The sequence below is a fragment of the Hemiscyllium ocellatum genome, chromosome 9 (genome assembly GCF_020745735.1).
Source record: "Hemiscyllium ocellatum isolate sHemOce1 chromosome 9, sHemOce1.pat.X.cur, whole genome shotgun sequence".
NCBI classification, from domain to species: Eukaryota; Metazoa; Chordata; class Chondrichthyes; order Orectolobiformes; family Hemiscylliidae; genus Hemiscyllium; species Hemiscyllium ocellatum.
This window is the reverse complement of record NC_083409.1, coordinates 18,110,564-18,254,742: the sequence shown is the minus strand read 5'-3', so window position 1 is coordinate 18,254,742 and position 144,179 is coordinate 18,110,564.

Sequence of the window (144,179 nt, the reverse complement as noted above, 5' to 3'; positions counted from 1 at the left end):
AATCCATGCTGACTATGACCTATCCTGTTATTACTATCCAGATGTTTCGTAATTTCATCCTGTGCAATAGACTCCAGCATCTTTCCCACCACTGAGGTCAGACTAACTTGTCAATAATCTCCTGCTTTCTCTCTCCCACCTTTCTTAAAAAGTGGTACAACATTAGCCACCCTCCAATCCGCAGAACTGATCCTGAATCTATCGAAAACTGGAAAATAATCACCAACGCTTCCACAATTTCTCGAGCCACTTCCTTCAGTACCCTGGGATGTAGACCATCAGACCCCGGGGACTTATCAACCTTCAGACCTAACAGTCTCTCCAACACCAATTCCTGGCAAATGTAAATTCCCTTAAGTTCAGGTCCTTCAGCCACTGTTACCTCAGGGAGATTGTTTTGTGTCTTCCCCAGTGAACACTGATCTGTAGTACCAATTCAATTCTTCTGCCATTTCTTTGTTCTCCGTAATATATTCCCCTATATCTGTCTTCAAGGCCCCAATTTTAGTCTTAAGTTGTTTTGGTGGTGTTTGTCGAAATTGGCTTAAGATTTGATAAAGTCTGTGTTGTTTCTTTCCACTCGTTGCATATTGAATGGGCTCCTTCCTCTCGGGGTGACTGCGGGCTGCAGTGTGAGGTCATGGCTAGTGATCTGTTCAGGTGGTGCACCTGGAATATAACGGGGAGTCATTCCCCCATTAAAAGGAAAAAGGTGCTCACAAATCTTAAAAAGGAAGGGTTGACATTGCTCCACTGCAAGATATGCTTTTGACTGACAGGGAACATCTGAAGTTACAACAGGGGGGGGATATGATAGGGTATTCTTCTCCTCTTTCAACTCCAAATGCAGAGGAGTGGCCATATTGGTACGAAGGAACCTCCCCATTTCAGGTGATCGATCAAACCAAGGATGAGCATGGATGGTTCATTATTCTCAAGGCTGTGGTACAAAGAGAAGAGTATGGCATCCTGAACGTTTACTGTCCCGCGGCACATCCTCTCAAATTTTTAATTAATGCAGTCTTTAAGTTAATGGCTCTTGGGTGCGCTGTATGTTTATAGGAGGAGACCTATGTCTCATGGACCCTGGGGTGGACAGGATGCAAAGGGGCTGTCGGGTACACCTCTGCAGACTAGGCAGTTAGTGGACTTGTGTGAGGAGTTGAGATTGGTGGATGTGTGGAGGTGCCCCCACCCAAATGGGAGGACTTTACCTTTACTCCAACCTGCCCAAGTGCCACACAAGAATTGAAATGTTCTTTGTTCCATCGGCTTGTTTGGACTTGGTGTTAGCCTGCAGGATTGGGGACGTAACTATTTCGAACCATCTGGCAGTATATTTAGGTGTTAAGACCAAAGGTAGTGGAGTAGACACACAACAATGTCGCACAAATCCGTTTCTGTTGAAGGATGTCAACTCTGTACAGCGTATCACAAGGGAGTTCAAGGTATTTTGGGACATCAATTGGGCTATGGCCAGTAACCCATCAGTGCTCTGGGTGACCACCAAAGCATTCTTAAGGGGTTTGATTATTTCACACTTGACAATGAGAAGGAGGCAGAGAGGACAGCAGCAGCTGATACTTGAGGCCCGGCTGAAGGCAGCCAAATCGGCATATTACCCCAGACCACCTGGGATCAGATTACAACGGGTCATGGCTCTCCGGGCTGCTCTGGACTCAGCGCTCACACAAGTGGAAAAGAGAGGGGTGTCCTTTGCAAAGCAAAGGCTGTTTGAATATGGGGATAAGTGAGGTAGATCCCTGGTTTACCTGGCTAGGAAGGAAAGTGCTCCGCAGTCCATTGTGTTTATCAGGGAGAGAACTGGCAATGTCACTCGTGAACTGAAGAAAATCGATGCCAGATTCCGGGCGTTCTATGCCGGGTTACACCGGTCAGAGGGCTGTGGGGATGGAGAAGTGAGAATGGAATCCTTTTTTTGAAAACTTGGCCTTCCCTGGTATAAATGCAGATCAGGCCTCCCTCTGACAGTACAGGAGGTGCAAGAGGCGTTAAGGCAGCTCCAAGGTGGTACAGTACCTGGTCCAGACAGATTCCCATGTGGATTTTACAAGGAGTTCATACGCATGTAGCTGAACCACTGCTGGAGCTGTATAGTCATTCCTATGGCCAGGGCTGTCTTCCACCTTCTCTTACAGAGGCTAATATCTCCCTTACTTGAAACAAAGGGAAAGACCCTGAGGATTGTGCATTGTATAGACCCACCTCGTTGTTGAATGTGGATTTCAAAATTCTATCAAAGGTGTCAGTTCTGAGACTGGAGAAGGTGCTGCCTGTTTTTATAAAAGAGGAGCAGATGGGTTTTATCACAGGCCGCAGCTCCTCCAACAATATCAGGCGGGTATTGCACATAGTTCAACTATGTCAGCAGAGAATGATTCCGGGTTTGCTGGTCTCCCTGGAGGCAGAAAAGGCTTTTAATTGGGTGGGAAAAAACGCTCGTATCTCTTTGCTGTTCTCGATCGTTTTGGTGTGGGCGGGGCCTTCGCCAGGTGGGTGGCGGTGTTATATAAAGACCCCAAAGTGGCGGTTATCACGAATGGGGTTAAATTGAGGAACTTTGGTGTGGGGAGGGGCAGCCGACAGGGATGTCCCCTGTTACTGCTACTGTTTACCTTGATACTTGAACCACTGGCAGGGACTGTCTGAAAAGACCCTGAAATAACGGCACCGAAGGTAGGAGTTGGGGAAACAAAAATCACTCTCAATGTGGACAATGTCCTTCTGTTTGTAGCTAACCCCGAAAAGCCCTTACCCCAGCTAATACAAAGCATTAAATTATTCGACAGCTTTTTGCGATACAGAATAAATTTTCCAAAATCGGAAGTCCTGCCTGTGGGGGGATTGGTGCAGGTACTGAAACTGGAGGACGGAATGGAGTTTCCTTTTAGATGGTCACAGAAAGGTTTTCCCTATCTGGGAATTTTTATTACCCCTCACTTCCCACAACTGTATGGAGCTAACCTTGTGTCGCTGTTTGAGAGGGTAAAGCAGGACTTGCAGCGATGGGAGGGAATACCCAGATCATGGCTCAGCCGTGTAGCCTTGATTAAAGTGAATGTTGTTCCTTGGTTGTTGTATCCTGTGAGGATTCTCCCTTTGTTATTACCCAACCAGGTGCTGCGGAGGTTTGCGTAATGGCTTGGATCATTTATTTGGCACTGTCAGCACAACTTAATTAAATTTACCAAGTTGCAACTTCCGCAGGATAAGAGGGGGGTGGTGGACCTCCCAGATCAGAAGAGATGTCAAATTGGCACCCTGTTGCTATATGTAGGTGAATGGGTGCGTAATGACTCAAAGACGATGTGGCTTGATGTAGAGGCCTCGCAGGCGAGGTATCCCTTCAGAAACTTACTGTTCATGGATAAGATGAGATCGGTAGGTGTGCATTGTGGAAGTCTGATTATCATAAATACAGTAAAGCATGGAGAATAATGTGGCAGGGTGGGGGCAATTTGCCGTTCAACCCGTTAGTGGGACCCCCAGGATTTAGACTGGGATCAAAGGACTCCGGCTTCAGAGCATGGGAACGTAAAGTAATCCCCTGTCTGGGAGATTTATTTGAGGGAGATGTCGTGATGTCTTTTAGCCATTTAGGTCAGAAATAGGGAATCACTGATTGGGACCATTTCCGATATTTCCAGGTAAGGGATTCCACATTGCTTTTGGTCCTGTTACAAGATCCGGGATCCTGGGGGGCCATAGTGAATGAGCTGGAGACAATCCTGGGAATGGAAGTTTGGGAGGATCTGGTGTCCCCCCTTTTGGGACGACTGAAACTTCCCTCTTTGGGTGAGTACGGGAAGAGGTTATTCAACATTCTTACACATTGTGTGAGGAAGGACATCCTAATGAATTGAATATCAGCAAAGCCTGCAGGTCTTGCAGGGTGGCACAGACTTGTGATGGAGCACGTCCCACAAGATTACCTGACAGTATGGGGAACCACGGAACAGAGCAATTTTATAAGGCATGGCGGCCCTTTCTAAATTACATCAAGATGAAACTGTCAGCAGTACTGATTAGGGCCTTTATATAGGCACGAGGGCTGTATGTGGTAGTCCGGGGACCCAGGGGTTTTGGTGGGTGGGAGGGAGGGGAGTTTTAGTAAATACAGGTATAATCACTGTTGCTCCTGTGGACGGGAGCCTTGATGGAGGGTGCGGCGAGTGGAGTCATGTAATATAGTACAATGTCGTGCAATTTAATTTTAGTGGATTATAATTAAATTTCATGTTATTTTATTTAATTTGAGTTTGTGCTGATTTGATTTAAGTTCAGCAAATATGAGACAACTCTTGAACAACAGTTGTTAGTTTATTGACAACATTACTGTATTATAATATAATATTTTTTCAATAAATATTCACTAAAAAAAGGAACATTAGGGAAAATTAACAGACAGAAGCACCATGCAACAGAAATGATCAGGAGTGGCAAAAAAGGAGGGAGAAAAAGATGTTCCTGTCGTATGGAGAAAGAGAGCGAGAGCAAGAGAGAGGGAGAGAGAGAGAGAGCAAGAGAGTTCTGAAGGAGAAAGAGAGTTCTGAAGGAGAGAGAGAGTTCTGAAAGAGAGAGAGAGAGAGAGACAGAGAAAGTTCTGAAGGAGAGAGATGGAGAGACAGAGAGAGAGAGACGGAGAGAGAGAGAGTTCTGAAGTTCTGAATCAGTGCAAGTGATCTCAAAATCTGCTCAAAGTTTGTAACTTTTTCCTGAAAATGAATATCAAAAATACAGTCCCTTTAAATGAATAAAAATCAATTGTCCTTTCTGAAATAATTTAAAATCAAAAAATAAAATCAAGACTTATCATAATGAAGTAAGTGCAAGTATTTAAAATCCTCAATACTTCTGCCTTCCACTTCAGTCATGCAGATATAGTCCTCCTCACTCAGAGGGAGTATTCAGTGTCTGGTATCAGCCATTGTTCAGAGTCTCAGAGCTAACATACACCAAACACATATCATCACACCACTAGATATACTTTTTAAAAAGGTAAATGTTGGTGTAAATACAAAAACAAAATTGAATGTGCAAAAGTCTTTGAATTCAAGTCTATGCTATTGTTTGGATAAATAAATGGGATTAGGTTATCTATAAATAGGTCGGGAAAAAGATTGGCACTTCTGGTATCCACATCCTGCCAGTCGGCTGACTCCAGGAAGGATTGATATCCCAAACCAACTACTTATTGAGGAAATTCTATGCCAGATGTCAAAACGTAATCAGAGAGAGGGGTTTAGAGGCCGAGGTGGATTCTCTTCCGCTCGGGGCATGAGGTTTGGTTTTTTTTCTGGAGTCCACAAGTTGGCCGATGGCATGGCCCATGTTAGGATAACATGAGTTTTAACTGTTTCCCCTGAATCTGATTCAGTACATTGACTGTGTCTTTTATCAGAGCTTCAAAAATATAATCTGCCAACTGCATCTTCACACAAAGCTCATCCTCATCATAATTCACCCATTGGGCTTCCTCCTCATAAAGCTCTTGAACCTGCCAGAAAAAACAGAGGGGGTGTTATTGTTTTTATATCAAGATTTATTTGTTACAGCTCTTTCCTCTCGTACTGAGCAGCGTTTGCCCTGAAATCACTCAGACTGCAGGCCTCCCACTTTCCTTGTGCCCAGTATCACACAAGTGGCCATTCCCACACAGCAAGTGGAGCTTGGACAGGAGTTCTGGAGGGCTCGCTACGAGATCAATGGAGAGTCACTAATTATTCTTGGACAAAACAATACCAAGGCTGAGAAGGTTAAGGACTGGCTACATAAATTAGGTCTGACCTGAATATTTCCAGCATTTTTTACTTTTATTTAATAAACGAGGCCTGCATTGCCTTGAGTAAAGATGACTAGGGGATGGATCTATAGAAGTGACTGAGATGATTAAACGATTTGACAGCGAAGGAAGTGAGAAACTAGTTCCTTTAACGAGGCATGCCAGAAATAGGGCATGCAGGAAAATAAGACTTAGGTTGATTAGGGGGGTGATGTGAAGAAGCCTTTAGTCACACCATCAATACTAAAATAATCTGGTTCCTTCCAGCCTTAAAAACTATTGTGACTGTTACAGCATTTCAATACGAGTGTTGAGAGATATTTGTAAGGTCAAGTGACAGTTCAGAACAATTAGGAAATCAATATACAGAGTTAAGATACAAATCAGCTATGATGAGGAGTACGAGAACAGACTGAAGGGTGCTGTTGGCTTAATCCTGTTCCTACCTGGTTTTGAATTTGATTCCAATGCCACAACTCCTCAAACCAGTGAGATCAATCACCAATATTGCCAGTAATATAATGAACGAGTGAAGATGTTTTACTCAGTATGCACAACCAGAAAGGAATACACACCACAAGGAAAGAGCTGGTGAGTGTAACTGAATTACACGTTTTAACTTTAGGCTGGCCCTCTGCCCTGGTGTAGCTGTGGCCTGACGGTATCACTACTTGAGCTGGTGCAGAGCAGAGACTCCCAACCCTTGCCTAATGGACGCACACTATCAGCTGGAAATGTTTGATCCAAAGAAGGAAAAAAAGCAATTATTTGAATTTTTTGGCATACCAAGCACCCAATTTTTTAAAACTTCAGTGTTGGGATGCATGCTGCCCCCCATTTTTCTTTGGAAAGATGTCTTGAAGTGCTACAGCCTGCGTGTTGAAGGTACTCCCACAGCACTGCAAGCTCAGAGATTCCAGGAGATTAACCATGTAAATATAAAAGGAAAGGTGATATCTGACCAAGTCAAGGTGGTGGTGTGGCCTGAAGATAACGGTGTTCTTACAGACCTGTTAAACTCATCAATCTGCTGACACATGTTGTGCTGTGACACACCAACACATGGGGAGGACTGGAAAGGTCTGCAAAAACTGTCTTCTAATTTTTCTATACTTTTGATTTTGGACTCAAATGGGGATAAAGCAATTTTAAACCCCAAGGATTGTTCAGGGATTGCTGGCACTTTTCATTAGCAAGTTCCCTGACACACACTAAGTGCTAGTCACTTTCAAACAAGCTCGAGCCAAAGGCTGTGTTCAACGGGAGCTTCAGTCAATAGTAAGTAGCTACCTAGTCACTAGGTCACAGACAAATATCCTTCGGACAAAAACGGAGATTGTCTCCCAGGTAACTGTTCAGCCGAGGCTGTATACAAGTGAATTGAGAAATCACCAGATCTCCACAAGTTAAGGATCTGTCTCTGCAGTAAAAAGCCTGAAGAAAACCAGCTTCTTTTCCCTTCAGCACTTGCTGTAAGCTGTGGCTATTAATTGATAAGTTACAGACTTGTACACGTGTGAACTAGTCACCCTGTGCCTCCTGAAAACCAATGGAAGCATCTGGAGAAGGAAGATCAAGGAACATCATTCTGATCAGCACAAGGATTATCTCAGGAAAAGCCATCAATAGGTCCCATGGAAGTACGTTCCCAGTCTTTCTCTTGATGCAAAACACCCAGTGCACTTTGTCCCTGTTTTTCTGTCTGTGTATGTGTAATGAGGAATGCATGTGGGAGGGGTTGTTAGTTTTAGTTAGTAGTTAAATGCCAGTGGTTGGTAATTGTTTGCATTTTTTTGTAACAAACTGTAACCCTTGTTAAGCAAAAAACCCTGACCTGTACTTTCTGTAAAATTGGGTCTAGAAGACAGGTTTTATGGGCGGCACAGTGGCACAGTGGTTAGCACTGCTGCCTCACAGCGCCTGTAGACCCGGGTTCAATTCCCGACTCAGGCGACTGACTGTGTGGAGTTTGCACGTTCTCCCCGTGTCTGCATGGGTTTCCTCGGGTGCTCCGGTTTCCTCCCACAGTCACAAAGATGTGCGGGTCAGGTGAATTGGCCAAGCTAAATTGCCCGTTGTGTTAGGTAAGGGGTAAATGTAGGGGTATGGGTGGGTTGCGCTTCGGCGGGTCGGTGTGGACTTGTTGGGCCGAAGGGCCTGTTTCCACACTGTAAGTCTAATCTAATCTAAGTGAGGAACTAAAAAAGAAAATGCTGGACAATCTCAGCAGTTCTGGCAGCATCTGTAAGGAGAGAAAAGAGCTGACATTTTGAGTCTAACTGACTCTTTTCTCTCCTTACAGATGCTGCCAGACCTGCTGAGATTTTCCAGCATTTTCTCTTCTGGTTTCAGATTCCTGCATCTGCAGTAATTTGCTTTCATTAGGTGAGTGAGGAATTCAATGTACTTCTGAATTTCTTTGAAACTTTTGTGGCAACTAATGAATTTCAGCAAATTACTCCAGTGAGGGCCAAGTTTTCAATTCAGTCAGAAAGTTGAAGCATTTTCTGGACAAATGCAGGATAGCCAGACAGGTCAGCCAAAGACAGATAAAGCCTTTGTCATTTAAAATAATAGAAAATTCAGATGTACAATGAGGTTTCGTAATTGTGATACAATGGTACAATATAATACTGAACAGTTCCTAAACTGAAGCACTTACCAAAATATGGTCCACCCGATCACGTTGTTTGGTGCCAAATTTCTTCAACTTCTGCCAAGCCGTCTTCTGATGTTGCTCTTCATTCAACCCAAATAACTTCAAAACTTCATTAGAAATGAAGATCTGTGGGTAGAAGCACAGGAGAAATGGCAGCTGTTGCACACACCCTAAATACACAGACAAACCCACTCCCAATCCATTATTCTTCCCTAAAACTGCTCAACAAAGACTTTGATGCTTCGACCTTCTGATTCTTCCCCCATTCAGAATTATGTAAAATTGGATGGAACTCAAAGCGTGTTCAATGAAACAAAAATCTGCTAAATGCTTTAAAACTTAATTATAACTGAAATGAATAACATTAGTGAGATCCAAAAGCACAGACAATACAACTTTAAGGTAACATGCGATGCTCCCAAATTGAAAGAAGGTTTGAAATGTTCCTTTGCCTAAGACCTCGGCTGAGAAATGATGAATTATTCACTGCATTACATGGTTCAGCACTTTGCCTACAGCATCTTCGAAGAAGCCTCTGCTTCGTCAAATTCCAAAAATGTTCTGCCTTTAATCGACTGTAGGCAGCCAACTGAAGATCAGCGCTGTGGGAAGCCTCACAATAAATATTGGGGCTGACATGGATTCATACAGCGCTCCCAGCATTTCAGGATGGTCAAATCATTCTCAATTTAACAGATGAGTGCTTCAAAGCTATATGACCTAGCCACTGATCACTGCCTCACATGGCTCCAGGCAGGAAGATTTTGACAGGTTTCTCGGCTAACACCATCAAAGACAAGTAACATGCACAGAAATGTTGGTGTGTGAAACAGTTCAGACTGAAGATACATTTGAGTCGAGTTATAAAGACAAAGCAAAGGAAATGAACAGTTCCAAATTTGCTCTGTGGATGAAAAGCTGATTTACACATGCCCATTCTCAGTCCCTGGCAAAGTGCAACACTTCACAAACTGTGCACAAAGGGAAGTCAGACAATGAGCAGCTTGATGTTGACTTTAGACTGTGGTAAAAAGTTCACATTGCAGTGTTGCAAGTCTGCGCTACTGGAAGGAGTCATCCAGTGTACACTTCAATGTCAGTGCCACAAGAAAAGAGAAGTTGCATTGTTGGAATTGTAAACAACTTGGTCTTCGTGCTGGACAATACTTTGTAACCAATGCTCAAGTCACCCACCTTAATCTCAAACTGTCAAAAACAGCATATCACTTATCTCACTTGTACCATGTTGTTCCCAACCTTTGAAGTACAGCCACTATTATAATATCATCAAAAGCTGCAACAAACTTTCACACAGCAAGTTCCCACAAATTATAGAAATGGTTCAGTAAGCATTTAGCCATAATGACTCATGATTGACCAGGACCATGAGGGAGAACTTCACTCCTCTTCAAAGTAGCACTAAAAATCATTTTTTAAAAAAAAATCTCACCCAAGGGGGAAAATGGGGCCTCACTTTGAAAACAATACTTCAGTACTGCACCAGGACTGTCATCCAGGACTTCACTTCAGCGTTTGCTTAATCCCCTCTGCTGACTGAGGAAGAGTGCCACTGAGCCATAGCTAACACTCAGAGCTATTACATTGTGTCTCCAGTTTGGAGTAAAATGAGCTTCCTCGAGGATCAGAATAAAATGGGGTTCCTCAGTTCATGACCTTACTTCCATCTTAAGGTCAGAAGTGCGGATGGTTGCACAATATTCAGTACCATTCATAGACTGTTTCAATATCTGAGGAGTTATGTTCAAAGGCAACAAGATCTGGACAATATGTAGGTTTGGACTGGCAAGAGGCAAATAATATTCGGACCAAAACTGCCAGTCAATGACCATTCCCAGCAGGAGGCCTGTGACCAGTGGTGTGCCACAAGGATCAGTGCTGGGTTCACTGCTTTTCGTCATTTACATAAATGATTTGGATGTGAACATGGAACATAGTATGGTTAGTAAGTTTGCAGATAACACCAAAATTGAAGGTGCAGTGCACAGTGAGGAAGGTTCAGAATACAACAGGATCTTGTTCAGATGGGCTGAGGAGTGGCAGATGAAGTTTAGTTTACATCAATGTGAGGTACTGCATTTTGGAAAGGCAAATAAGGGCAGGACTTATACACTCAATGGTAAAGTCCTGGGGAGTGTTGCTGAGCAAAGAGACCTTGGAGTGCAGGTTCATAGTTCCTTGAAAGTGGAGTCACAAGTAAACAGGATAGTGAAGGTGGTGTTTGGTATGTTTGCCTTTATTGGTCAGAGCATTGAGTACAGGAGTTGGGAGGTCATGTTGCAGCTGAATAAGACACTGATCAGGCCTCTTTTAGAATATTCTGTGCAATTCTGGACTCCCTGCTCTTGGAAGGATGTTGTGAATCTTGAAAGGGTTATGCAAAGATTTACAAGGGTGTTGCCAGGGTTGGGGGGGTTTCTGGTCTAGGAAGAGAATGAATTGATTGGGGTTACATTCCCTGGAGCACCAGAGGCTGAGAGGCAACTGTGAAAAGATTTATAAAATTATGAGTGGTATGGACAGGGTAAATAGACAAGTCTTTTCCCTGGTGAAGGCAATTCCAAAAAAGAGAGCATAGGTGAGAGGGGAAACATTTAAATGATACGTAACAGGTAATTGTTTCATGCAGCGGGTGGTGTGTACATGGAATGAGTTGCCAGAGGAAGTGGAGGCAGCTGGCATAATGGCGCTATTTAAAAGGCATCTGGTGGTGTATATGAATAGGAAGGGTTTAAGTGGAAATGGACCAAATGCTGGCAAATGGGACTAGATTTTATCTCGGATAACTGGTCTGTATGGACAAGTTGAACCGAAGGGTCTGTTTCTGAGCTGTCCATCTCTACGACTCTAAGAGACAATTTAACCAATGGCCCTTGACATTCAATGGTATTACCATCACTGAATCTTCCACAATGAACATCATGGGGGTTATCATGGACCAGAAACTCATTTGGACTCATTATATAAATACTTTGGGCTACAAGGGCAGGTCAGAGGCTTGGAATACTGGGGTGTATAACTCACTTCCTAATTCCCCATAGCAAATCCACCGAGTACAAAGCACAAGTCAGGACTCTGATGGAATCTGCCCCACTTGCCTGAATGAGTGCAGCTCCAGTAACACACAAAAAGCTCGCCACATCCAAGGCAAAGGAGCCCACTTGATTGGCACCACATCCGCAAGCAGCCATGCCCTCCACTCAGTAGCAGCAGTGTGTACAATCTACAAGACGCATTGCAGAAATTCAGAGACCTTTAGCCAGATCCTCCCAAATCTGTGACCATTTAGATCAAGAAGGACACGACCAGCAGACCGCCACCTGCAAGTTCCCCTCCAAGCCACTCATCATTCTGACTTCCAAAAATATAATTGTTTCTTCAGGATTGCTGTATCAAATTCTGGGAATTCCCTCCTGAAGGATATTGTGGGTCTACCTACAGCTCATGGAGTGCAGTGGTTACAAAAGGTAGCTTACCATGTTCTCAAAAGCAACTAGGATCGGTCAATAACTGCTGGCCAGCCGGCGATGCCCAGACCCTCTGAGTCATTTAAAAAATGGTCATTGAGGAGTTTAGAATTAAAATGGAGGTCCTTGGTACTCAATGAGCATAGAGGAATTTTTTTTTCATTCATGAAATGTGGATGTCACTGGCTGGCCAGCACTTATTGCACGTTCCTGGTTGTCTTTGAGAAGATGGTGCTGAGCTAGACCCACAATCTCATTAGGGAGGGACTTCCAAGAAGCAGTGACAGATTTCCAAGTCAGGATAGTGACCACTGTTTACAAGTTGAGTCACTCACTTACTCAATCTACATACTTTAACTCCAACCAGCATCACGTTTGTCACATTATTACTGACAAATAGGAAAAAAGGATTACATGGAGTTATTACCTTCACTTCATTTAAATTCTGTGGGTTCCTCGCTCGTTTGAAGAACAAAGAGCTAACTCGGCTTGGCTTCATCCACGGGGCTGGGCTGGCACGGAGGTCGTCAGAAAAGATGTCAGCAAAGATTTCCCTTGTCACATTAAAGATAAGCTGGAAGTAGTAAAAGAGTAACAAAGAAAATATTATATTAGATACGTCCTTTCCACCCAAAAAAAAAGCTTGTTAGATCACGACAGTGAAAATAAAAGGGAATACTGTTCAAAATATATAAAATAACAACTGTTTGATTCACGATCTGAATCAAGGATAAATTTAGAATTTCATTGATTGCAGTAGAGAAGGCAAAAGAGAGATGACAGAAGGGGTTTAAAACGATTGCAGAACTACCAAGGCTAGGTGCAGATGTATTAGACAAGATTACCTACAGAATACTAAGGAAGGCACCACAACATAAAAGCAGGCAAATCTTTGAAACAAAATGAATGACATCTGTGGGACATGCTGTAAATAGGAAACAAACTATCATGGCTCCAATTATTACCTCCTAAAATTCGACCAGAGGGTTGGAGGGCAGCTAACTCCTCATTCAATAAGAAGAAAAACAGGAATTTCTCAATCAGTTAGTTTTGTGTCATTTGTTGGTAAATTAAGAGTTAACAGCATGGAGTGAAAGACGAGCAGTTAAAGAGACAATAGCAATGAGCATGAATTTCTAATTAGCAGGTTGTGAACTAGCAAGCGATTTGACAAGGCTGTATTAGTAAAGGAGCAGATTAGTGGGAAAAAAGTGGACATGGTTTACATGGATTTTCAGAAAGTATTTCAAGTAGTTACCTCTGAGAAGACCAAAGGCAAAACTCAGGGGCACCTCAAATGAAGGGGAGCACAGTCAAGTGAATAGAGGTAGTTGGGAAAATGCAGGTCAGGGTAAAATAAAGATTTCACACAAGAAAGGTGTGGAGAATGGAAGGGGTCCACAGGAGCCCATACTCAGATCGTCCTAATTGTTATGGTAATAAACACAATCTTGACTTGGGAATTTAAGACAAAGGAATCAAATGATTCTAACTTGGTTTGAAGGGACAGAGATGGAACTGTACTGCAGTGACAGCTACAGAAGAATATTTACCGGAAGATGGAATTGAAGTTAAGAGTGGGATGAAGTAATACATTGTGTGGATAAGAAAAGGAATTACACCTGAAATGGTAAGATCCTAATCAGATGAGAGCAAAGGCCACATAGACACAAACAATTACAGCCACGTTAAGCTGCATAAGATCTTAGAATACTTTGGTCAACTTTGGGAATCTCAACATCGTGCAAATTCTCAAGATGATATCAGGAAAAGAGGTACAGACATGATCACAGATTGAGAAGTTCAACCTTTCAGGCTTTCTTTATCTGAAAGTTATGGAATGACCTGTGATTCTAGCTTCTAGATCAAGATTCTAGAGAGTTTTAAGAAGGTGAATAATAATCAAATATTGTATTATCAACCAATGGAAACAGCAATAGAAAGACAGAAACGATAGAGAAGAATTTGAAAAAAAAACAGAGTGGCTGGAAGGGACACTATATATTATGTAAATAGAAACAGAATCTACAGATTCTCAGACTGGGCAAAGTTATGACAGATGGGCTTTAACGGATAACAGTATGATGATGAGGAGGATGATAAATTAATAATGGGAGACTACAAACAGTGGAGGATAAAGGGGCTTTGGACTTTTTAGGGAAGGGGCAAAATGGTAAATTGAATTCAATGCAGTCATCAGGATCGAGATAATGTTTTTAACATGCTCTGTTATACATATCATCAATCAGAGCTGCAATGGAGCACTCTTAACCTATTCGTTTCTTGCTTAACAAAGAAAAAATAATTTGGTTTTCAAATGCAAAATCTGGGTCTCACCTCACAATAAGCTCTTCTGCTGACACTCTCATCATCCTTCCATTTAGAATTCCCGAATTCTGGGGGTATTTGCAAATCCCCCAAATCGTGGCCAAGTTCCTGCCATTTGTACAGCTCCTCAGCCGCTCCATGAACCAGTGTCACAATCTCGACTGCATCTTCAGCAAAAGCAAAGTTAATTTCCCCTTGGATTTTTCGGGGCACATCTTTTCGGGACTGGGGCTCCTGCACTGGGCTGCCCTGCTGCAAAGTACACATACTGTTGGTCAATCTAGATACTGAAGGTCAGGACCAAAAATGATGGAATTCATTTCAAAACATTAATGAACAATACATGGTTATAATAAACTGTGAAATCAAAGCATGAAAACAGGAGACAAACAAACGACAACCTTTGTTTTATATCTCAGAATATGTCTGACAAATCAGACACAGGCTGGAATTCATTTCCAATTTATTCTCAGCCAGGTAATGAAAGTCAAGGTTTCCACGTGGAGTGAGATCCAGATCATTAAACAGTATATTTTTTAAGACTGAGTACTCAAACACAATACAAAATTTACTTGATGGAGTGAAAACAAAAGCTTTCTACTCCTTTTTAAGCTTCTTCTCAAAACCCCTCACAGCTTCCTTAACTTTTCCAAAAGACTCATCATTCTTCTTATTTTACAATACTTTGAATTTCAACACCAGACGCTCTTAGCACATAATCAAATTATTAAATGAACACCGGAAATAAAAGTGCCCCCAGAAGCAAAGCCAGAAACCACGACTTTCTTGAACCACTCTGGAACTTCCCCAAATCCTTTTCTATATTTCCACCGTTCTGTCTGTTTAAATCCCGTTTGCTATCCCTGCCTTAATTCCTTGCCAATTAATCTCATGTATGACACGTTGTCAAATGTTTTTTTTAAAAAGTGCATGTACCCACCCATCATACCTCCACATCTGAAAGTTGAGGCTTTTTTAAGCATAATCATCACTTTTGAAATCTGCTCAGATGCTTTATTTCACAGTTACCTGTTTTCTTCCTGTTTTATCTTTAAAAACTTGCATTTATAACAAATCTTTCATATGATAAAACAAATCAAGTAGCTTCACAGAAATAGAATAAAACATGATACTGAGCCTCACAGAGATCCAAGGGCAGATGTGAAATCTGTCATACAGTTCGAGTGTCTTGTAGGAGGAAAGTGACATAGACAGAAGTAAAGTTCAGGGAGGGGATTAAAGAGGTCACTGTCTTAGTAACTGAAGGCTTTTCCATGAATGGAGCAATTAAAATTGAAATTCTCACAGATTTAATTAAAGGAATACAAATAGCTTGCCTGCAATGTATAATCATATAAATTAATTTAAATGGTGCAAAGACTGGTTCTGGTATTATCCTTCACCAATCGGCTTTCTGGAATAGAACAAGTAATATAATACAATCATCAAGTCTGGAAGTAAGACAGACATTGACGAGGTTTCTGCAGTGGAAGAACGGAGGTGGGACAGAGACAGATAATCAGAGATTCCGTAAAGTGTCGGAGCAGGTCATTTGGGCTTTTAAGTCCACATCAACCCTCCGAGGACCAGCCCACCCAGAGCCCCCTCCCCCACCTGGATTTCCCATTGTTAATCCACCGAGCCTGCACATATTTCCCATGCCTTCACAAAATTCCTATTCTTTCCCACATTACATTTCTCATTCCCCCTCAGAATTCCCATTCTCTGCCACTCCCGTTTCAAATTCCCTCTCAGAATTTCCATTTCATCCCACTCCCATGTTTCCCAACCCCACTCAGAATTCCCATTCCCCCCACACTTATATTTTCCATTCATTCGCAGAACTCCCATTCCCTCAGATCTCCCACCCCCCTCTCCATATTGTTTCCCATTCTCTCCACTTCCTGTTTCCCTGGGACTGATTTTGAGCAAAGCCAAGGATTTGCTATTCTCTGCAACCTTATATGACATTCTTTACTCATTAGAAACAGTTTTTGTAAAAAAAGACAATGCAAAACATCTTTTACCATTTTACTGTGTGTTGCAACAAAATCCTGGGAATAAACACCATCCGTGAAAATAGGATGGTCAGGACTGGTGGTCATCTGAAGGGCTGCTGATGGTGATTCCATTGACTGAGCAGTTGAAATTCTAACTTCCTCAGGAACTGAACTGTCCCTGTGGGGCTGGGAGCAAGGTGGCACAGGACATTCTTCCTCACTGCCTGTGTCTCCAGAAAATAACAATACTTAGAACATTTATACAGCAATGGATTAACAGTGCTTAAAGTGAGATGCATAATTCAGTATGACTGTCTTACAACTTCATCCTCCTTTCAATATATTCTTTACTTCAGATGCATGTAACAGTATCATAAGGGGAGTAGGTTAGAAACAATTAACCAGAGAAAGTTAAGTATGCACAGGTCACTGATGAAAAGCACCTTGAGCCAACTCAGATACTATCAGACATATCTGCTCATCATCAAAATTCTCCAATACAACATTCTGTGCAGTCCTGGAGATAGTTTCATGTTGCTGCTAATGGTGAGGAATGAAATGAATTATCAATATTGCAAAGAAAATTAGATTTTTCCGTGTGAACAAAGTGGCTACATAGTCTTGTATAAACAACATCTAAGCTCTCACATTGATGACAACTTTTGCTGCTTCTCAACTCTGCAAGTGATACGCAACCACCAGCAGTGAAAGGAATTAAAATCTGAAACTTCAGTCTCCCTCGAGAGGGTGAGTGGGAAACTACACTGAGCTATCTTTTCAAGGTACCATTGAGAAAGATGATAATTACAACATCTGACCTATTCTGTTTAAATGCATCACGGCAGATGCTTGGGAAATGTGATTTCCTTGAATGAATGAGACAGGCAAACTAAAAGGCCAGGTTTACACCTTGCTTCTTCTGCATTAATGCAGACTGATGACATTTACACATCAATATACCACCTCACACGTGCCATGACAATCAGCCATAGCAAAGTGCACTTGAAAGCAGTCAGAACCACAGTAAATGCATTACTGTCTTGAAGAAAAACAAACAAACAAGAAACAGAGGCTAACATTACCGTTCAATTCGGGAATCTTCTTGCTTGCCTCTCCCTTTATCATGTTTGTTTTGAGCTGCTGGTCCCAAGCAGCCTGAGCCTGTTCTTCCATTTGCTGGATCGCAGCTTCCTCGGCATCGAGCCGCCGCTTCCACTCCAGCAGCTCCTCCGCACGCCGTCGCCGATGCAGCAGTTTCTGCTCCCGTTTAGTGAGGAACCTGATGGACATGCAAGCAGGACGGGGGAGAGCGAAAGAAAGTGTCAGCTAGCGCTGATATTCATTTCTAAAATTGGACATTAACCTGCAGCTCAAAATGTATAATTCTTACTTTTGAAATTCAACACTGTTTGGGTGATAGTTTCACAACACAAACAAAATTCAGGGCAATGTCTCCTTGGCCCCTTCACACATCCGAGAACATTGTAGCACTACTGCATGTAAATAGGCTCAGTGCAGTTAATCAACACATTCAGAAGGATTTCCTCCAAGTTTGCTGACGAAATATTAGTCAAAACCAACAACTTTAATCTGCAATGCTGCTCTTAAATAAAACTTCAGTCTGACACAGGTTTCCCCACCCCACTGCAATTGGTAACCTGGCCCGGCCCAGGGATTGGTACTGGGACATTTGTGGACTGTGATCTCAAAGGAAGCGTGCAAACAAAATTCTGATAGCCTGGTCCTCAAAGTTTGGGAAAAGGTTTGAGACCAGTCAGGTGCTATGCCTTCTTGTATTTAGCTCAACTGCATTTCCTATTTACAGTACAGTGTTTTGTAAAGTGTAAAGAATTATGTGTTTTTTTGCCATGGTGAAGGATTTTTATCCTAGTTAATCACAGTTGCTGCCTCTCAATCCCCAAGTCAAATTATTAGGATTTGTAACAAAACAAAGAACTGCAGAAGCTGAACATCTGAACCGAAGAAGCAAAGTGCTGGAGAAACTCAGCAGGTCTGACAGCATCTGTGAAGAAAAAGAAAAGTTATGCTTTAAGTTCACTAAATCTTCGTCTGAACGGACAACAGGTCACTGGACTTGAAACATATAATGTCTTTTTCTCTTCAGTGATGCTGCTGGCATTTTCAATATTGAACTTTATTTATAAAACAGATCGGAAAAATACTCATCTGCAAAAGTGAAACAAAAGCGTAAACTTGAGCGTAGTTTCCACACTTGAGTTAGAGAAAGTCACCTCAGTTTAAAAACACGATTTAATTCAAAGTAGCATTCCATCCCAAAATGAGCCAAGTTACACCAGTAATAAAGCTCACCCAGCCAATTAGACACTTCTGCACAAAATCCTGTAGTGTTGGACACAGCCACCTTTATCAAAGAATGACCACATGTCACAAAATTGTCGGCCTAGAGCATGTCTCTTTAAAGGAGCTGAAAACAAACTCTCAATTTTTACGAAGTTTTTTGATCATACCTCATTGAACACATGAAAGAATTGGACAATAAATGTATGCGATAAGAGTGAAGCCTGTGACAGCAGATTTTTCTTTGGAGGGCAGTGTGCCCGCTTTCCAAATTCTGGGAGCAGATACATTTATAAGCTATATTGGCATACAGTCAAGTTTCTTACTGAACAGTGACAGGATTGGACAGAGTTGGCATGGATTTAAAAGAGGAGAATCATACTTTGCAAATCTACTGAAAGTTTGAAGATCTACCTAGTAGAATTGATAAGGGGCAACCCGTGGGTGTTACTTTGACTTCAGAACTCTTTTGATCAGGTCCCACATAAAAAATTAGCATATAATGTGAGAGATCGGGAGTAGTGTATTTGCATGGACAGAGCGCTAGTTGGCAGACAGGAAACAAAGAGCTGGAATAAACAGGCCATTTTCTGAGTGGCAGCCAGTGACCAGTGAGGTACTACAGGGATCAGTGGTTCAAACCCAGTTATTCACAATATATACGAATGATTTAAATGAGGGAACTATTACTATTTCTAAGTTTGTGGGTGACACAAAGCTGGGTGGAAGGTAAACTGTGAGGAGGATGCAGAGATGCTTCAAGTGTGATTTACATAAGTTGAGTGATTAGGAAAATGCATGGCAGATGAAAGATAATTTTGAGAAATGTGAGATTTTTTGGTTGCAAAAACAGACAGCGAGATTATCTGAATAGATTAGGAAAGGGAGAGTTACAACAAAGGGTGTCTTTGTACACCAGTCACTGAGAGTAAGCATGCAGGTGCAGCAGGTGGTGAAGACAAATGGTATGTTGGCCTTCATGGTGGGGTAGGCCAGAACCAGTGGTCATAGTCTAAAGGATATAGGTTAGGCTATTCAGAACGGAGATGAGGAGAAATTTCTTCATCCAGATAGTGTTGAACCAACAAAATATTCTGCCACAAAGTGTATTTCAGGGCAAAACATTGAATATTTTCAAGGGTTAGATATAGTTGTTAGGGGTAAAGAGATCAAATGGTATGGGGAGAAAGTGAGACCAGGGTTTGGAGTTGGATGATCAGTCATGATCAGACTGAATGACAGAGCAGGCTCAAGGGGCTTATTATTATCTTGCTTTTCATGTTACTAACAGGAAAAATATACAATTACTTCTAAAACATGTTAATTGCTTATCTGGATCACAAAAGAAAAAGCTAATTATTTGTTACAGCCTCTTTAAAGCTTTACACAAGCATAATTATTACAAAGTTCCAGTGGTAGTTAATTCACCTTGGGAGAATGTGCTAGTTACTATTAGCTTTCCAGTATTACAACATTCACACAACAAACATAATTTACACTTCTAATTCTGCAATACTTTTCAATTATTTCACTAATTTTGGGTGAAGTTCATTCAGAAATGTAGTACAGCCAACATGTAGCTGCATGTAGTTGGAGATACTCATGTCTACTGTGACGGTTACATACCAATTAAGTTTTCATATTCATAAGAATACCTCAAATGTTCACCAAAGACACATTTGCCCTCTTACAGAGGCACTGCCATATGAAAATTCAACCTTGCAACTCAAATTTCAGATTTCTTAAAGTTACATTTATCAAGGTTAGTGGGCTGCTAACTCTGCCAGACTATTTGCAAAAGTCCAACTCAACGTTAAATAGGTCAATCTTTATTGTACCCTGTTAGCATGAGCAGCTCAAGATTGTTTGTGTAACTTCAACTTCTTCCTTTCACAATAATGCCCCTATAAAACCACGTTCCAGATTAATTGTAAAGTATGCAGTATATTGCAAACGAGCAGCTTGCAGCATCTATGTGAAGCCAAAGTTCCTTTCCCCTTGACCCTCCACCGACCCCCCACATCATCCACATGCATGTGATGAAACAGAGCATGCTCGATCAGTGAGAAGCAGAGGTTGCACAGTACCTGACCAGCTGGTTGTAGATGGACATCTGGAATTTGGGATGTAGGATGGAAAAACAGACACTGAGAGAAGCCCACTGATGAGACGTAAAGCCAGAGAAGAAGTAGTGACAGGAGAGCGATGTTTACAAAATAAAGGAGCAAAACAAGAAAAACAAAACAGCTGAGTATCTCCCCAAAATTGCTTTATCTTTAGATACTCAAGAAAACCTCACATTATGAAGGAGAAATTACAAATATTCAATGAAAACATTTGTAACAAACTTCCCTACACCTCTACATCAACACAACCCCTTCTGCTCGGATTCATTAACTTCAAATGGCAACAGAGCTCATCAAAACCAACCCCAGCTCCATTTCTCCTTCTGACTTAGATAGTGGGAGAATCTCAAGCACTGCCTTCGGAACAGTCCAACCACAGATTACAAGCCCATCTGATGTTTGTTTAATGTGGTAATTATTGTTGCCTTCCCCATCATTTCATACATGTGTGAAAAAGTTGCCCCTGAGGTAACTTTAAAATTTTTCCTTTCTTACCTATGGTCTCTAGTTTTTGACTCCGCTATCCTGGAAAAAAAGATCACAGCTATTTACCCTATCCATGCCCCTCACGATTTTATAAACTTTTAAGGTTACCCTTCAGCCTCTCCCTATAGCTCAAACCTTCGACCTTCGCAACATCCTTGTAAACCTTTTCTGAATCCTTTCAAGTTTGACAACACACCAGCACTGAATGCATTATTCCAAAAGTGGCCTCACCAATGTCCTGTACAACCATAACATGACATCCCAACTCTTATACTTAATGCACTGACCAATAAATGCAAGCACACCAAACGATTTCTTCATGACTGAAACTCCGTCTTCAAGGAACTAGGAACCTGCACCCCAAGGTCTCCTTGTTCAGCAACACTGCCCAGGACCTTCCCATTAAGTCCTGCCCTGATTTGCCTTACCAAAATGCAGTACCTCACATTTATTGAACTCAACTCGATCAGAAAAAAACACCAGTAGTTTAGCACATCATCCCTATCTAATTAGTTATTAAATATGCTAAACCTGAATCAAACCTTGCTGAAACCACACTTGGATACTGTGTGCAGGCTGATCATCATACTATAAATAGAAAAAGGAGAAACTGAAGTGGGTACACAGACAAGATTGGTCACAGGAATGTGTGGGTTCACATCTCAGGAAAGGGTTGACAGGCTATGTCTCTTTTCTCTGAAAGAAGAACAAACAGGGACATAATAGAGGTCTTTAAAATGGTGAGAGGGTTCAGCAGACTGGATACAGACAGAATGTTTCCTTTCACAGGGAAGAGCTACCTTGAGGTCACAAAGTATTCACCAAGAAATCCATCAGGGAGATATGGAAGTTCTGCAGAATTGGATTACAGCAATGAAGACTGAACAGGGAGCAGTTGAATCAAATATGATACGGGTGTTTAAGGGGAGGATAGACAAGATTAGAGGGAGAAAGGAATAGAGGGTCAGGGTAATAGATGAGCAAGGGTGACAGGATTCTCAAGTGGAGCAGTAACACTGATGTGAAGTGATTGGAACAAATCATAGAATCCCTCAGTGTGGAAACAGGCCATTCAGCCCATTGAGTCCATAATAACCCCTCGCACAGCAACCCACCCAAACTCACTCCCCTAAGCTATGCGTGTAACTTTGCATTTCCCATGGCTAATTCACCTCGCCTGCATATCGCTCGGCACTATGGGCAATTTAGCACGGCCAATCCACCTAACCTGCATATTTGTGGACAGCGGGAGGAAATCCATGCAGACATTGGGAGAATGTGCAAACTCCACACAGTCACCTGAAGGTAGAATCGAACCCGGGTTCCTGGCACTGTGAGGCAGCAGTGCTTGCCATTGAGCCATGGTGCTGCCCCAATAAGACCTGTTTATATCCTCTGTAGTGTACACAATTGTCTTCATAGGATAAAAAAGCTAACACAATGATGTCAAGCTGATAATTCCACCAGGAAAAACAATTCCTGCAACATTTGCATGTAGTTTCCTAACAGACTCCACTGAAAGGCAAAGCAAGCTTTGCACGAGTGAAAATTTTCACAGTGCAATCCCATTCTGAGACTGTTACTCCAGGGCAATGGGTGTAAATAAAAAAGATGAGGGTAAGAAAAAAGCTCCCCTACTTGGAGAGCAGGAACAGTGAGGCCATATTGATGTTTTGCTGCCCCACTCGCAGGGTCAAACATGACAACACCTCAGGTGGGATCATTAGAAACACCATTTGCAGCAAACACACTGCCTTTGAAAAGCACAGTGAAATGGACTTCCTATATTTATCTCTGCTCAGAGCCACTCGGTCTCTCTCTTTCTCATCCTCTCCATAATATCACCAGCTGACAAATGAGCTGGTTGGCTTGCCAGTCTTTCACAGCAATATGCCTTAGAAGAAGCCATAAGAGATATTACTTTTCATCCACATGACTGCGCATCTTCTGTTTTTGCATGATGTTGCTGGTCTCGCTGCCTGAATTCGAAACAGAGGAGGGACTCCACGTCTCCGTATCTGTTTCCAGGAGAGTGGAAGTGGGGCTCACTTTGGAAGCATTCTCCACTTCTAGTTGTTTTGCATTCCGCTGCTCCTGTCGAGTTGGAACCTGAGAATATACCAAGATGGACGCATGGGAAGTTAAGTTTGCTCCTAAATGGAAACAGCTCCAGAATTAGTGAAACACAGATGAGATTCAAAGACAGGTTTCTGCAACTAAGCAACATCATTTCCTTTCAGGAGGCAGAGTGTTTCATTAGTTTTGAATTAATTGAGCTTTGAATTAATTAAACATTTTAAAAGTGAATTTGATTTTTTTTGTTTGTTGGGAATGTTTATTCAGGGAAACAGATTAAGGGAGGGAGATGTTGATCAATTATAATAGAAGCAAGTGCAAACAGATGAGTGGCTCAACAACCTAGTCCCATTCCTATGCACATGATCAAGTGCAAAAATGTTTTGACCCCTTTGTAGGATATGCTGATAACAGGTCGGAGCCAGATTGCAGGGAGGGAAAGAACAGAAGCACAGATACATTGGGCTGAAAGCTCCATTTCTTGTGCTGTCACTTCTACGGAATGCAGAACAAAACACGATATCGATGAATACAAAGGATGGTATTCTCGGCAGCAGCAGGTATTCCTGGTATTTTAGGTTGCAGAGTTTTGGTCTCTACATAAGGGAACATGTGAACATGTTATCAACTTAATAAAGGTACCGAGGCTTAAGTTGATGTTTCTCAGTGGCAGACAAACCATTCTTACATCTTTTCTGTAAAATTTTAAAAGTTTTATTTATATTGTAATGATAATATAGACTAGAAACCTGGCCGATAGCAAGTTTGGATTGAAATTGATCACCCATCATTCATGCTGCAGAGTAAGTAATTCCTTACTTTAATAGTAACCTTGAATTGATCCGTTCAGATGTTTGCAAATGGTGGGATACTAACCAACTTGCTCTCCCCAACTGATTTGAGCCTCTCCTGAATTTCCCTGGTGGACTGGAGCATGTGTTGAATCTCCTCCTGCTGTTTCAGGATCAGCTGCCTCTCCCTGTGAGCAGCTTTGTTGGCTTTTTGAAGATGCCTGATTTCAGCCTGTGGTGAAATTGTATACAATGTATTACCATGTTAGAGACCAACCAAACCCGTCTTTACATCGTCAATAAATTTATTTTGACGACAAACTACAGACAAAAATGAAGTCAGGGCACGCAACTCCATAACCCATTAAGTTCTAAGTTGCACAGTTTCCAGGTGGCACTGTGCAACTTTTACAACTTATAATGCTTGTTCTTGATGAAAACTTTGTGGGTTTTTTCGACAAAATGTATTGTCAACACGAACTCAAACAGTCAAGTACTCCAGGTCGAAAATTATCATGAAAGAGTTACTCACGTTCTTTTTCAACAGCTGATGCCTAACTTTGAGTGAGCATTTCTGATTTTATTTCAGGAGGTTGCTTCCTGGCCTGTGGTGAGTTAACCTGAGTTCTCAAACCTGAAAAACTGTCCTCAGCTGCCAAGTACTTTGCAGAAGAGAAAGATGATGAATAGGCAGATTTCCACTCACGAGAATTGCGTATTAGCTCTTGCTGCTGGGCAAGTTGGAAAGTGTGCCTGGGTTGAGTGAGTGCAGAATCTGACAAATCTGTAGTGAGTCCAACAGCAAATAACGTAACATTCCAAGTCTGTGTGATACTGCCTGACACTGCGTGATTGGCAACACCTCTGCCAACAAAAATCAGCAACTATATTTTTCTCATTTTTGGTTTGGAACTGTGAGCTGAAGTTGAGAATTGAACTTTGAAAAGCAACTTGTTTTCAAACCAAAAAAGGGGAGAACAAAGATAGATGCCTGCTGGCCTGGAGAGACAATGCAGATTAATTACTGGCCGAAGAACACTCCAGATGTTTCAGCCCCAGGGTGCTGCCGTGGGCATTGCCAGTAGAAAAACTGCATTCAGAAACACCATGGCATGGAAATCTGTCCCTAGGCCGAGCATATACATTACATTCAGTAGCATTTGTTATTGGCATTTCAAGGAAAACCTGGATCACCATTAATAAAAGGTTTGAAATCAAATCGGAACTTTGGGGAAACATGCTCATTCATGAAGTATGAACATTTTCCCTGGCATTCAGTGGGTCATACCTGCTCCTGCTGCAGCCTGAGCAGAAGCCCACGCTGCCTCCTACGGATGGATGGCATCTTGTCATCTTCTCCATTGTCTCGAAGGCATCTGGTTAGAGGACATGGCAAAGTCACATGAACATAGAACGTAGAGCATTACAGCACACTACAGGCACTTTGGCCGTCAATGTTGCACTGACCTGTAGAACCAATTTGAAGCCCATCTATCCTCCACTATTCCATTTTCATCCATATGTTTATCCAATGAGCATGTAAATGCCCTGAAAGTTGATGAGTCCACTACTGTTGCAGGCAGTGTGTTCCACACCACTACCACTCTGACTAAAGAAATTACCTCTGACATCTGTACATCCTCCTGCAATTTAAAGCTATGTCCCCTTGTGCTAGCCATCACCATCTGGGAAAAAAGGCTCTCTCTGTCCACCCTATCTAACCCTCTGATTATCTTATATGTCACAATTAAATCACCTCTCAATCTTTTTCTCTCTAATGAAAACAGCCGTAAGTCCCTCAGCCATTCCTCATAAGACCTTCCCTCCATACCAGGTAACATCCTTGTAAATCTCCTCTGAACCCTTTCTATTGCTTCCACATCCTTTCTATAATGCAGTGACTAGAACTGTTCACAGTACTCCAAGTATGGCCACACCAGAGTTTTGTACAGCTGCAACGTGTCCTTGTGGCTCTGAAACTCAATCCCTCTACCAATAAAAGCTAATACACCGTATGCCTTCGGAACAACCCTATCAAGCTGGGTGGCAACTTTCAAGGACCTATACATGGACACCGAGACCTCTCTGCTCATCTACACTACCAAGAATCTTACCATTAGCCCAGTATTCCTTATTCCTGTTGCTCCTTCCTAACTGAATCACCTCATACTTTTCTGCATTAAACTCCATTTGCCACTTCTCAGCTCAGCTCTGCAGCTTATCTATATCCTTCGGTAACCTGCAACACCCTTCAGCACTATACACAACTCCACTGACCTTCTTGTCATCTGCAAATTTACTCACCCATCATAGAACATAGAACATAGAAGGATACAGCGCAGTACAGGCCCTTCGGCCCTCGATGTTGCGCCGACCGAATCCTACCTAACCTATACTAGCCCAATCTTCCAAATGCCTATCCAATGCCCGCTTAAATGACCATCATTCTATGCCCTCATCTGAGTCAAAAATGACAAACAGCAGTGCACCCAAAATAGATCCTTGCGTTACATCACCCGTTATTGAACTCCAGGATGAACATTTCTCATTAGCTACTACACTCTGTCTTCTTTCAGCGAGCCAATTTCTGATCCAAACAGTTAAATCGCCCTCACTCCCATGCCTCTGTATTTTGTGCAATAGCCTACAGTGGGAAATTTATCAAATGCCTTACTGAAATCCATATACACCACATCAACTGCTTTACCCTCATCCATCTGTTTGGTCACTTTCTCAAAAGAACTCAGTAGGGTTTGTGAGACACGACCTACTTTTCACAAAAATGAGTTGACTATCCCTAATCAACATATTCCCTTCTTGATGATTATAAATCCTACCTCTTATAACCTTTTCCAACATCTTACCCAGAACCGAATGAGGCTCACTCGTCTATAATAACAGGGTTGTTTTTACTCCCCTTCTCAAACAAGGGGACAACATTTGTTATCCTCCAGTCTTCTAGCACTGCTCCTGTAGACAACGACGACATATAGATCAAAGGTCAAGGTTTTGCAATCTCCTCCCTGGCTTCTCAGAAAATCCTCGGATTAATCCCATCTGGCCCAGGGGACTTATCTATTTTCACACTTCCTCGAATTGCTAACTCCTCCTCGTCAACCTCAATCCCATCTAGTCTAATAGCCTGCATCGCAGTATTCTCCTTGACAACACTGTCTTTTTCCAGTGTAAAAATGAACAAAAAATATTCTTTAAGTGCTTCCCCATCTCCACGGACTCCATGCCCAACATCCCACAACTATCCTTGATTGGCCCTAATCTTTCTCATCATTCTTTTCTTCCTTATATATTTATAGAAAACTTGATGGTTTTCCTTGATCCTATCTGCCAGTGATTTCTCATGTCCCTTCTTAGCTCTCTCTTTTGGTCTTTCCTGGCTAACCCGTAACTCTCAAGCACTCTGACTGAGCTTTACATCTCATCCTAACATAAGTTTTCTTCATCCTCTTGACAAGAGATTCAACTTCTTTAGGAAGCCACAGTTCCCTACAAATGGTATAATGATGCTCAAATTTACAGACAAACTTGGATAAATCTGCCCAAATAGATCTCACAGTGTCACCACTGCTGAATTAGCAACTAAACCAGAAAGAGAATGATCAGGGTTTAAGATTTTGTTTAGCAGCAAAGTCTTCTTAATATTTTATAACTGTAATGCCCCTCCATTCTTATCATATTCAATTTGAAGAAATTTTATTTCAACAAGACAGTGTTTATGCTCACAAAATTAAAAAGGATATTTTGAAAGAAAATCTGGAAATAAAAGGTTGGTGTAAGTAAAAATGTCCACAAAGATGTTGAGCAGCCAGAAAAACCAAATAATTCACAGACGGACTTTGAAGGAAATCTTTTGCCCACAACTAGTATGGCATACGTGACTACAGTATTACGGCAGCATGGATGCATGCATACCATACTGAGCAATCATTGACCATCTCTTGCAATCGTTTTGATATGAAGTGGTATTATCATCACTGCTTCCCTCACAATTATCACATTAGAGTTACCCTCGACCTGAAACTAAAATGGATCAGCTATACCATACTAGGTCAACAAAAGCAGGTCGGAAGCTGAAAATTCTTCACTAAGTAACTTACTTTCTGTCTCCCCAGTACATGCCCAAGATGCAGAACACCAAATAGGATGTAGCAACCTGCTACAGTGAGAGCTTTGTGCACTATATGATGCACTGCAGAAACTCACTCAATTCCTTCAATAGCATCTTCAAAGCCTGTGACCTCTACCATCTAAAAGGACACAGACAGTAGATAACATGGTAACACCATTACTTGTAAGCTCCTCTGCAAGCCACACATCGTCCTGACTTAGGAATACATCATTCCTTCACTGCTTTAGGATCAAAATCCCAGGTACTCCTTTCCTGTCAGCATTGTGGTTGTACCTGTGGCGGGTGAACTGCAGATGTTTGAGGAAATGACTCACTATCACCTTCCCAAGTGCAATGAAGGATGGACAACAATACTGGCCTTACCAGCAGCGAAGAAGTCTATTGAAATTATTTGTTTAAAATCCTGACCCGTGGGTGAGGACAACAGCCTTGCAACAATCTATTCCAGAGCCTTGAACTCCAAACCTAACAGCACTTGCGAGTTGATACGTTTATATTGACTAAGCAGACTGCAGTGGCTCAAGGCAGCTCAACACCATGACCATTTCGAGAATGAGGGCGAGTAAATAAATACTAGCATTACCGCAACATCCCAAGTTCAAAGAACAAACTTAAAAATTTGAAAAAAAAATCAAAATTGGCTTCATTCTACTCAATCCAAACAGTGATAAGGGGAAAGATGACGTGAATACCTAGCTTCTGCACAACAGCCTCACTGCAATGAGAATAGACACTAGCTTTCCCCCTTCTCCGGAAAGGATTACTGGAAGGATCTGCACATTCTTACATTGCATTTTTGAAAGGCTATACAGCTTACCATCACTGCATAGGTCAGCTACTCACTTTTTCTGGTGTTCCAACCAAGCCAGCTCTGCTTTGGTCTTTTCCTTCATGGCTTGTTCTCTCAGTTTGAGGAGGGACACCTGGTGCTGTGCACGCATCTCCTCCTCCTCCACGTATTGTCGCACCATCTCCATGGTGAATTTATAGAAACTGTCTTGACCTCCCGAGAAGGACATGCTGAAATCATGCTGGACAGTGAAAGACAGGAGGACAAACAGTACAGAGTGAGGTGATCTGCTTCCCCTGACCCAAGCAAAACTTGTCCTGTAATCCACAAAACCTCAGGACTGGGTGCAGACGACGACAACAACAATTAAAAGTAGTTGGAGCATCATCAGATATGCCAATCATGCTGCATCACAAGTGATCCCATCAAACTATCCCAATATTTATCAGGATGAGTAAATGCTGACTGTTTCATTTCATCATCTGTGAAACACATTAAGACTTGCAAAGTCCCTCATACTGATAATTTTCTGGTCAGGACTCCAGTTACTAATTTGCTGCCAGGTTCTGATAAATAACCAAAAACAGAATAGGAGTTGCACATCCAGAGAATAAGAGTGTCATGGTTACATCAACATCACAACAGGAGGAGGCTATTTAGCTTCTTGAGCCTATTCCACCATTCACCCAAATCATGGTAATCTTCAACATCATGACAAATCCCTGTCTTTGTCCCATAATCCTTCAGCATTTTGGTTAAAAATCTACCAATCTCAGATTTAAAATTTGTAACTGATTTCAAATCAATCACTGTTTGTGGAAGGGAGTTTCAAACTTCATCCATTTCTGTGTGTAAAAGTGTTCCACAATATCACACCTCAATGTTCTGACTCTAACATGTTATCTATTTAATCTCTCTTCTTAAATTAAGCCTCGGAGCCCAAGTATCACTTCAGTAAGTCTACATTGCACTTCCACTAAGAGTGATACTCTTCTTAAGCCATGGTGCCCAGCCCTGACAGATTGGTCTGACTCGGTTATGAATTGCTGAAGAGGAGAAAGTGAGGTCTGCAGATGCTGGAGATCAGAGCTGAAAATGTGTTGCTGGAAAAGCGCAGCAGGTCAGGCAGCATCCAAGGAACAGGAAATTCTGATGAAGGGCTTATGCCCGAAACGTCGAATTTCCTGTTCCTTGCACGCTGCCTGACCTGCTGCGCTTTTCCAGCAACACATTTTCAGCTTTGAATTGCTGAAGCATGACTTCTAATCCTTTGCTTTTGCAACTTCTTTGGATATAAATGTCAACATTCCACTGATCCTTGTTCACTGTTTTGAGCCTGTTTGTGACATTTTCATGAACTACATACAGCTGGATCAGCCCCATCAAGTTTCTTTGAACTCCACTGTCTCTCGATTTTCATAATCAAGAAATATCCTATCTTGATCCAACCTCTCACTTGCTGACACAAACTCATCTGTAGATTTTTCATTTACTTCATCTATCAAGATTGTTTTCTTATTTTATGCTTTCATCTACCTACACTCGAGATCGCTGCTAATCTGGAGAGAGGCCCCAAGTTTTGAATGTGGCTTTCCTTTCATCATGAATAGCGAATAGTTAGGGCACCGACATAGATCCATGCAAGATATCACTAACCATATCCTTCCAATTAGAATATCTCTTATTATCTGCACAAATGTCTCTTGTTCAAATCAAATTCCTCTGCAAGCGCCACTTGTCTTTTGCATCTTATTACCACCTTTAATGGACAGTAGAAAGTTGTAAATTCAGGGACATTTTTAGCAGTCAAATTTAGCTTGTGTTTACCGGACGAGGTGAGCAAGGAATCCCAGTAAATATTAATCTTTGTCTTCACTGCATGGTAACTCGATCACAAAGATTAACAATGTAAAAGATTAATTCCTCTTCAATATTTATAAACTCTGGGCACATTGTTAGTGAGTGGTAATTATCATTTGTAAAAAACAGCCCCTGCCCAACACTTCCCTTATACTCATTGACCCATCTGCTCCTCATCCTCTACATCTGAGTCTCATAGCAAGACACCTAGAACATGGAGAGGAGCAACTATGCCAAGCACTGAGATCTCACAAACTGGCACCATCACTCACCCTTGGCGAACCCATGGGAGAACTCACTTTGACAGCTATTGAAGCCGATTGATCCTGCAGAATGTCCTCATCGGAATCATCCCGCTGCCTGTGTTTCTTCCCCATGTTAAAGCAGCAATGGCTCTTTGATGGCAGAAGGGGATAAAAGGATTGCTCTTCAATTTCATCCTCAGTCATTGACTCATCGAACTCAGTGGCAACAGAAGCAGAGTCTGGAGAGACAATAAATGATTTATATTGTTCTTTGTTATTTTCCATTGTTCACTGAAAGATTTAGAACTTGAACGTGAAGTTAAAGGCTGAGCTAGAATCCTTGGATTAGTTTTCTGCCCAAGGAGCAGAGTTGGGTTACAATTATTGATTCAACACAACTGTTATGTTGAATCACACATTGTTTAAGGGGACATGTGGAAGTTTCCATCTGCACAACCACAGATCCAAGGGGAACACAAGGAAGTTGGATTGAATAGCTTGAGCACATGAATGAATAAAGGAATCTTGAAATAAATTAGTGCACAACATGTTACTATTTGACCCACATATCCTTTGGGTATGGAAGGAGTGCTTACATGACAGTTGATTTGAATCATCTAATTGAAGAGACACAAATCCCCATTTAAGTCATGAGATCAGTGAAAGGACAAAACAGCATTTCTGGTTAAAGAATTCGCCTTTCTCACCAGGTAATGAAGGCAGACTGTCACTGTGGATCGAGTTGTCAGCTGCTGTTTGAACCACCTCTTCAATAAAGCTGTTTCCGTTTGTATGGTGGGAGGTTCTGCTTTTCTCCAAGAATGGTACGGATGGGCTGTCTTGTTTACTGCTGCCACTGCTGCCATAGAAATGTCACAGATCAACACACATGCACAGATTTAGAACGCAAAAACAGAGTCTCGGTATTTGAGATTTACATAGGCCTCCTTCTGTATCTCTCCACCTAAACCCATCAACATATTTTTTTTCGATCACTTGTATTCCAAGCTTCTTCTTGAATTCATCTGTTGTTTGCTTCAATTATTCCTGGTGGTTTAATTTTGACATCAAACCTCTTTCTGGGTAAAGACCTTCCCCACCACCCTCCTCCCCAGCAAATTCCCTGTTGGATGTAATAGTGACTACAATTGTATCCATAGCTTCAGTGGATAGTGTCATTCCCAAGCAGAAGTATCTTTTCTATGTCAACCCTATCAAGCCCCGACATAACTTAATGGCGTCGACCATGATACTCTTTTTCAACAAGACAAGACTGTCCAATCTTGCTTGATGGATTCAAATTCAGTTTTGATATAATTCCAGATAATATTTTTAATATATTCCCTACTGCCTCTACATCCATATTACAATGGATCAGAACTGTTTGCAGTGCTCCAAGGGTGATCTGTTCACGGTTCTACACATATCTAACACATCTCCATTCTGTAGCCCCAGAAATAAACCCATGCTCAACTTTTCTTTGTAACCTGATGAACCGGTATCATTTACTGCTAGTAACTCATTTTTATAACCAAATTCCTCGCCATCAACATTCTGGGGGGTTACTATTGACTAGAAATTGAACTGGACTTGCCATCTGACTACTGTGGCTACAAGAGAAGGTCAGAGGCAATGAATCCTGCAAAAATAAACCACCTCCCGAATCCCTGAAGCCTGTCCACCATCTACAATCCTCAAGTCAGAAGTGCAATAGACTATTCGCCACTTGGCTTGGTTTGGGTGCAGCTCCAAGAACACTCAAGAAGCTTGACGGCAGCTGGAAAAAGCAGACTGCATTCACTCCCTCCACCACTAATGCCCAGGGCAGCAGTGTGTACTATCAACAAGATACACTGCAGAAATTCATAACACTTCAATATGGATCTTACAAACCCATGACAGTACCATCTCGAAGTCAAGGGAAGCAGATTCATGGGAACACCGCCACCTACAGGTTCCCTTCCGAGCTACTACCATCTTGAGTTGTAAATCTTTCAGCTGTCCTTAAGTGTCATTGGGCCAAAATTCTGGAACTCCCTCCCAACAGCACGACCAGTCGGCCTACATGGACTGCAGTGATTCAAAAAGGGAGCTCACAGCCACCTTCTCAAGGGCATTAGAATTAGCCAATAAATGTTCGCACAGCCAGTGACATCCACATTCCATAAATTAATTCATTAATTAACGTTGACTCCTTCCTTCCACAGCACCCCCATCCATATATCCCTGCGCTTCTCAAACACAAGGCCTTGAGTAGCATGTGGTAACCCACAAGGAGGCCGAAGCCACATTTAGGAATCTCTTGAGGCCCTGAGCCATGCTCAGCAAGGGGTGGTCCTGAATGAACAATAATCCCCAGCGATTCACTCACCGCAGGCAACAGTGAAACCATCAGTCGCCAACTTTTTCACAAAGAGGTTGAGTCGGACATAGAATGAACAGCCAGCGGAAGTGGGAGATGCAAGTACAGTTACAATATTCAAAAGGCATTTGGAGAGGGACACGAATAGGAAAGGTTGAGGAATATGGGCCAAATGCAGGCTAATTGGACTAGTTTAGTTTGGGAAATTTGGTTGGCATGGACGAGTTGGACCGAAGGGTCCATTTCCATGTCGTATGACTCTGATTCCATTCCTTTCAGCCACAGTGGCATTTTGCAATTTCCCCAACGTATGGTGTAATTGAACAAGTCAATGGAGGTTTTTGGCACCAGGACCACAGTACTCTGTTGGGAAGGTGTTGAGTAGGAGTTGCAATTTAGTGGACATTTAATAAACAAAATACAGAAGAAATATATAAGGAAATTACTGCAGATGATGGAATCTGTACTGAAAACAACAAATGCTGGAGCTCACAGCAGATGAGGCAGCATCCATGGAGACTGAGCAAGCTAACATTGAGTCGAGATGACTCTATCAGAGCTCTGATGAGGAGTCATCTCGACTCAAAATGTTAGCTTGCTCTCTCCAGGGATTTTTAAAAATAATATGTTTATGGGATGAGGGTGCCACTGACTAGGCAGCATTTATTGCTCATCCCTAACTGCACAGAGGGCAGTTCAGTGTCAACCTCATTGCTGTGTGTCTGGAGTAGGCCAAACTAGGCAAGGATGGTAGTTTCCTACCTAAATGATTTTAGTGAACCAGATGGGTTTTTCCCAACGATCGAACAAGGATTCATAGTCATTGATTCTTAATTCCAGATATTTATTGAATTCAATTCGAACCCGGTTCTCCGGGATGTTATCTGGATCTCTGGATTAACAGTCCAGCAATAATACCACTGGGCCATCACCTCCCCACTGTGATCTCCAGGATTTGTTGTTTTCAGTACTCAAGAGATATGTTTTGGATTAATATTGTACTATGTAAAAGCATCCACAGCGAACATAAATAGCCCACCTCCGATCATGATGTTTGAGTCTGGATGACTCAGTCAGACTGTCTAATAAAGTGGAGTTACGCATTTTAGTGTCTGGCAGTTTCTCTGCAGATCCAGCTGGTGTTGGGCTGCACTCGTTCTTTCTACGATGAAACAAAGAAAGAAACAACGATCAGCTACTTCTAGCTAAGTCTCTGGATTCAATACCACCACAGCCAAAGCAGATTTTTTTTAATTCAAACAATTTTTTCAGTGATGGACATCTCAGCAAGCTCACCATCTCTTGTCTCAGTTCAATGGAAAATGGGATCAATACTGCAACACCTACTGTCCCTTAAGCAGACTATCAGCTAATCTGACTTTACAATCTTGTTCTTTGACAGGTTGCAACAGGTTTTGCACAAGGGAGCGTGCAGACAGGACAAACTTCAATTATATTCAACACAAGCAAAGGCAATTCAGTTCAAATGAGATGGGTTAATTTAGATCAGGCCTCAGGTCAGGAAACAAAATAGTCAAGTTTGGAATTTCCAGAGACCATCAAGATTGTACAATCAATTACTGAAGTTTGTCTCATGTTTCTTTCCATTCAACACTTCTGGAGCAGGTAGGATTTATCCAGGCCTCTGGCTCAAAGTTGGAGACATGACCACAGCATCACAAGAGCACTTTGTTTTAGACTGAGTAACTTGTGGGATAATTTGCCCAATTATCTTACTAATCTGCAAGATACTGTTACCATCCCAAAGGTGGGAAATAAGCAAGGTATATAATGGGAGGTAAGATTTTATAACAGTCTCTATCAGAAGGGACAAAGTATCTTCCAGCAGTTTTTTGTTCATCCTTCGATAGTTTGAAATTCTCAAATTTTCTGGCCTACCACCACCTTTGCAGTTTTGTATATCTTTTCTTTCAATTTGCTGTCACCCACAATTCCTTTAGCTCTGCCCCGCTGTTGGCACCTTTTCATCGTGTATTTCTTTTATAAATAAATGTACATTGTTGAGAATTATGAAATAACTGAATAGGTTCTTCTGTTTTAACATTCTAACCTCTCGTCCCATTCCCATTTAGCTCACTATTACTTTATACCCTTGTGACTGCCTTTAACTTTAGACTCTCTCGGCGGAGCAGGTAACGGCTGTCTGGTGGCGTTTTTTGAAGTCGCGGGTATAGTCCAGTTAGTGTTTTTTAACAGTTAAAATTTATAGTTTTTTTTAAGCGCCTAGCAGACCCGGAAGCTGGTGTCGCGCTAGGTTACCTGGGAAGGTTATTTTTCTTATATAAGCGCGCAGGTGAGGAACCCGAGGCACTACAGGGGTAGAGCCTCCCACCCACCCTCCTCCTCTAACCTAATAATAAGACCCGTTTACGTTTAGAGGGATGGCAGCGAAGGCAGTGCAATGTTCCTCTTGCAACATGTATGAGGTGAGGGAAGCCATTAGCGTCCCTGCTGATTACACTTGCAAGAAGTGCACCCATCTCTAGCTCCTCCAAGACCGTGTTAGGGAACTGGAGCTGGAGTTGGATGAACTCCGGATCATTCGGGAGGCAGAGGTGGTCACAGATCAGAGCTTTAGGGAAGTAGTTACTCCGAAAGTTATAGAGAGATGGGTGACAGTGAGGGGGAGTGGGAGGAAGCAGCCAGTGCAGGGACCCCCTGCGGTCATTCCCCTCAAGAACAAGTATACCGTTTTGGATACTTGTGGGGGGGATGACTTACCAGGGGTAAGCAACGAGGTTCAGGCCTCTGGCACAGAGCCTGGCCCCATTGCTCAGAAGGGAAGGGTGGAGAAAGGTAGAGCGATAGTTCTTGGGGACTCAATAGTGAGGGGCACAGATAGGCGGTTTTGTGGGGGCGACAGAGACTCACGATTGGTATGTTGCCTCCCAGGTGCATGGGTACGTGATGTCTCTGATCGTGTTTTCCGGGTCCTTAAGGGGGAGGGGGAGCAGCCCCAGATCGTGGTCCACATTGGCACCAACGACATAGGTAGGAAGAGGGGTGAGGATGTCAGGCAGGCTTTCAGGGAGCTAGGTTGGAAGCTCAGAGCTAGAACGAAGAGTTGTTGTCTCTGCTTTGTTACCCGTGCCACGTGATAGAGAGTCGAGGAATAGGGAGAGAGAACAGTTAAATGCGTGGCTACAGGGATGGTGCAGGACGGAGGGATTCCGGTTTCTAGATAACTGGGGTTCTTTCTGGGGAAGGTAGGACCTCTATAAACAGGATGGTCTACACCTGAACTTGAGGGGCATCAGTATCCTTGGGGGGAGGTTTGCTAGCGCTCTTTGGGAGGGTTTAAACTAAGTCTGCAGGGGCATGGGAACCTGGACTGTAGCTTTATGGTGCAGGACCTTGAGTGTAGGGAGGTTAGGAACAAGGCATCGATCTCGAAGGAGGGTGCCTGTAAACAGAAAGGTGGCTTGAAGTGTGTATACTTCAATGCCAGAAGTATAAGAAATAAGGTAGGTGAACTTGCAGCGTGGGTTGGTACCTGGGACTTCGATGTTGTGGCCATTACAGAGACGTGGGTAGAACAGGGGCAGGAATGGCTGTTGCAGGTTCCAGGGTTTAAATGTTTTAGCAGGGTCAGAGATGGGGGTAAAAGAGGGGGTAGTGTGGCATTGCTTGTCAAGGATAGTATTACAGCGGTGGAAAGGACGATGGAGGAAGACTTGCCATGTGAGGTAGTTTGGGCTGAGGTTAGAAATAGGAAAGGTGAGGTCACCCTGTTAGGAGTTTTCTACAGGCCTCCCAATAGTCTGAGAGAAGTAGAGGAAAGTATTGCGAGGATGATTCAGGAGAAGAGTGAAAGTAGCAGGGTGGTTGTTATGGGGGACTTTAACTTCCCAGATATTGACTGGGAAAGCTATAGCTCGAGTTCGTTAGATGGGTCGGTGTTTGTCCAATATGTGCAGGAGGGTTTCCTGACACAATATGTAGACAGGCCAACAAGAGGTGAAGCTATACTGGATTTGGTTCTAGGTAATGAACCAGGCCAGGTGTTAGACTTGGAGGTAGGTGAACACTTCGGGGACAGTGACCACAACTCGGTGACTTTTACTTTAGTGATGGAGAGGGATAAGTGTGCACTGCAGGGCAAGAGTTATAGCTGGGGGAAGGGAAATTATGATGTGGTGAGGCATGACTTAGGATGCGTGGATTGGAAAAATAGGCTTCAAGGGAAGAACACAAATGATATGTGGAGATTGTTCAAGGAACAGCTATTGGGTGTCCTTGATAAGTATGTACCAGTCAGGCAGGGAGTAAAGGGTCTTGTGAGGGAGCCGTGGTTTAATAAGGAATTGGAATCCCTTGTGAAAGGGAAGAGGGCGGCCTATGTAAAGATGAGGCGTGAATGTTCAGTTGGGGCGATTGAGAGTTATAAGGTAGCCAGGAAGGATCTAAAGAGAGAGCTAAGAGCAGCGAGAAGGGGACATGAAAAGTCCTTAGTTGGTAGGATTAGGGAAAACCCAAAGGCTTTCTATAGGTATGTCAGGAATAAAAGGATGACTAGGGTAGGTATCGGTTCAGTCAAGGATAGTAGTGGGAAGTTGTGCGTGGAGGCGGAGGAGGTTGGAGAGACACTAAATCAATACTTTTCGTCAGTATTCACTCAGGAACAGGACACTATTGCTGATGTGAATATTGAGTCACAAGCGATTAGAATGGATGGCCTTGAGGTATGTAGGGAAGAGGTCTGGGGAATACTGGAAAGGATGAAAATAGAGAAGTCCCCTGGGCCTGATGGCATTTATCCTAGGATCCTCTGGGAAGCTAGGGAGGAGATAGCAGAGCCATTGGCCTTGATTTTTATGTCGTCATTGTCTACGGGAATAGTGCCAGAAGACTGGAGGATAGCGAATGTGGTCCCCTTGTTCAAGAAGGGGAGTAGGGATAGCCCGAGTAACTATAGGCCAGTGAGTCTCACTTCTGTTGTGGGCAAAGTCTTAGAGAGAATTGTAAGGGATAGGATTTATGAACAACTGGATAGGAATAATGTGATCAAGGATAGTCAGCATGGTTTTGTGAAGGGCAGGTCGTGCCTCACAAACCTTATTGAGTTCTTTGAGAAGGTGACTAAGGAGGTGGATGAGGGTAAAGCAGTAGATGTGGTGTATATGGATTTTAGCAAGGCGTTCGATAAAGTACCACATGGTAGGCTAATGCAAAAACTACGAAGGTATGGCATTGAGGGTGCATTAGAGGTTTGGATTAGGAATTGGCTGGCTGGAAGGAGACAGAGGGTAGTAGTTGATGGAATAGGTTCATCTTGGAGTGCAGTTACTAGCGGTGTTCCACAAGGATCTGTTTTGGGACCATTGCTGTTTGTCATCTTTATAAATGATCTAGAGGAAGGGCTTGAAAGCTGGGTGAGCAAGTTTGCGGATGACACGAAAGTCGGTGGAGTTGCGGACAGCGAAGAAGGATGTGGCAGGTTACAGCGGGATATAGATAAGTTGCAGAGCTGGGCAGAAAGGTGGCAAATGGAGTTCAATGTAGCTAAGTGTGAAGTCATTCACTTTGGTAGGAGTAACAAGAAGATGGATTACTGGGCTAATGGTAGGCTACTTGGTAGTGTGGATGAGCAGAGGGATCTTGGTGTCCATGTACACAGATCTCTGAAAGTTGCCACCCAGGTAAATAGAGCTGTGAAGAAGGCATATGGTGTACTGGGCTTTATTGGTAGATAATTGAGTTCCAGAGTGCTGAGGTCATGTTGCAGTTGTATAAGACTCTGGTGCGGCCTCATCTGGAGTATTGTGTGCAGTTTTGGTCGCCATACTATAGGAAGGACGTGGAGGCATTGGAACGAGTGCAGAGGAGGTTTACCAGGATGTTGCCTGGCATGGTAGGAAGATCGTATGAGGAAAGGCTGAGGCACTTGGGGCTGTTCTCATCGGAGAAAAGAAGGTTTAGGGGAGATTTGATCGAGGTGTACAAGATGATTAGGGGTTTAGATAGGGTAGACACTGAGAACCTTTTTCTGTTAATGGAGTTAGCTGTTACTAGGGGACACAGTTTTAAATTAAGGGGTGGTAGGTATAGGACAGATGTTAGGGGTAGATTCTTTACGCAGCAGGTTGTGAGTTCATGGAATGCCCTGCCAGTAGCAGTGGTGAACTCTCCCTCTTTATGGTCATTTAAGCGGGCATTGGATAAGCATATGGAGGTTATTAGGCTAGTGTAGGTTAGGTAGACTTTGGTCGGCGCAACATCGAGGGCCGAAGGGCCTGTATTTTTCTATGTTCTATACTAGTTCAAGAACCAAATTCCTTCGCCTAAAGCTAAATTCTATTGTGCTGCATTGAATCTTACCAAAAGGGTCTTTAATTTTGAACTCATTAATCAATCATATTACCAAGTCCCTGACTGGTTCAAGAACAAAATGTTTGAAGAAACTGTACAGAGCAGTCTACCTCAAATTGCTGCAGAAGGTAAGAGTGCACAATACTATTTTAACTAACAGAGTGCCTTCTGAATACCAGGATTCTGTCAGACCCCCAAAATTACTCTGATCATAGAATAGAATAGAATTCCTACAGTGTGGAAACAGGCCCTTCGGCCCAACAAATCCACATCAACCCTCTGAAGAGTATCCCAACCAAACCTATCCCTTAACACTATTACTCAACATTTACCCCTGACTAATGCACCAAACCTGCACATCCCTGAACACTATGGGCAATTTAACACGGCCAATTCACCTCACCTGCACATCTTTGGATTGTGGGAGAAAACCAGAGCACTCAGAGGAAACCCATGCAGACACGGGAGAATGTGCAAACTCCACACGGACAGTCATCTGAGGCTGGAGTCACCTGGGTGCATGGCGCTGTGAGGCAGCAGTGTTAAACACTGAGCCACCTCCTTTTTCCTAAAAGACTGAGTGCATTGATCCTGCCTCTCCTGATCACAGATAATAGCGAAAACATCAAAAACTGTGCATCGCATCAAGCAACAAGCCTTAGGTTATTAAGCCAAGAAGCTGAATATTATTGATCAGGTTTGGGGCAGTGTAAAAATCTTACCTGTCAGGTTCAGTTCTGGTTCGAAGTTGGTTCATGAAGTCTGAATGTTGCTGCCTCTGTTGGTCCAGCAGCACTGTCACTGGCACAGGAGCTGTTCCATGAGGTGGGTTTGTGGCAGTCAGAGATCCTGCTGCAACCTGCGCACATGCCAACTCAGTCATCTAAACCAGCAAGAATTAGCACAGCACAGGTTAGAAGACAACTTGGATCACATCTTGCTTTTGAAATCAGAGGCCCCTACTCAACCCATCGCATGTGTGCCGCCTCTTTGGAATAGCTATTTGGCTAGACCCCTGCTCTCACAATGTTGCAAGGAATTTATTTTTGCAAGTATTCAAATTAATTCTGGAACTAATCCTGAATCAGCTGCCACCTCCTTTCCAGATGCTCCCAGCTCTTCTGTGAAACAGCAAAAACCAATGAGAACATCATTAAAATTGAAGCATCCAGTGTTAAAAAATTCACATGCTCCGTCACTGGGATATGATGGGCTTTTTTCATAACGCTGAGCAAAATTTTATTTGAGGCAGAAAGGAGAACTCTAAGAGAAAGGTGAACCACCCGTGGGTAACAAAGGCAGTCAAGGACAGTACCCACAAGGAAAAGAACGACACGGCAGCAGAGGACGAAAAAGGAAAAAAAATGATCATGAAATTAAATTGACAAGATACAAAAACGAATGGCAAAAGTTTCTACATGTATGTAAAAAGTGAGTAGCTAATGTGAGCATCAAACCCTTGGAGGTTCTGATTCGGGAATTGATAATGTGTACAGGGAAAACAGCAGATAATTTAAATCAATATTTTACATTGGTCTTCATGGAGGAGAATACCGTTATCATCCCAAAGATAGCAAAAGGCAAGGTATTTGTGGGAGGAAAAATGCCACAACAGTCTTTGTCACAAGGGACAAAGTAATGACAAACTAATAGGATTAAAGGCAGACAGGACCTAATGGCCTGTATCAAACATTTTTGGAGGAAACTGGCTGCAGAGATATTCAAGGCATCAATTGAATTATTCCCGAATCAGTGGATACAGGGAGCTTCCAGTGGATTGATGCGCTGTTCAAGAAGGGAGGGAGACAGAAATCAGGAAAGTTAGTTTAATATCTGTTTTGGCAGAACAGCAGAGTTGATTATTAAAGGAAGAAATAGCAGGACATTTGGAAAAGCTTATCATTAAACATGGTAGACTGGATTTTGTGAAAGGGAACTATATTTGACATATTTGCTAGAGTTCATTAAGGAGATAAGAAGTAGGGCTGATAAAGGAGAATCTGATGATGTTCTGTATTTGTATTTTAAAAATGCATTTGATAAGGTGCTATATAAAAGTTAACTGCACAAGATAGGAGCTCACGGCATCGGGGGTCATGTATTAGCATGGACTGAGGATTGGTTAACCACAATGGCTGTTGCTGAGACCTCACTTGGAGTACTGTATACAATGTTTGCTCTCATATTTAAGAAAGGATAAACTAGCATTGGAGGCCACTCAAAAAAAGATTCATTTAGTTGCTTCAAGGATGAAAAGGTTGGTCTGTCAAGAATAGGTTAGGTCATTATTCAATAGAGTCTGGACAAATAACGGGTGATCTTATGGAAACAATGTTCTGAGGAGCTTGACAGGGGTTGATGTTGACTAGATGTTCGAGTACCAGTGAAGTCTCAACCCAGGGGACATTACAGAAGGGAACATTCAATTTTTAAAAAAATAAAGATTTTTTTTTTCTCTCTCAGTGAATGGCTGGAATTCTCTCGCCCAAAAAATTGTGACAGCTAAATGGGGTAGGGGAATGGGTCTGGTGGGTTACTCTTCGGAAGGTGGGTGTGGACTTGCTCAGCCGAAGGGCCTGTTTCCACACAGTGGGGATTCTATGATTCTATATCAAATTACTTTAAAAGAGGGTAGATAGATTTTTGAAATATTAAGCAGTTGAGGGCTATGAGGATCAAGCAGAAAAGATAAGTTGAGGCCTGGTTTGGCCCAGCCATGATCTGATAGAATGGGGGAGCAAGCTCAAGGGAACGAATAACCTACTCCAGCTCCGATTCCTTGAGGCTCCATTTCATGCTTTCTTTTCTCCAAAGGGGAGCATGAGACAATGTGTTAAAAGATCTCAGACGTTGTGAAAAGGAGCGAAAATGGGGTGTTTATGTATTGATTCCGATGGCATTTATCAATCAATCACAGCTATGCAGTCATGAATACAAAGGCAATTCCCTCCATGAATAAAGGAAACCTACTACAGAGCTCATCCACCCCAGCTCAGCACTGAAGCTTTCAGCTGCATAGTCATCAGCTATGCAATTCTGTCCTAACGCAGTTCAAATAGTAACATTTTCTTCCTTTCCAACATTCTATCTCACCTATTTCTTTGACCAAGCAGTTGGTCATCTTTCTTAATATCATATGGTATGCTGTTAAGCTTTGCCCTGCTCTTCCTTGACAGTTTACTACATTCGAGGAATGAAATAATTTCAAACTGCAGTGACAATTAACTCAATGCAGCAATTGTATGAGAGAAATTCCTTCAAAACTCCAGAAAGTACTGGCTCTTCAGCATGACTGGGGGAAAGGGCCACCTTGCCAAGTACACTAGAAGAAAGTACCTCTGTAACCTGACGTGCTGTATCAGCCATCAGCCTTGCAAGTTCCACCTGCTGAGTGATCATTTTAGTTGTGGACTCTTGCAGCATCTCTTGGCGAACCTGTACAAACTGCTGCAGACTTTCTGCACATGCCTGAGAACACAAAGAGAGGTTTTCATGTCCAGCAATTGATAATTCAGATACTTTAAAAAAAAAGACAGAGCACTATTAAAATGCAATGTGAAATTGACTTATGATCCAGTAAGCACACTGCATTCAACTTGCATCATGTTTCATCATGCAACATAAGCTCACTGACACGGCTTCTGTTTTACAATCAAGCTTTAAAGCCTTTCCCTCTCCTCTAATGTCACATATAAGCACAGTAACCTAGTCATCGTGTGATTTTGTTTTTTTGATTTCCAGTATTTGCAGTTCTTTGGTTTTTTTTATTTAACCTGGTCATGGTATTGCGAGATTGTTTCCATGATGGGGAGATGTATTCAACCTTAAAACTAAAAACCAGATCATTCAGAACTGAAAAATCAAGAATTAATTATTTAATTCATTCTCAGGATGTAGAAATCCCTGACACTGACTGTCCAACCACAACTGGCATTAAAAGGTGAAAGTTAGTGATCTTCTTAAACCACGGCAACCCATGTGGCTGCAAGGTACTCCCAATGTATGTCAGACCATTGTAGGCAGCAAAGGAAGAGCAATATATTTTAAAGTCATAATTATATGCGGCATTCCCAGGCATTTACCGCCCTGTTCTTCCAGACAGAATAGGTCATGAGTCTAGGTCTGTCAAAGGAGCCTTCAATGAGGTATTGCAGAGCGTCTTATAGATGGTGCACCTTGTTGTACAGTATACTGATGACAGAGGGAATAGGCACTTAAGGTGGTGGACATGATTCAAATCATGCTGATGTTTTGTAATGGATGATGTTGAGCTTCCTGAGTGTCACCAGAATTGCACTCCTCCAGGTAAGTGGGGAGTATTCCATCATAATGCTTTCCTAGACCTGTTCATCTCTCAGCTCCATTTCCTCCTTTAAACACTCCTTAAAAGCCAACTTCACCAAAATTTTGAATATCTTGCATGACTTAGCATAAACTTTTCCATTTGATGCTTTTTTGAAATATTTTGAGATACTTTATTATTTTAAATGCTTTTTTCCAGCAAATTGCTATGATGAGATGATACTTTTATTTTGCATGTGTTTTGAGGGATAAGGCTGTTGAAAAGCGAAAGGGCTTTTCGCCATAAACAAATTTAAACTCAGTTGCATAAGAGAATTAAGAGGCTGATTGTTCTACTCTTGTTCCTATATCCCAATGACAAGTTGTGAATATGCATTCCACAATTCTGGTGATCTCTCGGTCGGCCATTGCTTGCTAGCATAGTCCTCAACTGAAGAACAATTCAAAAAAAGCTGCAGTCTATTTTTATTGCCATGATCTTTATTGGTCAAGTGGATACTCCTTATTTTCATGGTTCTACTCTCTCTGTGTGGGTTCTACCAAACAAATCGCAAATATGGCATCAGAGGCAGTTCTGCGCTGTGTTCCTCAGATGGGGACAATCTGAAGCAAAAACTGCCGTTTAAAGAAGCTAAAGTTTTCACGGTGTCATTGACATCTTCAGGTCATTGCAAAGTCCTTCTCAGCCAATGGAGTTCTTTCAAAATATAGTCACGCTGTCCAAGAAGGGCCTTTTGACAAGCTCCTAAAAAGGCAGCATCTACAATAGTGAGGAATTCATATTGAGCAGGATAACAGGAGAACCCCCTTAGACTTCTTCAAGTATTAAAACGGATCTTCTCTATCCACTGGAATAGAAGATGGGAACTTGCTTTAACGTCTTGCCTGAAACGTGTCATCTCTAAGAATGCAGCAGTCCTGCTCTAGATTGAGTGCGTATGGTCGGCTTCCATTCAAGTCGAAGCATGGGGCTTGAAACAAAAATGTTTTCATTCAGAGGCAGCTGCATTCACAATGAGATAAACTGACATTTGTATCACACCTTTATACTATAACATCCCATGGACGTTGACAGGAACATGATTACAGAATATGGCAAGTAGCCACATAAGAAGTGCTCAGATAAAACATAGTTTTTAAGGAGCTTCTTGAAGAAAGGCAGAGACACATTCAGGTTCAGTAAACAAATGTCAGTGCCTGGATGGTCAATAGTTGAAGGAGCCACTGTCAATCAGACACTAAAATAGACTGCAGCCTTTTTTTGAATTGTTCTTGGGTTGAGGGCTATGCCAGCAAGCAGGCCTTTATGGCCCACCTCGAGATCACCAGAATTACAGAATGCAAATTCACGACTTGTCATTAAGGCATTAAAACACAGGAGCAAGCTTGCGCAAGTAACTAAGAACAATAGCAAGGATTATATTGATTAAGCTTTCTGACTCTTAAGATACAGAATTCCAAGAGGTAAAAACACAGGAACCTGCAACCTTCCAAACTTACTCACCCAAATCAAAGTCAGCATGACCTCCCTTTGTCCCACTCCTGTAACCTGCTCCAGCCCTATAACCTCCCTCATCATCTACATTCCTGATGTCATCTTGTTCAATCCCACTCCATCAAGTTGTGTGTCTCAGTCTTTAGAATTCACTCCTTAAGGTCTTACAATCTGTCCAGGTTTTCTAAAGAATCTCTGAAATGTTAACTCTTCTTTTTTCTCACAGATGCTGCTGAGTGTCACCAGCAAACTATGTTTTTGCTTCTAAAACTGTGCCTTCTACTGTCCCCATGGTCTGGGCCTGTCATTGATTTTCATGATGACATCTTCATAATGTGCTTTTGTTGAGTGGGGCAGTTTACCGGTGGAACAGAACAGGGCAGGGGTGGGGAGAGGTTTGCCTTCAATGTTAAAGGCACTTTATAATTATAATTTGTTTATTCTTATTGCACGGTGAGAAGCAGTCAACACTGAATTGTTTGCATTTCCAGACACCTGTTACATGTTCAAGTACCTGTACAGCTTTCTGTCTGGCCTCCTCTAGCTGCCTCTGACTTGCAGCAGCTTCCTGCTCGGCCTTCAGTTTCAGCAGGGCTATGTCGTGCTCATGTCTCAGCTGTTGGGCCTGGACACAAACAAAGATTAAATAAGAAGCATCTCCCTGCATTCCACTGCTCTGCTCTGTGAAAAACTGGTATTTAAATTTGCAGTGTCCAGAGAGAGAGAGAGTAACAATTGAAATGCAAAGGCATCAAAATCTTAAGAGTAACAAATGACAAGATTTTAATCAATTAATTTTAATATTGCAACTTTATAAATAAAAAAACATTTTCTCATAAATCTCATCATAATGGCTCAAATTTTAGAAAGCTGAAATTTCTTGAAAACTTGGCAAGTTTGCCCTGCTTCTATCAGTCAACTTGTAAAGTGCAGTCATGCACAGGTTCGATGCTAATATCTGCACATTTAAGATTAGGCATTGTCCTAAATCACAACCCAAGGGTAAGTAAATTTAATCTCTAGTTTTGGAATAATCTTCGTTTTGCATGATTTAACTGAAGTGGTTAGCACTGCTGCCTCACAGCACCTGAGACCCGGGTTCAATTCCCGACTCAGGTGACTGACTGTGTGGAGTTTGCACGTTCTCCCCGTGTCTGCGTGGGTTTCCTCCGGGTGCTCCGGTTTCCTCCCACAGTCCAAAGATGTGCGGGTCAGGTGAATTGGCCATGCTAAATTGCCCGTAGTGTTAGGTAAGGGATAAATGTAGGGGTATGGGTGGGTTTCGCTTCGGCGGGTCGGTGTGGACTTGTTGGGCCGAAGGGCCTGTTTCCACACTGTAAGTCTCATCTATATCAAACGTTGCTCAGAATGTTGCCTGGTTTGGAAAACGAGCGCAGCCATTATCACTTAAGACAATTTCACAAAAGCATTTCTGAAAGAGCACAAGGCATAGACCTGTACCTTTAGGATCTGAGCCAACGACACAGTCTCTTGTTGAGCAAAGGCTATTCCCCGGGTCATGTCTATCTCCGATAGCTGATGGATGGACTCTTCCACAGCATCCAAGTAAGTGTGTTGAGCAGTCATGTGGTGTTGGATACTTGGTGGGGAGCTGAGCATCGAGGCTGCAATAACCAAAGTGAAAAGTGTAATTCCAACTTTTACAATTCGTTCAATAATGCATTGGGATCATAGGGTTAACTGCACACCTCTCCAGGATTCAAAACAAGTTCAGGAACTGCGTAAAAAAACGACAAGGGACAAGACATTGAAATTTTCATGAGATTCACAGGATAAAACAAATAGCAAAGCGTGCAGAAAATCCAAACCCAATCATTGTATTTGGGTCCTGGTGAATGATCAGGAATGCAACAAAGGTTCATCAGACTTGTTTCTAGGACATTCTCATGGAGAGAGATTGGGAAAACTGGACCTGCATTCTCCAGCATTTTGAATTGATTTCATTGAAATCTACAAAATACTTAAAGGGTAGATGTAGGTAACGTTTCCCCCGTTGGGGAGTCTAGGACTGGCGGGACAACTTATAAGTGAGACCATGTCATAAGTCTGAGCTGATGATAATTCTGTTGTTACTTCAGGGTCATGAATCTTTTGGAGTTCACTGCCACAGAGAGTTGTGAAAGCATAGTCATCAATTATGTTTTATGCAAAAATTGACGGATTTGATTTCCAATAGTGTACAGGGTGATGGGAACAGGGTGGCTAAAACGATACTGAAGCACTGATCAGCCATGATTGTACTGAATGACAGGGGCTGGCTCAACAGGCCGAATAGCCTACTTCTGCTTAATGTTCCTCAGACAGGATCCGACCACTTGAATGGAAAAGCACCTGCTTCCACGTCACGTGGCCCCTCACCATTTCTTCCAGTCATCACTATGCCTGTCACTTCACCTTGGTTGTTTACTTACTCAGGGTTTTATTTTTTTAAAAAACTTCTCCAATGGGGACGGTTGGGACAAACCAATGACAGTTACAGAAAACATGATTCCGAGAGTTCCAACCTGCAGCAGAGGATGTGGAGGGCCTGGCTGCAGTAACACTGATGTCGACTAGAGAAGGTGAAGGTGTGGAGGTAGTAGCACGCAGCTGCCTTGTCCCCTCTCTGGATGTTATCTCTGCGTCATTCTGAAAAGGGCTCTGAGACATGGAACTCACAGTGGAATGGAACAATGAAGAGCTTGTGCTTTTCTTTGATGAATTCCCGTGAGCACTGAAAGCACAAAATTAACACAATCACAAATGTTGACAACTGCCAAAATGAGACATCACTTAAACCATTTAACACTGCAGATTTCATGCCATCAAGTATCTGTTTGCTGAAGCTCTGCTTTAAACAATCTGTAGGATTTAGTCTGCATTAGGGACAAACAGAGTCAAAAAGTGTGGCACTGGAAAAGCACAGCATGTCAGGCAGCATCCAAAGAGGAGACTCCATGATTCCGGCACAAGCCCTTCATGAGGATAAACAGCCATCCTTACTGGATGGGCCCATGTTCCCTCTACTATTCCCAAAAGTCAATCTTCTACAATACCATTCCCACTCTTAAATTTAAATAACAATGTACTGACTGGACACAGCAGCCTAAAGGCTGATGAACCTGCCAAACCTGACAACCCAGACAACAGCTTCGCAACATACTCGCCAAGGCCTAAAAGGTCCTTTGGATTTACCAGTCCATTTGAGTCATCAAGAGGATTCATCAGTGACTACCATCACACTAGCCACCGTATGGCTGGTAGCTCTCTGGGATGCCAGAGGCAAAATAAAGGACAATGACATCACATACACATCAGCAGACAGCACACAATTATACAAGAGCTGAAGATTTCCAAAATCACATACACTACATAAAGCAAACGCTCACTGATGACAATTTCCCCTTGATGAAGTCCAAAAAATGCCAAGAACCCAATTTCTATGAGCAGCAGGGAGTAATCACCCCGGCTCAACATATGTTGGACTATCCAGTGCAGGAGAAAGTGAGGACTGCAGATGCTGGAGATCAGAGCTGCAAAATGTGTTGCTGGAAAAGCACAGCAGGTCAGGCAGCATCAAAGGAGCAGGAGAATTGACGTTTCGGGCATAAGCCTGGAGAAGGGCTTATGCTGGAAACATCGATTCTCCTGCTCCTTTGATGCTGTCTGACCTATCCAGTGTGGGCTTACTAAAATGTACTGAGTATCTGGATTATTTACGTGGCACTAATACCACTCGGCCATCGCCTCCCCTTGAAATGAAACTGTAACTTTATTAATTTGGTGACTTCCATAACTTCACCTTGTATTACTGTCTCTTCCACCAGGAGAAGCAGTTCTTCCAACATCCTGACCAGGTTTGAGGTCTCCTCTGAACCACTGTTCAATCAAAATGACCAGCAATTTATCAAATCTCTCTTGATTACTATAATCAGCGAATGTCAAGTTAACACTTTCTGGTTCCTGTGCACAGCCTTGAAGTCCTTCCTGAATTAGGGTTCCCAATACTGGGGACAACATTTTAACTGTAGCTTAACCAGTAATTTGTGATGGTTTAACATCATTCATTTTTGTACTCCAGTCCCAATTTATAAAAGCTTAATGGCTCTGATGAACTGATGATGATCTAAATACTGCACAAGACTGAGCTTCACTAACGTATCTCCATTAATAGTTGGTTTCACAGAGCAGTGAGCATTGAATAAAAAACAAATAGAATCAACTAAGGTGGGCTACACAGCAAAGGATTCTTGTAACCACGTTTTATTATTATTATTCCATATTTGAAATTGTGCCCATGTTTCAGGCTACTGGCAGACCCCAGTTTACAAATGGTTTCTGTTCTAGAGTGCATCTGCAAGTCAATTTGTACTCAAGTTGGAACACACTGTAAAAAGTCATAAGCACAGAAAATGTTTGCATGCAAGATCTTTAAAATTACACCCTCGGATGAGATTACGTGTGAAAGAACAAGCATTCTGAAGCCTGGGATCCTCTATGTATCTATCCTGCCACTGTTGACTCTGTTGTGATTTGAGTGTCAGAAGAGTGCAACTATAAGCTGTCAAGCAGGTATTGGTTGTTTCTAATATATGCACAGCTTCAGGAATTGATAACAGAAAGTGACCGACAGAAGGTACATACGTCTGGTCATACCTATATGCAGTTAATGGATCTCTGAATTCATCTCGACTGCTCTTCATAATATTACTTTCCAGGGTGGTAGATCGCAAGGGACTGCGGGAGGTGTTGACCTTCCGTGATTTGCTGCGACTACTGGACTTGACAGATGTAGCACTGGCTACAGAATCCTCCAGATACCTTCCATCTGATAGAAACAGAAACAAAGTTTAAGAAGTCAAAAAGGAGTATGCATTCCATTATCACAATCAATGGGATTGGTTAGTAAGCACAAGTTTCTCTTAAACTGTTGCTGTCAGAATATAGAAGAGATAGAAGGTAAGGTAATTCTTCTCGCCCACCTCCTCAAATTCTGTGGACCAGCACAAAGTGATAAACCAGACATTTGGGGGGAATCTGCAAAGGGCAACAGGTGTTGACACATATGGGAGGGGGAGATGACCACTTCAGGAAGGGAATGGAGGGTTGACTTTGCCTGCTAAGCCTTACCAATGAAGCTCCAAAAATTAGAGAGAAGGAAAAGATTCCATAGCCTCAGTCTCTGTTGCAAATGCTTTCAAAACACTGCAAAATGTCAGTGCATGACCCTCGACCACTTAACTTAATTTCACCAGGGTTATTACTTTTATCTGATTAACAATGGCCAGCATGAGGTCAAGAGTAACTGTTGATCTAATTACCATGAACAATTCATTTTGTATTCCTTCCACTTACCCAGTCCGCTAATTTTTCGAGGAGCACTGCTCAAAGCTTTCTTAGTATCCATCACTGTGTCTGTCACTGCAGTAGTGGTGGGTACAGCTTCAAGCCTGTTTTCTATGTGCTGCAACTTGGGATGAAAGAAAAATAATGAATCAAACACAATGCAAGTTAAAATAGTATGTTTCCTGCAGTAAAAACTCTTAGGATAGACCCAGGCAGGAATCAAAGGGGAACTAGAAAACATGCAGGGTGTCAAACATATATTTTGAGGGAAACTGGAAGCTAAGAAGCAGGAAATGTCAGGGTGAGACTGGGAAGTATGAAGCTAAAATGTTCAGCAGACAGAATGACCTGAGATATGGAGGGAGGGCAGGGCAGAAAAGAGTTGGAAAAGTAAACGGGAGCCACAAACAAATCTGTCCATAGGAACTTTGAAACTGAAGGACTGGGTTAAGGCAGAGAATGAAATTAAGTAACAAGAGGGTGATAAGCGAGCAGGGCGATGATGCAGAAGATAGAATGTGTAGAAATGTACAGCATGGAATTAAAGTTTTGGAATGGTTTTGGAAGGTGCCACCCTGTCAGTCTTAGAGAGCTTCTGTAAGTGTATTGAGCAAATGGTACAGATTGGTGCTGAGTGTTGAAGGTGGAGGAAGTGCAGGTTTGTGCATGTGGTGTTAGCCCTCAGCTGTTCTGTCCCAAATAGTGTCAAGCTTCTTCGGTATTACTAGATCTGCACTCATCCAGGCAAGTTGAAAGTATTCCATCACACTACTGAATTGTGCAATGTAGATGGTGAACTGCAATATGTGCTAGTAATTCAACCAGGCAGCCAAAAACAATCATGGGACAGCACTTTATGAACTGTTGCTCTTAATAAACCAACAAAAATTATACACCTGAAATACTCGAAGGTCACCGCATTTTCATGGTGTCAGAGTAGTCAGTTGAGGCTGCAAGTGAGAAGGCACTCTGCCATTAAGTTTTATTTAAGGCAAATGTGCATGCTTGATTCAGTGAGTTATACGACAAATAAAGTGATGTGTATACCCCTGCATTAGGTTTCTATTACTAAGCATTGATTATGTCAGTCTGTTTGACACTGGAATATTTGATCAACCAGCACTCCTGGTCCCATTGGTGACAGTTAATAAAACATTTACTGTATCTTCAAACAGACATGGCGGGAAAGGCTTAGTAGGTCTGGCAGCATCTGTAGAGAGAAATCAGTTAACATTTCAGGTGCAGTGACTCTTCCTCACAACATGGAGAGAAATAAGAGTTATTGTTGCAGTGTTCAGAGGAAGGATCGCTGAACCAGAAATGATTACGGATTTCTCTCACAAAGATGCTGCCAGACCTTCTGAGGCTTTCCAGCAATTTCTGTTTTTTGTTTCAGATTTCCAGCAGTTCTTTTGGTTTTTGTGCGGTATATTCAATCAAGGTTTTGCTGGGGATCTGATTATCCAGTACTAACACCAACTGGTTATTATGTCATAACAATCAGAGCCCGACATCATAATACCTTCCTCGTAACAATGACCAGAATTCAAAAAATGCTTCATTGGCAGAGAGCCATTTTGAGATATCCCATAACCACAAAACTCCTGATTTAAATGTAAATATTTCTTTCTCTATGACAGTCCATTGGCCTTAGGATCAAATGATCTCTAATCCGCCACACAGCATTGATGACTCGACCCAATAGTCACCACAACAGTGATTGAAGGCACTACAACTAACTGGAATGGTTTGCAAATCAGCACCACTGTACCTTGCCTCGTATTTTGAATCTTTATCAGTCTCTGATTTAGTAGGACTGACTTGTTAGATGTTTGACTCCACAACTTGTCAGCTCACCTAAAACAAAGCAAAGTCAAGACAATCAACAACACAGATTTTCAGATTCAGATTAGATTTCATTACAAGCTTGCAATCAGAAACTCAAATATTTATTTTGGATTTGGATTTTCAATGTTTATTTGCATTACGACATTTGGTCAAAAAAAGTAAAATTAAGTAGACATTATTAAACGATAATAAAATACAGCATTTTGTATAAACAATTGAAATCTGCTTTTTATACCAATGTTGAGCCTTACAGCACAATCAAATCCTTCACCAGTGTGGGACGTTCTCCAGTCCTGAGCGATAAATTAGCTTCAGTGAGGAATGTAAAAGAATTAAGTAGTAAGTTCAAACGAGAGCATCTGTGTGTATATACACCAGAACCAGAATCAAATAATGTCAGTAAGCATCAACAGAAGCCCAAGCCCGTGTTCTCCTGGCTTTTATTACATAACAATTGGAGCCACAACACGCAACATCATAATACTTCCTTGGAACAATGACCAGAATTCAAAAAATGCCTCACTTGCAGAGAGCCAATTTGTGCTGTCCCATAATAACAAAGATCACTGAACCAGAAATGTTAAAGGATTTCTCTCCACAGATGCTGCCAGACCTACTGAGCTTTCCAGCAATTTTTTTTTTTGTTTCAGATTTCCAGCAGTTCTTTTGGTTTTTGTGCTGTATATTCAATCAAGGTTTTGCTGGGGATCTGATTATCCAGGACTAACACCAACTGGTTATTATGTCATAACAATCAGAGCCCGACATCATCATACCTCACTTGTAACAATGACCAGAATTCAAAAAATACTTCATTGGCAGAGAGCCATTTTGAGATATCCCATAACCACAAAACTCCTGATTTAAATGTAAATATTTCTTTCTCTATGACAGTCCATTGGCCTGAGGATCAAATGATCTCTAATCTGCCACACAGTATTGATGACTCGACCCAATAGTCACTACAACAGTGATTGAAGGCACTACAACTAACTGGAGTAATTTGCAAATCAGCACCACTGTACCTTTGTCTCGTACTTCGACTCTTTATCAGTCTCTGATTTAGGAGGGCTGACTTGTTAGATGTTCTACTCCTACAAAAGCAAAGCAAAGATAATCAACAACACAGATTTTCAGATTCAGCATAGATTACATTACAAGCTTGCAATCAGAAACTCAAATATTTATTTTGGATTTGGATTTTCAATGTTTATTTGCATTACGACATTTGATCAAAAAAAGTAAAATTAAGTAGACATTATTTAATGATAATAAAATACAGCATTTTGTATAAACAATTGAATTCTGCTTGGTATACCAACATCGAGCATCAAATCCTTCACCAGTGTGGGATGTTCTCCAGTCCTGAGAGATAATGTAGCTTCAGTGAAGAATGTGCAAGTAGCAAGTAGTAGGTTCAAACTAGGAGCATCTGTGTGTGAACACCAGAACCAAAATCAAATAATGTCAGTAACCATCAACAGAAGCCCAAGTCCTTGTTCCCCTGTTATTTTGCCATATAAATTTGAGCCATGGCATCATAATACTTACCTTGGAATAATGACCAGAATTCAAAAAATACCTCATTCACAGAGAGCCATTTTGAGATGTCCCATAACCACAAAGGTCACTGAATCAGAAATGTTCACTGATTTCTGTCCAAAGATGCTGCCAGACCTGCTGGGCTTTTCTAGCAATTTCTGTTTTTGTTTCAGATTTCCAGCAGCTCTTTTGGTGTCTGTGCTGTATATTCAACCAAGTTTTTGCTCGGAATCTGATTATCCAGATTATCATGATCACCAAGTGGCTATTATGCCAGAACAATTGGAACTACGATGTCATAATACCTCCCTTGAAACAATGACCAGAATTCAAAAAGTACTTCATTGGCAGAGAGCTATTTTGAGATGCCCCAGAACCACAAAACTCACTATTTAGATGTAAATATTTCTTTCTTTATAACAGTCCTTTGGCCAAATATTGGCCCCTGCAAATATTTGGTTATTTTTCTGAGACTCTACCATTCATTCAACAACTGCTAATCTGGCCAAGTCCCATTTCCTGGTCCCTACATTATCTCGTCTCTCTTCCTTCTCGCAATGTAAATGTTCCATTTCTGTAAATTAATGGTTAATAGTCATTTACTGACATTAGTAAAATTAAACCGTGATTGACATTTTTTTCTTACATTACAGACTCTTTTCACAACTCTATCAGTTCACCTCACGTTAAATGCATCTTCCCTTTCCACAAGACAAATTATTTATCAGAAATGTGCAATAAATACATTGTAACATTTGTCATTCTGATTGGGACAGAGTCACAGAGAGTCACAGAGAGAAATAGATTGTCACAGAGTGTCACAAAGAGTCCAATAGTCACAGACAGCCACAGCATAGAAATCTTTTCCGAACATGAGATATACATAACCAAACAGGGAGTTTGATAAAGCAACTACAGCAGGTGGTAAAAGGTCACAATAGGGATATGTTACTGCAGCTGCAATCTGCAGAGAAAGTCCAACTTATGCTCAGACACAAATGCCCAATTTGTGTCTGGCAGGTTAACTTCCCTTATATGTTGAAAATAAAGAGAATTAACAAAGGAAAGCCTCCACCACCCACCCTTGGAAAATGGTGGATAAATGAGCTATTCAAATATTATTGCCTGTTACAGCAAATGCCTTTGATACAGAAACAAAGAATGGTTCGAACAAACATTTATTTGAAAGTGACTGTAAAGTTAGAGGTTGGCTTGTGTCATGGCAGAGATGTTTCTCATCAGGAACTGGAAAAGAGCTGACACACGGTTATATGCTGTGACTAGTCTGAAGGTTTAATGATAGTTCCAATTTTTAAAAAAATAACTGAGGGAGAAAGGTAAATCAATTTGATGACGATTAGTTTGGGACACTTGATGTTATTGTGAACGTACTGTTCACTGCAAACAATTAAACACAACCCAGAACAGCCATGTCCTTTTCAGGTCATAATGTAGATTCACAAGGAAGCACAACATTAAAACATTGGAACAATTTACAGAGGAACCTCGATTACCCGAGCGACATGGGTAAGGAGTGTTTTGTTTGGATAATTGAATGCTGGGTAATACAGTTTAGCCAAGCATCGGGATCTTACGATCTACTTTGGATGATCCGAAATTCAGATAATCGAATGCCAGATAATCGAGGCTCTTCTGCATGTAGATTAATCAAATATCCTATAAATCAAAGGATTTAATATTTTAAACAATAAAGTCTGATCATCTGCTTGGTCTTTCGCTGTTCTCTGTCAATTGAGGCCTTCAGGGCAATGAATAAAAGTCATTGACATGAGAATATGTGGAAGGGTTGATAATTCAGGAAATTAGTTGGTTCTCTATTGATTTAGACAAATAAAGAGGATCAGAATGGGAGCAATATGATATAATGTGCACACCACATCACAACTGTGCCACTTATTTTAAGAGCAGGAAAGGTCCGTCATTGACCAGACAGCAGTTGTGTAGCCTGAGACAGCAGATTGTGGGTTCAAATCCTACCAGAGATTTGAGCAGATCTCTCAGGCAGACATTTCACTCCAGGTAGTTCTTCTATAACATAATGGTTGCATTGCTGTCCAACCCTCATGATATCGGAAAATCACATTTTAGAAACAGCACTCTAAGTCTTCGCGATGTAATCAGGTTACAGCCAACACACGTTTTCAGAGTTCGTGCTTTAGAAAGAGTGTCTCCAATTTGTCGATCGTGTTATAGCAAATTTGTGTTAACGAAATGCAAGTTATAGCAGAATGACCTGTACAGTACTGAGGGTGTACTGCACTATTTTATTGATGGTGTCCTTCAGATGAGACGGATGCAGAAGACCTCAGCATTCTGTTCAATGTTTATTTCAACAGACTATCCTATTCAACAATTTGCTATTTTGATGAACCTAATATGCTCAAATTGTATTTTGTATTTGCTATTTCATAAACTACAAAGTGTTCATTGGTTGTAAGCCACATAAAGAAATTTCCATGATTGTAAACGGTGCCATTTAAAACAAGTTTTCTTTTCTTTTCTGAAGTTGCGCAGATCAATACCAGACAACAGACACAGGCCCTGTTATACGATTACACACAACACTGTGATATTGTTACACACCACCGAGCTGAAGTGTTCTGCAACTGATCAATCTCCAAGCTGTAGGGAACGGCTTCAACTTCGGCAGGAAAGGGAAGAAAATCCATCCAGTGATTCCCCTTTGCCAAGTGCACTCATGTGGGATGGATCAGCCCTCTGATTCCTTCTCTAATTTGCCAGGCAACACATGATAAAGGCTCAGAAAAAGAAAGTGATTACTTGGCCAAATTCTCAGTCAGAATAGGGAGAACAGGGAAGAAAATTGAGAAAATAAATTTCCATTCCAAGAAAAAGAAATTGAGGTCAGGGCCAACACCTTACAGGAATAATCATCTTTCTACATTAAAAAGGTTGTGATGGAACATTTCATTTTCTAGATACTTCTGGGTTCAGATACAGTCTGACATTTTCAAATACTAACCCTGCCAACTTGAAAACTTCAAAGATATTTCTGACACTACAAATGAGTCAGCACCTTAGGCACATCACCTCCACACACGCTCTCTGACTTGCTCCTTCATCACTGGTAGCTCTATTTAATCTCAAATCACCTACCACCATTACAAGGCCCACTGCTGTTCAAAAAGGTGGCTCATGTTATCGGGATGACTGCCTGTTAAGTGAAACCGTGCCAAAACTGCACATGTCTGAGAACTCTAAATACTGCAACAGAATGAGGAAACCAGTAAACTGCTGAGACTGAAATTTACATCAGTTGACAGGAAGAAACTGAAGAAAACCAGAGGCGAAACACCATCAGTACACTACAACCAAAAGATACTCCTCTCCAAACATTGCTGAAATTCTACAGAGTTAAAAAACACACAACACCAGGTTATAGTCCAAAAGGTTTATTTGGAAGCACTAGTTTTCAGAGTGCTGCTCCTTCATCAGGTAGCTGTGGACCAGGATCATAAGATCCTTTGTTTTATGATCCTGCTTGACAATGACCTGATGAAGGAGAAGCACTCTGAAAGCTAGTACAGTACTTCCAAGTAAACCTGCTGGACTCCAACCTGGTGTTGTGTGATTTTTAACTTTGTCCACACCAGTGCAACACCAGCACCTCCACTATCATAAATTCTACTAGGTGCTAGGACAAAACCACAACCCTTACTCAAGTCTAGGAACAAATGACATCTTTGGAAACTTCCAGAAATATCTGAAATAAATATCGCTTAAAAGAATCTTGATCAAATTTATACAAGAGTGGTAATTCAATGCAAAGTTAACAAATCTAGTTTGGGAAAATGAAAAATGTCATGGAGAATTATAAATTTATTTCATCTGCTATGGTTCCATTTTTACAAATAGTTATTCCCATCTATTTGAATAAACATTCAAACACATGGATGAAGATTCTAAAAGCACGCTGCCAGGGAGCCTCAATAAATGCTGAAACCTTCCATGAGAGTCCATGTAAATACCAAATACCAACACATTCTCAGGGACATTTTTAAAATGCTGACACCCCAGCAACACTGAAAACATTCCAGAAAACAGATAGGAAATAATAAACTTCCCAAAAGGTATCCCATGAATACTAAAAACACCCATATGCCCCTGGCAATACCAAACACTTTCCCGGGCTCACCACTTTGAAAACTCTGCCATCCCTTATGTGAGAACACCTGTCTTCCCCACCCGTTCTGGTCTCCATATGTCTCCAAGCCCACAACAACATGGTTGGCTCTTCAGTCTGAAGTAGCCAAGTAAGCCACCTAGTTCTTCCATAAACTGCTGGGGAAGGTAAATAATAAAACCTAACACACCATGTGATAACAATCAAGGAACCAGAAATAACAGCAATATATCCAGCCCAGACGACTCTGCAAAGTTCTCCTTACTCATATTCAGGGATTGTGTCTCATTGCCCCACAGAACACTCAAGATTCAGCCTGACATAGTCACACCCAATTTACAGCCAATGTTGCACACTCCTCCTTAGCAGGATAGACTCAGCAGAGGTAGTGGCAGTGTCATACAATTGGGAGTGAGTTGCTCTGGGAGACTTCAATATTGACTTCAGATTCCATAAAGTCTGAGGGCATCTGGTCAATGGACAACTTCCTGCTGATTCCCGCCACCACCTAACTGGTGAATCAGTATTCCATGTTGAACGTCACTTTGAGGAAGTAGTGAGGGTGGCAAGGGCTCAGAATGTGCTCTAAGTACATGACTTCAATTTTCATCACCAAACATACATTCATAGCAGCACTAATGGCCAGGATGGTGAAATCCTAAAGGGCAAATTTGGTAGACTTGGTCTGCAGCAGGTAGTAACAAAACCAATGGGGAAAATAACCACTTAACTCCATCCTTCTCTGATACTTATGAAGGGATAAGAGGACACAGCAATTGCAATAAGGCTTGAAAACATATTAACTATACGATTGGTGGTTTGTGCACCAGAATGAGTCATATCTCTTGGCGATATGTTTAAATGCAGCAACAACACTGACAACTACTAACAATGTGTAAATTTACCCAGGTAAATCCTGCCCTCAAAATGGAGGAATGTCCAAACTATTCAAATGTTGCTCCATCTGTCTCTGCTTAATCTTCAGCAAAATGGTTGGTCATCATTAACAATGCAATTAAGAAATACATTCCTCAATAAAACACTGACTGATGCCCAGTTTGGCTTCTGTCAGGACCATTCAGCTCCAATCCTCATTACATCCAATAATTGGGCTGACATTAAGGGAGCTTTTGATGAAGTATTGTATCAAGGAGTGTTAGAAAAATTGAAGCCAATGGAATTAGGCAATAGTTGTGTCTGTTGCAGGTTCAAACACCTCAGTCCCAGGGCATTGTCCAAGCTCCAATCATCTTCAGAGTCCTTTTCTCCGTAAGGTCAGAAATGAGGATGCTTCATGACTCACACTGTTGAATCCCATTCATAATTCCTCAGCTGTATTCCGAGTCACTATCAGTAAAACCTGAACAACATTCAAGAAGTCTTGGGCTGATAGGTTGGAAATAACATTGGTGACAAACACTGCCAGACAATGACCAAAACATAGGATCCAGTCATCTCCCCTCATCATTCACGACATTACCATCATTGAATCCCACTAACAGTATCCTGGAGGATGTCACCATTTACCAGAAATGGAAATGGATTAGCCAAATAAACAAGGTTTACAGGATAACATCAGAGGCTGGAAACTCTGCGTGAAGTAATTTACCTCCTGACTCGGCGAAGTCTGATGCAAAAGGTACAAGTCAGGATGCTTCAGAAGGGATTAACTCTGCTTTCTCTCCACAGATGCTGCCAGGCCTGCTAGAGTTTAAGAAATTTCTGTTTTGTTTTCACATCAGGATGTCTGGATGAATGCAGCTTGGGGAAGAAGGCACTGAGTACAGTAAATCCCTCTGCCACACTGACAACTCAATGCTCTTCCAATTACATAGCCCTTCTTTGAGGTTTTCCCCTGTTGGGTTGAAAACTGAAAAAAATAGTTTTTCTATTAATACTTTTCTCTCACTGAGAAAGCTTCAGTCCAACCCACATCCTACAATCTGCTCTGAAAACTCTGCTCACATTTTGATAATGTGCAATGCAGTTGCTGAAAACCTCCACAACAAAAGTAACACACACAATATTCTTAAAAAACGAATCCATTAAAATTCCAGATACAAATTCAGATCATTGCCAAGAAGTCCAATCCTTCCTTGGACCAGAATATATTGTCTACTACATTTTGTTGAAACAAATGTGATTGTTTTTGAGATGTATTGCCTGCAGAAAAACAGGAATTATTACAAAAAACATTTCAAGAAGTTGAAATCAAGGACAATGTAGCCAGGGTGAGTGGCATCCAATATACAGCCTTTAATATTCCTCAGTCACTGTTGCACAATGCCAGCAGTTCAGTAACCTATCAAGGCTTGTGTCTCAACACTATCTAAACTCCTGACCTCCACCTATGAAAGCAAAGATAACAAGTACATTGGAGCTCCCCTCCAAACCGTATACCATCGAAACTTGGAATTATAAAGACATTCCTTCACTGTCCCTGGGTCAAACATCTGCAAAGTTCACTCTGACTGCAATTCAAAACTCACCACATTATGAAACACAACCAATGAAGAGTAATACATGCTGCTATGCTTGCGATACTTGTGTCATGAATGACCAAAAGATAATAAGACATAGAATAAACAAACCAGGGGTGGGGAACCTGCGGCCTTCCAGGCCATTGTGTGTGGCCTTTTGAATGAATCCAAATTTTGTAGAACAAATCTTTTATGTTTTTATTAATTTTTTTTCATCCTTTATTATTTTATTATAATTTTAATTTTAACATGAATGTATTTAAAATACCAGAGAGTAAAAGAAAATTCAGCAAAATAATCCTCACAAACTGAACCCCACAATTAAAAAATTGGCAAGTAATAAGGGCTATGCTCATGATTTAGTTATTAGATTAGATTAGACTTACAGTGTGGAAACAGGCCCTTCGGCCCAACAAGTCCACACCGACCCGCCGAAGCGCAACCCACCCATTCCCCTACATTTACCCCTTGCCTAACACTACGGGCAGTTTAGCATGGCCAATTCACCTGACCCGCACATCTTTGTGACTGTGGGAGGAAACCGGAGCACCCGGAGGAAACCCACGCAGACACGGGGAGAACGTGCAAACTCCACACAGTCAGTCGCCTGAGTCGGGAATTGAACCCGGGTCTACAGGCGCTGTGAGGCAGCAGTGCTAACCACTTGCCACCGTGCCGCCCACATGTTGCGATTCTAGAATGTACGTTATCTTCCCTGCCTGACTGGAGCCACTTCTGCCTGAGGCTGGTTGGCGAGAGCCTGTGTGTATCCAGTACACCAGTGTTTATCAACTGATGACAACAGTGCACGTGGCTTTCCATTTGAAGTGAAATTTGAGAATAGTTACACAGTTTAACTGTACCACCATTTATACAATGGAAGTCTCTTGGATGAGGCCTTATGACATTACAACTAACATAATGTGGCCTTCCAACATGAAAAGGTTCCCCACCTCTGAAACAGACCATTCAGCCCAAGTTCACTTCACCTTTCAGTAAGCTTATGGGTTATCTGATAATCTGCAACTCCACTTTCCTGCCTGTTCACATAACCTTCTATTTTCTTACTGAACAAAAATTAATTTTAGCTTTGAATATGTTTAGCTTCCCAGCCCTGACAATCTTGTGGTAAAGAATTCCACAGATTCACTGCCCTGAGAAGGAACTCCTCCTAACTGGTTTCAAATGAGCGACCCCTTACTCTGAGTTTATGCCCTCTGGCCCTAGACTTTATCACAAAGGTGAAACATTCTCTCAGCATCTACCCTGTCAAGTCTTCTAAGAATTCCTTATGTTTCAATCAGGTTCCCTCTCATTCTTTTAAACTTCAATCAATACGAGACTAACTTATTCAACCTGTCATAAGAAAATCCCTCCATCCACAGAATTAACAGTGAACTTTTACTGGATTATCTCAAATACCAGTATATTTTTCCTCAGATAAAGGGATCAAACTCTTCATGGTACTTTAGGTTTGATTTTAGGTATAATTTTAGCAAGACCTCTCTATTTTTACACACTGCTCCCTTTGAAATAAAGGCCAAGTGCACTTTGCCTTCATTATTACCTGCTGAGCTCAGCCTCCCCATTTATATGAATTCATTTTAAATGAATCAGCCACCAGAAGAATAATTCCATCTGAATAACAATAGAAATAGGTTAGCAAATGCAAAAACCATGAACTCATCACAAAGCAGGTTCCCGAACAGCATCAAACATGAAACACCTTTCCATCGTAGCTCTGTATGTTTCCTTCTTGTTGGTAAACAAAGAATTTAGCTTTTTTTTGGAGGGGGGTGGGGTGGAAATCTAGCAAATCAGATAATGCTGACAGAATCAAGGATGACTTATGTAGAAAGGAATCTGAACCACTGTAAGTCAGAGTAGGTGAGAACATCAGGTTTCCATTCATTAAAGACATGAATAAACTATTTGTTGCAACAATGCATATGCCTGCACAATCGTTTGTTTGGAGGAGCTAGCTTGGCTGGTGGTGAGAAGGGCTCTGCCTGTGAGATCCTTTATGCACGCCCGGACTCTCAGCCGCACCGCACGCTGCCCTCTAAGCGGCTGCGGGGGGAAGAGACTGTCAGACACCTCCTTCTGGAATGTGCCTATGCAGAGGAAGTCTGGAGAGGAATACAGTGGGGTTTGTTGAGGTTCGTCCTGAGCAGCGCCGTGACGCAGGACTCCGTGCTCTATGGACTGTTCCCCGGGACGCACACTGAGACGAACATCAACTGAGTCTGGAAGATCATCAACTCAGTGAAGGACGCTCTCTGGGCGGTCTGAAACCTGTCGATCTTCCAGCTGAAGGAGTTGCCCCTGACTGAGTGTTGCAGACTGGCACATTCCAAGGTCCAGGACTACGTGTTGAGGGACGTGCTGAAGCTTGGGGCAACTGCTGCCAAGGCGCGGTGGGGAAAGACCACCGTGTAACATCTGCCTGCCTATTGAAGAACAGGGGGGTCCATGCAGTCATTTAGGCTCTGCTGACACCTCAGCTAGTTATATGGGCATATGATTGAAAAGTGTACCAGACCTGTATAAAAATGATAAATTCTGATCTCTGAATGTAAATGTTTACATATGTATGGCATGACCAACTGTACAGACCATCAAATTATTTCATGAAAAAGTATATTTTGAAATTAAAAAAAAGTTTGTTTGGAGGAGCTCATAGATACTATAAATGCAGTGGTGCAAACTTCGGGCTGCTAGTCTAGGAGATAAAGTAACTAGTATGGAATGTATGGAAGTTAATTTGGCAGTTATGGCATCAACCTCGTGGAGTAATGCATGCATAGGGTCATGTTACAGGGCTCAGGTAACAGATAATGGTAGCACACTCTGATAGGCTAGTTAAATCACATGATAGATGAGCTAATGCTAAAGACGATGCTGGTGTAATGTGATAGGTTAAGATTAAGCGGTAGACCAGTGTGTTAGACGATGATTAGTTTAGAGAGACAAAGCAAGCTAGTATGATTGGTTATGCTAATGCTATCAGATTAGTGTAGAAACTAGGAAAATATAAACTGGAGAGACTCCAGGAGGAGGGTGGGCAGACAGGACAGACAGTTTTTGATTGCCACAGCTTGTATTTGCAAATAGAATTTTACCTTCATGAAGGATTTTCTGCATCTCCTGGTAATTTTCTTAGAGTAGTGGATGTTCTTTCCACCACACCCCTCACAATCTAAGTCTCTTGTTTAAAATCTAGAATGAATCATTAATCTCTGGGAGAATGTCCTCTTCGGCAACATTGAGTGTGAAGGTCAATGACACTCTCATTGTGACTTGATCTGGGTTGTCTCCAGTTAGTTTGCACTTTGGTTCTGGGCCCAGACAGGCCTGACCAAACTGAGAGGGGAGGGAGAAGCAATAACATCCTCAGACAGAAAGGATACTCCCAGCAAGGGAGAGAGCGCATTAAAAGGGAGACCCCTCAAAGAGTGGGAACAGCAACAGCAACGCTCCCCAAAGCAGGAGAGGAGACAGTAACAGCGAGACCGCCTGGGGAGGGAAAGGGGACTAGAACTGCTATGCTCCCCAAAGAGGGAGAGGGGACAAGACCAGTGACAATCGTCAGGGGAGGTCAGGAATCGCTTGTTCCCCACTTTTTCGCTGTGCTGTGATGTATGCTCCTGGGAAATTAGATTGTTTTATATTTTCATAGTTGACGAGGTGATTCACTAACAAGTATTCCAATTCCATATTTCCTATCACAGCAGATCCATTGAAGGTCATCGTTTCATTTGGAGCTTGCCCAGGTTTCTGTCCAGGCTGATACAGCATGATCTACCAGTGCTGCTCCTATTGAGCTAAACCATCACACACCAGGGAATCTGACAGGCACTTTCTCTTTGTGCTGGCAAAGGGAGAGATTTGCTTTTACTGCAATGGTGGCCAAAGAAATGAATCAGTGGAGGTAGTTCCAACTGAATACAATGTTCTGATGTTCATGATGGGATTAACCTCGACAGTTCCCATTTGCTTGATACACAGACAGTGGAACAGGAAGTCACCATGCAGTGATCTCCTGGCTCACACTGAGACACCAAGTTGATGGTATAACTGCAGAGAGCAAGGCAATGGCTTGGACTCACCGAACAACCAGAGGCTTCAGCCAACAACTGGATCACAGGCAAATAGTGTGTTGTATAAACTCTCAGTATCGCAGGGAACAAACACAACTACTGAGCTACAAAACTGAACAGGATATTTTTATTGCAGATTGGCATTCCAAAAATCAATTCTAAACATAACATTTATAAAACCTGGGTGCAATCTCATTTCAAATATAGCTACAAATACGACAGTCTTTTCTTTGAATGCTAGACGATAGTGAGATGAGAATTTAAACACCCACCCAGCCCTTCACTCGGTGTTGAAGATGCATTGTCCTCATTTGCAAATGTCTCAGTAACACATAAGGGGAGAGAAATATTGAAAATTGTATTATCATGAGAGTGTGTCCATTAAAAATGAGAACCATGATGTTAAATTATTCCAGCCATAGACAACACTGATGCATGTATGTCATTAGCTTGTTAATCAATATCAAAAAGTCTGTGATCAGAAAGAGAAAAAGGACAATGTGCAGATTGTTGAACAGGCCCCTACACCTGGGCCTGAGGCAGGAGCCCAAGCTCCAACACACTGGCCTCACTTCACACCAACCTTCACACAGTGCGGGAGCATGAACTCCAGCCATCAATTCCTCAGTGATTATGAAATAAAATATTAACTCCTGTTCTTTTTACAGGTCATGACTGCCCTACTGTACTGAAGACTGAGATATGGTGTGTGTGTCTGTGTGAGAGACAGAGGTAGAGAGAGAGGCAGAGAAAGCCCTAAAACTCATACAACGATTAAGCCTTTGTGATTCGTTTTGAATACACATTTGTTTGTTGGTGATTGAATGTTTGTCCTTTGTTCCCTGGAATTCAAGATCCAGGACTGTTTTGAATCTGATTTGCATTTTGGAAATTTAACATGATTTCTTTTAAGGTTAAGGACCCTTCAGTTGTTATGAAATAAAATGTTAACTCCTGTTCTTTTAACAGGTCATGACTGCCCTACTGTCAGTTTCTAACCAATGTCTTTTAACCTTACATGAAAGCCAATCTTATTCAATTTCAAATCAGTTTAATATGTAGGAAAACAACATTATAAGTTTTTTTTTGTTTTGGACTCGTTTGTTTCCACTTAATTTTAAGACTGCTGTGTTTTATTGGTGATTACTGGTAAGGACAGTTGTAGGCTTATTCAGGGAGTCCCCTCCCTCAATAACAATTGAAGTTTCAGTTCAACATTAGCTTGTGATAAATCATCTAACAAAATTAATACCCTATGGTTAATATCTGTGACTGTGGATTTGGCCATTATTCGTGCATTAGGAGTTTTTTTTTCATTTGAATATACTAGACCTATTAAGGGTGCTCCATTTATTTCATGACCTTTGCATTGTAAATGGGCAATGACCACTTAAGAATCCTCATTTTGGATTTAGATTAAGGGACTAAAACCAGATAATTATAGTGGATTTCAAAGTTGGGAACCGTATACATTTTGCATTTTCAATATTAAATACTGAATAAATGAATTTCCAAAATAAAATGTTGCATGTTATTCAGATATATATTGTAAAACTAATGACCATCACCACAGAGGAGATCTGCTCTCAAAAAAAGACAAAGAGAACTAAGCTCTGTTGATCCTCCAATGCCCACAAAATAAATGAAAGCTTCTTTTCTGGACTCTTCTTCAGCTGGATCCCCACTCAGTAATGCGTAAAGTATGCTTGGTACCACTTCACTCAGTGCTCTCACCAAAAACAAAATCCAAACTGAATTCTATCCATATCATTAGTTGTCCCTAACAAATGAAAAAGGAGGCCTGCTGACTTAAGCAGGCACTGCTGACACCCAGCATTGCACCCTTTGGACAATAGGGATAGCCAAACATATCGAGGAACAGGGTGGTAAATCAATCACTGTTTCTTTTGTAGCATCACTGCCCCATTGCCATGGTGTTCGCGGGCTCCACAATTCACAGCCATATGATACAGTGACCAGGACAAGTGAATGAGACAAATCACCTATTTAATTATTCTCCTCTTGCAATTTTTGATTAGCTGAAAATTCAAATCCTAAAACTAACTTTCAGATTATGACAATCAAGATTCCAAAATGTATTGTTAGAAACAGGCTTTTAAGTTATACAGACATAAATTGTTAAATAAGGTTAAAATGAAACTAGAGGCAAGGAGATCAAGTACAGAAGGGAAGAGAATGATGCAATAAGAAGAATAAAGCAGCAGAGTACAGTTTTTAAAATGTCTTAGTCACTTGTTGGGTTCCCACCCTGAATTACAGATAATGATTATTTTATTTATTATTTTATAATAATATATTATAATATTTATAATAATCAATTATATTATCCCAAATCAAAATTATTTGGCGGGGTCACTTGTTTTTATCCCTTTACACATTGTCAGTGACCTGTCCCATTGCCTCATGGTTAATTTAAAACATTGCTGCATTAATTCATTGTTAATTAAAGAATGGAACGCTACCTTCCTGGCTAGTTGAAGAAATTCTGCATGTGATTGGGGGATAGAGATATAGCAGATGGAACTCCCAAAAGCTGGGGAGGTGACTGTGAATAGGTATATAAAAAGAAGGGACATGAGAAAACAGTGTAAGGCCACTAAGGTTGAGGAATATATAAACAAGTTTAAAGCAACAATATCACAAAATAAAGAACTTAGATTCTACTTGAAATCCCGAGCCTATGTCTGGCATACCGACCCTTTGTTGGGATTTTGTTCTTGTATACCCACAGAGCACCAAACATCTCCTGATTGTCCCCAGCTTTAATTTTAAACCACCCACTTGTTGCAAACCTTTCCTTCTTTTGGAAATGAAGCATTCCGTCTTCATAGCCAATATCATGGTGATAAGTCGCCTGTGCCATCCTAAACCAGGTCCCATCCCAGGAACTAGAGTTATGTTAATGAGCCATGCCCCTGACTGCAAGACCAAACTGGCCAAATTTGCTCAATATGTCCAAGGGTGATACAAATGTAAATGCTGTAAAATTCTTGGAGTAACCTGAATATGAATGGCTTGTGTTACAAGACTGTAAGATTTGCCTATCTGTCTGATGTTTTTGCAATGTTTTCCACCTGGAGTCTCTGACTGGACCCAGACCAACATTACGAAACAGTCCAGGAATTTCCAGTTGCAAATGAAGTGAGTGGTGGTTTTCTATTGGGATAGCCAGAACCGGACTGAACCATGATGCAAGTTACAGGTAAAACCAATTGTATCCAGCGCCCACGTGATCCCAAATGCCGTATGCCAGCCCTGATAGGGTTGTTTGGAACCAGGATACCCACTGGGGGTGGAACTACCTCATGTGCCCTCCCGACGAGCACTGCTGGACACTCTTTTCCCGAGGGGATCCTGAAAATGGGAACAGGCAAGCCCCAGTATTTCACCTTTGAGACTGGCAACAAGACAGCAAAATCCCCCAGGGACAAATGCCTGGCCCTTGCTTTAACTGTTGAAATGTAGCCAATGGGGAGTAATGTACATCTGTGCTGACGTTGGGAATGGACATGTTTTCATCCTATCAAAAGGAAAATCAACTAATATGCACTGATTCTTCATTGTGCTTTTAATATGATCCACGATTTTGGAGCCTTGTGGGAACATTGAAGACTTTTAACCTCAAGGGGGCAGTGTTATAGTAATGTTACTTTGTCCAATCAATCTGACAATTGTCAATATGTTCGGCTCATGCTGAAGAAACTGATACTGTTTCTAAAGTAGGAGGCAAGTCGATGCAGCTGCCAAGCAGGCAGCCTTACACCCCAAACTTCTGATCCCACTGGGTCCCCAGCAAGACCCGGTTAGACACAGTACAAGGATGTGTGTGCCAGACCTGGGTAAGGTGCAGAAATCATGGAGGAATGAACCTGTCTGTTCAGTGCCAATTCACAATGTAGAGGTTGATTTCTGTATTGCTTACTGACTGTCATCATACCGGTTTAGATTGGGTAAATAAGGTTAAAAAGAAAATAGAAGCAAGGAGATCATGTACAGAAGGGAAGAGAATGATTCAATAAGAAGAATAAAGCAGCAGAGTACAGTTTTTAAAATGTCTAAGTCACTTGTTGGGTTCCCACCATGTATTAGAGATAATGATCATTTTATTTATTAGTTTATAATAATATTTTATAATATTTATAATAATCAATTATATTAGCCCAAATCAAAATTATTTGGTGGGGTCGCTTGTTTTTATCCCTTTACACGTTGTCAGTGACCTGTCCCATTGCCTCATGGTTAATTTAAAACATGGCTGCATTAATTCATTGTTAATTAAAGAATGGAAAGCTACCTTCCTGGCTAGTTGAAGAAATTCTGCATGTGATTGGGGGATAGAGATATAGCAGATGGAACTCCCAATGTTTGGATTGCTTTCCATATTGTTTAGAAATTTGGAAGTAATTTGAAAATTTCCATTTCTGCAATAATTACAGGTACTTTATATTACAAGGTACTACTGACTGAATTATCATGTGATTTAGTTTCATACGTAGACGCTAAGCCAAAATGTCTTCGCATTGTGTATGGAGCTTATAAGAATGCACAGTGGTTAATTTGATTTATCTTTGGATTGGGCTGTTAGATCTAAGAAGGAGTGTCTGGCTGAGCTATTATCTTCACTTAAATATTTGATACTGAACAATGATGGTTTATAATTTTAAGACAGTACCAGTCTAAATTCTAGGGTTAGCTTAATATTAGAAAATTTCAGTTTGGATTGAAAGCTTTGTGTCATGTTACCATAATTTGGGGGCAGCATTGCCCTCCATGCAATATTCATCACCAACTTCTCTGCTCAAAATCCCCATCTGGTTTCTACACTGAATTCTAAATACTGTCAACTACAGCTGTAGCTCAGGCCATTTGATTGGGTTAAAGGTTAATGTATGATTTTTTTTTAGAGAATACAATATATTGCAGTACTAATCTAAATTTTAGGTAATATTGATGTTTTTAGTAACAAAACTTAGAGGATTATTACATCCTAGCAAAGCTGGATTATAAAAAATAGGTTTGCTTAATTCACCCATGCCTGGGCTCCTCCGTATAAAGTAAGAAAATAATGGGTAGGAAAGGAATCTCGAGTGCAGAGTTTAAAATGAACGAGCCTTTTGCCAGTGTGGGCAATGTATTTACTCAAGTGGGCTATTTGAACGTGATTAATTTGAGAATTATTTATTTCAAAATTGCTCTTAGCCTGCTGAAGAGCACAAATTATGGCCTCAAATAGGGTACTCCCTCAATACTCAAACCAGAATATGGGTGACTCTTACGAGATGAGTTTGTGTTCCTTCTTTGCTGCTGCCTATTTTAATTGATTATGTGTATATTGTATATACAAGGAGGAAATGGTTTATATTTTATTACAATGGACACTCCGCGGCCTCCTACCTTGCAAGAGGGAGATGATAAAGATCAAACTTGACCTGCTGTGTGGACTTGCCATTGCCAGCATTGGTGCATAAGAAGGGACAGTTTACCTGTGTGATCCTGAGCAAACAGAGACTGTGTACCAACGACGCCAGGAAGATGTCCTTGTGTACCGAGAAGGTGAATGTTACCAAGAATGACCATTGCAGTGATCAACTGCATCAAAAAGATTGAACAGTAAATTTACAGAACAAGTCTAAATGGTCTTTACCCTGTAAAGGTGTTGTGTGCCAGTTGATTACATTTGTACAATGGGCATCCCTGGTAAGCCTTGTCCCCTTTCAGATAGATCATGTTAAAATAGACAAAGGGGGGATGCTATCCTTCACTAGCAATATGTTTCTAAAAACCCATAATAAAATATTTGGAGAGAATGAAGAACTTTGTTATGTCCTTACTTCAGCAAGAGACTCCCTGACCCCTTTTATTCTTCCAGGGATGAGAAGGATGCACTTATGTAAAAGTGCCTAAAATTATCCCCTGTACTATGATTAAATGTATCAGTCATCACTGCTTCCTTGAAGGACCTTGCATCTCATGTGTATGCCTTAAGGAGAAATGTGTCTCTATTACCACTGGTATTCAAACCCTTTGTAAGGTGGGTAACAACACCCACTTTCGTTATGATACCCCTAATGGCACCAATATTTTCCCAAATATTGGATGGGTAGACCTATTCTGGGATGTCGACCACGTCCCTTATCAAGAAACCCACCTCATTCAACTAAATAATTTTCAGCCTTTACGTTCGGGGCCAAATGATGTAATCATGAATTACACAGGTACTCCAGGAAGTTACAAAGTTAGGCCCGATTCTTATTGGGAAGTTCCCTCCATTATCTATACTAAACCTGGATAGTATTTTTTCGGTCACAATAAGGCATATACCTACCTTGTCCTGAACAGAGCAGGTACACATCATGATGTAGCTGTAGAAACACTATTTCCAACTACTGTTCCCTGTCCAATTACCTGGCAACAAGACTCAAATTCCCTGATTAAACATTCAGTTTCTCCTGACTTTTGTGCAGAATGGAAGGATGCAAGGGTTCTATCAAAAAATAAAACTCACTCATTGGCATATGCATCTCTTAGTGTTCTTTCTGTAGGAGGGTCTTCAGGAGTTATTAGTCATCAAAACCATAATTATCTCATTTGTGGTCTCATGATTTCATGAAATAAGACAACTGCTTCCCTAATAGAAATTAGGGACATGCTTTCAGAATTGTGCCTCTTTACCCAACTAAATCACTATGCTTTTGATTATGTACTTGTGAAGGAAAGTGGAGTTTGAACCATAGTCAAAGGAAAGTGTATCATGGTGGTCACTTTGACCATCGAAAACATTACTAGGCATATAGATAGCATCCACACTTTTGTCAACCAAATGAATGAAGGTGCAGGATTGGGAGGTTGGGGTTTTGGCTCATGGTACAACTGGCTAATTAATATGGCTATGTAAGCTGCTATTGTTTTAGTTGGTCTTTTTGTTGGTATTGCTATTATTAAGGGTATTCTTGCTAAAATATTAATTTCTATTGACAACATTGGCACCACCCAGAGAATGTTTCTTCTCCACTTAGATGATGATGAGAAGCATCATCGCCTGCCCCTGATTCATCTTCGGAGGAAGAGAAAATACTGCAGTCTTTCGCTGCCCTTGGATTGGGTTAATTTGATCCATGCCTTTATGGTGTGGTCATAGAATGACAAAGGGGGGAATGAGGATCTAAAAGTTGAATTTAGGTTGTTGTCAGAAGCAACAAATATATGTAGATTTTTATTAACAACAAAACGGATTTTCAATTTATAATAACACAACAGCATGGCTGAAAGTAATGATTTGACTCTTGTGAACTTGTGCTGCTGCTTTGCTGGGTTAAGCTAAATACAAGTTCAGAGAATACAATGGATTTTTCAGAATAGGAATTATAAGACAGTGATTTGGTATTTGAACTAATCCTGAACTAGCAAACCTGGGGTAATTCTGTGCATCTAACAGTCTGTTGTTGTGGTTCTGTTCGCCGAGCTGGGAGTTTTTGTTGCAAACGTTTTGTCCCCTTTCTAGGTGACATCTTCAGTGCTTGGGAGCCTCCTGTGAAGTGCTTCTGTGCTGATTCCTCTGGCATTTATACTGGTTTGAATCTGCCGCTTCCAGTTGTCAGTCGCTGTCCGCTGCAGTGGCCGGTATATAGGGTCTAGTTTGATGTGTCTGTTGATAGAATTTGTGGATGAGTGCCATGCCTCTAGGAATTCCCTGGCTGCTCTCTGTTTGGCCTGCCCTATAATAGTGGTGTTGTCCCAATCGAATTCGTGTTGTTTGTCATCTGAGTGTATGGCGACTAGGGATAGCTGTTCGTGTCGTTTCATGGCTAGTTGGTGTTCATGGATGCGGGTTGTTAGCTGTCTTCCTGTTTGTCCTATGTAGTGTTTTGTGCAGTCCTTGCATGGGATTTTGTACACTACATTGGTTTTGCTCCTACTGGGTATCGGGTCCTTTGTCCTGGTGAGTTGTTGTCTGAGAGTGGCTGTTGGTTTGTGTGCTGTTATGAGTCCTAGTGGTCGCAGCAGTCTGGCTGTCAGTTCAGAAATGCTCCTGATATATGGTAGTGTGGCCAGTCCTTTGGCCGACCACTGCAGCGAACAGCAACTGACAACCGGAAGCGGCATATTCAAACCACTATAAATGCCAGAGGAATCAGCACAGAAGCGTTTCACAGGAGGCTCCCAAGCACTGAAGATGTCACCTAGAAAGGGGACGAAATGTTTGCAACAAAAACTCCCAGCTCGGCGAACAGAACCACAACAACGAGCACCCGAGCTACAAAACTTCTCACAAACTTTGAATATAGCAATCTGTTTCCCAGGGAATATCATTGGACTGGCCTGTTGGCAATCATATCACTTTATTATGGTTGATCGAACTTTTCTTGTAATTAAGAACCCTTTCCCAGGAAATATCATTGTATTAACCTGCTGTAAATCATGTCAACTTATTATATGTGATTGGTCTTTGCTTGTACTTAAGGCTGTCCTATCTCTTAAAAAACATATAAATAATGTGTAATTTTTGCATATAATTGTGCCATTTGTCCATGGAACATAGAAGCTTTCAACCTCTGTGTTGCTGGACAAATCTGCGCAGACTGCCTTAATTTATTAAACTAGTAACCTTGCTTTAACCAGACCGTAATCCTAGTGATTCTTTTGACCGATCATGAGATCGAGGGGTCCTGCACGGGGGTCTACATCATCATTGGGATCTGAACAAAAAAACCCATGAAACTTAACGTCATGTTCATGAATGTTCTTTGGGCAAGGGAACCCAGTCATCACCCGGTCTTGTGACTCCAGTCTCACACTGACTCAATAAATTCTTAACGGCTCCATGATCTGGTTCAGCAAAGAACTCAGTCCGAGCAGCTGGAGATGGGCAATACATTTGAGGCTTATCACTGGCATTCATGCCCTCAGAAGGAATAATGTCTGCCTTTTAGCCTCTGATGCACCACACTCTCATTGTTCTGGGTCTCCAATCCTCTCACATTAATTCATTGAGTGATGGCAATATGCGAAGAGCTTTTATTTTGAACTCTAAGTTCTCTTTTCCCCATGATTCTCTCCTCTTCACCCCCACCCAAAAAAGCTTTGCTGTGCAGAGTGAGAGCTCTCTGTGTTCTCTGAGGCCTCGCTCTGTCTCTGTCTGCCTCCCTTCCAACTGAAGACAAAACGTATGTTTCCAAAACCCTGTGGCGATAAGAAGACAGCTGAGAAAAATAATGTAACGAGAGTTGAGTTGAGTTTGTTAAAGAAAATAATGTTTGTTTTGAAATTATATTTCTGTCAGTGAGTGACAAAGGAAAGATGGGAGTCCAGGATTGCTGCAGCCACTGCCAGAACATAGGGCCCAGGAGCAGGAGCAGGCCTTTTGGGAGCTGCTGTGCCAATGAAAGAAGATCATTGCTCATCTGGGTGTGGTCTCAGCTGTACTTTCTGCTTCCCCCAATTCTCCCATTACACTTAACTGCCATGTTCATCAAAAATCTGTCTACCTCAACCTTGAGTAAACCCAAGCTCCATTCCCATGTAGAGAAGAGAATTCCACAGACTGTCAACTCTCAGCCGTCAAAACAAAGCCTCCTGGTTTTAAACGGGAGACTGCTTTGTGTTAAATTGACCCTCTGGTTCTTGTCTGCCCTACAACAGGAACCATCCTCTCAGTATCCAGTCTGTCATGTCACCTTCAGACCTGAAACTGTTAATGAGAGCAAATAGGTTGTACAAGTAAGGCTTTTCCTCTGGAAATGATTAACAATGTTGATGTAAATTGTTTTCTCCAGTGCCAGAGTTCAGAACAAGAGGGTTGTTAAAATTAAAATTAGGATGATTTCAGGAAGAACTCCTTCTGAAAAAGTGTGAAAATCTGGTACTTGCATTTGGAAAAGCTGTCAAGGCCGGGGTTCGATGTTCGTTCGCTCAGGACAGTAAGGTTTACAGAACTAAGGGGGAATGTGTTCCAGGTTAGCCATGGCCGAACTGACTGGGGGATTTGGTCAAAACAGATGATAATTTATTTAAAATAAATGTTCACAATAAATCTATGTTAACCTGAGTGTACAAGGCATAATTTCAAAGTTTTCTGATGATATAAAACTTTGAAGTATTGCGGCTTATGAAGAAGATAGTGTCGAATTTCATAAAGGATGTCGGTAAGATAATGGAATGAGCAGATGATTGCAGATACAATTTAATGGAAAGAGATGTCGGTGATTCATTTTGGAAGGAAAATGTGGTGAGACAAATCAAATTAAAGGATACAAATATGGATAGCTGGAGGGGCAGAAGGACCTGGATGCTTATGTGCATTAGTCACTGAAGGTGTCAGCACAGGCAGCTGTTTTCATGTGAGAGCAGCTGATAAAGCAGATGCCATATCAACATTAGCATAGAATACAGTCTGGATGTGAAAAAAATGTTACGTTTTCGTGGGTAATGCAAAACTAAAATATGTTCCCTCATTTAAGAATGAGAAAAGCAGAATTCTTTGTCTTGCATACAGTCATAGGTCTTTGAAACTCTTGTTCAAAAGGTCAACAGAAATCTCTGAATACTTGTAATGAAGAATTAGACAGCCTTTCAGCCCTTGCTTATCAGTAATCTATCAGAGTTAGGCAAGAATGTGGAATAATCAGATCCACCATGTGGAACAGGATCAAGAGGATGAATCTCCTTCATCTGTCCCTAATTCGTATAATTGTGTGTCTCTAAAAGCCAGGAAGATGTGCTCAGCTATATGACAAGTTGGCTTGGCCTCAACTGATGTTACACCGTTGAAAGAGCAGCCCCTTGAAAGTTTGTGGTTTTCAATAAAGCAGCTGAAGTGGGTGCTGGTTTGTGTGGGCGCGAATGGAAGGGGACTTTACCCATAATCCTCAGCAGCAGGGCAAGCGCTCTCTTGCCACTAGAGGGCAGCTGCTTCACTGTCCCTGATCAGTAAAGAATAAACTGTAAAGATGCAGAGAGTGTGTCCAGCTTCAGAAGCAGGGTACTTATCGTACCACAATGAAAATGTCCCCTGTGATAAGAAAAGTACTTTGGTGTAACTTGTGATTGTCTTCACAGTGTGCTGTTTTGTTCATTCTGTGATACAAATGGACAATGTTGTAGTGGTTCTGTTCGCCGAGCTGGAAGTTTTTGTTGCAAACGTTTCGCCCCCTGGCTAGGAGACATCATCAGTGCTCTGGAGCCTCCTGCGAAGCGCTTCTTTGATGTTTCTTCCGGCATTTTATAGTGGTCTGTCCTTGCCACTTCCGGGTGTCAGTTTCAGCTGTCCGCTGTAGTGGTTGGTATACTGGGTCCAGGTCGATGTGTCTGTTGATGGAATTTGTGGATGAATGCCATGCCTCTAGGAATTCCCTGGCTTTTTTAGGACTAGCCACACTACCATACATCAGGAGCTTTTCAGAACTGACAGCCAGACTACTGCGACCCCTAGGACTCATAACGGCACACAAACCAACAGCCACGCTCAGACAACAACTTACTAGAACAAAGGAGCCAATACCCAACATGAGCAAAACTAATGTAGATTAGATTAGACTTACAGTGTGGAAACAGGCCCTTCGGCCCAACAAGTCCACACCGACCCGCCGAAGTGCAACCCACCCATACCCCTACATTTACCCCTTACCTAACACTACGGGCAATTTAGCATGGCCAATTCACCTAACCTGCACATCTTTGTGACTGTGGGAGGAAACCGGAGCACCCGGAGGAAACCCACGCAGACACGGGGAGAACTTGCAAACTCCACACAGTCAGTCGCCTGAGTCGGGAATTGAACCCGGGTCTGCAGGCGCTGTGAGGCAGCAGTGCTGACCACTGTGCCACCGTGCCGCCCATGTAGTTTATAAAATACCATGCAAGGACTGCACAAAACACTATATAGGACAAACAGGAAGACAGCTAACAATCCGCATACATGAACACCAACTAGCCACGAAACGACACGACCAGCTATCCCTAGTAGCCACACACTCAGACAACAAGCAACATGAATTCGACTGGGAAAACACTACTATCATAGGGCAAGCCAGACAGAGAACAGCCAGGGAATTCCTAGAGGCACGGCATTCATCCACAAACTCCATCAACAAACACATCAACCTGGACCCAATATACCAACCACTACAGCGGACAGCTGAAACTGACACCCGGAAGCGGCAAGGACAGACCACTATAAATGTCGGAACAAATATCAAAGAAGCGCTTCGCAGGAGGCTCCAGAGCACTGATGATGTCTCCTAGCCAGGGGGCGAAATGTTTGCAACAAAAACTTCCAGCTCGGCGAACAGAACCACTACAACAAGCACCCGAGCTACAAATCTTCGCACAAACTTTGAACAAATGGACAATATCAGTATCGAGGGGCACAAAGTATATTTCCTCCTCTCACCCCTTTCCAACACACCCTCTCCATCTTGCTTTACTCCTTATTGACTCTTCTACAATTGTCCCTGTTCCCTCACTCCGTCCCGGTCCCAGAGGGATTGATGGCCGGAGTTCATGATCCCGCACTGTGTGAAGGTTGGTGTGAAGTGAGGCCAGTGTGTTGGAGCTTGGGCTCCTGCCTCAGGCCCAAGTGTCGGGACCTGTTCAACAATCTGCACATCGTCCTTTTTCCCTTTCTGAATGTACTGGAGTTTTCAAGCTGCAGTAACTTGCTGGCAACAAGGTGTCTTGTCTAAAGTGTTCCCAGCACTGGACAGATCTCTGCTGTTGATTGTTTTCTCTCAGAGCCAGCTCTGTACTAAATGCCTGTTATCATTAGTGTGTTAGAGTTTATATGCCAGCTGCTGCTTCCTTGCTATAGTCCTGAAAAAAAGTCATCAATGCCTCTTGAGATTTAAATATTCCTTCTTCATGAAAGTGGTTGGCAGACTTTTTAACATCACTTAACAAACTAATGATGTGAATGCATCAGTGTTGTTTATGGCTGGGAGCATTTAACATCATGGTCTTAGTTTTTAATGGATCCTCACTCGTGGTAATACAGTTTGCAATGTTCCTCTCCCCTTTCGTGTTATTAAAAGGCTTTGAACCGTGTTATGCTGAGGACAGTGCAACTTCAACACCGTGTGACGGAGTGGGTGGCTGAATTTCAATCTCGTTATTGTCCAGCTTTCAAAGAAAATGCTGCAGTCTCTGAAATTAGATTGTACCCAGGTTTTATATATATTGTGCCTGGATTTCATTTTTGGAATGCCGATTTTCATAAAAATATCCTGTTCAGTTTTGTAGCTCAGTAGTTGTGTTTGTTCCCTGAGATACTGAGAGTTTACACAACACACCATTTGCCTGTGACCCAGTTGTTGGCTGAAGCCTCTGGTTGTTCGGTGAGTCCAAGCCATTGTCTTGCTCTCTACAGTTATACCATCAACTTGGTTTCTCAGTGTGAGCCAGGAGACCACTGCGTGGTGACTTCCTGTTCCACTGTCGGTGTAAAGGCAAGTGGGAACTGTCGAGGTTAATCCCATCATGAACATCAGAACATTGTGCTCAGCTAGAAACACATCCACTGACTGATTGCTTTGGCCGCTATTGTAGTAAAAGCAAATCTCTCCATTTGCCAGCACAAACAGAAAGGGTTTGTCAGGTTCCCTCGTGTGTGATGGTTTAGCCCAATAGGAGCAGCACTGGTAGACCATGCTGTATCAGCCTGGACAGAAACCTGGGCAAGCTCCAAATGAAAGGATGACCTTCAGTGGATCTGCTGTGACAGGAAATAAGGAATTGGAATACTTGTTCCCGAATCACCTCATCAAACCCAAATCCAACTGAGAAAATAGAAATCAAACTAATTTCCCAAGGTCATGTGTCACAACAAGAAAGTAGGGAACAGACAGTTTCTGTCCCCTGTCTTTCGGGAGCGTTGCTTTTCCTGTCCCGCCTCTGTCTGTAGGGTACCATTTCTATCATTCTTTCTGTCTGAGAATATAACTGTTCCTGTCCCCACTATCTTAGGGAGAGTTTGGGGGTGTCACATCCACCCATTTTATTAGTTCCATTTACTCTCATGAAATGGATAATCCATGCTTCACTATGTGTGTGTAAGCCACGTGTGAAAGCCCAGCACAGCTCACCCTTCATCTCAATCAGAACACAGGATTGGTCAGTACTGTCTGGTCCCAGAACAATAACACTGACTAACTGGAGATAACTCAGATCAAGTCCCAATGAGCGTGCTATTGACCTTCACCCTCAAAGCCCACTGAGGAGGTGGTCATTAATCCCCGTGTTGTCACAGAGTAAATTCTCCCAGAGATTCATGATTCATTCTAAATTTTACACAAGTCTGTGATGTTGTTAGGAGACAGGTGGGAAGGCATCGAGATAAAATATAAAAGGAGAGAGAATTATATTTTTGTTATACCTTCCTTGAACTTAGGATGTTCGAAAATATTTTACAGCCAATGGAATGCTTCCAAAAACCAGACATTATTGTAATGTGGGAACTGTGACAGCCTGGGCAATGCAGATCATTTGGTAGCACCACCCAGAGACTGGAGGCTGCTACTGCAGGCAGGCTACAAACCAGCTCTGCTGTGAGGGAAGGACATTGGAGCACACAAGGACATGGGAAATAGGAGTTGGAGGAAGACTCCAACGGCTGTCCATACTTTCTTAAATACCGAGACCAAAATTGCACACAATACCCCAGATGCAGCCTCACTAACACCCCGTACAGTTTTAACAAGACTTCTCTACTTTTAAATTCCAACCCCCAGCAATAAAGGTGAAAATTCCATTCTCCTTCTCAATTACTCGCTGCACCTGCACTAACTGTCTGTGTTTCATGCACAATACTACCCAGATCACACTGTAGTGCACTTTGTTGGAATCTCTCACTATTTAAATAATAGTCGGCCTTTAGATTATTCTGACCCAAGTTCATGGTCTCACACTTTCTGATATTAAATTCCATCCACTGTGGATTAGTGTTTCATTTCCAGTTTGGTCTTCTCTTTATGATTGACTGTCTGTCTCAATGCATCTGTCTGTAGCACGTCCCATTCCCATTTGTTTGTGAGCCTGACCCTTGATTGTCTCACCCTTTCCTACTGGTTCCATTCAATGACAAGTAGGAGGCTGGAAGAACACAGCAAGTCAGGCAGCATCAGGCGGTGGAGAAGCTGATGTTTTGGGTGTAACCCATCTTCAGGAATGGGAGTGGGTGTAGGGGGAGCTGCAGATAAAGAGGTGCCGTGACAGGATGATAAAGTGCAGATAGGTGATGACAGGTGGAGGGTGTGACCTGATTGGTCAGTGGGAGGAATGAATCTGGTAGGTGTAAGGGAGTAGTGGCGGGGAGGGAGAGGTGCTGGGAAGGGGGTCGGGGATGTGAAGGGAGGTTATTTGAAATTGGAGAACTCAATGTTGAGTCATCTGGGCTGTATGCTGCCAGAAGGAAGATGAGATGTTGTTCCTCCAATATGTGGTTTGGTTCATTGTGGCAATGGAGGAGGCCAATGATGGTCATGTCAAAAATGGAGTGGGAAGGGGAATTAAAATGGGTGCTGACTGGTAGGACTGCTCGGCCCCTGTGGGTTCGGCTGAGATGTTCAGTGAAATGTTCCTCAGTTTACGTTTGCTCTTCCCGATGTAGAGAAGACCACATGGGGAACACCTGATGCAGTAATCTAGGTTGGAGGTGAAGCAGGTGAACCTCTGTCTCACCTGGAAGGACTGTTTGGGGCCCTGGATGGAGGTGTGGGATTGGTGTACCAGCAGGTTTTGCATGTTTTCAGGTTGCAGGAGAAGGTACCAAGGGGTTCAGGATGGTTGCAGTGTTAGTGGCACAGATCAAGAATTATCGAAGGGAATGGTCCTTGTGGAAGGCAGCCAGGGGTGGGGAGAGGAAGATGTATTTGGTGGTGTTGTCTAGTTAGAGTTGATGGAAGTGTTTAAGAATGATGCGTTGGATTCAGAGATTGGTGGGGTGATAGGTGACGACAATAGGGACTCTCCCTTTATTGTATTTAGAGGGGGGTGGGTTTAGAGCAGTGGAACAGGAAATAGATGTGGTGCAGTGGATGGCAGAAGGAGGAAAAGCACATTGTCCGTAACAGTTGGACATCTGTGATCAGTGGAATGTCTCCTCATCCGAGCTGATGGGGCGGAGGCAGAGGAATTGGAAGAATGAGATGGAGTTCTTACAGGATACTGGGTGGAAGGAGGTGTAGTCCAGTTAGTTATGGGAATATGTGGGTTTGTCGTAAATGTCTGTCTGTAGATTATCACCAGAATTGGAAATGGAGAGGTCAAAAAAGGGGAGGGAGCTGTCCGAGATGGACCAAGGGAATTTGAGGACGGGATGGAAGTTGTGGGCAAAGCCGATGAACTGCTCCAGTTCAGCCTGGGTGAAGGTCACTGCACTGATGCAGTCATTGATGTAATGTCAGAAGAGTTTGGGCACAGTGCCTGTGTAGATACTGGAGAGGGACTATACAACATAGACGATACAGAAGCAAGCGTAGCTGGGTTCCATCTAGGTGCCCATGGCCAACCCCTGGATTAAGAGGAAATGGGAGGAGTTAAAGTAAATGTTGTTGAGGGTGAGGACTAGTTCAGCAAGGCGGAGGAGGGTATTGGTGGAGGGGGAATGGATGGGTCTGTTGCAGAGGAAAAGGTGGAGGGTCTGGAGGCCATCCTTATCGGGTATGGATATATATAAGTTCTGCACATCCATAGTGGAGATAAAGCGCTCAGGGCTGGGGATCTGGACATTACTGAAGAGATGGAGGGTGTGGTTGGTGTAGCGGATGTAGATGGGAAGTGCCTGAATCAAGGAGGAGAGTTGAGGTAGGATGAGAGGAGTTTGGTGGAGCAGGAGCATGCTGAGACAATGGGTCACCCGGGATAGTTGGACTTGTGGATCTTGAGGAGCAGATAGAACTGGGCATTGTGGGGCTGGGGGTATATGAGTTTGGAGGCAATGGAGGGGAGGTCACTGGAGGCAATGAGGGCACTGATAGTGCATGTGATTTTGACCTGATGGGTCACCGTGGGGTCATGGGCAAGGGGGCAGTAGGGCATGGTGTCGGAGAATTGGCGTTCGGCCTATGTGACTGACATCATTAGATTAGATTACTTACAGTGTGGAAACAGGCCCTTCGGCCCAACAAGTCCACACCGACCCGCCGAAGCGCCGCCCACCCATACCCCTACATTTACCCCTTACTTAACACTACGGACAATTTAGCATGGCCAATTCACCTGACCCACACATCTTTGTGACTGCGGGAGGAAACCGGAGCACCCGGAGGAAACCCACGCAGACAGGGGGAGAACGTGCAAACTCCACACAGTCACTCGCCTGAGGCAGGAATTGAACCCAGGTCCCTGGCGCTGTGAGGCAGCAGCGCTAACCACTGTGCCACCGTGACATTTAGGTCTGTTCTCCAGATTACCACCACCCCACCTTTGTCAGTGGGTTTGATAGTGAACCAGGTGTTGGCGCGGAGAGAATGGAGTCCTCAATCAGAGGGGGGTGGTTGGAGAGAGTGACGGAGGTGGGGGGGATGTGGAGAAATTGAGGCGGCTGATATCACGTCAGTGGTGAGCACTGAAGAGGTCTAGGATGTGTACACAGTTGGTGGTGGGGGATGGGGGCGGTGACCAAGTGGAGCAGGAAGGTTGGAGGTGGGAGGAGGGGTCCTCACAGGGAGTTTGGGAGTTTTTGTTAAAGAAGAAGACACGGAGGTAGAGGTGGCGGAAGAAGAGCTCCGCGTTGTGGCGGGTGCAGGTTTCGTTGAGGTGGGGTCAAGCAGGAATGTCTGTGAGCCCTTTTCTGAGGATAGACCTTTGTTGCCTCAGAGAGTTCGAGGTCGGGGAGGGGGGAATAGTAAATATGGGGCAAGGCTCGGGAGTGAGGTTTTCGGGGGGCCCAAGTTGGCTGAAGGAGGGGAGGGGGAAGGGTAATGGTGTGGTGGGTGAGGGTTGGTTGTGATGTAGCACGGGGAAATGGGTGTGGGAGAGAAAGGTGATTGTGGTGGAGGTGGGTTGTGGAGTGAGGTGGGGGAGTGGGAAGGTGGGGATGAGGTGAAGAGGGAGAAGTGGAGGGATAGGGTGCACTGTGGGGGTGTATGGATGAGGAGGGGGAGAGCGAGTGTGCTGGCTGGCTGCAGGTAGGCAGCTGGACTCAGGGTGACTCTGGTAAATGTAGTCAGAGTCTTGGTTGCAGAGTGGGAAGGGCCAGAGGTGGATGCAAAAGCTGGAGCAAAGCCAAGGCCGGTCCGAATGTTTTGACCCGGGTTCAATTCCAGCCGCAGGCAACTGTCTGTGTGGAGTTTGCACATTCTCCCCATGCCTGCGTAGGTTTCCTCTGGGTGCTCTGGTTTCCTCCCACAATCTAAAGACGTGCAGGTTAGGTGAATTGGCTGTGCTAAATTGCCCATAGTGGGCAGGGATGGGTAGGTTAGGTTCATTAGTCAGGGGAAAAGTAGAGTAATGGGATGGGGATTGGGTCTTGGGTGGGTTACTCTTCCAAGGGTCAGTGTGGACTCGTTGGGCCAAATAACCTGTTTCCTCACAGTAGGGATTCTATGACAGGCCATTCCAGATTCCCACCACCCACTGAGTGAAAACGTTCTTCACCAAATCTCATTTGCGGTGTTCATAATGAAACCTTTCAAACCATTCATTTTGTCTAGTGCCATTTAGCTCTTGAGCTCCTTGTTCAATAAATGTTTTATTCTTTTATATATAATATGAGTTCCCTGACAGGGACAGTTAACCTTGTCCAATCAGGGAGTCCTGGCTGACAGATGAAAAGGGGACTGTCAAACGGCGGTGCTCGGACCCGACGTAGTGCACCAGTTGGATGATGCTCAGGTGTGCGGTGGGATCCCGTCCACGCTCACCCCAGCCCAGACAGAATTTCACACTGGCCCCAAGGTCCCATACTTCCCGCGGGAGCCTGTGCCCCACAACCTGAGCCACCTCCTGAATTTTAATTTAGTCCCTTTTAAGGATGTAAAAAGGCGGGCCCTGTATCGACTGCTGCTGCACATCGTCCACCTCTTCTCCCTCATCCACCGTCCGGACACATCCATTTGCCACCGGGTGGTGGGGATCCCCAGTGGAGGGCTCTCTACGTGGGTGTCCTCCTCCTTTCTCTCGGGGATCTGGGGTGGAGGGTGCTGCATGCAGCGGTCCCCTGCAACCGCAGATTGGGGTGGTTCACGGACTCCGAGCACAACTGCTTGTTCTGTGGAGCTGTGGAGTCCGTGGACCATGTATATATTGGGTGTGGGCATTTGCACTCCCCTTTTGATTTTCTTAAAAACCTCCTCCTCTGCTTTTGGTTGCATTTCAGTCCCACGCTCCTGATCTTCGGGTACGGAGGAGGTAGGGCAGGTCTGAAGACTTCCTTGTGGGTCTGCTCCTGGGCCTGGCCAAACTGGCCATAAACAGGTCCAGGCAGCGGGCTGTGGAGGTGGTCGTTTGTGCCGACTGCCTGCCCCTCTTCCGTAGTTATGTTAGAGCCCGGATTTCCTTGGAGAAGGAGCATGCGGTCTCCACCAACACCCTGGAGTTGTTCAGGGAGAGAGGGGCACCGCAGGGAGTGGAGTGCATTATCTCCCCCTCCAACTCTATTTTGATTTAATCCCTGCCCTCCGCTGCACTATTTGATCACACAGCATTGCCCTTTGATGTGAAGGGCACTGCTTGTCACAGGCCACCCAGGTGTTTTCTTTCTTCCTGGTGGTGGAAACTGAATAAAGATTCGTACATTTTGGTGTGTCTCACTGTGTCTCACACCTGCACATACACAACATGGGTGCTGGGGAAAAAAATAAGCACTACCGCAGTTAGGCAGTAGTGTGAGGGTAATAGAAAAAAAATAAACAGGAGTGTCAGAGGTTCTAAAAAAAAATAAAAGGGGACTGTCAGAAGTACTGATACTCTGGGACCTGACTCTGAATAACAACCTGCGAACCAGCCCCCTCCTTCTGTCACCCTCAATCTCCCCATGCTTACTCTTGATGTCCCTTCGATCCAGCTTGTGCTGCCTTTGGGAGAGGCTGACCTTCCCTCCCGACCTCACCCAGGAACATGGTCATCATCCTAAAGGAGCACAGTCACGTTTTTAACATGAGGGGCATCACAGCTGGGACAGGAGGAGAGAACTTGACACCTTCATGGTGGTCATACCTGTCAGTAATCCACTGCAACCTCTCTTGGGGCTGTAAGAATTCAACCTCCCTCCCTCAGACAGCTCCCCTCCCTGGGAGGTAATATTGCTGCTCCTAATTTCGGGCTAATTGACAGCTGAAATACAACTATGGTGAGCCAGCATTGGCTGGGCAGGCAGCCACTACTGCTCTGAACCTGTATCCAGAAAATCCCCTTGTAATTGGGCAACACATTAGGGAGCACAGTGCCCACTGCCTCTGAAATCCCTCCCTTACCGAGAATACACTCTCAGCTGCCATATGAAACACTATAAACTCTGTGTCCTGTGATCCTGCCCCTCCAGCTACCTGATGAAGGAACAGCGCACCGAGCACTTCTACTTCCAACTAAACCTGTTTGACTCACACCTGGTATTGTGTGATTTTTAACTTTGGCCATCTGAATGAACTGCTATCTCAGACTGAATCAGCTGAGCTGTTTTTCATTCATGATTTGAGAAGATTAAAGCCTGATCTTCAATCCCCAGCACAAAGCCCATTCTCAATCCATCGCTCGGAGACACAGACCTCAGAGAGACACCTACAGGCAGCACAGAGTAACACACTCACACTGAGAGAGACACCTACAGGCAGCACAGAGTAACACACTCGCACTGAGAGAGACACCTACAGGCAGCACAGAGTAACACACTCGCACTGAGAAAGACACCTACAGGCAGCACAGAGTAACACACTCACACTGAGAGAGACACCTACAGGCAGCACAGAGTAACACACTCGCACTGAGAAAGACACCTACAGGCAGCACAGAGTAACACACTCGCACTGAGAGAGACACCTACAGGCAGCACAGAGTAACACACTCACACCGAGAGAGAGACACCGACAGGCAGCATAAATTAAACATGTCTTTATTTCAAAAATCTACTTTATTCATAAAATAATTTGATGATCTGTACCATTGGTTATGCCATACATATGTAAATATTTGCATACGGAGATCGGAATTTATCATTGTTATATACAGGTCGGTACATTTTTCAATCATATGCCCATATATTGAGCTGAGGCGTCAGCAGAGCCCAAATGACTGCATGGGCTCCCTGATCTTCTTTAGGCAGGCAGATGTTACACGGTGGTCTTTCCCCACCCGCGCCTTGGCGGCAGCTGCCCCTAGCTTCAGCGCGTCCCTCAACACGTAGTCCTGGACCTTGGAATGTGCCAGTCTGCAACACTCAGTCAGGGGCAACTCCTTCAGCTGGAAGATCAACAGGTTTCAGACCGCCCAGAGAGCATCCTTTCACACTGAGAGAGACACAGCCGACAAAGTCTGTGAATGGCTGAAGATTGTTTCAGGGGCTCCCCAACATGCCGCAGAGATTGCACAGTGCAATCCCATCAGCTGGGCCTGGAGGGAATGTGTCAGATTGTACTTACTGAGTCCTGACAACTTTCAGTTTCTGTTCTTTTTGGAATCTTGTAAGCTGCATAAATTCCTGACCAAAGGGATCATTTGAAAATGATTAATGACTGATGATTGTAATTGATTGACAGGCTAAGCAACCAATTGTGACAATGACCTGCTAAATGCAGCCAATCAACTGGGGGGGCAGGGAAGGTCATCTATTTCCAAAACACACAGAGACAGAGACTGAATCTTCATCTTTATTCCCTTTTTCAGATTCACATTGACAGAAAAAAACTGCAGCTTACAGCCCAGACAGAGGAGGCTGCTCAAATTCACAGCCACAATGGAGTTTGAGGAAAACACTTGTGGAGATTTTCTCAATAACATGAGAATCCTGTCCCTTTAAACAGTGACAGAACCTTAAATTAGAACTGACAGCTAAGCAGAAAGGAGATCTGGTTTACTGAAGCAGAGACTTCTGAGGTTCACATTGTTTTGTACAGCTGACAGTCGTCAGCAACTTCAAGAGATTTTACTTAGCATACAGTCAACACTTCCCCATCAAACACTCCCTGGACAACGACAGCATGAGCTTTGACATAGTGTAAAGTCTCTCGACACTGTCGCAGTGACCGACTTCAACATCCAAACCTCAGACGTATCTCTGAGCAATCCCGAGAAGGAAGAGAGGTGAAATTCAGTGCTAACGATGACCTTTGTCCTGTCAGTTCAGCCCTGTTCTATTTAAAGTTGTGTCTCCTCCATGGATGTCTACAACACTCTACACACATTATGATCTCCTGATGCTCTTGCTAAGGGGAGAGGGGAGAGTCACATGGGTGAGGGCACAGGAGAAGTGAACGTTGGACTTCCAGTCAGACCCAGAGAGGGTCAGTAGGCTGCTGTCACTGTAGGTGCTGTCCGAAGCTCGCAGGCAGTTGCAGGTCTGAATCCCATCCAAAATGACTGCACCGTCCTTCTTCCACAGCACCTCCAGCCCATTGGGATAGAAGTGATTGGCAAGGCACACCAGGGTGGCAGTGCCCTTGGCATTGACCTGCTCCGGGAAGGGGGCAGCAGGGTCAGCTTGGGCTGAGAGTTGTCATGGCCTGAAAGACAAGAGAAACAATTTTAATCCCTGCCTTTTGAAGGGAATTCAACCCTCACAATATTCACTGGCAATACAATCTCATTGAATATTTGCCGTCAACACAGAATAAACCCGACAAAAGAACAGGTATTGTTTAAATTGCTTCTTGGGATATGAGAGTCACTGCCAGGACCAGCATTTATTGCCCATCCCTAATTGCCCCTGAGAGGGTGATGGTGAAAGAGAAGGGACAGTTTTAGACCATTGTTTCGGGAATGAATATGGGCAACTGGAAGAGCTATCAATGTGGGAGCATTTCAGTGACAGTGATCAGAACTCAGTGAGATTGAGAGTACGGATAGATATGGAGAACCATGGAGCAAGTGTAAAAGTTTTCATTTGGGAATGAACTATTTTACTAAACTGTGCAGTGATTTAGCAAAAGTGGACTGAAACTGTGGATGGAATATCAGTGTCAGGGCAGTGGGAGGCCTCGAAGGATGAGAAAGAGATTGTTCAGAATCTGTTCCCACAATGAGTAAGGGTGGGACTCCCAAATATAGACTCTCAGCCTGGGATGTCAAAAGGCAGCAGAGTAGGGAAGACCAAACAGGGATGGTGATGTTGGTTATCTGGAGATCAAACCTGCAGAAAGCTGAGAGGAGGATAGAAAATGCAGGGGTGACATTGAACAGGACCTGAGGAAAGCAAAGAGCTGACAGGATGAAATATGTCCAACGGAATCAGGGAAATCCCAATGAACAAGAGGATTGGGGGTCATGTACTGACATGGATTGGGAACTGGTTGGCAGACAGGACAGAAACAACAAGTCTTTTTCTGAATGGCAGGTAGTTACCAAGTGTCATACTACAGGGGTCAGTCCTTGGTAACCCAGTTATTCATAATATACAATCATAGAATCATAGAGACCCAAAAGGCCCATCAGCCCATTGTGTCCATATTGGTCAAAAAATAACAACCCAATAATTCTCATCCATTCTTCCTGCATGAGGGAATTAGATGTGGTATATGTGTTCAAGAAGGAATTAGATATTGTTCTTAGGATTAAAGGGATCAAAGAATGTGGGGAGAAAGCAGGAACAGGGGATTGTGTTGGATGATCAGCCATGATCATATTGAATGGTGGAGCATTCGAGGTGTGTAAAATGATGTGGGCCCTGGACAGAGTGGGTAGGAAGGACTGATTTCCATCGGCAGAGAAGCAATAGCCATGGGGAGAGACTGAAATGAATTGGGGGAGGGTTTGAGGGGAGTTGAGGAGTAACTGTTTCCACCCAGAGGCTGGTGAGATCTGGGACTCACTGACTGAAAGGGTGGGAGAGGCCAAAACCATCATCACATTGAAAAAACACTTGGATATTCACTTGAAAAAGCGAAGCCTCCAGAGCTATGGAGCAAAAGCTGGAAAGTGGGATGGAGCTCAATACATCTTTAACAAACCTGCTATCACCCACAGATCAGGAGAACTTTATCCGAGAACATTGGAGCAGACTTGGATCCACACACTTCATTGGGTGTCCATGTGGAAGGTTCCAGATTACATTTCAAACCTTGCTGCACACCAATGGGCTGAGGTCAGGGGTGAGGCTACAAAGAGCCTCACTGCCCCAGGGTCAGCCAAGGTCACTTCTCCTAATGACTCAATGACCCCTGGAAGGTGAGAGTACACGGACAATGGGTGAGGGTCAGGATCAGGAAGCTCCAACCTTAAAGAAAGACTTGAATTTGTGTAGCACCTGTTCCCAACTCAGGATGCCCCAATGGCTCTTTCCAGCAGAGTGTGCACAGTAAGATCCCAAACACATTATGATAATTAGCAAGGAAATAGATTTTTATTGATTTTGATTGGGATATAAGTATTGACCAGGGCACTGGGGGAACTGCCTGCTCTTCCTCCAATGGTGACATGGAATGGCATCTTTCACAACTGAAGGATTCCCAGTTCATCCAAAAAAAAGTATAGTTCCTTCAAAGTGGAGTTGCAGGTCGATAGTGTGGTGAAGATGTTGTTCAGTATGCTTTCCTTTATTGGGCAGTGCATTGAGTATTGGAGTTGGGAGCTGTTGCGGCTGTACAGGACATTCGTTCGGGCACTTTGGGAATACTGTGTGCAATTCTGGTCTCCCTGCTACAGGAATAATGTTGTAAATCTTAAAATGCTTCAGAAAAGATTTACAATGATGTTGCCAGGGTCGGAGGGTTTGAGCTATCTGGAGAGGCTGAATAGGCTGAGGCTATTTTCCCTGCAACTTTGGAGGCTGAGGGGTGACAATATAATGGTTCATAAAATCTTGAGGGGCATAGATAGGGTGAATAGAGAAGATCTTTTCTCCAGAGTGGGGCAGTTGAAAACTAGAAGGCATAGGTTGAAGGTGACAGGGGAAAGATTTAAAAGGGACTTAAGGGCCAACCTTTTCATAAGGAGGGTGGTACATGTATGGAATGAGCTGCCAGAGGAAGTGATGGAGGCTGGTAGAATTACAGCATTTACAAGGCATCTGGATGGGTATATGAATAGGAAGAGTTCAGAGGGATATGGGCTAAATGCTGGCAAAGGGGACTAGATTAATTTAAGATATCTGGTCAGCATTGATGAGTTGGATTGAAGGGTTGGTTTCCGTGCTGTACAAATCTCTGACTCCAACTGAAGTTCACTTGAACCCTTAACACCTCAGGCTCTCCCAAAGACATTTATAGACAGTTTTGTTTGAAAACCAGTCACTGTTACAATGTCGGGAAAGTGGCAGCCGGTTTCTACTCAGCAAGATCCCATGAAAAGCAATGAGATCAAAGAGCACTGTTAATGATGCTGGTTCAAAGATAAATATTGTCCTGAACTCAACCCAAAGACCCAACAATTGGGCTCAGTTGGATGGGAAATGAGGAAATGGAGTGGAAAGGAGCAGGTAGGTTGGTGGTTAGTGATGGGATTGATTGTTACCAGAAAATAAAAGGAAGGGGCAGAATTTTTGAATATCAAAGGAACCTTGAAAGTGCAGGGAAAATCAATAATAGAACAAACTCAAAGAGTTTTTATCTAAATGTGTGAACCATTCCGAATAAGGGAGACAAAGTGATGCCACAAATTGAGGTAAATTAAGTTCCCAAGGGATTTAAACTAGTTAAAGTGGAGGAGGGCTCATGAGAAGTTATTCAGGTTTCTAGAAGATGTAATAGGACCGAGAATATGGAAAGGATCAGGAGTTGAACATCGAACACAAGAGTTAAGAGGACAATGATGAGAAGGAAGGCAATCAGTGCAGGACTGAGGGTGTTGGACTTAAATGCACACAGTATACACAATGGGCTTGTAGTACAGATTGAAACTGGCAGGTACGATGTTGTGGGTATCACAGGGACATGGCTGTAAGGGGATCCGGGCTGGGAACTAAATATCCAAGGTTACATGTCCTATCAAAAGGACAGGCAGATGGGCAGAGGGGCAAGAGTTGCCTTGTTAGTAAGAAATGAAATTAAATCAATAGCAAGAAGTGACATAGAGTCAGAAGGTGTAGAATCTGGGTGAGTAGAGTTGAGGAACCTCAAGAGATAAAGAATCTGATTAAAGTTATGTCCAGGTCTCCAAGCAGTAATCAGGATCATGATCAGGAGGGGACAATGGGGAACACAATAATCTGATGCAAATTCCCCATCAACGCTCATCCATCCCTTAGGCACAGCAAGATCACAAGCCAAGAAATTCAAATCAACTGTTTGGGAGCCAGAGCCACTGGGAACCCTATATTGATGAATATGACCAGCAGGACCTTGTTACTCAGAATAACAATTGCACAATAACAATTTGGGAAATAAATATTCCATAAATTAGACCTGGGTTTTCTTTACTCGTCAAATGAGATGGAATTGTCCCGTGTGTCCTTGGGGTCAGAATTGGCTGTGTTGGAGGAGACAGAGGATAGTGATGAGAGGATGGTTTTCAGAATGGAGGGCTGTGACTCATGGGGTTCCACAGGGAACTCTGCTGTATATGGTCTACATAAATGATTTGGAGGAAAGCGTAGCTGGTCTAATTAGTAAGTTTACAATTGATACAAAGATTGGTAGAATTGGAGATAATGAGAAGGATTATCTAGGATATGGCAGGATAGAGATCAGTTGGATGCTTGGACAGAAAAATGGCAGGTGTAGTTTAATCCAGACAAATGTGAGGTGATGCATTTTGAAAGGTGATGTACAGGTGGGAATTATATAATGAATGGCAGAATCCTTTGAAGTTTTGATATACAGAGGGATCTGGGTGTGTATGTTCACAGATCACTGAAGGTGCCAGCACAGGGAGGTAAGGCAGTAAAAAAGGCTTAGGGCATGCTTGCCTTCATTGGAAGATGCATTGAGTGTAAGGATAGACAAGTTATGCTGCAGGTTTATAGAACTTTATTCCGGCCACACTTGGAATATGGTATACTGTTCTGGTTGCATATAACTGCATACAGTCCAAAAAGAAGGATGTGGATGTTTTGAAGATGGTGCAGAAAATGTTTACCAGAATATTGTCTGGTATGGGGGGATTGTAGTTCTGAAGAAAGGTTGGAGAGACTGAGTTTGTTTTCACTGGAATGCAGGGAAATGAGGTGCATCCTGATAGAAGTTTACAGAGTTGTGAATGGGATAGGCAGAGTGGAAAATATGAGGCCTTTTCCCAGGGTGGAGGGGTCAAATACTAGGGGACACAGGTTCAAGGTGCAGGGGTTTGGGGGGAATTAATTGTAAAGAGATGTACAAACCAAGTATTTCACACAAAGGGAGTTGAGTACCTGGAACACACAGCCAGAGGAGGGAGTGGAAGCAGACACAATAGAAATATTCAAGAAATACCTGCACTAATGTATGAATAGGAACGGAATAGAGGGATATGAATCCTGTTGATGAAGATAGTTTCAGTATAGAAGGGCAAAATGTATCAGCACAGGCTTGGAGGGCCGAAGGGCCTGTTCCTGTGCTGTATTGTTCCTTGTTCTTTGGTCCCTGCTGTTGAATTGGATTCTCGGGAGCCTGTTCTCATTCTTTTGTTGGAGTTCATGGGGCAGCTGCTGCTTCCTTGCTACGTCACTGATCAAACCAACAATGGGGAAAGCCTCTTGATATTTTAAGTACACTGTCTGCAGGAAAATGTTTGGCTGAGGTTTTAATATTGTTTAATAAGATAATGATATCAATACACCAGTGTTTTTTACAGCTAGGAACATTTAACATCATAAGCCTTGTTTTAAATGGACTCTCACTCATGATAATACAGTTTTCAATGTTTCTCTCCCTTTATGTGTTATGAAGAGATTTGCCAACATGTTTTGGTGAGGACAGTGCATCTTCATTGGAAGATTGGAAGATTATATCTTCAGGACACACGCACTAAACAACCCCACCACCCTGTGGCTGACCATTTCAACTCCCCTCTCACTTGCTAAGGATATGCAAGTCCTTAGGCCTCCTCCACTGCCAAATTGAAGCCATCTAACAACTGGAGGAAGAGCACCACATCTTCCACCTTGAGACCCTCCAATGACATGGAATCAATGTTATAGAGTCATAGAGTCATGGAGATGTACAGCATGGAAACAGACCCTTCAGTCCAACCCGTCCATGCCAACCAGATATCCCAACCCAATCTAGTCCCGCCTGCCAGCACCCGGCCCATATCCCTCCAAACCCTTCCTATTCATATACACATTCAAATGCCTCTTAAATGTTGCATTTGTACCAGCCTCCACCACATCCGCTGGTAGCTCATACACGTACCACACTCTGCGTGAAAAAAGTTGCCCCTTAGGTCTCTTTTATATCTTTCCCCTCTCACCCTAAACCTATGCCCTCTAGTTCTGGACTCCCCAACCACAAGGAAAAGACGTTGTCTATTTATCCTATCTATGCCCTTCATAATTTTGTAAACCTCTATCAGGTCACCCCTCAGCCTCTGACGCTCCAGGGAAAACAGCCCCAACCTGTTCAGCCTCTCCCTGTAGCTCAGATCCTCCAACCCTGGCAACATCCTTGTAAATCTTTTCTGAACCCTTTCAATTTTCACAACATCTTTCCGATAGGAAGGAGACCAGAATTGTATGCACTATTCCAACAGTAGCCTAACCAATGTCTGTACAGCCGCAACATGACCTCCCAACTCCTGTACTCAATACTCTGAATGTTGATGTTACTTGTTTCCTCATCTCCACTCCCCCAGCTTATCCCAGATCCAACCCTCCAACTTGGCACCACCCTCTTGAACCTGTCCATCTTCCTTCCCACCTATCCACTCCACCCTTCACTCTGACTGATCACTGTCACCCCCCACCTCCATGTACCTATTGCAATCTTCATTACCTTTTCCCCAGCCCCAATTCCCTCCCATTTATCTCACCTACTCCTCACTTACTCCTCCCCATTCCCCTGATGAAGAGCTTATGCTCAAAACATCGACTCTCCTGCTCCAGGGATACTGCCTGACCGGCCGTGCTTTTCCAGCGCTACATGATTTCACTCTGTGCTGTGGTAACAGAGTGTTAAAGCCCAGCGCAGGTCATCCGTCATCTCAATCAGATCACAGGGTCTAAGGTTGGTCAGTAATGTCTGGCCCCAGGACAATAACACTGACTAACTGGAGACAACCCAGATCAAGTCCCAGCGAGAGTGTTCTTGACATTCACACTCAAAGCCCACCAAGAAGGGGACAAACTGGATGTATAAAAAGGAAGTTGAAGGGAAAGTTAGAACAAGAGAAGTCAAGAAGGACAACTGTAGCAATGTGGCAGAAAATTTGAAAAGGGATCATGCTGTAAGGTTGAGTAGAATAGGGGTTGATGGGAAGGGTGAGAGCAGTAACAAATTAAAAATACTGTATATGAATGCACGAAGAATTAGAAATAAGATGGATGAGCTTGAGGCTCCTTTGGAAATTGGCAGATACGATATTGTGGGGATAACTGAGACGTGGCTTCAAGTGGACAGGGCCTGGGAAATGAATATTCAAGGCTACACGTGCTATCATAAGGACAGACTGACAGGCAGAGGGGGTGGAGTGGCCTTGTTGGTAAGGGAGGATATTCAGTCCCTTGCGCGGGGGGACCTAGAGTCAGGGGATGTAGAGTCAGTGTGGATAGAGCTGCGAAATACTAAAGGTAAAAAGACCCTCTTGGGAGTCATCTACAGGCCCCCAAACAGTAGTCTGGATGTCGGATGAAAGTTAAATCAGGAGCTGAAATTGACCTGTGGTAAAGATGTTACTACAGTTGTTATGGGGGATTTTAACATGCTGGTAGACTGGGAGAATCAGGACGGTATTGGACCTTATGAAAGAGACTTTGTGGAGTGCCTCAGAGATAGATTCTTAGAGCAGCTGGTGCTGGAGCCGACCAGGGAGAAGGCAATTCTGGATCTAATGTTGTGTAATGAACCAGAATTGGTCAGAGACCTCGAAGTGAAGGAGCCATTGGGAAGTAGTGACCATAATACAATAAGTTTCAATCTGCAATTTGAGAGGGAGAGGTACAGTCGGAAGTGACAGTACTTCTGTTGAATAAAGGGAACTATGGAGCTATGAGGGAGGAGCTGGCCAAAGTTCAATGGTGCAATACCTTAGCAGGGATGACCGTGGTGGAACAATGGCGGGTATTTCTGTGTATAATGCAGAAGTTGCAGGATCAGTTCATTCCTAAAAGGAAGAAAGATCCCAGGAGGAGGCATGTGCGGCCGTGGCTAACGAGGGAAGTTAAGAACCATATAAAGTTAAAAGAGAAAAAGTATAACAGAGCAAAGATAAATGGGAAAACAGAGGACTGGGAAGCTTTTAAAGAACAACAGAGGATTACTAAGAAGGAAATACGCAGAGGCAAAATGAGGTACGAAGGTAAACTGGCCAATAATATAAAGGAAGATAGTAAAAGCTTTTTCAAGTATGTGCAAGGCAAAAAAATGGTTATGACTAAAATTGGGCCCTTGAAGACAGAAACAGTGGAATATATTACAGGGAACAAAGAAATGGCAGAAGAATTAAATGGGTACTTCAGATCTGTGTTCACTGGGGAAGACACAAGCAATCTCCCTGAGGTAACAGTGACTGAAGGACCTGAACTTAATGAAATCTGTATTTGCCAGGATTTGGTGTTGGAGAGACTGTTAGGTCTGAAAGTTGATAAGTCCCCGGGGCCTGATGGTCTACATCCCAGGGTACTGAAGGAGGTGGCTCGGGAAATCGTGGATACGTTGGTGATGATTTTCCAGAATTCGATAGATTCGGGATCGGTACCTGAGGATTGGAGAGTGGCTAAAGTTATACCACTTTTTAAGAAAGATGGGAGAGAGAAAGCAGGAAATTATAGACCAGTTAGTCTGACCTCAGTGGTGGGAAAGATGCTGGAGTCTATTATAAAGGATGAGATTACGGCACATCTGGATGGTAGTATCAGGATAAGACAGAGTCAGCATGGATTTATAAAGAGGAAATCGTGCTTGACTAATCTTCTGGAGTTTTTTGAGGATGTAACTCTGAGGATGGATGAGGGAGATCCAGTAGATGTAGTGTACCTGGACTTTCAGAAAGCTTTTGATAAAGTTCCACATAGGAGGTTAGTGAGTAAACTTAGGGCGCATGGTATTGGGGACAAAGTACTAGATTGGATTTAAAATTGGTTGGCTGTTAGGAAACATTGGGTAGTGATAAACGGCTCCATTTCAGAATGGCAGGCAGTGACCAGTGGGGACCGCAAGGATCCGTGCTGGGACCGCAGCTTTTTACAATATATGTTAATTATATAGAAGATGGTATCAGCAATAACATTAGCAAATTTGCTGATGATACAAAGCTGGGTGGCAGGGTGAAATGTGATGAGGATGTTAGGAGATTACAGGGTGACCTGGACAAGTTAGATGAGTGGGCAGATGCATGGCAGATGCAGTTTAATGTGGATAAATGTATGGTTATCCACTTTGGTGGCAAGAACAGGAAGGCAGATTATTACCTCAATGGAATTAATTTAGGTAAAGGGGCAGTACAGAGAGATCTGGGTGTTCTTGTACACCAGTCAATAAAGGCAAGCATGCAGTTACAGCAGGTAGTGAAGAAGGCTAATAGCATGCTGGCCTTCATAACAAGAGGGATTGAGTATAGGAGCAAAGAGGTGCTTCTGCAGCTGTACAGGGCCCTGGTGAGACCACACCGGGAGTACGGTGTGTAGTTCTGGTCGCCAAATTTGAGGAAGGACATTTTGGCTATTGAGGGGGTGCAGCGTAGGTTCACGAGGTCAATTCTGGAATGGCGGGATTCCCTTACACTGAAAGACTGAAGCGACTGGGCTTGTATACCCTTGAGTTTAGAAGACTGAGAGGGGATATGATTGAGACATATACGATTATAAAAGGATTGGACACTCTGGCAGCAGCAAACATGTTTCCGCTGATGGGTGAGTGCCAAACCAGAGGACACAGCTTAAAAATTTAGGACAGAGATGAGGAGAAACTTCTTCACCCAGAGAGTGATGGCTGTATGAAATGCTTTGCCCCAGAGGACAGTGGAGGCCCAGTCTCTGGATTCATTTAAGAAAGAGTTGGATAGAGCTCTCAAAGATAGTGGAATCAAGGGTTATGGAGATAAGGCAGGGAGTGGATACTGATTAGGAATGATCAGCCATGATCATATTGAATGGCGGTGCAGGCTCGAAGGGCCCAATGGCCTACTCCTGCACCTATTGTCTATTGTCTATTGTTGTTAGTCTCAATGTTGCCACAGATTAAGTTCTCCCAGAGATTCATAATTCATTCCAGATTTTAAACAAGGGAGGGATGTTGTGCGGAGACAGATGGGAAGGCATGGAGAGGAAACAAAAAGGAGAGAGAATTGCATTGCTGTTACACCGTTCATGAGCTCAGGATGTTCAAAGATGTTTTACAGCTAATGGAATACTTCCAAAGTCTAGTCATTGTTGTAATGTTGGGGGGTAGGGGGGAATGACAGCATTCCCAAACAGAAGGAATGCCAAAAATGCTATCACTATGAGAGTGGAAAGGTCGGGTGGGGATAGTGACAGTGACGCCCTCCACAGAGAGAGGGGAAAGTACACAGACACATTTAAAACTGTATCAACACAAGTGAGAAATCAAAAACCACCCACTCCATCATGAGTCTTCCCACATTGTTGGTTTGATCAGTGACGTAGCAAGGAAGCAGCAGCTGCCCCATGAACTCCAACAAAAGAATGAGAACAGGCTCTTCATACGGAGCTGGCTCCCGAGAATCCAATTCAACAGCAGGGACCAAAGAACAAGGAACAATACAGCACAGGAACAGGCCCTTTGGCCCTCCCAGCCTGTGCTGACACATTTTGCCCTTCCTGACTGAAACTGTATTCACCTACAGGATTCATATCCCTCTATTCCCTTCCTATCCATGTATTCATCCAGATGTTTCTTGAATGCTGCTATTGTGTCTGCTTCCACCACGTCCACTGGCTGTGTGTTCCAGCCCCTCACCACCGTTTCTGTGAAATACTTACCTCACACATCTGTTTTAAATCCCCACCGCACCCCCCCCCCCCCACCTTGAACCTGTGTCCCCTAGTAACTGACCCCTCTACCCTGGGAAAAACCCTCATATTTCCCACTCTCTCCATGCTATTCACAATTTCATCCATTTCTATTAGGTTGCCCTTCAACCTCCTGATTCCAATGAAAACAAATCCAGTCTATCCAACCTTCCTTCATCACTAAAACCCTCCATATCAGCAGCATTCTTGGTATTTTTTTCTTCTGTACCCTCTCCAAAGCATCGACATCCTTCTGGTCATGGTGACCAGAACCATATGCAATATTCCCAGTGTGGCCAAACTAAAGTTCAGTAAAGCTGCAGTATAACTTGTCTATCCTAATACTCAGTGCTCCTCCCAATGTAGCCAAAGCTGCCATTGGCCTTTTTTACTACCTTAGGTGCTGCCACCATCAGTGATCTGTGAACATGTACATCCAGATCCCTCTGCATTTCAATACTCCAATGGATTCTGCCATTCACTGTGCAGGTATTCTGCCACCTGTATTTCATCTTACAAAATGCATCATTTCACATATATCATGTGCCATTTAAATGTCATGTGCCGTTTTCTATCCATGCATCCAATTGATCTGTGTCCTGCTGTAGCCTCTGATAATCTGATCATTAACTGCAACTCCAGCAATCTTTGTGGCATCCACAAACTCATCAATGAGACTAGCCATGTTTTCGTCCAAATCACTGGAGACCATGAACAGCAAAGGTCCCATCATTGATCCCTGCAAAACCCCACAAGACACAGCCTCCATTTTGAAATCCATCCTTCCATCACTACCCTCTGTCTCCTCTGACTCAACCAGTTCTGTGCCCAGTGCTGGGAAAATTTTAGACAAGACACCTTGTTGCCAGCTCGTTATTGCAACTTGATCCAGTTCAGTCAGAAAGAGACAAAGGACAATGTGCAGATTGTTGAACAGGCCCCTACACCTGGGCCTGAGGGAGGGGCCCAAGCTCCAACACACTACACACGAAATTTCAGACAGAGTGGGGTCATGAAATCTGTCCATATGTTCCTTTGGGACCGGAAAGGAGTGAGGAAATAGAGGCAATTGTAGAAGAGTCAATAAGGATTAAAGCAAGATTGAAGGAGAGTTTTGGAAAGGGGTTAGTGGAGAAAATATACTTTTTGCCACCCAATGCTGACGTAGTCTCCGTGTGTCACATCATGAATAAAATAGCACACTGTGAGGACAATCAAAAGTTACACAAAATTACTTCTTTTTGATATATCATAGCACGCAGACCATTTTTATTGTGGTGCAATTAGGTATCCTGGTTCAAAAGATGTTTTCTCTCTCTCTCTCTCTCTTTCTCTTTCCTCGTTTGTACAGATCGAGCTGGTTAGATCCTCACACAGCCCCAGTTTATTTGGACTGTACAGTAATGTGGGGATGCCGATGTTGGACTGGGGTACACCTGATGAAGTAGCAGCGCTTCGGAAGCTTGTGATTTCAAATGAATCGGTTGGGCTAGAACCTGGTGTAGTGTGTCCTCTGACTTTGAAACAGCTGCTTTCTAGTTACTATGGAGGACTTCCACAGCTACTGAAGACTATGGGTAATGACTCCTTCCATTAGCTGCAAACACACCAGTAGTCATTCCAGTGGATTCTAGTGGGAATGACCAATCAGTTGCTTTGACCTAGTTCCCCAGTTAATCAGGCCATGGCTGACCTGGAATACATTCTCCCTTTGTCCTGTAAACCGTACTGCCCTGAGTAAATGGCTACTGAAACCCAACCTCAACAGCTTTTTATTTTGGATTGAGGGTTCCAGATTTCCATCACTCTGTCGGAAAGAAATTTTCCTGAAATTGCCTGAATTACAATTTTGACATGCCTCTTGTTCTGGACTCTGGGACTGGAGAAAGCAATTTACATCAACATTGTTCATCATCTCTGGGGAAAAGTAACGCTGATGTAACCTGTTCTCTCTCATTAACAGTTTCTGATCTGAAGGTGACATCACAGGCTGGATACTGAGAGGGTGGATCCTGTTATCGGGCAGACGAAAACTGGAGGGCCAGTTTAGCACAAAGTAGTCTCCCATTGAAAAGGAAGGAGGGGTTTTCTTGCTGAGGGTTGATAGCCTGTGGAATTCTGTTCTGTACATGGGAATGGAGGTTCACTCATGGAGTTGGCACAAGGTTACAGTAGACAGATTTTTTGATGAACAAGGCAATTAAGGATAATGGGAGGGGGTGGGGAAGCAGAAAGTACAGGTGAGACAACACCCAGATAAGTAGTGATCTTCTTTATTGACAGAGCAGCTCCCAAAAGGCCTGGTCCTGCTCCTGGGCCCTATGTTCTGGCAGTGGCTGCAGCAATCCTGGACCCCCAGCTTTCCTTTGTCACTCACTGACAAAAATGACAAAAGTTAAAATTATTTTCTTTAACAAGACCAACTCAACTCTTGTTGCAGTCATTTTCTTTGCTGGATTTTAATTTCAGCAGGGTTTTAGAAACACATCATTTGCCTTATGTTGCAGTGGAGACAGACACAGGGCAGTGAGGCCTCAGAGAGCACCGAGAGCTTTCACTCTGCACAACAAGGCTGTCAGCACAAGTATCTGGTGACAGGATTGTAGGGGATTGAAAAGGAGAGAGTCACGGAGAAAAGAGACCTTATAGTTCAAAATAAAACCTCTTCATATATTCCCACACTCTAATGAATTAATGTTAGAGGATTAGAAACCCAGAACGGTGAGAGTGTGCTGGCTCAGAGGCTAAAAGGCAGACAGCAAGGAGCTGCATTATTCCTGCTCATTATTATTCCTGCTTCATCATTGGCGAGCTTCATAATTATTGCCCACCCCCAGTTGCTTGGAGGAAGTTCTTTGCTGAGCCAGATCATGGGGTCATTAAAAATGGATCATGTCACAGTGGGGCAGGAGTCACAAACCGGGCTCCCTCACCGAAAGAACATTTGTGAACATCACATTGAATTTCATGTCTATTTTGTACAGATTCCAGCGCCTTCCTTTCCAGGTATTACATGGCTCACCCCCGCCCTCTCCAGGACAATTAGGGAAAGGCAACCAATAACCAACACGTCAACGCCCGCCCCATCCCGGGAGAAATCAAGAGAAATAATGTAAAATTAAAATAATCAAACTGGTGAGGCTTGAATTAATCTCTTTGAAAGACTGGACTCTCAGCCAGAAACAGAGCCATGACATGGGTGACCCTGGTTTGTCAGACTGAAAGGTGAAGTGTCCTTTGGATTGACACTGGGATCAGCAAAAAATGAATTACTCTCAAAGATCGAGCAAACAGCTATCAAAGTGGGTCACCAAACTGCAGAGTACAGCACTTGCAGCACCGCGTCCCCATCTCTATCCTTGCTGTTGCCCTTCCCTAACTGTCCTGGAGAGGGCGGTGGTGAGCCATGGGTTTCTTGAAGAGGGTCTGACAGAGGGACAAGGTCATGTCCTCGGCCTGAGCACAACTGCCTGACCTTCTGTGCTTTTCCAGCGCCACACTTTTTGACTCTGAGTAAACTATCCCTCAGGAGAATGAGCTGTGACACAAGAGGAAACGTGGGAGTATTGGAAAGGCACCGGCAGCCTGGTCAGCCTGCAGAGGGGCAGAAACAGATTTGATGAATGAGATGATATCCTTCTAAGCTGAAATACAGACTTAGGCTTTCAGAGCTACACAGTTTACATTGTTACTGACGGTGACTCCATGGGCAATGCTCCTGCTTCAGAGTCAAATGGTCACCTCAGAAATGAGAACACAGAATCCAGGTTGAGACTGCAGTGAACTCTGGCACAATGTTATGTATGAGATGCTCATTTAAAGCCCCACCAGCACCACCCAGACCCCAATCCCTCCACCTCAGGGGGCTCGACAAGTCCCATCCTGAAGAGATTCCCTCAGGTATCCTGCTCAATATTCAACTAATGCCACCAAAAAGATTTGTCTCATCATTCGTTTGCTGATTTTGGGACGTCAGCATTTTGTCTTGTGAAGGTGATTGCACTGTGCAGGCAGCTTTAAATATCCTGGGATGATTACAAAAAAACACTGCACCAACAAGTGTTCTTTCTTCCTGTCACATAACAGGGGAGCTAATCAGTAACTGAAAATCCACACTGAAAGCAAACACTGAAGCTTCAGCTGAAAGGCTTTTTGCACCATGTTAACCTGCGCCCTGGGCATTTCCTTCCAGTGTCCGAGATGGTTACCAGGCTGGGATGGAGGCTTACAGGAGGCTGGAAGAGCACAGCAAGCCAGGCAGAATCTGGAGGTGGAGCAGTCAACATTTCGGGTATAACCCTTCTTCAGAACTGCAGGTGGGGGTAGGGGGAGCTGCAAATCAAGGTGGGATCAGTTGTTTGGGCGGGTGGGGGTAATGGTGGAGTGGTAGGCATTAATGGATGAACACAGGTAGAGGGTTTGAAGTGGTTGGTTGATGGGAGGAATGAATTCATTTGGTGGCTAAAAGGGAGGGTCTGTAAGTGGAATAGATGGAGGAGGGGGACTGGAAAGGGAGTCAAAAGTTGGGAAAGGGAGGCTTTTTGAAACTAGAGAATTCAATGTTGATTCCTCTGGGTTGTAAGCTTCCCAGGCAAAAGATGATTATTTGTTCCTCCAATTTGCAGTCTGATTGCTTGTTGCAATGGAGGAAGCAGAGGATGGTCATGTCTGAGAGGGAATATGAAGGGGAATTGAAATAGGCAGTGACTGGGAGGCCAGGTCAGCCTTTGTGAGCATGGCTGAGATGCTCAGCAAAACATGCCCTTAGTTTATGTTTGGTCTCACTGATGCAGAGAAGACCACAACGGGTGCACCGGATACAATAAACTAGATTGGAGGAGAGGCAGGTGAACCTCTGTCTGACCTGGAAGGACTGGGGCCCTGGATGGAAATGACAGGGGTGGTGTGTCGGCAGGTTTTGCATCTTTTACGGTTGCAGGGGAAGGTACCAGGGTTTTGTTGGGGGAGGTGGGGGTAGGTGTGAAGTGTGGTGAAAACCAAGGATTGGCAAAGGGAACAGTCCTTGTGGAAGGCAGAGAGGGGTGGGGAGGGTAAGATGTTCATGGTGGTGGGGTCTAGCTGGAGTTGGCAGAATTGTTTGAGGATGATACGTTGGATGCGGAGATTGGTGGGGTGTAAGTTGAAGACAAGGGGAACCCTGTCTTTATTGAATTTTGGAGGGGGGTGTTTAGATTTGGAGAGCAGAGAATGGAGGAGGTGCGGTGGAGGGCTTTCTGGATGGCAGAGCTGGGAAAAGTACATGATTAAAAATAGGTGGACATCTGGACACTTAGGAGGGGAGCGTCTCCTCGTTCGAGCAGATGTGACGGAGATGGAAGAATTGGGAAAACGGGGTGGTGTTCTTGCAGGATACTGGTTGGGAGGAGGTGTTGTCCAGATACTTGTGTGAGTCTGTGGGTTAACAGTAAATGTCTGTTCCTAGACTGTCACCGGAGATGGAAATGGGGCGGTCAAGAAAGGAGAAAGATTTGTCCAAGATAGACTACGTGAATTTAAGAGTAAAAAGTGAGGTCTGCAGATGCTGGAGATCAGGGCTGAAAATGTGTTGCTGGTTAAAGCGCAGCAGGTCAGGCAGCATCCAAGGAACAGGAAATTCAACGTTTCGGGCACAAGCCCTTCATCAGGAATGAGGAAAGTGTGTCCAGCAGGCTAAGATAAAAGGTAGGGAGGAGGGACTTGGGGGAGGGGCGATGGAGATGTGATAGGTGGAAGGAGGTCAAGGTGAGGGTGATAGGCCGGAGTGGGGGTGGGGGCGGAGAGGTCAGGAAGAAAATTGGAGTTTAGGAGGGCGGTGCTGAGTTCGAGGTAATCGACTGAGACAAGGTGGGGGGAGGGGAAATGAGGAAACTGGAGAAATATGAGTTCATCCCTTGTGGTTGGAGGGTTCCCAGGCGGAAGATGAGACGCTCTTCCTCCAACCGTCATGTTGTTATGTTCTGGCGATGGAGGAGTCCAAGGACCTGCATGTCCTTGGTGGAGTGGGAGGGAGAGTTAAAGTGTTGAGTCACGGGGTGGTTGGGTTGGTTGGGCCGGGTGTGAATTTAAGGGCAGGTTAGAAGTTGTTAGCAAAGTAGATGAACAGCTCCAGTTCAGCCTGGGTGGTGGATGCAGCACTGATGCAGTCACTGATGTAATGGCGGAAGATTTGGGGAGCGGTGCCTGTGCATGTACTGGTGAGGTGTTGTTTGATGTAGCCAACAACAAGCAGACATAGCTGGGACCCATGGCCACCCACTGGATTTGGAGGAAATGGGAAGAGTTGAAGGAAGCTGACAGATCACATGGAAATGTTTGGAAAAGGTTCACAAGGGCACAGTCCAGGCTTCCTGCAAATATCAGCCTTCCTTCTATTGTAGTGCTTCTTCATAGGAGCTTCTCTCTGGTGGTTTCAAGTACACATTCTCCGTGGAAATATCACAGACTTTACTGAAATGGAATGAACTGAAAGAAGAGAAGGAAATGGGAAGAATTAACCAGACAAGGGTGAGCATCAAGAGAGATGGGAGTGTGTGGAAGACTCTGTGTCATTAAAAAGTCCCAAAGGAGTTTCACAAGAAAATCTCAAATCTTTACAAGGATATAACAGGGAGATGACTTACTGACATCAAACAGGTTGAGTGTTAGGGACCCTGTGCCTCTGGTGCCTAACTCTATACGAGACATTACAGTCAAGGATGGTTGATGTGTAAATAAAGGGTGACTTGATGATGTGGAGTTATTTCATGATCAATGACCGGTTGCAGTGATTTAAGGGAAATGGCAGAAGATTAAGAGGGAATATGAGGAAGCACGCTTTCGTGCAGAAAGTGGTGGTCATTTGTAACTTGCTTTCTGTAAGGGTGGTTGAGGCAGAAGCTCTCCCATAACATTGAAGTATTTTGATGTGCAGCTGTGATGCCAAGGTACACAGGGCTACGGGCCAAGTGCTGGAACATGGAATTAGAATAGTGAGGTGATTGTTTTGACTGGCTTTGGCTCGTTGGGCCGAAGGGCCTTGTTCTTGTTGACCTGTTGTAGATGTCTGACTCTGCCAGGACTCCAGCAATGTGGCTGACCCTTACCTGCCGTTTGAAATGCCAAGCTGAAAATGTGTTGCTGGAAAAGCGCAGCAGGTCAGGCAGCATCCAAGGAACAGGAGATTTGACGTTTCGGGCATAAGCCCTTCTTCAGGAAAGCCCTGATTTTCAGCTCTGATCTCCAGCATCTGCAGACCTCACTTTCTCCTCCCATTTGAAAGGCCGAGCAAGCCACTCAGTTTCAGGGCAGTTAGGGATAGAGAACAAATGCTGGTCTTGCCAGCGAGACCCACATCCCAGGAAAGAATAGACGGCCTCAGTGGTAACACCGTCACCTGAACCTGCAGGTTTCAAGCCCCACTCCAGACACTAGAGCACTATCCTGAGGCTGGCTGGCAAACCGATCATCTGCTGGATGATCGGTTAAACCACTGCCCTCTCAGGTCGATCTGAATATAAGGGCTTTGTGACCGTCTCAGGGAAAATCTCCCCAGTGTGCTGACCAATGCTTCTCTTATAACCAATGGCATTAAAACAGATACAAGAGTAAAATACAGCAAATCTCAAATAGTGCGTGATGCTGGAGAAAGGGAACAGGTGCAGCCACATTAGAGAGAGGAGGGAATAATCTTTTGGATTCAGTGATGTTTTATCAAAAAGACACCACAGTTTTTCATGATTTTATTTAATTTTAACCTGTTTTATGTTATTTTGTTTTAACAAAATCTTGTTTATCAAATTTCAGCCGGCTTGATTGGCACCACATCCATTGCCTCCACACTGACCCTCAGTAACAGCTGTGTGCACTATCTACAAGATACATTGCAGAGGTTCAGCAAAGATCCTGAGAGAGCACCTTCCAAACCCATGACCACGTCCATCAAGAAGGACATGGTAGCTGATACACAGGAACACCACTCTTTGCACGTTCCCCTCCAAGCCATTCAGCATTCTGATATGGAAATATATTGCTGTTCCTACATTGTTACTGGGTCAGAATCCTGGAATTCCCTTCCTCCGCACATTGTGGGTCTACCTACAGCACACAGACTGCAGCGGTTCAAGAAAGCAGCTCAGCACCACTGTGTACATGACAATGAGAGATGGACAGTAACAAGGCTGGTGAACAGTAAGAGCAGGTGTGATTAGGGATCTGAAAGTGAGAATGTGATGTTTCAGTTCTTCCTGGACATCTCAAGGTTTGTATGAACTTTTGGTCGCCTAATTGCAGAAAGAATATAAATCCATTGGAAGTGTTTCAGAGGAGTTTTACCCGACTGATCCCTGGTATGAGGGGGCCATGTGGTGAGGAAGGATTGGAAAGGCTGGCCTTGATCTCACTGGAGTTTTGAAGAGTGGGGGGTTTTCCTGTCCCACTGTATTCTCCAAACCCTTATCTGACCCCCTCTTGGGTCATACCTTCCTGCCCCTTACTAACATGGAATTGGACTGCCCAGTCCTGAGGCTTACACCTTCCATCTGGAACAAAGTCTCCAGGTATCGCTGCCCCTCCCTGATGTATCAGGATTCTTACAACTCAGCTTCCAATCCAAACCCCCTGAGTGGGAGTTGCTGTCGATTTATACAGTCACTACAGATGTATTTACCCTGAATCATTTCAGTTTAATGAACAAATGCTGATCCCACTTACAAATGAAAGAAATCAATTCTTTCATGAAACTAGTAATGTCCTCAGTCTCTGGATCAATGTTTCAGTACTTTTCATTTCTAGGATTTCCCTATTTGAGGTTTCCTAAGCATACTATTTATATGGTTCCTTACACAAAGCTCTTCCCAGCTGATCTGGTCAACAGACTCCTGTCCCCTTGTTTATTATTTTGCTATTTTCAAACCAAGTGCATGTGCATGCTCCCATCAGCTGAAGTGACAGTTCCAAACCAGATTGGAAAAGCAAAGGTAGACCTCCTTCCCACAGTTCACCGAACTCCCACATTGACCAAACCTCCCAGCATCCCCCTCTGTGCCAGCTGCACTGAGTGCCAACTGCAGGATATAGGCTGCCCTGTATTTATACTGGTGCTAATTGATATCACTTTGTTCTGTCGTGCTATTAGAGTCATAGAGATGTACAGCACAGAGACAGAACCTTCGGTTCAACTTGTCCACGCTGACCAGATATCCCAACGCAATCTCGTTCCACTTGCCAATGCTCAGGATCTGGGTTAAGTTAGATCATTTCTCAGTCTGAAGCTTCCTTCTTTCAGCCTGAGAAATACGTTACTTTTATAACCAACAAATGTGACTTTAATGCTGGAATCTGTTTTGAACATTAATGGGCTCAATGGTTTGATTCAATGTGGTAAGATATGAAATATCTGTGTCACTTGCTGTAATTCAGTCTTCTCTAACCAATCTCTTCAGGGGCCAGGATGAGTGTGAGGAGATTGGGTTTTGATGGAACTCCCCACAGACTCAAGTCAAAAGAAGCAAAGCAAGATAGGTGGATCGAATACAAGAGAGCACATTATGAGGGAAAACCAATTATTACCAAAGGAGAGAGTGACAACATTGAATTGCTTCTGCTGTCATCCTCTGCGCCCTTACGTTTCACAGTGTCAGCTCCACATCCTTCCATTGACTTTGTCATTGAGAGTCAACAGTTCCTTTCCCACAGCCCTCTTTAAAATGCCCTGCCCCAGGGAATCACTCAGACAGAGAATATTTCATCTTTTCTGGGAAGATTGGAGTAATATTGGATGTCGATGAGCTGCTTTCTCAGACTTCAGGGTCTGACAGAAGGATGTGTGTAGTCTGTGGATTCTGGAGACAGATCACTGAGATATTCCTCACTCCCATCAACACCTGTCTTTATCCTGAAATCAGTTTCTATCCTTCATTATAAAGTACCCCCACCAGTTTCAGACTAGACATTTCACACCCAGCCCCCATTTCCTCACATTGGAATCAAGAACCAAACTTGCCCCATCTCAGGATTGCCCTCTGAATGTGGTGTCAGTGTGCTAATGCTGTGTTTGAATGAAAGAGCCACAGTGGAATCTGGGACTGAATCCAAGGGGTTTCTGAGCCACCAGCAGCCTCCTTGCTGTGTGAGATTCTGTTTGGATAAGATTTCAGCCCCATGGTTCCCACTGGTACGAGAGCCATGGAGTGAGATTGCTGGAGCCACGTGTAGACTGAGGAACACAACAGTCAGGACAATGAGCTGCTCTGGAATCCATCCTGAGCCCTGGATGGTTGTCACTGAGATGGCCCAGGGGCTACAGAATGTGACAGCAGGAAGTGGAACCAGTTTATCATTGACTGTCCTCCCCAGCCGTGACTCCCAGACTCCCCCGGACTGAACATTCTCAATCTGACTCCAGGGACACACGGGGCAATTCCATCTCATTTGAAGAGTAAAGAAAACCCAGGTCTAATTTATGGAATATTTATTACCCAAACCCTGTGGAATTGTTATTTTGAGTTCCAAGATTCTGCTGATCATATTGATCAATAGAGTGTCCCCAGTGACCCTGATCTGAATTGCTTGGCTCAGGATCTTGCTGTCCCTGATGGATGGGTTGGTGTGGAGGGGGAATTGCCATCAGAATATTTTGTCCCAGGGATGGATAAAGTTAGTATAGTGCGTGACAAGGTGGCTCAGTGGTTAGCACTGCTGCCTCATAGTGCCCGGGATCTGCGTTCGATCCCTGCCTCAGGAGAATATCTATGTGGATTTTGCACATTCTCTCCAAATACAAATCAAATGCTGTATGGAATATTTACTTTGCAAACCCTGTGGGATTGTTATTCTCGATAGTAAGATCCTGCTGGTCAAATTGATCAATAAAATGTGAACTGAACTGCTCGGCTTGGGATCTTGCTGTGCTGAAAGGATGTGTTGGTGTTCAGGGGAATTCCCATCAGACTATTGTGTTCCCCATTGCCCCCTCTATTCACCCCTTCCTGCTCCATACCTGGGGGTGGGGTGGAGCTTTTCACTCCGTACACCTATCCCTGAGGACTCAGCTCTGGCCATTCCCAAAGTACACACGAGACAGAGACTGAATCTTCTTCATCTTTATTCCCTTTTCCAGATTGACATTGACAGAAAACAGACTGCAATTCACAGCCCAGACAGAGGAAGCTGCTCAAATTCACAGCCACAATGGAGCTTGAGGAAAACACTTGTGGAGATTTTCTCAATAACATGAGAATCCTGTCCCTTTAAACAGTGACAAAACCTTAAATTGGAACTGGCGGCTGAGCAGAAAGGAGGTCTGTTTTACTGAAACAGAGACTTTTGAGGTTCACATTGTTTTTGCACAGCTGACAGTCTTTAGCATCTTCGGAGAGGTTTTACTTGACATCGCAAGTTAACACTGTCCCCATCAAACACATCCAGGTCAGGGAAAGCATGGGACTAGATAAAGAGTAAAGTTTTCTCTACACTATCCCAACGACCAGCCTTAACCCCTGAATCGCAGAAGTATCTCCAAGCCAGTCCTGAGAAGGAAGAGAGTTGAAACTCAGTGCTGACAATGACCTTTGTACTGCCAGCTCAGCCCTGTTCTATTTAAAGTTGTGTCTCCTCTGTGGACTGTCTCCAACACTCTACACACATTCTGATCTCCTGATGCTCTTGCTGAGGGGAGAGGGGAGGGTCACGTGAGTGAGGGCACAGGAGAAGCGAGCGTTGGACTCCCAGTCAGACTCAGAGAGGGTCAGCAGGCTGCTGACACTGTAGGTGCTGTCCGAAGCTCGCAGGTAGTTGCTGGTCTGAACCCCGTCCGAAATGACTGCACCGTCCTTCTTCCACTGCACCTCTAGCTCATCGGGATAGAAGTGATTGGCAAGGCACACCAGGGTGGCAGTGCCCTTGGCATTGACCTGCTCCGGGGAGGGGGGCAGCAGGGTCAGCTTGGGCTGAGAGTTGTCACGGACTGAAAGACAAGAGAAACAATTTTAATCCCTGCCTTTTGAAGGTACATAAACTCTCTGAACAGTAACTGGTAAAACATTTGAACGTTTGTATCCAGTACCTAGCAGACCTGACAAAGCACTGGCATTTTAAACATTGCTTTTTGGGACGTGTACGGCACTGGCAGAGCCAGTCGCTGCCCATCCCTAACTGTCTCTGAGAAGGTGATGGTGATGCAGCAGAATGATAAGGGACAGTCCTGGACCACCATTTAAGGAATGAATGTGGGCAGCTGGAAGGGCTATCAATGTGGGAGCATTTTAGTGACAGTGATCGGACCTCAGTGAGATTGAGATTAGGGATGGAAATGGAGAACCGTGGAGCAAGTGTAAAAGTTTTCATTTGGGAACAATCCATTTTACCAAACTGTGTGGTAATTTGATAAAAGAGTACTGGAACCATCGACTTGATGGGAGATCAGTGACAGGGCAGTGGGAGGCCTCCAAGGATGAGACAGAGACAAAGACCATTCAGAATCTTTTCCCAAAAGAGTAAGAGTGGCACTCCCAAAGACAGAGTCTTAGCAAAGATGTGAAACTATCGATATGATGTGGAGGCTCTGGTGTCCAACTGGGGTGGACATGTTCAGGAGTCACATGACACCAGGTTACAGTCCAACAGGTTTATTTAAAATCACGAGCTTGTGAAACGCTGCTCCATCTTCAGGTGAAGCGACTTCAGTGCTGAAGGAACAAAGCTCTGAAAGCTTGTGATTTGAAATAAGCCTGTTGGACTATATTCTGGTGTCATGTGACTTCTGACTTCAAATGAAGCCCCGTTAGAGTACAATGAGAGAACTGTGTGCAGTTCTGGTCACCACATTGCAGGAAGGATGTGATTCCCCTAGAGATGGGGACAGTGGAGGGTTTTATCAGGAATGAGGAGTATTAGCTTTGAGGAATGATTGGATTGGCTGGGACTGGTTTCTTTGGAACACAGGAGGCTGAGGGGAGATTTGATCGATGGTGTGTAAAATGATGAGGGGTCTGGATAGAGTGGGTAGGAAGAACTGATTTCCATCAGCACAGAGGGCAATAACCATGGGGAGAGATTGAAATGAATTGGGGGCAGGGTTCGAGTGGAGTTGAGGAGTAATTGTTTTCACCCAGTGGCTGGTGGGATCAGGACCTCACTGTCTGAAAGGGTGACAGCGGCAGAAACTCTCATCACATTGAAAAAACACTTGGATATTCACGTGAAACACCAAAGCCTCCAGAGCTATGGAGCAAGAGCTGGTATGTGGGGTGGAGTTCGACACCTCTTTAACAAACCTCCGATCACTCACAGCTCGGGAGAACTTTATCCAACAACATTGGAGCAGAGTTGGATCAGCACACTTCAGGAAGGAGTCACGTTGGGTGTCCATGTAGAAGGTTCTAGATTTTGTTTCAAACCTTCCAGCTCAGCGCTGGGTTAAGGTCAAATGTGAGGGTGCAAAGAGTCTCAGTGTCCTGGGATCAGACAGTGACACTGCTCTAAATGATCCCATGTTCCCTGGAAGATGGAAGCGTGCATCCAACGGGCAAGGGTCATGTTCAGGAGACTCCAACCTCAAAGAAAGACTTGCATTTATGTTGCACCTGCCTCCACCTAAGGATGTTGCAGTGGCTCTTTCCATCAGACTGTGCTCAGCAAGATCCCAGAGAGCTGGGTGACAATGTGGCGAGGATCAGATTTTTAGTGATGCTAATTAGGGAATCAGTATTGACCAGGACACCAGGAGACACCATCCTGCTGTTTGTCTAGTAGAGCCATGGATTGGCATCTCTGATATCTGAAAGGCTCCCAGTGCATCAAAAGAGAGACTTGTATGTCAGGCTCTCCCAAAGCATTTACAGAGAGTGAGGGACTTGTCTGGACACTGGTCACTGTTGTAATGCAGAAAACACAATTTGCACATAGCAATATCGCACAAAAATAAATGAGATTATGAAGCATGTTCAGTGATGTTTCGGGGATAAATATTGACCTGAAGTCAACCCAAAGAGAAAGCAAATGGGTTCAGTTGCACAAAACGTGAGAAAATGAAAGGCACAGGAGAAGGTGGGAGTCGTGGTTAGTGATGGGTTTGATTGTTACCAGAAAATAAAAGGAAGGATCAGAATTTGTGAATGTCATATTGTAACAAGGCAATACAGACAGTAGAAATAACCTAAAGTCTTTGGATGATAAATCATTCGGAATAAGGTAGACAGAGTGATGCCACAAATTGAGGTTCCCAAGTACTTTAAAATCATTAAAGTGACGCAGGGCTCAGGAGAGGTTAGTAAAGTTCCCAAAATAATTAATAGGACATAGATTATGGAAAGGGTCAGAAAATTAATTTTAGGCACAGTGCATAAGGGGACAACTATGAAAAGGAGGACAGTCAGTGCAGGACTGAGGGTGTTGTACCTGAATGCAGGGAGTATCCGAAATGAGGTAAATATGTTTGTCGCAGATTGGAATTGGCAGGTACGATGTTTTGAGTATCACAGAGACCTGGCTGTAAGGGGTTGAGGGCTGGGAATGAAATACTCAAGGATGCACATCCGATTGACAGGACATGCTGATGGGCAGATGGGGGTGGGGTTACCTTCTTGGTAAGAAATGAAATGAGATCAATCACAAGAAGGGATTTAGAGTTGGAATGCATTCAATCTGTGTGGGTAGAGGTGAGGAGTTGCAAGGGAGAAAGAGCATGATGAGAACTTAGCACAGGACCCCCCAGCAGCAGTCAGGATATGAGGAAGAAAATAAATCAGGAGATAGAGAAGGCCCCGCTATAATAGTCATGAGGGACTTCAATATGCAGGGAGACTGGAAAATTAAATTGTTTGGGGATGTCAAGGGTAGGAATTAAAGGAATGTTTACGACTTGGTTTTTAGAGCAGCTTGTGGTAGAGATCACTATGGAACAGGCAATTCTGGATTGGGTGATGTGTATTGAAGCAGACCTGATTAGGGAACTTAGGGTGAAGGAATTCCTTGGGGGCATTGACCGTAATATGACAGAATTCACCCTGCAGTTTGTGACAGGGAATCTGGAGTCAGTTGTACCGGTAATGCAATTAACTTAAGGTAACTACAAAGACATGAGGGAGGAGCTGGCCAGAGTTGGTAAGAAAGGAAGCTGAGCATAAGAGAGAATGGAGCAGCAATGGCAGGAGTTTCTGGGGGTAATTTGGGAGGCAGAGCAGGAATTTAACCCAAGGAAGAAGAAAGGTACTGAGTGGAGGCCAAGGCAACCATGGCTGATGAGGGAAGTCAGGGTCAGCATAAAAGCAAAAGAAAAAACATGCAATGTGGTGAAGATTATTGGGAAGCCGGAGGATTGGGAAGCCTTTAAAAAACAGCAGAGAGTAACTAAAAAAAAGTAAGGGTGGGTGTGTAAATAAAATATGAGGGTCAACGAGTTAGTAACATAAAAGAATATTGCAAGAGGTTTTCTTTAGATATATGAAAGGCAAGAGGGAGTCAATAATAGAAATTGTACCACTGGAAAAGGCAGAAGTAGTAATGGGGAACAAAGAAATGGTGGAAAAAGTGCATCAGTGCCTTAAATCAGCTTTAACAGTGGTGTGATAATGCTGCTCATTTCACAAGTTTGAGTTGTCCTTGGATTTTTTTTCAAGAGGGGTTGTAAAGGCAGAGGTTCCAATTTGTCTGGGTTAGGGACTTTGCTCATGGCTAACAGATACTGCCTAAGGCAACAGTCAGGGAAAAGGCTTTTAGGTTTTATATTAAACACTTGTCCAATAAAAGGAAAATGGCCAGTTCTTCCAGTTTGCTGTTTTTGACAAACAGTCGGTTGGAAGCTCCTGGATAAAGAAAGCTGCTGGTGAGAAAGGTTCCCCAATTCAACATTTTCCAGTGGACTCACTGTCTGAAATTCCTCTCCTGTAAGAACCCCTGTGTTTATATTTACCTTCTTGCCAAGGCTATTACAGCAAATTGGAACAGCTCTTTGTCAAGTTACATTTTTTCGTCAGTTGGGTTTTCAAATAGTTAAGTTATTCTAAATTCTGTTTTCTTTTGATTGTAAATAAATACTCTTTTCCTTCAAGCTGAGTGGTTTGGCCAGTTGTATCAATCCTGGAATATCCAGGTTACATTTGCTGAACACAATTCGAAAAGGTAAGGTCTGGGCTGCATTCTTAAAATGTTTTGAAGGGTCTGGCCTGGTCCATAACAATGTCACAGAGTCCTACAGCATGGAGACAGGCCATTTGGACCAAACTGGTCCATGCCAACCAAAATGTCCATTTACGCTAATCCTGCACTTGGCCCATATCCTTCTGAATCCTTTCCTTTGCTGTATTTGTCCAAATGCCTTTTAAATGTTATTAATGTACCCACCTCAACCACTTCCACTGGCAGCTCATTCCATATGCGAACAATCCTATGTGTAAAAAGGTTGCCCCTCAGGTTCCCTTTTATTCTTTCCCCTCTAACCTTAAACTGATGCGCTCTAGCTCATATTCGCAAACCTTGGGGAAAAGACAGAGTGAATTCACCCTATCCATGCCTCTCATGATCTTATGAGGTCCTCCCTCAGTCTCCTACACTCTAAAGAAAAAAGTACTCTCCCTTTAACCCAAACGATTGAATCCTGGCAACATGCTTGCAAATTTCTTCTGCACTCTTTCCAGTTTAATAACATCCTTCCTGGAACAAGGTGACCAAAACTGAACACAATATTCCAAGTGTGGCTTCACCAGTGTCCTGCATAACTGCAACATAACTTCCCAACATCTGTAGTCAATGCTCTGACTGATGAAGGGCACTGCAGAAAAAGCTCTCTTCTCTGCTCTATTTACTGTGACTCCATTTTCAGAGAAGGGCTTATCTGAATTCTAAGGACCCTCTGTTCCATTATATTCCTTAAGGTCCTATCATTCACCATGAAACTCCTACCTTGCTTTAAATTTCCAAAATACAAGACCTCACATTTGTCTGTATTAAACTCTATTTGTCATTTCTCGGCCCACTTCCCCAGCTGAGCAAGGTCCTGCTGCAATTTCTGATAACTGTCCGCACTGTCCACAATGCTGCTTATTTGAGTGTCATCAGCAAACTCACTAACCATGCCTTGTACATTCTCATCCAAAACATTGTTATAGATAACAAACAGCAATGGGCTCAGCACTGACCACTGAGGCACTCCACTAGTCACAGGCCTCCAGTACAATAAGGATTCTTCCCCTATTACCCTGTGCTTTCTACCATCAAGCCAATCGTGTATCCAATTTGCCAGGTCACCTTGGATTCCATGCGATCTAACCTTCCATAACAGCCTACCATGTGGAACCTTATCAAAGGCCTCACTGAAATCCATATAGACCACGTCTACCATCCTGCCCTCATCAACCTTCCTGGTAAATTCATCAAAGTACCTTAACAAATTTGTGAGGCATATTCTCCCACTCACAAAGTCATGCTGACAACTCCTAATCAAATTCACTCTTTCCAAATGCATGTGTACCTTATCTTATCAAACAACTTACCCACCACAAATGTTAAGCTTATAATTCCCAGGCATTTGTTTCTCAGCCCTTTTTGAACAATGGCACAATCTTCGCTATCCTCCAGTCTTCTGGCACCTCACCTGTGGCTAACCATGATGCTTAATTATCAGCCAGTACACCTGACCTTCAAGAGAGTTGGGAGCAGAAGTGAGTGGAAAGGGCATCACTAAGGTGGAGGGGTTGAGGCAGCTGAAAGGTCTGAAGGTGGATAAATCATTCAGACCCGATGGACTACACTCCAGAGTTCTGATGGAGATAGCTAAGGTAATTGTAGGGCCATTGGCTGTGATCTTTCAGAAATCACTGGAGTCAGGAGTGGTCCCAGAAGACTGGAAAATAGTGAATGTAACATCCCTGTTTAAGAAAGGAGGGAGGCAGAGATGGGACATTATAAGCTGGTTAGCCTGACCTCGGTCATTGGTAAGATTTTAGAGGTCTATCTAAGGGTGAGATTGCAGGTATTTGGAATCTCACCCTTAAGTCTGGTAAAATTGCAGCCTGGCAAAATTGGGCTGAGTCAGCACAGCTTCATCAAAGGGAGACATGCCTGATAAATCTGTTAGAAATCTTTGAGGAGGTAACAAGTGAGTTAGACAAAGGAGAGCCAGTGGATGTGATCCATTTGGATTTCCATCAGGCCTTTGACAGGGTACAATAAAGGAGACTGCTAAGTCAAATCAGAGCCCATGCTGTCAGGAGCAAGGCACTGCGAATTGTAGAGGATTGGCTGGCCGGCACAAAGGCGAGAGTAGGGACAAAGGGATTTTTTTCTGGATGGCTGGTGGTGCTTTGTGGTGATCCTCAGGGATCTGTGTTGGGACCACAACTATTCACATTATCCATTAACAATCTGGATAAGGAACTGAAGATATTGTTCATATGTTTGTAGATGACACAAAAATTGGTGAAAGGACAGGTGGAGTTGAGGAAGTGGGGGAGATTGCAGAAGGACTTGGTCAGGCTGCGAGAATGTACAAAGAAGTGGCAGGTGGAGTACAATGCGGGGACTTGTGAGGCTAGATACTTTGGTGGGAAGAATAGAGACACAGAATGTTTTCTAAGTGAGGAAAGATTTCAGAAATCTGAAGCACAAAGAGAATTGGGAGTCCTTGCTCAGGTTTCTCTGAAGGTTAACGTGCAGGTTCACCACTGGCTGTTTGAAAGGCAGTTACAATGTTAGCATTAACTTTAACGTCAGAGGTGTACTGCTGAGTTTGTATAAGTCTGTAATCAGACCACATTTGGAATTTTGGTCTCCTTATTAAGGAAGGATGTGCTGTCATTGGAGAGGGTCCAGAGGAAAAAGAGAGAAAGAATAAGAATACTCCTGGGAATGAAGGGGTGTCATATAAAGAGTGGTTGAGGATTCTGGATCTGTATAACAATTGTGTTTAGAAAGATGACGGAGGAATCTTATTGAAACTACAGAATATTGAGAGGCCTGGAGAACATGGAGAAGGTGTTTCCACGAATAGAAGAAACTTGGGCCCGAAGGCAAAGCCTCAGAGTGAAGAATGATCCGTCAGAACTGAGGTAAGGAGGCATTTCTTCAGCCACAGGGTGGTGAATCTGCGGAACTCATTGTCACAGAGGTCTATGGATGCCAAGATGTTGAGAGTATTTAAAACAGAGACAGATCGGTTCTTGATCAGTAAGGAGATCAAAAGTTAAAAGGAGAATGGGGTTGAGAAACACATCACACAAGATCAAATGGCAGAGCAGACGCTCTTCTGACTGGCCCAATTCTGCTCCTATATCTTAAGTATTTTGGGTTTATGTAGAGGTTCCTTGAATCCCTGGAAAACTGGAAGTACGGTCACTTAGTGGTTAGCCCTGCTGCCTCACAGCGCTATGGACCCAGGTTTGATTGTAGCCTCGGGCGTCTGTCTGTGTGGAGTTTGCATGTTCTCCCTGTGCCTGTGTGGGTTTCCTCCGGGTGCTCTGGCTTCCTCCCACAGTCCAAAGCTGTGCAGGTTCGGTGAATTGGCCATGCTAAATTGCCCATAGTGCAGGTTAGGTACATTAGTCAGGAGTAAATGTAGGTTAAAAAGGTAGGGGAATGGGTCTGGGTGGGTTACTGTTCGGAGGGTCAGCGTGGACTTGTTGGACCAAATGGCCTGTTTCCATACTGTAGGAATTCTATGATTGTATGGACATTGAAAGTACTGGATTGTGGGCCCTGCTGTTGCTGTTTCTCAAAAGTACTTTGACAAAAGATAATCAGGGAGTGGTGAGAGTGAGCATCAGGTTGCATGAGGGAACTGCTTGTCCTGCTTCCTGGAATACCATGAGTACAGGAAGTGTGGTCAGTGACAGCAGTTGCAACTCTGGGTTTCGGAGCTTCAGCAGCAGCTGGTGTCAGTGAGGAACGTCCGTGAGGCTGAGAGCTCCGTAGAGAGCACGTTTCTAGATGTGGTCACTCTGCAGTTTCAGAGTATGCAGGGAGAGAGGGAATGGGGAGCAGCAGACAGTCCAAAAGGACCAGGCAGCTAGTACAGGAATCCCATGAGTGCATCCCACTCTCCAACCAGGATTCAGTTTGGAATCCTGATCAGAATGATGGTTCATCTGGGCAGTGCAGCCAGAGCCAAGTCCCTGCCACCATGGGGGGCTCAGCTGTACACGGGGGGCACAAGGAAGACTGGAAGAGCAATAGTGAGAGGAGATTCGAGAGTGAGGGCATCAATAGGTGTTTCTGCAGCTGCAGATGGGAATCCAGGATGGTGTGTGGTCTCCCTGGTGCCAGGGTGAAGGATGTCACTGAGCGACTGCAGAGCACCCTGAGGGGAGAGGGGGAACAGGCAGCAGTCGTGGTCCACATCGGTCCCAGTGACAGTGGGAGAAAAGGGATGTGGTCCTCCAGTCAGAATTTAGGGAGTTCCAGAGGGAATTAGCAGCAGGAGCTCAAAAGTAGGAATCTCCAAGATTACCCCCAGTGCCCCACACAACTGAGAATAGAAAGAGGAGGATAGCACAGGTGACGGTGGAACTGAAAAGACAGTCCAGGAGGAAGGGCTTTCGATTATTTTAACATTGGGACTGGCTTTGGGGGGAGATGGACATGTACAGACCAGACGGGTTGCTCCTGAACAGACCTGGGACTGAGTTCCTTTGGGGTGATTTACTCGTGCTGTTGGAGAGGGTTTAAACTATCTTGGCCTGTGGGATCCAGGAGCTAATACCAGAGAGGAACACAGAGGTGCACAGAATCCTGGGAGAGATAGATAGCACCAGAATAATGAATAGAACTTCTTACCCAGTTTCAGAGTGAGGGAGAGAGAGTAATAAATTCTAAATCAGGGTCACTGTGTAAGGATGGGACTGCACGGAGTGTTGGGAATAAGACTGGGAAGGTACAGCCACAGAGTGTTAAGTGGAAATCTGATGTGTGTCTCTCACATAGGAAGATAAGATAATAAGAACATTAGAAATAGGAGCAGGAGTGGGCTATCTGACCCATCGAGGATGAGGAACGTGAGTTATGAAGATAGACTGAAGACGTTGGGACTGTTTTCCTCAGAGAAGAGAAGGCAGAGAGGAGATTTGATCGAGAAATTCAAAATCAGGAGGGGTCTGAACAGAGTAAACCAGGAGAAAATGTTCCCACCTGAGAAAGAATTGAGAGGGAGAGGCCATGGATTGAAAATAATTGGTAAAAGAGGCGAAAGTGAGATGGGGGAAAACATTTTCAGCCAGTGGGTGGTTAAGGTGTGGAATGCACTGCCTGAGAGTGTGGTGGAGGCAGCTTCAATTGAAACATTCTGAAGGGAATGAGACTGTTATTCAAAAAGGAACAATGTGCAGGGTGACAGGGAGAAGGCAGGAGAATGACACTCAGTGAATTGCTCATTCAGAGAGCTAGTCCAGACAGGATGAGTTGAATGGCCTCCTTGTGCACTGAAACGATTCTGTGATTGTGTGATTGAGCAGAGTTAAAGCTGGGGGAGGTGGGAGCTCGGTGTCTCACTGTGCTGCTGCTGCTGCTGCTGCTGCTGCTGCTGCTGCTGAGGTCAGTGAGATCAGAGACTGGGACAGGGAGCCAGAGCTCACATCAAACTCTGCCCCGTGTCCGTCACACTGAGACTGGCAGGAGGCTACTCACTGATTTCACTCCATGCTGCAGGAATGGGACCACAGGCTGCAAATGGACAGAGCTCCTCCGCACGGTGAGTAAAACTGACTGACTTATATCTTGCTGCTTAAGCAGGGCAATAGGACGACAGAAATACAGCTGTACACCCTGTTAGATACAGTGCTCCTCAATCATTCACTGCAGCTCCCCACTAACACCTGCATCAATTCAGCATTTGTGATTTAGGAAGTTTCAGTATTGAAAGGGTTAATAACGGAGGATTGAGGTTTACTTACTCAGTCTGAGCTTGGTTCCTTTACCGAACGTAAGCCACAGTGAGAGCTCCCAGTGTAGAAGCTGTACAAAAACCTCAGCTCTCTGCTTCCCTCTGTCACTCTCACCCTCTCCCTATTTCCCAGTCTGTCGGTCACTCTCACCCTCTTTTTGCCCCTATCAGTCTCTCCCTCATTCATGTGTCTTTCTGTCTCTGCCTCTGGGTTGTGAACTTTATTTTTTGTTGTTAAATCTTGCAGCTGTTCTTCACATGTGGCCATGCAGTGGAAGGGGGAAACCTGAGGCCTTCAGTGAGCGTTGAGACACCACAGAGACTGGAGTGTGTCGTGGACAGTGACAATCCCAGCATGGGGTAATTTGTTCAGTTTCATTTAGATCTAACTGTGGGATATGACAGTTCAGGCGGTGGGACTGTGTGTCCATTATTATGCATTTTATATAACCGTGGATGTGTCAGTACAGGAGGTGATTCTGTGTGCTTTGAGGTTTTTGTACAGCTCTGTATCACTGTGTAGAGGGTAGCTGCTATACTGCTGACAGTAATAGTCAGCGACATCCTCATTCTGAACGTTGCTGATTGTCAGGGTGAAACTGGTCCCTGATCCACTGCCGGTGAATCGATCCGAGACTCCTGTGAATTGATTTGTTGCAGCATAGATCAGGAGAGAGGGTTTCTGACCTTCTTGCTGCTGGTACCAGGAAAGCTCATTGCTAACAGATTGACTGGCCGTACAGGTGATGGTTGCAGTCTGGCCCCGTCCCACTGACAGCACCGGGGGAGACTGAGTCATGATGATGTCCCCACTGATACCTGAGGGATCAGAGAGAAACACAGTGAAGTCAGAACTGTCACACAAAGAGCCGGTCAAATGAGAGATTGTTGGAGACACTGAGCATTCCTCTGATTTCAGCATTTTCCCTTCAATCACAAGTCAGTGGAATTGGAGTCAAATGGAGAGCAGCTAAAGATTCAAGGTGGAAGGAGAGAGATTTGTACCTGCGACACAGAATGCCAGGGGCCAGATTAACTGGATGCGTGAAATCATGGTGTGTGCTCCTGTCCCTGTGCCTGGTTTCTGATAAACTCTCCCTTCACTGGGCTCTGCTTTATAAAGCTGCAGCCTGTGAGAGTCTGACTGGGTGTTCCTCAGTATGTAAATGGCATCTGGCAGAGAGAGCCACGTCAGCCCCTCACACTTCCTCTTCTCACTCTCTCTTTGTCTCAGAGAGTGATTGATGTGAACAGCACTGAATGAGGCCATTTGACCCATTGTGTCTATGCTGGTAAACAAAGATCTGATGACACTCATCCCATCCTCCAGCTCTTGGTCCATTACCCTGGAGGCTACAGCAACACAAGGGAATATCTAAACACTGCTCCAATGTCACGAGAGTTTGTGACTCAACCAGCCTTTCAGGCAGTGAGTTCCAGACTCCCCCCACCCTCTGGGTGAAAACATTTCTCCTCAATTCTCCTCTCACTCTGCAACTCAACTGGGCCTGGATTCACTTGCGTTTAGAAGGATGAGAGGGGATCTGATTGAAACATATAAAATTGTAACAAGGCTGGGCAGGGAGGAGGTTTCCCCTGGTTGGAGAATCTGGAACCAGGGGACACAGTCTCAAGGAGATACGGGGTACACCATTTAGGACTGAGATGAGGAAACATTTCTTCACTCAGTGGATGGTCAACCTGATGAATTCTCTACCACTGAAAGCTGTGGAGGACAAGGAACTGAATTTATTCAAGAGAAAGAAAAGAGTTGTTTTGCGTTTTAACAGCATGAAGGAAATGGGGAGAAAGCAGCAGCACAGCATTGAGAGAGAGGATCAGCCATGATCATACTGAATGACACACAAGACTCAAAGGGCCAAATGGCCTGCTCCTGCTCCAAGTTTCTATGTGTCCATGTCTGTGTTACCTTCAATCTCTGTCCCTGGTTATTGAGTCCTTTACTCTTGTATAAAGTGCCTTCCTATGCAACATATCACTGCCAACAATTATCTTATACCTCTCTATCAGGTCCCTCTCAACCTTCAATGCTCCAAGGAAAATAGCCCCAACCTTTCCAGTCTTTCCTCATAGCTGACCCTCCATCCCAGGCAGCATCCTGGGAAAATCTCCTCTGCCCCCTCTCAAGTACAATCACATCCTTCCCAGAATGTGGTGACCAGGACCTCTCTCTCTCTCTCTCTCTTTTCCCCTTTCTGTCTCTCATCTGCTACTTTGATCTCTCTACATCTATCTCTCTCTCCCATTGTTAATCTCTCTCATATTCTCTCTCTCTCACTCTGTCTCATAGCCACTCTCTCCAACTCACTCACGTTTCTTCACTCCGTCTCATAATCTTTCTCCATCTCTCACTGTCTTCGTCACTTGCTCCATCTCTCACTTCAATTGAAAGCCTCCAAATGTTAACTACCCCTCTCTATTTCTCCATCTGTCTCTCCCTCCTTCTCCACATTCCACTCGACCTCTGTTTCTCTCTCTCTCTGTCTCGCTTCTTTTTCTTTCTCACAGTGTCCCAGGTGGTGACAGTTGAATTCAGGATAAATCTCTCTCTGCTCTGCCCCACAAATGGATGTTAACCCTTGACCCCAGAATCATGTCTTCTCCTGGAGTAAAGGTCCATTTCCACATTGACCAGGTTTTGGTATCTCTCAGGAAGATGGACAGATTCTTGTTAAATGAAAGGCAGTTTTGTGCTGTTGGCCTATTCTCACTGGGGACTGGTTTGGACACAAACCTCATTCCACGAAGGTCCAGCAGAGAGAGGAGATCCTCAGGCCATCAGTGTGAGTTGGAGGGGCAGGACAGGCTCTGACCCACTGACCCATCCTGTTCATTCACATCATGTTCCAATCCCTTCCTCTCTCCTTCCCCTTCCATGATCAGTCTCTGAGTCAGGGTGTTTTACTGGGATGAGGGTTGTCCATCACACAGTTACAACAGAAAGAAACTGAACCCCACACCCCCCATGGTGTCCACGATGCATTGGATTCTTCAACAGAGTCCAGTAAACATGGATGTCAGTTCACAAGAGTGCCCCATGGAGAGACATGGGCCTCCTTCCCACTGAAGCTCCCTATAGAGACCAGTAAACATGGGCATTGTTCCTGCTTGAGCCTCCAATAAAGACCAGTAAATGTTGGCCTCCTTCCTAATGGACTCTCCAAAGGAGACCAGTAAACATGGACCTCCTTCTGACTGGATACTCCAAGAAGACCAGGAAATGTGGGCCTCCTATTCACTTGTCGTTCTAATGGAGACAAGTGGATAGTTTAGTTTTTGAAGAAATAGGTAGATTAAGATAGATCAGTACACATCGTCGACATGGAGTTTAGCAAGGCCTTAGACAAGGTTCCCCGTTGTAGACTGCTTAGTAAGATTATATCACAGAGGATCCAGGTAGAGCTAACCAATTGGATATAAAATGGGCCTGATGGTAGGAGGCAGAGGCTGGTGAGACAGGGTTGTTCTTCAGACTGGAGGCTAGTGACCAGCCGTCTGCCACAAGAATCGATCCTGGATCCACTGTTGTTCATCATTTACATGAACAATTTGGATGAGAAAATAGCAGAATGGTTCAGGAAGTTTGTGGCTGACATTAAATTTGTTGGCATCGTTAACAGGCAAGAAGGTTATCTAAGATTGCAATGTCATCTTCACCAACTGGACCAGTGGGTCAACAAATCCAGATGGAGTTTGATTTCGAGAAATGCAAGGAGTTGCATTTTGGTAAGACCAACCAGGGCAGGAATTACACAATTAATGGTAGAGCCATGGGGAGTGTTGTTGAACAGAAAGACTGAGGGGTACAGGTGCATAGTTCCTTGAAAGTGGTGTCACAGGTAGACAGGATGGTGAAGAAGGTATTTGGCACGCTCACCTTCACTGGTCAAAGCAGGGAGTACAGGAGCTGGGACATCATGTTACAGCTGTACAAGGCATTGGTAAGGCCACATTTGGACACTGTGTACATTCCTGCTCACCCTGCTATAGGAAGGAAGTTATGACAGTGGTTTGAATAAAAGAAAGATTAACAGGGATGTTACCAAGGTTGGTGAGTTTGAATTATAAGGCGAGGATGGATAGGCCGAGAGATTTTTCCAGTGAATGCAGGAGATTGAGGGGTGACCTTAGAGAGGTTTATAGAATCATTAGGGCCATAGATAAGGTGAATAGCCAAAGTTTTTTTTTTCTCCCCAGAGTAGGAGAGTCCAGTATGAGAAGGAATAGGTTTAAGTTGAGAGGGGAAAGAATTAGAAGGGGCCTGAGAGACAACCTTTCCACACAGAGGATGGTGTGTATGTGCAATGAACTGCCAGAGGTAGTGGTAGAGGTCAGTACAATTACTACATTTCAAGGGCATTTTTACAGGAACATGGATAGGAAGGATTTAGAGAGGGTTGGGCCAAACACAGGCAAATGGGACTAGTACAGTTTTGGAAACTTGGTCGGCATGGATGAGTTGAGCTGAAGGGCCTGTTGCCACGCTGTAAACCTCTATGGCTCTATGATGATGTAAACATGTGGCACCTTCCCATGGACCAATAAACAGTAAACATGGGCCTCCTTCCCACTGGACTGTCCAGTACCTGAGCTGTAACACCACATCCTGTCCATTACGTAGGTCTCTTATTTCAATCTGCACAACATTGTTTGTCTCTGCATTACCTCAGCCTCTTGACCACAGAAACCCCAATTCCTGCTTATCCCACCTCCTGACTCTATGATTTCAATGTCCTCTCCCAGCTTCATGAAGCCACATTCCATAAACCCCAACTTGTCTGATGTGGAGTGGTCCCTTCCCTGTCTTACAACTACAGTTGTTCCAGAATCTGACCTCACTGCCAGCCAATTGCCTCCATGGCCTCCCTCCTCCCTCACTCTGTGTCCTGCTGTAGACTCACATTCCCTCCCTCCCCATTCCACCTTCTGTCTCTGGTCTCCTGCCCATTGCTGCTTCCTCCATCCCACCATTGACAGCAGAGCCTTCAGACCCCGAGAGTATCCTCTCTGCCCTCCTGCCATTCATCCCTCCCTCTCTCGTCGTTTGTGCTCTTGAATATACTGTTCAGTTTCATCACTTTTGGTTCGCTGTTCCCTTGCCATTGGTTTGCTGATTTATTCTGGTAAATCTAGACTGGTGTGTTCTCTGAGTTGGTTCAAGAGTGTTTTGCTTGAGAAAACACTTCTGTGAACTGGTTTGCCTGTTTCTCCCAGTCTTTGTGTAAAGGTGAGACTAAGTGTGTAAATGCTGTCATTTCATGGAGCAATCCAGTCAGTCCCACCCCCTCCCCTACTCGACCCCCAGAGCCTTGCAGGTTTATTTCCATCAAGAGCCCATCCAATCTGCCATTGCAATAACTGAGTGTCTTCACCTGCCTCACCTGAATGGGCACTAACTTCCAAGTCATTACCAATTGCTGCTAAAGAAAACATTCTTCCTGACATCCCATATCTTTTGTCCAACAAAATGCAAGGTAATCTCAATGTGAAGATGGGATTTTGTCTCCACACGGACTGTGCAGTTGTCACCCTTACTGATACTGTCATGGACAGATACACCAACAGCAGGCAGATTGGTGAGGGTGATGGTGAGTATGTTTTTCCCTCTTATTGGTTCCCTCACCACCTGCCCCAGGTCCAGTCGAGCAGCTGAATTAGGTGGAGCGTGACCACCTTGCTCAGCAATGATGCTTCTGAGCAGGTCTTGATGGTGGACTTTGAAACCCCTTACTCAGAGTATATCCTGCATCATTCCCTCCCTCAGTGCTCCCTCCAAGTGTTGTTCAACATGGAGGAGGACTGACTGCTCAGTTGAAGTTGGAGCGGAGGGCGGTGCTATGTGGTAATCAGCAGGTGGTTTCCTTCCCCATGTTTGACCTGCTGTCATGAGGCTTCATGGGTTCCATAGTTAATGGTGAGGACTCCCAGGGCAATCCCTTTCCGACTACACACACCACTGAGTTGCCTCCCCTGCTTGGTCTATCCTGCCAGTTAAAAACTGAATGAAGGAACAATTCTGTGCAGGTTTCACAGCTTGGAGACAGAGCTGCTGCTGGATTCTGTTTCTGATCGCCGAGTACAGGCGTGTGTGTTTGTGAGAGAGTGACTGTCCTTTTTCCCATCACTGTGCTGTTTCTGAAAAGAAAAATCCCAGAACCAGCCTCCTGTGCTGTCAGGTTCCAGGGAGTGCAGATGGTTCACAGTTTTCTCCCATCTCAGTAACAAACACCCAGCTGCTCCGAGCTCCTTCTTTCACTTCCTCTTTTGGTGAAGTTTCAACCTTGTGCTCTGACAGTCTTTGCAGTTATTTTTTACACTGGGGCTTTCTGCTGTGGTCAGAACCTCTAATAATAAGTGTCCAATCAGTGACAATCACAGCAGCTAAGAGCAGTCAGGACTGAGGAGCCAGGCTCACTGGGAAACACATTGGGAAGATCAAAGCCATCCCCTTCAGATCCTGGTAGAAACTCCTTCCCTCTCCCTGAGCACTATCTGCTGCTCAACCAGACTCTTTACAAACTTGGCCTCATCTTTGGGGCCGATCTGAGCACCATACCCTCCATCTCACAAAGATCAGCCACTGAAAATCTCTGTCATGTGTATGGAACTCCAAACATGACCATACCAATGTTGTGCTTGCACACATCACAGCCACTGCCCTCCGTAACCTTCAGCTCATTCCAAATTCTGCTGCCCATATCCAAACTCACATCAAATCCCATTCCTCCATTCCCCTGCACCCTGTGCCTACATTGGCTCCTGGTCCAGCAACACCTCGATTTTCAAATTCTCATCCTTGTTCTCAAGTCCCTCCCTGTCCTCCACTCTCCCTATCTCTGTAACTTCCTCCAAACTGCCTCACTCAGTGTGGTCAACAATCTTGGATATATGGCTGTCTATTCTTTCATCCAAGTCATTGAGAAATATCGTGAAATGCTGAGGTTCCGGCCCAGTTCCCTGGGGACACCACTATCCACATTTTAGTAATTGGAGAGCACACACATTATCCATCCTCTCTGTCTCCTAACTCCAAACTAATTCCTGACCAAAGATAAATACTTTTCTCTAACTGGCGAGAATGGGTGAAAGCAGAGGGACATAGTGGAAGGATACTTGTCAGACTGGAGGCCTGAGTCTAGTGGAGTGCCTCAGGATTGATGCTGGGTTCATTACTGTTTGTTATCAATATCAATGATTTAGAAGACATTCCATTAGCTGGTATTGTGGACAATGAGGAAGGTTGTCAGATATTGTAACAGGACCTTGATCAGCTGTGGAAGTGGGAAAAGGAATGATAAATTGAGTTTAATGTAGATAAATATGAGGACTTGCATTTTGGAAAGTTAAATCAAGGTAGGAGTTTCATGGTGAATGGGAAGGCCATAAGGACTGTAGTGGAACAGTGGGATCTCGGAGTTCAGGTGCACAGTTCCCTGAAAGTTGAGTCACAGTTAGACAGGGCAGTGAAGAAAGCTTTTGGCACACTGGCCGTCATCAGTCAGGGCACTGGGTGTAGAAGGTGGGAAGTTATGTTTCAATTGTACATGATGTTGGTGAGGCTGCACGTGGAGTATTGTGTTCAGTTTTGGTCACCTTGTTATATGAAGGATATTATTAAACTGGAAAGAGTGCAGAATAAATTTACAAGGATGTTGCCAGGTTTCAACATCTGAGTTTTTGGGAGAGGTTGGACAAGCTAGGACATTTTTCTGAAGAGTGTCGGAGAGTAAAGGGGAATCTTTTAGAAGTGTATAAGATCTTCAGAGACATGGATAGGGTGACTGCACTCAATCTTTGTTCCAGGGTTCGGGAATCAAGGACTAGAGGGCATCAGTTGAAGGTTAGAATAAACGGGAACCTGAGGGGCAACATTTTTACGCAGAGGGTGGTACTCGTATGGAATGAGCTGCCAGCTGAAGTGATTGAGGCTGGTACATTAACAACATTTAAAAGGCATTTGGACAAATACATAGATAGTATGTAATTTGAAGGAAATGGGCCAAGTGGAGGGAAATGGGGTTAGTGTGGGTGGATATTTTGTTCAGCACGGTCCAGTTTGGGCCAAAGGGCCTGTCCCTGTGCTGTAGGACTCGATGACTCTGTGACTCTATAATTCCATATGTTTCCATGTTTATGAACAGCCTCTCAAACATAGAAACAGAGGAACTAGGAGCAGGAGGAGGCCGTTCAGCCCTTCAAGTCAGCTCTGCCAGTCAATATGACCATGGCTGATCATCCAACTTAGTCTCCTGTTCCCACTTTTTCTCCATAACCTTTAATCCCTTTCGCCTTCTTGAAAACATTTAATATTTTGGGCTCAATTGCTTTCTGTGACAAAATATTCCACTAGCTTCCCACTCTCTGGCTAAAGAAATGTCTCCTCATCTCAGTCTGAAATGGCCTTTCCCTTTTCTTTAAAATGTGATTCCTGGTTCTGGACTTTCCAGTCATCAGGAACACAATTCCCGTGCTTACCGGTCTTGTCCTGTTAGGATTTTACAGGTTTCAATGTGTTTCCTCTCAAATTTCTGAACTCCAGTGAATATAATCCTAACAAATCCAGTTTCTCATCAGATCTAAATGCTGTCCTCCCAGGAATCAGTCTGGTAAACCTTCGCTGCCCTCCTTCCACAGCCAGAACATCCTTCTTCAGATAAGGAGCCCGAAACTACCCACGACAGAATCATAAAATCACACAGTATAGAAGAGGCCCTTCAGCCCATTAACTGTGTACCAGCCAAACTACACTAAACCTACACCAGTCCCACTTTCCAACATGCGGCACATAGCTTGAATGTTATGATATTTCAACTGCTCACCCAAGTACTTTTTAAAGTTTGTGAGGTTTCCCACCTCAACTACTTTCCCAGACTGTGTATTCCAGACCACCCACCATCCTCTGGGTCAAAAACACTTTCCTCAAAACATCTTGAAACCTCCTATCTTTGACATTGAATGTGAACCAACTTGTTATTGACCCTCCCAAGAAGGAGAACAGCTGCTTTCTCTCCTCCCTGTCCATTCCCCTCATCACCTTATACACTTCGATCAGGTGCCCCTCCACCTTCTCTGCTCTGAAGAAAACAACCCGAGATGATCCAATTTCTCTTCATCACTGAGAGGTTCCATCCCACACAACATCCTGGTGATTCCCCTCTGCACCCCATCCAGTGCAATCACATCTTTCCTACAGTGTGGTGACCTGAACTGCACACAGTGCTCCAGCTGTGGCCTCACCAATGTTCTGCTTAACTGCAACATCTCCTCCTGCTTTTATAACCGATACCTGACATGACAAAGCCAAGTGTCCCCTATGCCTTCTTAACTGCTCTGTTAACCTGTCTTGCCACATTCATTGATCAATGGAGAAGCACCCAAGATCACTCTGTTCCTTTGAGCTTCCTCAGTTCAAAGAACAAAGAGCAATGAAAATTATAGCACAAGAACTGGCCCTTTGGCCCTACTAGCCTGCACTGGTCCATATCATCCACTGAAACCTATCGTCAATTTTCCAATGGTCTGTCTCCCTTTGCTCCCTGCCCATCCATGTTTGTATCTAGATATATCTTAAATGATGTTATTGTGCCTGCCTCTACCACCTCCACTGGCAACATGCTCCAGGATCAATCACCCTCTGTGTGAAAAACTTTCCATACATATCTCCTTTAAATGTTTCCATTCTCACTTTGAACTCATAACCCAGAGTAATTGAGTCCCCCACTCTGGGAAAAAGCTTCTTGCTATCCACCCTGTCTATATCTCTCATGATTTTGTAGACCCCAATCAGGTCCCCCCTCAACGTTCGACTTTGTAATGAGAATAATCCTAATCTACTAAGCATCTCTTCATAGCTAGCACCCTCCACACCAGGCAATCCTGGTGAACCTCCTCTGCACCCTCTCCAAAGCATCCACATCTTTCTGGTAATGTGGCAACCAGAACTGTACACAGTATTCCAAATGTGGCCAAGCCAAAGTCTGATATAATTCTAACATGACCTTCCAACTCTTGTACTGAATACCACGTCTGGTGAAGGAAGGTATGCCATGTACCTTCTTGACCACTCTATCGACCTGTGTTGTCACCTCCAGGGTACAATGGACCTGAACACCTAGGTCTCTCTGGGCATCAATTTTCCCCAGGGTGTTCCATTCACCGTACAGTTTACTCCAGATTTGGATCTTCCAAAATTCATCAGATCGCATTTGCCTGATTTGAACTCCATCCGTCCGTTTCTCTGCCCAACTGTCCAATCTATCTATATTCTGCTACATTCTCTGACAGTCCCCTTCACTATCTGCTACTGCACCAATATTAGTGTCATCTGCAAACTTGTGACTCAGACCACCTATACCTTCCTCCAGATCATTTATGTATATCAAAACAAGAGCGGTACCAGCACAGATTCCTGTTCTCCATTCTGAGAAACTCCTTCCACTACTACTGTCTGTCTCCTGTTGCCCAGCCTGTTCTCTATCCATCTAGTGAGTACACTCTGGACCCCATGCGACTTAAATTTCTTTATCAGGCTGCCATGGGGAACTTTATCAAACACATTCCTGAAATCCATGTGTATGACATCCACAGCCCTTCCCTCATCAATCAACTTCATCACTTTTTCAAAAGATTCTATAAAGTTGGTAAGACATGACATTCCCTGCACAACTTCATGCACCCTATAACTGATAAATCAATTTTCGTCCAAATGTAAATAAATCTTATCCCTCAGTATCTTCTCCAGCAGCTTCCCTACCACTACATCAGGCTCACTGGTTCATACCTGGATTATCTTGGCTACCCTTCTTAAACATCAGTAATTCTCCAGTCCTCTGGGACCTCATCCATGTTCAAGGTTGCTACAAAGATATCGATTAAGGCCCCAGTTATTTCCTCTCTTGCTTCCCTCAGTAAGCTGGGATCGATCCCATCCTGACCTGGGGACTTGTGCACCTTGATGCCTTTTAAAATACCCAACATTTCCTCCTTCCTTAAACCGACTTGAACCTGAGTAATCAAACATCTATCCCCAATTTCAACATCTGTCATTTCCCTCTCCTTGGTGAATACCAACGTAAATCACTCATTAAGAATTTCATCCATTTTCTCTGACTCCACACATAACTTTCCTCCTTTGTCCTTGAGTGGGCCAACTCTTTCTTTAGTCACTCTCTTGCTCCTTATATATGAATAAAAGGATTTGGGATTTTCCTTAATCCTGTTTGTGAATGATATTTTGTGACCCCTTTTAGCCCTTTTAATTCCTCACTTCAGATTGGTCCTACTTTCACGATATTCTTCCAAAGCTTTGTCTGTTTTCAGCTACCTAGACCTTATGTATGCATCCCTTCTCCTCTTAGCTAGTCTCACAATTTCATCTGTCATCCAGCGTTTCCTAATCCTGCCATTTCAATCCCTTATTGACATGTCTGTCCTGACTCTAGTCAACCTCTCTTTAAAAGCCTCCCACATATCAAATTTCAGAACAGAAATGCAGAGACTTTTCTTCAGCCAGAGAGTGGTGGGCCTGTGAAATTCATTGCCGCAGAGTGCAGTGGAGGCCGGGACACTAAATGTCTTCAAGGCAGATATTGATAAATTCTTGATGTCACAAGGAATTAAGGGCTATGGGAAGAATGTGGGTAAGTGGAGTTGAAATGCCCATCAGCCACGATTGAATGGCGGAATGGACTCAATGGGCCGAATGGCCTTACTTCCACTCCTATGTCTTATGGTTTATGGTCTAAATGTGGATTTCCCTTTAAACAGCTGCTCCCAATCCACATTCCCCAGCTCCTGCCAAATTTTTCTATAGTTGGCCTTCCCCCAGTTTAGCCGCCTTCCTTTCAGACCGCTCTCGTCTTTGTCCATGAGCATTCTAAAACTTATGGAACTGTGGTCACTGTTACCAAAATAATCCCCTACTGAAATTTCAACCACCTGGCCGGGCTCATTCCCTTACACCAGGTCCGGTATGGCCCCTTCCTGAGTTAGACTATTTCCACATTACTCTGTAAAATCCTCCTGGATGCTCCTTACAAATTCTGCTCCATTTTAACTTCTAACATGAAGTCAATCCCAGTCAATGTTGGGAAAATTAAAATCTTCCATCACCACCACCTTGTTACTCCTACATCTTTCCATAATCTGTTTACATATTTGTACCTCTATCTCACGTTCACTGTTAGGAGGCTTGTAGGATAGCACCAACATTGTTACTGCACCCTTCCTGTTTCTGAGCTCTGCCCATATTGCCCCACTGCTCGAGTCCTCCATAGTGCCCTCCTTCAGCACACCTGTGATATCCTCTCTATCCTCTCTGACCAGTAATGCAACTCCTCCATCCCTTTTACCTCCCTCTCGAACCCATCTGATACATCTGTATCCTGGGATATTTAATTGCCAATCTTGCCATTCCCTCAACCACGTCTCAGTAATAGCAATAACATCATACTCCCAGATACTAATCCAAGCCCTAAATTCCTCTGCCTTACCTACTACGCTTCTCACATTAAAACAAATGTGCCTAAGACCATTTGTTCCTTTGCGTTCATCATCTGCTCCCTACCTACTCTTAACCTTAGTCACGCTGACTTCAATATCTAGTTCCTGACAGGCTTTAGTTACTCCCTCATTATTGCCCACTAACCTCCTCATTTGGTTCCCATCCCTCTGCTACACTATTTTGAACCCTCCCCAAGAGCGTGATCAAACACATCCCTCAGGACATTGGTTCCAGTCCTGCCCAGGTGTAGACCACTCGATTTGTAATTGTCCCACCTCCCCAGGAACCAGTCCCAATGTCCCAAAAATCTGAACCCCTCCCTCCTGCACCATCTCTCAAGCCACGCATTCATCCTGCCAATATTTTCATTTCGACTCTGACTAGCACATGGCACTGGGAGCAATCCTGAGATTACTACCTCTGAGATCCTACCATAAGACCAAAAGACCATAAGACATAGGAGTGGAAGTAAGGCCATTCAGCCCATCGAGTCCACTCTGCCATTCAATCATGGCGGATGGGCATTTCAACTCCACTTACCCGCATTCTCCCCGTAGCCCTTAATTCCTCGAGACAACAAGAATCGATCGATCTCTGCCTTGAAGACATTTAGTGTCCCGGCCTCCACTGCACTCTGCGGCAATGAATTCCACAGGCCCACCACTCTCTGGCTGAAGAAATGTCTCCGCATTTCTGTTCTGAATTTACCCCCTCTAATTTTAAGGCTGCGTCCACGGGTCCTAATCTCCTCTCCTAACGGAAACAATTTCCTTGCCTCCACCCTTTCCAAGCCATGTATTATCTTGTATGTCTCTATTAAATCTCCCCTGAATACAATCCCAGGATCCTCAGCCGTTCCTCATATGTTAGATCTACCATTCAAGGGATCATCCGTGTGAATCTCCACTGGACACGTTCCAGTGCCAGTATGTTCTTCCTGAAGTGTGGGGACCAAAACTGGACACAGTACTCCAAATGGGGCTAACCAGAGCTTTATAAAGTCTCAGTAGCACAACGGTGTTTTTATATTCCAACCCTCTTGAGGTAAGTGACAACATTGCATTCACTTTCTTAATCACGGACTCAACCTGCATATTTACCTTTAGAGAATCCTCGACTAGCAATCCCAGATCCCTTTGTACTTTGGCTTTACGAATTTTCTCACCATTTAGAAAGTAGCCTATGCTTTTTTTTTGCCAACCTGCAAGACCTCGCATTTGCTCATGTTGAATTCCATCAGCCATTTCCTGGACCACTCTCCCAAACTGTCTAGATCCTTCTGTAGCCTCCCCACTTCCTCAGTACTATCTGCCTGTTCACCTAACTTCGTATCATCTGCAAACTTCGTTATAATGCCCCCAGTCCCTTCATCCAGATCATTAATATATATAATGCAAACAGCTGTGGCCCCAACACTGAACCCTATGGGACACCGCTTGTCACCGGCTGCCATTCCGAAAAAGAACCTTTTATCCCAACTCTCTGCCTTCTGTCAGACAGCCAATCCTCAATCCATCCCAGTAGCTCACCTCGAACACCATGAGCCCTCACCTTGCTCAGCAGCCTCTCGTGTGGCACCTTATCAAAGGCCTTTTGGAAGTCTAGATAGACCACATCCACTGGGTTTCCCTGGTCTAACCTACTTGTCTCCTCTTCAAAGAATTCCAACAGGTTTGTCAGGCATGACCTCTGCTTACTGAATCCTCGTTGACTTGTTCTAATCAGACTCTGCTCTTCTAAGAATTTAGAAACCTCATCCTTAATGATGGATTCTAGAATTTTACCAACAACTGAGGTTAGGCTAATTGGCCTATAATTTTCCATCTTTTGTCTTGATCCTTTCTTGAACAAGTGGGTTACTACAGCAATATTCCAATCATCCGGGACTTTCCCTGACTCCAGTGACTCTTAAAAGATCTCAACCAATGCCTCTTCTATTTCCTCAGCCACCTCTCTCAGACCTCTAGGATGTATCCCATCGGGGCCAGGAGATTTATCAATTTTAAGACTTTTTAGCTTTTCTAGCACTATCGCTTTTGTAATGGCAACCATACTCAACTCAGACCCCTGACTTCCTTTATTCAGGAATTTTAATATGGTTCCTAACTCCCTAAATTCTGTTTGTAGGACCTCATTCCATTTATTACCAATATCATTCCTACATGAACCATCACAGCTAGCTGTTCACCTCTGCCCTCAGAATATCCTGCAGCCGATCTGAGACATCCCTGAGCCGTATAACTGGGAGGCAACATGCTATTCGTGAGTCTCGTTTTTGACCACAGAACCGCCGATCTACTCCCCTTACAAAGTCCAAACAAACCATATCCATGGGCCCCCCTTATCAAATCCACTTGCTACATCCTCACACAATTCCAGTCGATTTCCCTTTCGACAATCCATGCTGACTCTGTCCAGTTCTGTCACTGTTTACAAAGTGCTAAGCTATAAAATATTTTATAATGAACTTGGGCATTTTCTCCACTGCTGATTTCTGGCTAATTGGTCTAAAATTTCTTATTTTCCCTCTCTCTCTCTCTCTCTTTCAATAATTTGTTAAATTAACTCCCTCCACTCTGTAGGATCTATTCCACAGTTGAGAAACAGATAACCATCAATGTTTCTAATATTTTACAACCACTTCCTGAAGCACTCCTGAAAATAGATTATTTGGCCCTGCTGATTTAACACACTTTAGTTTTCCCAGAAACATTTTCCCCCAACAACTGACTTCCTTCCGCTCCTTCCTCTGATAAAACTCCAAGTTCACCAACATGTCTGAGATTTATTTGAGAATTCATTTGAGCAGAAAGATCCAGAATATGTTTATCTGTCATCTCTTTGTTCCAACGATAACATTATAACACTTGTGTGGAACTTCCTTGAATGTCATCTGGACGTCCATATAAACAACACATTCCCTTATGTCACACATTAGTGACCTCGTTAAAACATGTAACCAGGTTAATTAAAGATATCTGACCCTTTTTAAATCCATGCTGACTTACTCTGATCTGCTCATATTTGTCAGACATTCTGTCTCTAAAACCAGATTCAACTACTCCCCATGAGTAGAGTTTCCCAGTTTACTGTGGACAGTCTCTGTCGCATCTCGTTAAAGTCGACCCTTACCTTAATCTCAAATTCTAGCAGCTGATTCATGCTTTTTACTTTCAAATGCGAGACTGAACTCGATCATGTTATGATCACTATTTGATAAATGTTCATGCACAAATAGTTACGAACTAAATCTGGCTCATTATTCGTTACTAATTCCAATATTGCTTGTCCCCTTGTTGTATCCAGGACCTATTGCTGTTGGAAACTATTCTGGACACACAGCAGCAATTCACTACCTTTCTGACAGAGGGCTTGTCTGTCTCCCAATCTAAGTTAAAGTTAAACTTCACCATTAATAATACACTGGCTTTGCTCCACACTTGTCTAGTTCCTCCATTTATATAATCCAGCACCTCAGAGCTGCTGTCAGGGGGGTCTGTATCCAACATCTACTACAGTTTTAGATCATTTCCTGCTCCTCAGTCCCACTGAATGTTTTCTCCTCATTATGACCTCCCTCACCATTGAAGCCATTTTTTCCCTCATCAATAAAGCTGCTCCACCTCTTCTGCCATTTCCCTATATCCATCCTGTGAACCTTCTAACCCGATAGATATCGTTCCCAATCTGAATGATTCTGCAACTATGGCTCAGTAATTGATCCGATACCACAATCTTAAATGTGAATTTGTGCCTGCAGATTATTGTATTTATTCCTTACACTCCGTGCATTCGGATATAGAAATCTTATTTGGTCCATTCACTGGACTCTGTTCCTCAGCACTGATGCTGTATTCATCTCTTTCTTATTTCTCTCCATCTGTTTAATCAATATCCTTCTGATAGCTTTCCTGATATTGCCCAAATAGGACCTTTTGCCGATTTTTGTTGATGTTGTTGGTCCCAACACATACAACAACAACTGGATCCTCAACACCATGTCCTCCCCCAACCCCCAGCACCCCCCCCCCCACGCCCCCCCATGTCTGTTATACTTAAAAGCCCAGCTCGAGATGCCCTTACCTTGAAACCAGGCAGGCAACACACCATGTGGGGCTCTCAATCCTGCTCACAAAGGATGCTATCAGTTCCCCTCATTATCAAGACCCCTCTTTTCTTTGTGCTCCCCCAATCTGAGTGGCCTCCTGGACCATGGTGCAGTGGTTTCCTTCATTCATTCATAGGAAATGGACATCTCTGGCCAAGCCAGCAATGACTGCCCTTAGGAGTCATCGAATCATAGAATCCATACCGTGTGAAACAGGCCATTCAGACCAATGAGTCCACACCAACATTCTGAAGAGCATCCCACCCAGACTTGTCTCCCTACCTTATCCCTGTAAATCTGCTTATCCCATGGCTAATGCACCTAACCTACACATCCCTACATTTTCCCCAGTTTAGACATTATAATTTCTGCTCTATCTTTATCTTTTTATATCATGACTTTGAAACTTACAGAGTTATGGTCACTATCACCAAAATCCTCAAACGACATTTGCCCATTCTCTCGACAATCCTTTTCCTCATTGACACAGGGAGCAAGTCCCTCATTCCTGTTGGACAAGGAGCTGAGGCACCTGTAAGGCTAAATCCAGGCTGCATCGGCATGTTCACTTTTTGTCACACCCTCCTGTCCCTGACCACTGGCTATAATTTGAAGTATTTAACCTACAAGGTGTGACTGTCTCCCCAAACACAGTTTCCAGGTAACTCTCCCCCTCCCTGATGTGTCGCAGTGTTTGAAGATCAGATTCCAGCTCATCAACTCGGAGCTGGAGTGCCTTGAGCAACCAACACTTGCTGTAGATGTGGTCACTCTGAGCTACAATGGGCTCCACCACCTTCCCCATCGTGCAATTACTACACATCGCCCGGCCCTGTATGTGGGAATTATTTGAGGAGATTTTAATTTATATTTTAAAATTTGCTGCTGGTCTTTAGTTTTTAATCTGTAAAATATTTCCGTCCAGGAGACAGAGAAGGTGCCAGCACAGGAGGAGGCTGTTCAGCTCCTCGTGTCAATGCTAGCTGTTTACAAGCCTCAATGACAATGAACATCTCCATTGAATGTCTGTTGTCAGGAAGTGATTGAGTCTGTTTTTAGAGACAGAATAACGGACAAATATGAACTGGTCCGAGAGAATCAGCATGGATTGACAAAGGTTCAGACATCTTTAACTAACCGGGTTACACTTTGCTAGGAGCTCACTAATGTGGGATATAAGGGAATGTCGATGGCTATTGTCAATAGGGAATTCCAAAAGACATTTAAGAATGTTCCACAAAAGAAACATTGATTCAGATCTTACACTCCACAACCATCTGATGAAGGACCAGCGCTCCAAACGCTAATGCTTCCAAACAAACCTGTTGCATTAGAAGCTGGTGTTCTGTGATTTTTAACATTTACACGACAGTCCAACACCGGCATCTCCAAATCATGGAATTGGATGGAATTTGAGAAATGCATTTGCCTTGGGTCAGGAATGGGTCTGTCTAGGAGACAGAGAGGAAGGATAATGTGCATGTGTTCCAATGAGCCAGATGTGAGTAGTGGTATTCCCAGGGATCTGTGCTGGGACCTCAGCTTTTCACGATATTTCTCAATGACTTGGATGAAGAAACAGAGGGCCATATATCCAAGATTATTGATCACACTGAGTGAGGCAGCTTGGAGGAGGTCACAGAGATCGGGAGGGTGGAAGAACAGGGAGCAGATTGAGAACAAGGACGAGAATTTGAAAATCGAGGTGTTGCTGGACCAGGAGCTTATGTCAGTCAGTGAGGATTGTGATGGTCATGGTGGGGTGGGGATGCGTGGGCAGGGGTATGGGGTGGACTTGGTGTGAGTTTGAACACAGACAGCAGAGTTTGGGATGAGCTGATGTTTAAGGAAGCCAGTGGCTGTGATGTGGGCCTGGACAACATTGGAATGGTCACAAAAACATGGTTGAGATTTTCAGTGGCTGATAATTGTGATGTGTAGGATTTGGGCCTCAAATCAGCCCCAAAGATGAGGCCAAAGTTGTGAAGAGTCTGGTTGAGCAGCAGATAGTACTCAGGGAGAGGGATGGAGCTTGTATCAGGAGCTGAAGAGGATGGCTTTGATTCTGCCAATGTGTTTCCCAGTGAGCCTGGCTCCTCAGTCCTGACTGCTCTTAGCTGCTGTGATTGTCACTGATTGGACACTTATTATTAGAGATTCTGACCACAGTAGAAAGCCCCAATGTTAATAATAAACGCAAAGACTGTCAGATCGTAAGGTTGAAACTTCACCAAGAGAGGAAGTGAAAGAAGGAGCTCGGAGCAGCTGGGTGTTTGTTACTGAGACGGGAGAAAACTGTAAACTGTCTGCACTCCCTGGAATCTGACAACACAGGAGGAGGCAATTCAGCCCATCATGCCTTTGAATGACCCAGTGAATCCCACTGCTCCCCTCTCTCTCCCCATAACCCAGCAAATCTTTCCTTTACAGCTCAATCTCCAATTCTCTCTTATAGACCTCATGTCCACAGAGTGAGACTGCCCTGAACCTGGGCTTCAAATTGGCATCTCATTCATTCATTGGGAGACAAACTGCCTGGGCTGGGAAATGGAGTTCAGGATCCTGAACATTCCCTCTCCCCTCCTGAGGAACACTTCATTTGGTTTTGCATATTCACTTGTGGGAAGTGGGCATCACCGGCTGGGCCAACATTTTTTACCCTGTCCCTAGTTACCCTGGAGAAGGCGGTGGGAACCTGACTTTTTGACTATAGTCCACAAGACGTAAGTTGACCCACAATGCTGTTGGGGAGAGAATGCCAGCATTTTAACCCAGCAAGTCTGAGGGATCAGCGACATATTTCCAAGTCCGGATGCTAAGCTTTTTCGAGGGGCACTTGCAGTCACAGTGTTCCCATGTATCTGCTGCTCTTGTTCTAAATGGAAGTGAACGTGGGTTTGGAGGGAAACCAAAAGAACTGCAGATGCTCTAAATCTGAGACAAAAATAGAAAGTGCTGGAAAAGCTCAGCAGGTCTGGCAGCATCTGTGAAGAGAAATCAGAGTTAATATTTCATGCTCAACCCGAAATGTAAATTCTGATTTCTCTCCAAGATGCTGCCAGACCTGCTAAGCTTTTCCTGCAATTTCTATTTTTGTCCATGGGTTTGGAAGGTGCTATCTGAAGATCAGTGATGAATTTCTGCAGTGCGTCTTATCAATAATACACACTGCTGCTATGGAGTGTCAGTGACGGTGAGTTTGGATGCTTTGAGAATGCGATGCCAATCAAGGAGTTTGCTTTGCTCTGGATGGTATCAAGCTTTTTGAGTGGATAAGAAAGACATAGGATACAATCGACATAGATAGGAAAGGTTTCAAGGGATATGTGTGAAATGCAGGCAAATAAGATGATTTCACTTCAGAAAACCTGGTCAGCATGTAAAAGTTTGGCTTAAGGGTTTGTTTCTGTGCTGTATGACTCTGTGACACTATCAATCTATGAATGTTGTTGGAGCTGCACCTGTCCAGGCAAGTGGGGAGTATTTGCTCACACTTCTGATTGATGACAGGCTTTGGGGGATCAGGAGGTGAATTACTGGATGCAGTATTCCTAGCCTCTAACTTGCTCTTGTAACCACTGTGTTTCTTTGGTGAATCCAGTTGTGTTTCTGGTCAATGGCACCTCAAGAATGTTGATCGTGGGGATTCAGTGATGGTAATAGCATGGATTGTCAAGGGGCGATGTTAAGTTTGTCTCTTATTGGTGATGGTGATTGGCTGGCATTTGCATGGCACCAATGGGAAATGTCACTTCTCAGACAAAACCTGGATATTGTCCAGATATTGTTGCATTTGCATGTGGACTGCTTCAGTATCTGTGGAGTTGAGAAGAGTGCTGAGCATTATGCAATCTTTGGCAATCATCCCCATTTACAAGTTTGCCTTGAGTTGCAATATCTGTTCGGAGTCTGTCCTATTTAGCACTGTGATAGTACCACACAACACAATGGAGGGGATTCTCAATGTGAAGGTCAGACTTTGTTTCCACAAGGACTGTGTGCTGGTCACTCTTACCAATACTGTCAAGGATAGATGCACCTACAGCCACAAGATTGGTGAGGATGGGGTCAAGCATCTTTATCCATCATTTTTGGTTCCAGCTGCACAGCCAGTCCCTCAGCTACATCCATGAGGAACCAACCAGCTCGATCAGTAATGCTGCTGCCGAGCCACTCTCAGTGGTGGACATTGAAACCCCCCATCCAGAGTACACTCTCTGCTGTCATCACCCTCAGTGCTTCCTCTAAATGTTGTTCAACATCCAGGAGAGACTGATTCATCAGCTGAGGGAGCAAGATACCTTGTAATCACCAGGAGGTTTCCACGCCCATGTTTAACCTGGTGTCATGAGGTCCAGAGCCAACTTTGAGACTTCCCAGGGTAACTCCCTTCTGGCTGTAGACCACTGTGTCATCAGCTCTGCTGGGTCTGCCTTTCTGGTGGGACAGGACACATGCAGGGACAGTGATGGCAGTGTCTGGGACATTGTCTGTATGGTTCTGTGAGTATGACAGTGTCAGGCTGTTGCTTGAGTCATCTGTGAGACAGCTCTCCTGAATTTGGCCCTAGCTCCCAGATGTCAGTAAGGAGGATGGAGCAGGGTAGACAGGGCTGTTTCTGTCATTGTCTTTTCGGTGTCTAGATCGATGCCTGTGGTCCGTCCGGTCTCATTTCTTTGTTGGAACATTGTCATAATTGATACAACTGAGAGCCTTGCGCGGCCATTTCAGAGGGCACTAGAGAGTCAACCACATTGCTAGAGGACAGTGCCGTGTACCCCGGCAGTACATTCCGACCTCCCCCACTTCCCCATCTGTATATGGAAGGCGGAAGCCTGCCAGCAGGATATTCAACCGCAGGAGCTATCACAGCCCGTGTGCAATTCTGTCCCCACATTAAATCCACACAAATCCTGAATTCACATAACTCCTTCGATGTCCAAACATTCCAAGAATGTTCACAAAGTTGCAGTAAGAGGGATGGGGGAGGGGGTGGAGGAACATAAGAACTAGGAGCAGGAGCAGGCAATTCAGCCCCTCGAGCCCACTCCACCATTTAATACAATCATGGCTGATCACATCTCAGACTCAACTCCACTTTCCTGCCCACTCTCCATCATCCTTTAACCCATTACCCATTAAATATCTGTCCATCTCCTCCTTGGTGTGAGACAGGGAAGGGACCACTCCATTTCAGAAAAGACTGACCATGGAAGGGGAAGGAGAGGGGAAGGGATTGGAACATGTTGTGAATGGACAGGATGGGTCAGTGGTCAGAGCCTGTCCTGTGCCTCCAACTCACACTGATGGCCTGAGGATCTCCTCTCTCTGCTAGGCCTTCATGGAATGAGGTTTGTGTCCAAATCAGTCCCCAGTGAGAATAGGCCAACAGCACAGAACAGCACAGAACTGCCCTTCATTTGACCAGAATCTGTCCATCTTCGTGAGAGAGGCCAAACCCTGGTCAACGTGGAAATAGGGTCTTACTCAAGGAGAAGACAGGGGTCAAAGGTTAACATCCATTAGTGGGGCAAAGCAGAGGGAGATTTATCCTGCATTCAACTGTCACCACCCAGGACACTGTCAGAAAGAGAGAGCAGTGAGACAGAGAGAGATGGAGGGAAAAATTGTGTGTGTGTGTGTGTGTGTGTGTGTGTGTGTGTGTGTGTGTGTGTGTGTGTGTGTGAAAGAAAGAAAGAAAGTGAGAGAGAGAGATAGAGGGACGAGCATCTGATACGGTGTAAGATATGTGAGGGGACCAAGAGAGGGGTAGAGGGAGGTAGAAATGGTGAGGTTGAGGGATAGAGAGAGAAAAACAAGATGTGAGACAGTGTGACTGAGAGGGATGGAGAGAGACAAAGAGACAAGGAGAGAGAGAGAGAAAGAGACAGGATGGGTGTGAGACTAAGCATGAAGAGAGTTGAGAGGGAGGGTAGGGTTGATTGTGAGAGAAAGAGAGATGAGTATGGGTAGATTTATAATGACAGAGAGAGGGGGAGAGAGACTGTAAATTGGAAGATAGAGAGGGAGGGAGAGAGAAAGAGGGAGGAATAGAGAGTGACAGGTAACAATTGGAGGCTGAGTGAGAGAGGGAGCGAGTAACAGAGACAGTGAGAGATGGCGAAACAGATGATAAGATGTAGTCAGAAAGCATCAGTGAGTTGGAGAATGTGGCTATGAGACAGAGCGCGTGTGTGTGTGTGTGAGAGAGAGAGGGAGAGAACATGAAAGAGATTAACATTAGGAGAGAGAGATAGAGGTAGAGAGAAAGAAATGGCAGATGTGAGTCAGAGAGAGAGGGACAAGTCCTGGTCACCACACTCTGGGAAGAATGTGATGGTACCTGAGAGGGTACAGGGGAGATTTTCCAGGATGCTGCCTGAATGTGAGCTTTGAGCAGTGAAGGCTCAAAAGGGACCTGATAGAGAGGGATAAGATTATTCAGGACAGTGATAGGGTGGGTAGGATGGCACATTTTACATCAGTAAAGGACTTCATAATCTGGTACAGAGATTAAGGTAACACAGACATGGACACGTAGAAACTTGGAGCAGCAGTAGGCCATTCGGCCCTTTGATTCTGCTCTGTCATTCAGTATGATCATGGCTGTATCAAGTTTTGAATGTCATCATTTTTTTGAGGGTCGGTGTGGACTAGTCGGGCCAAATGGCCTGTTTCCACACTGTAGGCATTCTAAGATCTATGTCTGATCCTCTCTCTCAAAGCCATATTCCTGCCTTCTCCCCATTCTCTTCAAGCTGTTAAAATGCAAAACAATTATCTCTCTCTTTTACTTGAATGTATTCAGTTCCTTGTCCTCCACAGCCTTCAGTGGTAGAGAATTCCACAGGTTGACCACCCTCTGAGTGAAGAAATGTTTCCTCATCTCAGTCCGAAATGGTCAACCCTGTATCCCCCTGAGCCTGTGTCCCCTGGTTCCAGACTCCCAACCAGGGGAAACCTCCTCCCTGCCCAGCCCAGTTACAATTTTATATGTTTTAATCAGATCCCCTCTCATCGTTCTGAACACGAGTGACTCCATGGCCAGGCGAGTTGGAGAGTGGGAGGAGAGTTGAGAAGAAATATTTTCACCCAGAGGGTGGTGAGAGTCTGAACCTCACTGCCTGAAAGGCTGGTTGAGTCAGAAACTCTCGTGACAATTGGAGCAGTGTTTAGATATTCCCTTGTGTTGCTGTAGCCTCCAGGGTAATGGGCCAAGAGCTGGAGGATGGGATTAGTGTCATCAGATCTTTGTTTACCAGCACAGACACAATGGGCCAAATGGCCTCATTCAGTGCTGTTCACATCAATGACTCTGAGACAGAGAGAGTGAGATAGAAAGAAAGAGAAGAGGAAGTGTGAGGATGTGGCTCTCTCTGCCTGATGCCATTTACATACTGAGGAACACCCAGTCAGACTC